At 43.4% G+C, this 126,166-nt stretch overlaps 11 protein-coding genes and 1 long non-coding RNA gene across 12 annotated transcripts; 6 read left to right on the top strand and 6 right to left on the bottom strand.

The window, feature by feature from the left end:
- Nucleotides 1-4,714: 4,714 nt before the first annotated feature.
- On the bottom strand, nt 4,715-5,329 carry tmem275a (transmembrane protein 275a; the record flags this gene model as incomplete). Its single annotated transcript, XM_079237362.1, has 1 exon — nt 4,715-5,329. One exon carries the CDS (start codon nt 5,327-5,329, stop codon nt 4,715-4,717), a length of 615 nt encoding a protein of 204 aa, XP_079093488.1.
- Nucleotides 5,330-8,462: 3,133 nt separating this feature from the next.
- kncn (kinocilin) lies at nt 8,463-13,283 on the bottom strand (the record flags this gene model as incomplete). Its single annotated transcript, XM_079229170.1, has 5 exons — nt 8,463-8,538; nt 9,717-9,810; nt 11,121-11,192; nt 11,282-11,350; nt 13,136-13,283. The coding sequence occupies 5 exons, from the start codon at nt 13,281-13,283 to the stop codon at nt 8,463-8,465; spliced, it is 459 nt and encodes a 152-aa protein (XP_079085296.1).
- Nucleotides 13,284-14,968: 1,685 nt separating this feature from the next.
- LOC306733232 lies at nt 14,969-17,687 on the top strand. Its single transcript, XR_013770940.1, has 3 exons — nt 14,969-15,118; nt 15,202-15,307; nt 15,509-17,687. It is a non-coding gene; the product is annotated as an uncharacterized lncRNA (long non-coding RNA).
- A 6,663-nt stretch (nt 17,688-24,350) lies between these two features.
- Nucleotides 24,351-36,333, top strand: gigyf2 (GRB10 interacting GYF protein 2; the record flags this gene model as incomplete). The annotated part of the gene is made up of 28 exons (XM_079237346.1): nt 24,351-24,388; nt 24,579-24,756; nt 24,923-25,018; nt 25,241-25,349; nt 26,352-26,457; nt 26,596-26,639; nt 26,721-26,756; nt 26,950-27,042; nt 27,427-27,638; nt 28,170-28,317; nt 28,896-29,069; nt 29,179-29,348; nt 29,804-29,960; nt 30,068-30,234; nt 30,499-30,593; nt 31,200-31,328; nt 31,440-31,570; nt 31,667-31,767; nt 32,016-32,153; nt 32,266-32,424; nt 32,514-32,762; nt 32,856-32,978; nt 33,123-33,428; nt 33,936-34,141; nt 34,284-34,435; nt 34,542-34,726; nt 34,946-35,087; nt 35,188-36,333. The coding sequence occupies 28 exons, from the start codon at nt 24,351-24,353 to the stop codon at nt 35,253-35,255; spliced, it is 3,912 nt and encodes a 1,303-aa protein (XP_079093472.1). The 3' UTR covers nt 35,256-36,333.
- Nucleotides 36,334-37,877: 1,544 nt separating this feature from the next.
- snorc (secondary ossification center associated regulator of chondrocyte maturation) lies at nt 37,878-41,679 on the top strand (the record flags this gene model as incomplete). The annotated part of the gene is made up of 3 exons (XM_079238033.1): nt 37,878-38,134; nt 41,322-41,483; nt 41,570-41,679. The coding sequence occupies exons 1-3, from the start codon at nt 37,993-37,995 to the stop codon at nt 41,677-41,679; spliced, it is 414 nt and encodes a 137-aa protein (XP_079094159.1). The 5' UTR covers nt 37,878-37,992.
- A 3,002-nt stretch (nt 41,680-44,681) lies between these two features.
- On the top strand, nt 44,682-46,461 carry LOC306749472 (G-protein coupled receptor 55; the record flags this gene model as incomplete). The annotated part of the gene is made up of 2 exons (XM_079232773.1): nt 44,682-45,410; nt 46,255-46,461. 2 exons carry the CDS (start codon nt 44,682-44,684, stop codon nt 46,459-46,461), a joined length of 936 nt encoding a protein of 311 aa, XP_079088899.1.
- Nucleotides 46,462-48,372: 1,911 nt separating this feature from the next.
- On the bottom strand, nt 48,373-53,380 carry itm2cb (integral membrane protein 2Cb; the record flags this gene model as incomplete). Its single annotated transcript, XM_079231236.1, has 6 exons — nt 48,373-49,532; nt 50,040-50,190; nt 50,302-50,412; nt 50,516-50,707; nt 50,843-50,980; nt 53,294-53,380. 6 exons carry the CDS (start codon nt 53,378-53,380, stop codon nt 49,441-49,443), a joined length of 771 nt encoding a protein of 256 aa, XP_079087362.1. The 3' UTR covers nt 48,373-49,440.
- A 1,925-nt stretch (nt 53,381-55,305) lies between these two features.
- Nucleotides 55,306-56,868, top strand: hes6 (hes family bHLH transcription factor 6; the record flags this gene model as incomplete). Its single annotated transcript, XM_079223002.1, has 4 exons — nt 55,306-55,380; nt 55,466-55,552; nt 55,701-55,782; nt 56,089-56,868. 4 exons carry the CDS (start codon nt 55,306-55,308, stop codon nt 56,502-56,504), a joined length of 660 nt encoding a protein of 219 aa, XP_079079128.1. The 3' UTR covers nt 56,505-56,868.
- A 3,671-nt stretch (nt 56,869-60,539) lies between these two features.
- On the bottom strand, nt 60,540-72,393 carry per2 (period circadian clock 2; the record flags this gene model as incomplete). Its single annotated transcript, XM_079237334.1, has 23 exons — nt 60,540-60,698; nt 60,942-61,092; nt 61,944-62,142; nt 62,463-62,685; nt 63,007-63,117; nt 63,284-64,161; nt 64,322-64,573; nt 65,846-66,052; nt 66,194-66,318; nt 66,666-66,846; nt 66,996-67,086; nt 67,384-67,551; nt 67,837-67,951; nt 68,076-68,229; nt 68,322-68,428; nt 68,546-68,624; nt 69,015-69,157; nt 69,608-69,662; nt 70,125-70,326; nt 70,471-70,592; nt 71,051-71,205; nt 71,375-71,467; nt 71,996-72,393. The coding sequence occupies 23 exons, from the start codon at nt 72,391-72,393 to the stop codon at nt 60,540-60,542; spliced, it is 4,368 nt and encodes a 1,455-aa protein (XP_079093460.1).
- A 10,886-nt stretch (nt 72,394-83,279) lies between these two features.
- Nucleotides 83,280-89,282, bottom strand: LOC306747363 (solute carrier family 12 member 9-like; the record flags this gene model as incomplete). The annotated part of the gene is made up of 14 exons (XM_079230419.1): nt 83,280-84,214; nt 84,302-84,448; nt 84,765-84,939; nt 85,030-85,222; nt 85,335-85,459; nt 85,726-85,808; nt 86,309-86,466; nt 86,724-86,835; nt 86,942-87,049; nt 87,187-87,388; nt 87,617-87,717; nt 87,795-87,932; nt 88,655-88,789; nt 89,075-89,282. 14 exons carry the CDS (start codon nt 89,280-89,282, stop codon nt 83,280-83,282), a joined length of 2,820 nt encoding a protein of 939 aa, XP_079086545.1.
- An 8,460-nt stretch (nt 89,283-97,742) lies between these two features.
- On the top strand, nt 97,743-125,940 carry clcn2a (chloride channel, voltage-sensitive 2a; the record flags this gene model as incomplete). Its single annotated transcript, XM_079230799.1, has 25 exons — nt 97,743-97,793; nt 108,875-109,043; nt 112,193-112,324; nt 112,851-112,979; nt 113,378-113,511; nt 113,853-113,933; nt 115,612-115,635; nt 116,104-116,182; nt 116,543-116,668; nt 117,070-117,154; nt 117,589-117,690; nt 118,400-118,502; nt 119,567-119,722; nt 119,797-119,866; nt 119,968-120,078; nt 120,562-120,775; nt 120,950-121,083; nt 121,598-121,836; nt 122,181-122,292; nt 122,427-122,473; nt 123,552-123,620; nt 124,067-124,105; nt 124,195-124,299; nt 125,182-125,268; nt 125,425-125,940. 25 exons carry the CDS (start codon nt 97,743-97,745, stop codon nt 125,938-125,940), a joined length of 3,114 nt encoding a protein of 1,037 aa, XP_079086925.1.
- On the bottom strand, nt 106,269-108,481 carry LOC306741445 (zona pellucida sperm-binding protein 4-like; the record flags this gene model as incomplete). The annotated part of the gene is made up of 8 exons (XM_079223734.1): nt 106,269-106,387; nt 106,700-106,775; nt 106,866-107,013; nt 107,097-107,289; nt 107,375-107,532; nt 107,630-107,727; nt 107,923-108,110; nt 108,217-108,481. The coding sequence occupies 8 exons, from the start codon at nt 108,479-108,481 to the stop codon at nt 106,269-106,271; spliced, it is 1,245 nt and encodes a 414-aa protein (XP_079079860.1).
- Nucleotides 125,941-126,166: the final 226 nt, after the last annotated feature.

Here is a 126,166-nt window from a genome sequence, read left to right as displayed (position 1 = left end):
TGACCTGGTGAAACTCAGTTTATATAAGAATAAGTCACCCACTGTCATCTGAACCAACAACGCGTGTGGACAACCAATGGCCGCATTCATTTAAGTTTAAACACCAGTTCAATAAATCCCCACATCTCCTCCCTCCCAGTTTGTCTTTGGAAGCGGAGTGAACTGGGTTAGGGTTATATAACCAGTGTCTGCTCCCACAGATCCTCAGCAGCTCGTCTTCCCCTAATCTTTTCAGCTTGATTACACCCTCCATCCCCCTTCTCTCGTCGACTCATTCAACTGAGATTGTTGCACATCTACACGGGCACACGAACAGCGCGTGGAGATCCGCCACGCTCCGGTTTAGAGCGGATGGGATGCTTGCAATTGGAGGTGTGTGTGGCTGCAGCAGTGTTTTGACTGTGTGCAGCATCTCGTCGGGAAGACACCTGAGGTTAGCTGTGGTCGTTCGCCTCCATAATCTCCAGACCTTTCCAGGTGTTTACGCCGTATCTTAGCATCACGGACATCTGTGTCAGTCATCGCTGATGATGACTTTGATATCTGTGAGAACGAGGCAGACGTTGTAATCTGCTCAAGAAATGGTGAACAAAGATGGACTGAGCTCGGATAATATTTGACGTCCCAGCAGCCTGTCAGTGGTTTAGTAACACTGTGGTGCAATATGGATGCAACATGCAGAGGGTAGTGTCAACACTCGCTTCAGCATGTGCCCCTTTAAAAAATGTTTCTCTTTGATTTTCTGACAGAAGTCAAACACAGTGCTCTATTGTTATTGTAGTGCCAACATTTTGCAGTCACAGCGTACATTGGATAGCTGCTGTGATAAACGAGAAAGTGTCTGCTGGAAATGTTTATCATTACCCATAATTTGGCATGAGACACTCACGCCAAACAAGCAATCAAATAAACACAATAACTTAATTTTAGCAATAGTCTGCATTCCCACTGAGAAACTGTAAAACCACTATTATAAAAAGGGGTGGAAAGGCCAAGGGAAAGTGGACAGTTTCACAGAGCATGGGGCCTGCTTTTTGTTGGAAATCAAAGCTTTTTCCAATTAAAGTGCTGATAAAAGAAGTCTGAGGACACAAGGGAGGGTTCAAAGGGCAAATGGTGACTTCCATTTATTCCCCTTTTTTGTGACAAGTAAGCTTAACTGCAGCGGTACACCATGACCCGTCTCCCTGACCTTTGCTCACGAAGAGCATAAATATGGGACTATTCTCCTCAGGGTGTATCTTCCCTATAAACCATAAAGGCCATAAATCTACCAACCTCCAGCTGGCTAAACATTTAATATGTTTTATGAGCCTCTTCGGTGAAGGCCAACAGGCGGAAGAGGCAGGAAGCATGTTTCATAGTTGTAACGCAACATAAACCTGGAGAGATGGTGTTCGAATGGTGTCACGCTTCAGTAGTTTTCACGTGTAACTGTTTAGTTGCAAGCTTAATCACAGGAAGAAGAAAAAAATGTATATGCTGCCGATGTATGAGCTCGGTGTTTTGGCTCAAACCAGTGACAGTATTACTTACAGCATCAGCATCATTAGGAGCAGAACTGATAAATGGGTCAAACACACTCTATCCTGTTGTTTTTATACCTCTCATAAAACCAAAGCAAACTGTTTTTAATATCGACAAAACATCCCCTTATTATTTAACATGAATAAATCCCTGAAGCCTCTAATCTTTTTTTACTGCCAATCAAGACTCAGTGGATATAAAACTCGCACTGCGTACTACTCCAACTTTGATCACAAACTCAACCATGTGATTGAAATCAGTAGTTTTTGGAGCCTTTCGGGTCTCAAAAGAAAATATCCTGGATCTTTTTTGTCATCTGTGGGCAGCCTCAGAAAGTAGGCCACACCAGATATGTGCCGTCATCATCTTGATGAGCCCGAGGGGAGCTTTATCAGCATTGTGTGTACTAAAAAATCATACTATCTTTTCATAGGCGTCATTAGTGCTATCAGCTGAGATTTGCCAAGCACAGCCAACTCACACAGCAATAAGAAATCTTCCCCAAGCACGATGTGGATCACTGCCGCTTTGGCTGTTTCATCTTTGCAAACTTCTCAACACAATGCTTTGCGAATACAGCAATCAATATGTAATGATTGTGCATACCAATATTCAATATGTTGTTTACGATGTCAGCGAATGCACTCCGATATGATCTACTACTATACATTTATTCTCACGAGCCTCAACAGCAGCCAACATAGGTTTGTTAGGGTCTACTGACATCTACTGCCTTGATGATTAAACAACAGTAACATTTTATGTAACTTTGCTGAAGCTCATAGACGTGGCCGTGGCGCCCTCCAGTGATAAAAACTTTAAACACTCTTGCACACTTGTAGAGCCAGACGGAGCTCCTATTGAGTTATTTCTCAAGGGCATCTTTGATGAGGTGTGTTAAAAGAAATTTTAACAAAGATTTACCGCTTCAGACTATTTGTGGCATAGAAGTGCACAAAATGATTTGCAGCTTTTCTCTGTTTTATATAAGGTTGATTTTTCGACCATCATTAGAAATCTATTATTTAAGAGAATGATTGCCAGATTAATCAATAATGAAAATAATCGTTAGTTGCATCTCCAGAAGTGACACTGGAAGGAGCCATGTTTCAGGTGAGCAGGAGGTTGGTTTGGCATGGAAGGATAAACTGAAGCGAAAAGTCTCCAGCTGTTTTGCATCTTCTTTCTGACACATCTGGGGGGTTATTTATGCCTGATTTCTTGTTGTTTTCCCACAAACTGCTGTTCAAGAATCATTACACACTCTCTCTTGGAATAAATAACGCTCGTAAAGATGATCACGCCCCCACAACGAAAGGCTGTTTTCCTACAAGACCACACTGAACTTGTGTGAAATGTTAACATATAACAAATCCAGTTTGACATTTTTATTCATTTCACTTGATGATGACACAAAATGCAAAGTAGCAGGAACACAGTGTTACATAATGAGCAACCTCATGTTCTAATGAAAGAGCCTTTTTAAAATGTATATCTCTTGAAGGATTCACATTTGGATCATATACTTTTGGAAAATAAACACATTATAATCTTCACAAAAATATTCTTTCCATAAATTTTCCAGATGTTTGTCGAAGTGCTACACAAGTTACACAGATAACACCAATAGTTCACAACAGGGTGTTGTGCGCTTCCATGAGGCAGATCTCTGAACATGCAAAACTTAAGCTCAGCACGTCAGACAGCTTTGACAGAGAAACCAGTCCTTTTGAGGAGCTGCATCACAAATAAGGAAGGTTCACACCGTATAGGGGAATGCTCCATTAACTGGACTATGTCTGTGTGCACGTCGTCACTCTACTGACGCTCCGTGTACTTTTCTGCGGGGATGGAACATTGAAGCCGTTTGCATGCATTCGTTTTACCCACAAAGAAACAAAAAAACGTGTTGAGGCTTTCCTAATATGGAATAAGAACCCAGAGCTTTCTAAAGAGAAATGCTATTGTGCACTTTTGTTATAGCCCTCATTACTTTGATCCTGATAGTTCAGTCTAAGGCAACTTTCCTTTCAAAGGAAATCAGGGAATGTCTGTTTTGACCAGTTGAGTTCGTAACTGACGAGAAGACATCACAGTGGTGGGGAATAAGTTCTTTTTTTTATGCAATCTGAATATCTAAACTATGTCAGACGTCTTGGCTTGCCTCTATTATATACAAAGTTCAGTGGCGGTTAACTTCTAGGTTTGTCATATCAGACATTAGGAATAAGAATTCAGCACTGCGAAAATCACGCCTTCATATTTGTAATGTAAACCATTCCTCCGAATTTAAAATTCATGATGACTAAATCATCATCATCATGACACATTTGTATGCTTCACGGTGAGGTACGGCCCCATACTCCGCTTGGATCCCGACCTTAACTGCATTGCACCGTTTATGAATTACTGTAAATGTCATGATGAACGTGCCCGTAAAACTGCGAGTTGCGATCCCCTTCAATGAAACCTGAACGTGAAATCAGAAAAGGTGATGTGTTGATGTTGGTGTGGTGACAAATGTTTTGATGTTGCTGCGATCTGACATTGTACACGGTTAGGTGTAAATACACTGTGACACACTGTTCAACATGGACTGTTATCGTTAAATGCATTGGCTGTAGACAATAAGTGTGTATTCATACTTGTTAAAAGAACTATAATCTCAGGTGAGATAATTTTGCTTTGGGACTCCTGTGACGTATAATATATTACGCACCCAAAACAAAGTTCAGCACTGAGAATGGCACACGAAATGTCAAATGTCACAACAGATGTACCGGCACGGTTCATTGTTGAACTTCGCATCTTGAAGTTTTCAGAACCAATCAACAATCATATGTTTCATTACAGCCCTATGAAATCACTGCGAGGAGCAATGAAAGATAAACGGTGTTTATAAACTGTTCATAATGCCCCATGTTAAAAAAAATTAGAAAATATGTAGGTGAAAAAATAAAAACAGCACGAGAGATGTAGGGATTTGAATTCCAAAACGTATGATCAACAAACACTTGGAGGTTTCCTTAACTTTGCATGCTAATTACCAGTTGGCTGCACAGCAAGAAAATCAAAAGCGTTCTGTACACAACCAGAAATATGGCACGACGTAAACCAGAGGACACGATCACATCCAGCAAGCCCTCGGACCAGAAGGATATTCACACAGGCAAGAGTTTCTGCTCTGCTAGGGGACCCCTTCTTCACGCGGCAGATTGAGCCTCACCTCCCCTCCCGCTGCGGTGGAGGCTGAGTAGACTACGGTGGCGGAAGGAGGGCCATTGGTCTCCATGGTGAAGAGCTTGCAGGGTCCTGGTAGGGCCGCATTAGGAGCATCCTTTTCTGGGCTGGAGGCCCGGGATGAACCGGGGGACGACGTGGGGCTGAGCTGCACGGCTGTAGTATCCTGCAGCGTGTGCTCGCTGATCTCTATTTCAAACGCCGCCCCACCAGCCAGCCCGCCATGTCCCATCAGCCCCGCGCCCCTGCCGCCCACCTTAGACCTCCGCGAGCTGTGGGGAGGGGGGAGGCGGCTGCACACGCAACAGGCCCCGAAAAAGGTGAAGGCAACCAGCAGAAGGATAGGTCCGATGATGATCGGGGGATTTGCAGAAGGCACCAGCGTGCTGAAGGCAAACGCTCCCACGAGGGTGATGTTGAGTCCAGCCAGCATGATGCATAGGCCGCAGGCACAGCAGAGGGCCGGAGACGGCAGGCCATGAGGGCGAGACTTCCTCCTCGTCTTCTTCTGGGGCTCCTTTTTAGGTACAGGGGTGCCAGTGTTTCCATCAGTGATGACCATGTCTTCTCCTCGGAGCTCTCTCTGTCTTCCAATGTGTTATCAAATCTCCCCGCGTTTCAGTCCAGACTCTTCCTCATGGCAATGTTTAAATTCACAGCCAGGGAACATCTTTGTCTGTAAATGGAAATGTAAAAACATGACAGACAGCTGTAAGAGTATCTTTTTGGATACACACAGTGAAAGTGTGTATCAACTCTGCCTCTGATGATCACTGTGGGCATTTTTAGGGAAGTGTACTCCCTGAGAGACTCTGTAACAAGCTCTGAACATGCTACCCCTATAAATTACACATCATTATGATACAAATCTGATAACCAAAACGCTAAATACACTGGCCACGATGCAGGTGAGTGTTAAAGTTGGCTTTATGTATAGCTGTGGTTTATATCAGAGAGACACCAGAAGATCACATGCAGGGGAAGGACAACTGAAAATACTTAATTTAAATCGACTGGACTACGTTTTAATTCAAATTGTTTTGCTTATTTTGCTCAATTCCCATAAAACAACACACACGACAAGTGAGTTGTGTAACTCAGCTAGACACAAACACATGGACATAAATTGGTGAGACCATTAATGGAGAATGTGTTGCAATATCACACCATATAAATGAGATGCATGCACCCTGTGACTCTTGCACCACCATATAAAAAAGAAAACGTGCTGCTTAATAATTAAGCATGTTTGTTCATAATTGCTACTCATTAAATCTGGACTGTGAAGTAAAATGTGTACAATGGCACTGCAGCTGCTTCATTTCAGCCAGCAAGGCCACTGTGGGAATGACATTTCAGTATTTAGTTGCAATCTAATCAACTCTTCCATTCCAGCATGCATCCACTCAAGAGCATATACAGTGCAAATGAATAAAAGGGGGTGTGTGGAAAAAGGGTATAATTCTTGTAAATGTGTATGTCAGTAATAGGAACACAAAAGCATCACAAACCGTGCATTTAATTATGAACTATAGGATTTGCTTGGAACACATTTAAATTACGCTTTCTGCACTGTATTGTGTTACAGTCCTTTGAAATGAACCCGTAACCCAAAAAAAATCTTCTTACCCTGAATGTCGAGGTACTGCAGGTCTTTCCATTGTTTAATCAGTAGATTTGCAGCGAGATTCCCAGGCTAATTACCGGGTGTAATTACTGAGAGGCTGAAAGCGCGCATCAACACCAAACGAGGGGTTTTCATCCTGCCTCCGTGGCTTCACGCTGCCGAGGGCACTAGTCATGACAGCCGTTCAATCAGTCGCCACGGACACAGAAGCATCGCGATCCGACCTGCTGAGGACGATACCACGAGGAGAAGAGGGGAAAGATCTCCTAGTTGAGTGAGATGACATTTCTTCTAAGTTGGCACAGAGACGCAACACCGCGCGCTGCTCCTGATGTGGTCCGAGACGCACGTAGCACCGGCGAGGTCATCCTGCAACGGGAACGGGAGGAAACCGCCAATATGGTGGTGGCTGTGTCGTCATATCATTATTGCATTTATTTGATCCGCCGCGCATAGCACCTCCTCTCCTCTGTGAACCTGTGGATGCGACTCCCCTGTCTCCTCCTCACCCATCCTTTAGTGCGCAACCTGGAGTGTGTGTGTGTGTGTGTGTGTGTGTGTGTGTGTGTGTGTGTGTGTGTGTGTGTGTGTGTGTGTGTGTGTGTGCGCGTGTGCGTGTGCGTGTGTGTGTGTGTGTGTGTGTGTGTGTGTGTGTGTGTGTGTGTGTGTGTGTGTGATCTTGCCTGTAGCTCACTAGCTCCCCTTTATTTACTTGTTGCTGATTTTTCTCTGAACTCTTTATGTAGAGGAGTCATAAGTTGTAACTAATGGCTTAATTGGAGGTTGAGAAATTGATTAAATGTAAAGTACAAAAATATAAGTCATTAATTAGAACAAATTCAGGGTTGCCAAGTGGGGAAATGTAATTACGGCATTAATAAATAAATAGGCCAACAGGTTGGCAGTTATAAATGTGCTTATAAAATGGGCACGTGTTGCCTAATAGGCCAAAGAAAATATAAATTAAATCATTAATAAAGGGTTCAGAAGTTGAGAGGTCGAGCTGTCTTTCTAATGATTTAAAGAGTGAAACTCTGGAGGAGGTTAAACACCAACCTGGCAACCCAGAATCTGTTCTTATTAAGGGCTGGTGTTAATAAAGCATTGCCTCCCATACCTCCTCAGTTTGTTTGCTGAGACCTTTTATGCAGCCATTGAAATTGAATTTACATCTATTGCATATGGGACATTCTTCGAGATGGATACCTCAAAATCTCTTTAGATTAAAAGAAAAAAGATTTATCTTCATAAATGGGGTAATTCAGAAAATGTGGGGTTCAGTTTGTGATTTGGTGAACTGGCCCTTTAAATGTTCTCAGTTCTGGTTTTAAGGTTGTTCACACCTTCTGGTTTTCATTCTTGATGCAATCAGGCGTTTGTTATGTGTCCCTCCGCTGTTAAACCTCACACAGACACAGAGCGGTCTTGATTTGAGGCCTGAGATGGAGACTGCCGCCTGTCAGCAATGCCCTGCAGACGTCTCTGGCTATACCACTGCCGACACAGTTCATCCTCGCACCACGCCACAATTGTTGTTTTTTGTCAGAGAACAGCATCCTTCCCCATGCAGCAGCCATTCTGCCTGTGCTGTCCTGAATATCAATACTTTATGTTTCACTGCGGGGGTGCAGTTCAGTGTGCGCATGTAATTGGACGTATACAGTTTGTGTGTCAAGCTGTCTGCACACTTGTATTCCAATTAGGTTTGCTTGTGAAAAATACAAGCAAGGGAGCTCGAGCCAAATCCTGTACGAGTCCCACCGTCACATAACGGCCGTTACCGCTTCCTAATTGCCGGCTGAGAACATTGTGAGATGGTGAGACGAGCCGCACACATGTGTGACTACTGGGCTTAATTTGTTCCGCTCATCGGCAGGAAGTTTGGAAATACTTCTCGAACAATCACAATTGGGTCTTCGAAGGTGTTTATTAGGCCACACAAGTACAATGTCATGAGATTATCAAACAAGCAAGTTCAGCCACAATTCCACAGAAAATCATTATCTTTTATCCTTTTGCCGAAGAGGATTTAGCAGGGAAGTGGAATAATATTGGGCATGTGATGAAATCATGGCAGGTCTTGATCAGAAGGTGGCTGCTTCAGTTTCCGTCGAGATAAGATGTCTGGCATGTCTGAGGATGTCCTGCAACACACCAGAACATGACCCGCGTGAGGGAGGGTGTTGTATTGTGTCTGTCTGATGAAGCTGAACTGAAACACCTCGAGCCAAACTAGAAGATTAGACTCAAAGTATTTGTCTGTCTGTGTTATATGTCTTCCCTCAGTTTGTGACAACCTATCTTACGTTATTTTTCCTCCAAGTCATCTAAAAATGGAACCGATAGTTGAATGAAAATAATGAAATGAACATGGCATAAAATATATAACGCATTTTACATGATTGTCCCACACAGTTAGTGGTCTCTTTGGATCCTAACTGAAACGGAAGTAACGAAAACTAACATTGGCATTGCTTCATCTTAATAGCTTAATTTTGTCAAGTTAAACTCATCGCCTTCTCTTTTAAACTATACGGCAAAAAAAAATCATGACCGGACATATCACACAAAGAGCAACATCGAATACAATTAATAAGCCATCAAATCAATCAATCTCAGGCCTTGCATGTGACTGCCTCAAACCCGAAATTGACTGAGAGATGAAAGCAGGCGCACACATCTAAACCGCCTAGGTCAAATCCCTGCACGACTTTGAAGTCTCTGTCTGGCAGGGCATCATGATCTCATTACAGGGAACTAAAAGTGTGACCACATTCCTACTGAACATTATCCTCAAAATATCTCTGTCACTCTAGTAAGTTAAAGTGATTGTTCCGCTTCATGGGGGCAGTTGAGCGTTAACACTCAGCTTTATGGGCCAGAAAATGTGCCATTAAAAGTCTTTGGGGTTTCAGTTAATTAATTTTGGGGCATATACATGTGGATTTGTGATGCATACAAAACCAATCCTGCAGTATTGGTTGACTTGATGACATAAAAAAGCTGTGTGTCAAAACATTCTATTGTTGAAGTAAATCTGTGATGAATGCAGTGATTGGATTCTGGTGAGGTTGATGATCTGAGGAAAAAGAACTCCTCGGTTAGGGTGACATTATGTTCTTCAATGTTAGAAGATGACATGTGGTAGAGATCTCAAATGTCTGAGTCCATTATAAGACAAGATCTACCCGCACTTCCTGCTCATCGTTACCTTTCTTGCACTTTATGAATGTCAAGCCACTTCCTGCTGTTGTGCATACATCCCTAATCCACATTAATAACGTTGGGAAAAAAGTCCCCACATATAATATTGTCCACGTACCCCTCATCTGCGTTGGTCTCAGCTGGCGGCCCGCCCTCCACAAAGGTTCCCATTCGACTCTTAGAGCGCTCCAGATTTAGCTGACTCTGGGTCCCTGTCGAGAGGACGGGAGTCAATTCAAGTCAATTTTATGACTCTTTCCATATAGAGCCTGTCTAGACCGTACTCAATGTACACAGACCCCAGGAGGTCTCTCCATGCAGGAGAGCAGGTCAACACGCTGAAAACATGGAATGCAACAGTCTGAGAGCTGAATTGTATTATGAAGGCAAGTGAGAAAAAACATAATCTCAGGGGGAAAACACACACACACACACACACACACACACACATACATACCTGGATTGTCTATTATGTGGTCACTCACATGTATGAATCTATCTGTATGTCTTCGCCACATAAAACCATAGTCATACAAGCATGCATAAACAACTGTAGCTTCTAAAAGATCTCATAGGACTGTATGGGTGCAGTTAAACAGCCATAACAGGGATAATACAAATGAAAGGAGAAATTGCCATCTCACAGTTTATTGCTAATAACTCCTGACCAACTTTTTTTCTTTTTTTACCAGTGTAATTTAACAGGAACATTTGGGTTTGGAAATATTAATACATGTGTTTTTTGTACAAACAGTAAATCTGTTTATTACATGATATTCAGGGGATTATTTCAAGAGTTAATGCTGGATTGTAAATGTTGATGTCTGAGTAGAATACAATACTATTAAAAAATATGCATTGTTTACACAAAGCCAGTGTGATGGAAAAAATAAATCTATTTGAGAAATGATCATGGGGAGATACTTTGCATGTTTCTGTAGAATCTCTTAAATGAATTAAAAGACAATTTACACTTACAAATGACAAATCACGTTGGTCTTCTTTTCAAGACAGATTTTCTTGTGTAATCATGGTACATTACTGTTATATGTGGTCCTGGATTTTCCGGTGAACTAACATTCGTAAAGAAGGCAGCACAGTCAATTTTTTCTGTCACATCTTTCCTCGATCTCATAATGTTTTCCATCTAGGTCAATAAAAAGTGGTTATGAAAGAAGAACACATGTTGTTTCTCCCTCTCTCTCTCCCTCTCACTCTCTCTCTCTCTGTTTCTCTCTCTCATTCACTTTTTCTTTTCTTTTTTACTTTTCAACTGCACCCCATGCGACATTAGTTGATTGATGCTCTGCAATAACCACCAGACCCAACACCTTTCTCGTTGGTGTTAATCAGCTCTGCAGAGTGCAGACATGCAGGTGGCAGATTCCCTCTCAATACTGGACACAAACGTGACAGCTCGCTACCGAGGAGCAAACTGGACAACATGCCGTTGAAAGTTATATGTATGTGGTTGGCTGCCTTGCTGTTGAAACAGCGAGCAAAAGGCTCCACACTCACTCACCTTCTCTTCTTAGAGTCTCCACAGGTTGATCGGGAGCGGGATTGGCAGGCGTGGGGTGCACTCTGAAGTTCCCTGGATTGTTAAGACAAGAGGCAAAACAATGTGTGACTTTAAATATCTTTAAAAGTGTTCAAATTGAATGTTCAAATCAAACGACGTACCAAAGGATGGAAGTATGTGGTTGAGGTTCAGCCAGGCTTTTATGAAGGGGTAGATGGATATGAGCAGGCCTGGGAAGCAGACAGCGTAACCAAATTAATGAATCACACATAAACACTGCTTTTATTATCCACTGTTGATGAGAAGTAAGAACAGATTCACTGCTACTGTGTGAGTATTTAGTCACAATAGGGGCTTCAAAAGAAAGGATAATCAGTCAAATGTAATTGTTAGGAGAGAAACAAAACCAGGAGTGGAGGAAAAATGTTGTGTACACCGCAGGCCCAAAATGAAATCTCATTATAAAGGGATATCTGATTTAATTGCATGTGAGGCACTCCAGAGGGTAGAGCAGCTCTTCATATAACTTGTGACGTCACAACAATGAGAGTCTTTGATGAAATAGCCTTCAGATTATTTTTAATGTACCAGATACAGCGTGTGATGTTTCGTTCCTGTTCGGCTCCAAGTATAAATTAATATCTGAACCGCGGGGCTTGTGTGCCTCTCAGCGGCACTCCGCTCCAATTCAACACTTATTGATTTCTCTTATAAGCCACAAGAGTTGACATTAAACCCTGGCAGGTCCCTAGGGTGTCTGTGACGAGCACGCATGTGCTTAAAATGTCATGAAACTGCAGAAGGAGTGAAAGGAATCTGTCGAGAACACTCCGTTCACACTCATTAGTCAGCCTATGTGTCGGAGGAGGCATCAAGGCGCATCAGCCCCAAAACACATAATTAGATGCTAGTCTGCGAATGTCTCCGGCAAGCTGCTGTGCTCAGTTCTGGTTTGCCAGAACTCTTGTGCACATTAAAACACAAATGAATGATTGAAAGCTGATCAAATCAACAGTGGGAATAGGTTCACCATTAACTATGCATGCTGATGTTGTCTCGCTCGGATCGAAAGCCCTGCCCTTTACTCTCTCCCTTTCTTGCTCCTTCATCTTGGCACTGACACTCCTTGGGCTCTCAGTTGGTTCCAGTTACACGGTTGTATCGAGTGATCACATGGTGTCTTTTTCAAGAGCGGCAGAGTGGAAAACGTCACAGGCCAAAAAACTTTCACTAATTTGGGATAAGAAGAAGAAAGATACGTTAAGTATTCCTCAGATTGCCCGTTGGATATGAATGTGTCATCCTCGAGCCAGACAACACTCTGAGGAGAACGTACGTTTTACTTCCTCATTGTTTGGGCTCTCACAGATCCCACTGTTGTATATGGAGAGATAACGATCATTGCTATGTACTATTAACGCGCAACATCGAGAAAAGGTCGTGGCACTTTTCCTTTTGTCACAACCTAAACTAGCATACTCAATGAAGGTGATAACAAATGATTACATTATCACAAGTTTTGTATGTGGTATGCATGGTAAATTATGTATTCCTTTTGTTTTCCAATAAATCATTCATTAAAAAAAATGTAGAGTAGGTTTTCCTACATCGTGAGGTAACATAATCTCTTACAATCCACCTGCCCGCTGGTGGGTTAGGGGTGAATGATTGGTTTTGAATAATGGTATTAGGGTGAGAATTACAATTAGTATTTAACCAGGTGTCACAGAGGGGGTCTCTGAGACTACAAACAGAAGTATACAACATTTTCCACAGAGGCCTCCAAAAGGTCAAAATGATGTATGTGTAAAAGCTAGTCTCTTATAAGTAAGAAAAGTCATAAAGTACCAAAGTGATTAAAGAATGTTTCGTGATTAAGGAATGTTTCTTTCATCACCAATATTTGCTGACACGACTTCATGAATGGAGCAATAAAGACAACCAATGACTTCATAATGACTAAATACCTTTCCCAACCTGATGCATAGTATCTAAAAACTTCCACACACACTCACCGAGGCCTCCCGCTCCCAGGAAGATCCCTCCGACAGCATCAGCGTCACACTCCCTGGATACCCCAATGATGATGCAGCCCGCCACAATGCTGAGCAAGGATGATCCCACCCGTAGCCCATGGTACTGCCCAACACTGACAGGGTTCATTCAGTAGGTGGAGACCCTCCCACCTGCTCCTCACACGCACACACACACACACACAGTGAACAGTCTCAACACTATATGCTCTGCTTTAAGCCCTCGCTGCCACTTTCACCTTCATTGACATCTGCACGAGCCTCTCCCCTCCCTCTCTTTCGCTCTCTCCGACACAGAAACACTTTCTCTGGCAGAGCCTCCATCTCCGTTCCCCAAAGCTCAAGAACGTCTCATGCATCTTTAAAGACGGAGCTCTGGTTTCCATTGCCACCGAAAATTAGAAAAGCTCGGGCCACTTGCTCTTATGACAGCGAAGAAGTAAAGCGCAGTGGTGTGAGTACAAGGACAGAGGGGCTCAGAGGCACAACGAGAGAAAGGGAGATGGAGAGAGAGAGAGAGAGAAGGAAAAGGGCCATAATTAGAGAGACATAGTTCGAGTATGTGCTACTTGTGTGATTTGTGTCTGTGAGCTTGAAGGGAATGTGTAATGAAAGGTTCAGAGAGTCCTGTACAGTGAGGGCCCGAGGCCATCCTCAAAGGCCTGCAGTTGCCATAGGAATAGCATATCCATGGCAACAGAGGGAGAAGGAGGGTAAGCAGGATTAACGCTGGTGAAAAGGATAACAAATTAACTTAGTGGGGAGAAAGAGAACCACTGTTCGGCAACTCTATGTCAAGTCTATATGTCTACATCTATTATCAATCAATGCAGGTGGTATGGCGTGTGCGTGCGTGTGCGCGCGTGCGTGACAAAGGCCGCCCGTAACTTTGTCCCTTTAAGCCACACATTGTAAAAGGTCATATCTTTATGTGTTAACACTTGAAGAAAAGAATAAGAAAATAAAAGTGTTTTAAGAAAAGTTTTAAGTCGATATTGTTATTATTTAATGATATAATGACTTTGCGACCAAACCAGATCTATCATTCCAAATTAATTTTGGTAAACTCAAAGTTAAAAAAGAAGAAGAAGAAACACTCCATACAATACTTCATTCACAATAAATAATTTGAGCATATAGCAATTCAAGAGAATATTGAATGCTACTGCAACTCTATAAAGTAAAGTTTTTGATACTGAAAAAGATGCGTTGGCCGGGAATCGAACGGAGGGCGCTGTTTCCCCCCTTGGATACGAGGGAAAGAAACCCCATTTCCGCCTGTGACAGACGTCCTGCAGCAGCGAGCAGACTACAGTAAACAACCTGTACCTCACGCGGCGTCTTTTCACAGCTTTTTCTTCCGACAAACAGTCAAACGTAAGTACGGCTCTTCTTTCAAATTCTTCATGAACGGTTCTGAGTTGTATTTGTGGGTCAACTGTTTCTGTAGTTTACTAGTGTTGTTGTTTAGCATTGGTTGTAGCTTTGTGATGCTAGCAACGTCACGTCAGTACATTAAGGTGACGTGTGTGTGTGTATGTGTGTATGTGTATGTGTGTGTGTGTGTGTGTGTGTGTGTGTGTGTGTGTGTGTGTGTGTGTGTCGTTGTCAGCATTAACAGTAGTCATGTGCTTGTCTTTGTGAATCATGTTATTTTGAATGGGTAACTTTAAATACTACAGTACATTTTCTTTCATTGCCCACATGTAAGATAGGTTCAAGTGCTGTGACCAAAATAATAATTGTGCTGTCTGTCTCTCTGCCTGTCTGCCTGTCTTAACAATGAGAAAAGAGAAAAGAAGGCGGTGCCGCTTTGAACGAGTCCATCAGGACCTTCTGATGAGGCCATGAGGATTAAAACAGATCCATCGCTCCAGGACAAGTCTTGTGCTCAGAGCCCGGACCTTGTGAGGACCAATGCTCTCTCTCTGGTCCTTCAGCGGGGACGTGTCAGACAGACAGAAGGTGATGGAGGAGGACAGGCTGCAGTTTGGTAATCAATTTCAAATTGTCAATTATTGTCATCTCCATGTGATGCTTTATTTCAGGAGACCAGTGACACTATCAGGGAGGCACCACTTGCAGCTGGTCCCATCATGTCCTCCAGCAGGGTCTGACGCCATGTTCCAGCCGCCCTTGATGCCGTTGTCACAGGTAGCTTTCAGATGACCTCTCTACGACCCCTCATATAGACTTTATAGACACGTAGAACCAGCAGTGGACATAATATCAAGACAATCATCTTAATATATTGTTTATTAACAATAAACATAAAAACATATCGCCATATAATTGTATTCTAACAATAAACACTATAATAAACATGTGCTTTATACATTGTATTAATTAAAACAGGAGACATCGTCCAAGTCCTGGACCACGGCCGGTGGACAGGAGCCATGAGAGCTGCCAGACGGGCTTCTGATGAAGCACCTGGAGCTCCACCATGCTGAAGCAGGCAATGACGACTACACATGATGGCGAAACAAAACACACTGGCTCCACTCAACACCAGCCCAAAGATGGTGCTGGAGACTCAGCAGCTGTGGCAGAGTTTGACCGGCGGCAGCCAGACGGTCAGTGTGCCGGTCGCAACCCTGCCTCCTGCAACCCTCAACCCTCTGTGGCTGCTCCCCAGGAGGAGTCGCTTAGCCGGGATGCAGTGGAGAAGCTAGTGACGGAGATGCTGAGAAGCAGCAGCAGCAGCAGCAGCAACTGAAGAAGAAGAGGAACTGTTGAGCCTGCCGTTAGCCAAAGTCACATTATCTTGCCGACGGTTAATTTCTTCTTTTAAACAAAAAGTGTGAAGTATTTGTGCCGGTTCTGTCACCGGGCACTGAAGCACGGCCCCTAAGGGCCCCAGCAGCCCTCGCATCCACAGCAGCTTCCCTAGGGTGAAGGGGAAGTACATCTACTGCCCCTCCAGAGGGTTCTCCCTGTACATCTACTGCCCCTCCAGAGGGTTCTCCCTTACATCTACTGCCCCTCCAGAGGGTTCTCCCTTACATCTACAGCCCTCCTGAGGGTTCTCCCTGTATATCTACTGCCCCTCCAGAGGGTTGAATGAATAAATAGATATATACTTTTTTAATCCCCAAGGGGAAATTTGGTGTCGAGTAGCAGCAATTTAAAGACAGAAAAGATTATATCAAGACAGCAGGAATGAAAGATATACACAATAATAATACTATCCATCCATCCATCCATTTTCAACCGCTTATCCAGGGTCGGGTCGCGGTGGCAGCAGGTTCAGCAGGCCGACCCAGGCTTCTCTCTCACCTGCAACATTTTCCAGCTCATTCTGGGGGACCCCGAGGCGTTCCAAGGCCAGCCGGGAGATATAATCCCTCCAGCGTGTCCTTGGTCTTCCCCGGGGTCTCCTACAGTTGGACGTGCCTGGAAAACCTCTAATGGGAGGCGTCCAGGAGGCATCCTGACTAGATGCCCGAACCACCTCAGCTGACTCCTTTCGACACGAAGGAGCAGCGGCTCGACTCCAAGCTCCCTCCTGATGTCCGAGCTCCTTACCTTAAGGCTCAGCCTTAGAGATACTAAAGCTGAGCCCGGCCACCCTATGGAGGAAGCTCATTTCGGCCGCTTGTATCCGAGATCTCGTTCTTTCAGTCACGACCCAGAGTTTGTGACCATAGGTGAGGGTTGGATCGTAGACTGACCAGTAAATGGAGAGCTTTGCCTTCCGGCTCAGCTCCCTCTTCACCAAGCCGGACCGGTACAGCGCCTGTTTTACAGCTGCAGCCGCACCGATCCGCCTGTCGATCTCCCGCTCCACCTTACCCTCACTCGTGAACAAGACCCCGAGATACTTGAACTCCTTCGCTTGGGGTAGGCAGTTTGTCCCCACCTATAGGGAGCAATCCACCGGTTTCTGGCAGAGCACCATGGCCTCAGATTTGGAGGTGCTAACTCTCATCCCTGCCGCTTCACACTCGGCTGCAAAATGCCCCAGTGAATGCTGGAGGTCACGGTCCGAGGAGGCAAACAGGACCACATCATCTGCGAACAGCAGAGCGGCAATCCCGAGACTCCTGAACCGGATCCTCTCCGCCCCTTGGCTGCGCCTAGATATCCTGTCCTTGAAAGTCACGAACAGGACCAGTGATAAAGGGCAGCCCTGGCGGAGGCCAACACCCACCGGGAACGTGTCTGACTTATTACCGAGGATACGAACACAGCTCCTACTGCAGGCGTACAGAGACCGGATGGCCCGTGCCAACGGGTCCGGCACCCCCCACGAAAAACCCAGAGGGACCCGGTCGAAAGCCTTCTCCAGGTCTACAAAGCACAGGTAGACTGGTTCGGCGAACTCCCAGGACCCCTCCAGAAGTCTTGCGAGGGTAAAGAGCTGGTCCACTGTTCCACGGCCAGGACGGAATCCACACTATTCGTCTTGAAATAATACTACTAATAATAAAATAAAATAAAAATGTACATAAAAATATCTGGGATGTAAGAAAAGCACAGTATTAATTTAGGAACTTAAACAGTAGAAGTGCACGTATGTATGTGTATATTAAGGGTGTGAGGTGTAATAAACAATCAATAACAAACAATAGGAGAGTGCAAAAATGCAAGTTATGTATGTGAAGTGTGGATAAACATAAACATGTACAGTGATTAATCAGTCAGAGGATCTGGCAAGCGGTGACTTATTGTAAAGCCGTAATGCCGTAAGCAGGAATGTTTTCCTGTAGCGGTCCTTGTTGCAGCGGGGCGTGATGAATCTCTTGGAGAAAGTGCTCCGCTGGCCCTGCAGTAGTAGGTGGAGAGGGTGGTCCGGGTTGTCCAATATGGACAAAAGTTTTTTCAGCGTCCTCCTCTCCACCACCTGTTCCAGAAACTCCTGCTTGCAGCCGATGATGGAGCCGGCCTTCTTAACTAGCTTGTTAAGTCTGTTGGTGTCACCGGCTCCAATGCTGCTCCCCTAGCAGACAATGGCGAAGTACAGGGCGCTGGCCACAACCGAAATCATCACTTTGACTGTCTTCACTTTAGGTGCATTAATACACAGAACATTAAATAATCAAACATTAAGATATGATCAGCTGCATGCGTGCACAGATGTGTAAAATAAACATCTGTTGTGCCTTATAAGTACAGCTGTAGCATGTCTTATTTGCATAATTACATCACAATAAATCTTGATTATTTGATGTGTAGCATGCTTTACAAATGCAGTATCATTAATATTTAGGTAGTTGTTAGTTCTGCTAACATTCTGGAGCTAATCATTTGAACCAAACACTGAGCTTTTAGTTGGGTGTCGAACTGCTGACCTCATGTACTGCCTGGAAAGTCCTCTATGGCTATACGTGGCTGGTCGCCGCGTGGAAGACAAACATGCATTTCCCCACGGCGTCATCCTCCTAAAACGGGGAGGCTCTTGCAGGAGACGACGTAAATTTGCAAGTTTTAAGGGATGTTTGAGTAACATTTATGTACACGTATACACACCCTGCTCGCGGACTGTAATATAGTTCTGTACCCAATCCTGCTTTAAAGACCACCTCAAAAGCATACAGACATCTACACATATGGAGGACTGCAAATTACTTAAATATAAATTAATAAATAAATGCATAATGATGGTTGTATTGCTCAATGGCACGTCTGTATGCACCTTGCTGAGAGGCAACAAGGAAAAGATCATTTAACTGTGTGGTTCAAAAGGAAAACTTGGTTAACTGGTAGCATATATAAATAATGCCCTGTTCTGCTTTTGTGTCTCCTTTTCGGAAAGGAAACTGTCCGAAAAGCGGATTTAAAACTATGGATGTCATCCAGGAAAAATACTCAAAACATCTTGGCCAGTACGGGTATCGAACCCGCGACCTTCGCGTTATTAGCACGACGCTCTAACCAACTGAGCTAACCGGCCTTGCAAAAGTCACGTCTACATTATTAGATCACAACATAAATCTACTCTCTCATATAACAATGAATTCATAAATCTGCAATATGGCTATGTGTTTTGGTCCATTACACATGTAACACCCAGTCAGTCTCACTAAATCTGTATTGTTTTATATTAATGGACTGATTATATTAGACCTCGTGGCGCAACGGTAGCGCGTCTGACTCCAGATCAGAAGGTTGCGTGTTCAAATCACGTCGGGGTCATTTATTTTGCAAATGTACAAAACATGAGCAATACATTAATAAATGTTGAAATAGATCAATCAATAGATACAATAAAAAGATGTATCAATAAATGCTAAAATAAATATGGAATTAAATAAATTGTACAGATGAATAAATCCCTCGATGTTCTTTAATACATGTTCTCTGGAAAGCATTTTCTAGTTGTATTACGTAAGTGTTGTAGCCAAATTAATTTAATTTAAATTAATTTTCATTTTAAAATTGAACTAAAAGGTCATCCAAAAATGTGGGCTCGTCCGGGATTTGAACCCGGGACCTCTCGCACCCTAAGCGAGAATCATACCCCTAGACCAACGAGCCATGCGAGGCACACGTTGCAGCAAGATCATAGAGAATAGATAACATGTTTTCTTGGGGGCCGTTCACACCAGACACGACTTTTAAAAGTGCAGTCACCTCTAAAACACCTTGGCAAAAACAGCCCAGTGCGCCTGTGGAGCAGGCCTGTATGCTCAACCGGGCGATACACACTGACATAGATGAGCTGTGCAACTCCGCGCAAGGCGCCTAAAAGTTGAAATATTCTCAACTTCCCGAAAAATGCTAGAAAAACGCGACGCGCGCCATTTAAAACAATGGTTTTGCTAGCGACACGTTTTTGAGAGTTGCGTCTGGTGTGAACGGCCAAAATCAATCGAAATGTTAATCAACATTTAATGTTGATTAATTAACATTGGATGAATTTCACGACGCATCTCATATCAACTACCGTGAATATGATTGTATAAGTGAGCATGACATGAAAGCGGCCTGTTTTGCTTGGCAAGAGTGCGTCAAAAAAATGTATTTAAGAAAATATTTTTTTTTTATGATCGCATTGAGCTGAATTGGATCTCACTAGAGAAAAAAAAACATAGAGTTAGCTTCACTGCAACAACCAACAGACATTTTGAGTAGGACTACAGCAGGCCTAGGTAGAAAATGCACGGCCCGCCACTGCCTTGGACGTAATTTTGAAAATATCTGCACATAATTATCAATGTTTTTTCTCAAGGCTACGAACCTATTAACCACTTTACAGCCCCATTTGACACTTTATTTTTAATGATTACAATTACAAAATCAGCCTACTATCACCTGAATAATATAACACAGGTAAGAGGACTTATGTCTCAACAAGATTTGGAAAAAACTTGTCCAGCTGGATCCAGCCCGCAAGGGGGTCCAACTCGGCCCGCCAGATAACTGTTAAAAATTTGCCAACATTAGCCTAACAAGGAATACTGTGATGGATAGGATTTCCGATCTGTCAGCAGATTTGGATAGCCAAAAGAAGCATACATTGAAGTAATTTGGAGCATTTTCAGTTGCAATCGATGAGAGCACTGACATTACTAAAGATGTTGCTCAACCGGCCTTATTCATTCGTGGTGTTGATGAGATGTTGGCGGTCACCGAGGAGTTCCTTGAGTTGATACCTATGACAGACACCACTACAGCGAATTACATCTTTAGCGCTCTCGTTGAAGCTCTGGACCGGGTCGGAGTGGACTGGAACCGTGCTGTCAGTGGGGCTACAGACAGTGCACCATCAATGATCGGGAGAAAAACAGGCGTTGTGATGAAATTCAGGGAGAAAGTACAAGCTGCAAATGGAGGATAACGTTTTTGGACATTTCACTTTATTTTTCACCTCAAGGCATTGTGTTGCAAGTCGTTAAAAATGGATCACATCATGAAAGTGGTGTCACAAACCTGTCACAAAGCGAGGGAATCTTGCGAGCAAAGCCCAGGCAGATAAACAGTGGGCTGATGTCTTCATTTTTGGTCTTTGTGTCTAGTTTATTGTAGAAAGACCTTGAAATAGGGATTATCATCCAAAGACCTTTACCAATGATTTACACATAGAGAAATATTGTTGTTATAATGCTATGATTTTACTGGTCTGGCCCACTTGAGATCAAAGTGGGCAGTATGTGGCCCCTTAACTAAAATTAGTTTGACACCCCTGGCTTCGGGCCTAAATACATTTCTGATCTGCTGCTACCTTATGAATCATCCCGACCCCTCAGGTCGTCTGGGACTGGTCTACTTTCATTTCCAAGAGTCAGAACTAAACACGGAGAAGCAGTGTTCATCTTTTCTGCTCCACGTATCTGGAACAAGGTTCCTGAAAGTTGCAGGTTTGCTGAGACCCTCAGCTCCTTTAAATCCAAATCAAAGACTTTTCTGTTTGCTGTTGCCTTTAATTAAACCAGATTATTCAATTTCTGCATTTCACTGCTGTATTTTATTTCTTAAACTGCACTGCAACTTTTATTCTATTTTTAGCTTTGTAATGTTTTACTGACTATTTTTAATGTTTTAAATATTGTTTTATTTTGCATTATGTTTTGATGCTTTTATGTGAAGCACTTTGAATTGCCTTGTTGTTGAAATGTGCTAAACAAATAAAATTGCCTTGCCTTACGTTCATGATTCTGTGCAACGTTATGAGAGAGGTGCGCACGCATCTAAGGGGCCAGAAAGAAGCGCTCTTCACGGGATTCTGCGATATGAATACACGTACGTTTATCTTTTAACTCAGACAAACACGCAAACCAGATCCCCTTTTGATATGTCGTTGCCCACAGATTCTGTTTCCATCTGCAGATATCTTTTCATCTCAATTACTTTGGTACACACATGGCAGAAGGTCAATGAGGCGACAAAACTGTGCTGTGCCTGCAAGAATGAAGGCACAAGTTTACCCGAATCCATACACGTGTGAAACCAATTCTGCTTTGGACTGAGGTACTTCTACTTCATTAACATACAGACACAGACATACATAAATACATAAATGTAGGTGAACACACATGTTTAAATAAATTGAAGATATTTATGTATATGCGCTGTTTAAATGCAATTGTATTTATTTACGTATTTGTTTATTTATTTCGGTGCATATAACAGTGCTAAGTGCAGTCATATAGTGAAAAGTACAGCGGTCATATTCAGTACACTGTCTGAGAATACGCACCAGTCAGCATAGCTGCCCACTGCATCCGGGTTTTTATCAGCTGTCATGTGACCCGCACTCAGCCATCTTGTGGAAAACGAAGAGAGAGAGAGAGAGCCACACAACTCGCATACAAACCTTGTGCTGTCAGAACAAGCCGAGGTAAGACAGCCAAAGTTTAATACACTAGCAAAGGAAATTCCTACATTTAAGTAAAGTGCAAAGTCAGCGAGTCATATTGTGACACGCTGCGGTGCTTTGGGGCTGTTCTTAAACAACCATGTTTACTTGGCCTCGTAGCACCGGGCTCCAGTGATTATGTGTGCCGGTACGGGCCGTGTGAAATGCGGGACGTTTTGTCGAGGAAACGCTGTTGTGGATCCGGTCTGCTCAAAGGCCGCGTGTAGCTAGTTAGCAACCTGTTAGCATGCTAGCTACAAGTGTAGTGAAGATTAACTCCTGTGTTGCGTTTGTTTTACAGCGTTGGGATGTATGACAACACGGTTTCTCACTCAGTAACTAAACCGTACATTTAGCGTCAACACATGTCGATCCTCGTGCATGACATGCACACTTTAGCTACGATGTGTTATAACAATGCTAGCTAGCTAACGTTAGGGGGCCAGCTGCAGATGGCTAACGCGCTAGCATGACCAACATCGGCTATTGGACAGACACCAGCATGTAGCGAGTGGCACTTAAACTACAATACGACTGTTACTCCAGGGTCAACCTTTAACCGTTAGGAACCGTTCGGGCTAATGTCCTTTACTAGTGTCACGTGTGTTTAACGTTGGCTCCATTATCCATGTTAGCTCGCTGACGTGATGCTGGTAACATTGAGATGAGTTCCACTCAACCTTTCCTAGTGATCGCCGCTGTTAGAGCCATATTTCGACGTTAACATTAATCAGTCTGGTAAATAATTCCAGGAGCTTCAGTAACGTTACAATCTGTGGGTCGGTGTGACTGTCCGCTGAAGTAGCTTTGCTGTTTGTTTAACGTTAATGTCACACGGTGGAGTCAACACTCCGGCCAACTATTGGCAACATAGTGGTCTGTCCTTTTTTATTTTTTATCTCAGCCGACTAAAACAATTACACCCTATTTAAAAATTGGATGTCCCACAGAACCGTACAAATAAAAGTTGTTTTGTAGTTGTTGTTTTTTGGTGTAGTTTGGACAGTTGGCGAGGTTTGGCTCTTTAAATTAAACTTTATGTTAACACTGGCAATTGTGTGTTGGAGAATCTGCACAAATGCTGCGGACTTAGGTCGTTGGTTTGTATTGCTTTAAGTACTACAACATCCACGTGGCTTATCCTGTCTCCCATATGGCCGATGGTACTGTCCGTCTTCTGTCGCCGTGTGTGCCTGATATTTGAGCAAGCCTCGCGATGTAATAAATCCTGGCTTTCAAGCTGAAGGGAAAGTCTGAGCAGTGGAAAAAGACACGCACGTAAACAAACAGCTAATCTGGTTGGCAAAACATGATTATTTTTGTGTTATATGCTGAAGTAAAGGCAACCCCCACTTTCAATTACAGGTGTCTGGCATACCCTTTGCAGACTGGGAGACTTCCTAAAATAGCTTTAGCAGACTGAAATTGAACACTGCTTGTGTCCTAGTGGGATGGGCTATATATCCCTGGGAGTTGTAACACATTAAAGCAGGTGATGAAACCTGAAGTATTTTTCCAAATTCTGTTGGGCAAATGTATGCTCTGATGAATGGGTTGTTAAATAACCCATTTACGAAAATGGTAACACAACATAGGTTTGGGTTATTATATTTCTGTCGATATACATCCATTGCAAATGTGCTTGGGATGAAAACAGGATAGACTTTTAGTTATCCAGACTTTAAGATATAGTAGTTGATGATCAAACCCCTGGAGCGAGACAGCACTTCAGTTAAATTGTTTGTCCATGGGCCGTAAATGCCACACAGTGACTTAATGTGTATTGTGTGCATTTATTTGCTTGAATTTGTTCAACTGTAGAATGTGTCATAATGGTATATAATGTGTTACTAATCCTTTGTCTCCCTTTTCATATTTGTAGAACTTCAAGGAAGAATGGCCGAAACCCAGACACTTAACTTTGGACCAGAATGGTAAATGAACTGGCATTAATTGCATAATTAGTGTGAGAGAAATGATTTGTAGGTTGTGAAACTGGTTTTCTGTTTGGGCCCAGTGCAGGTTTTCTATACATGTTCAGACATGTCAAGTGCCACCTCAGCTTATGTGTTGTCTCCCCTTCCTCTGTCCCTTCTACTTTTACAATTTTCTCTCTCGCTCCAGGCTCCGTGCCTTGTCTGGAGGTGGTGGTGGCAGCGGTGGTGGAGGAGGAGGTGGTATAGGAGGAGGTGGCTGTGGGGTTGCCTCTCCACCCCTCTCACCTGTAATGCCAACGTATAAACTTGCAGACTATCGCTACGGGAGAGAAGAGATGCTAGCACTTTATGTAAAGGACAACAAGGTTGGTAGGCCCGTAATGTCTAGCCGTTGATGCAGACTTGAAGTAAATATGATTTGCATACAAGTTTTCCTTCTGCCAAGATTACATTTCTATCTTATGTTGGTGTGTTATAACATATTCTTTCAAACCCTTATGCATTTTAACGGTAAAGCCTTTGATTGTTTAGATCCCCATAGACCTACACGATAAGGAGTTCCTGCCCATATTGCAAGAGGAGCCCTTGCCGCCTCTGGCACTCGTGTCTTTTACAGAGGAGGAACAGGTAGGAAAACTTGAATCAGGTCTCAACCTTGGTAAGATCTGAAACACTTCCTTCTGACTATATATGTCATATTTCCCTCACGCTAGTTGGCTCTTGAATGTAATTTATTGGATTATAAAGTACTTTTTGTCAATAAGGGTACCAAATACAGAACATGTGCAAAGAGGAGAACTAAAAGCTTGCCTGTTGTCCCCCTCGCTCCCCTCCCCCATTTGTTTGCAGAGAAATTTTTCCATGTCTGTAAACAGTGCAGCTGTACTTCGGCTGACAGGGCGAGGAGGCGGTCCGATAGTAGGGGCACCAAGAGGCCGAAGTACCTCAAGGGGTAGAGGTAAGAATTTCGTCATGTTTCATTTCAAGAAAAAGTAGCTGCGGGTAGTGTTTATGCTGTGGACGCACTATGGTGAATTTCTTCTTTCAAACCAAGCTTTTATTTGAGCTATTTAGCTATTCTGTTTTAGAAGTCATAACAACTGCAGATGGTTGAGATGCCTTTTGAAAGTCTCCCCCTCCCCCCAACAGACACGGAAAGTTATATTAGCACTCTGAAGGTGTTTTGCTTACTCTGCATACTCTTCCGCAGCTGCTTGAACTATTGTCTTAAATTTTGAAAAAACAAACAGTTTGAAATCAAACTGCTAGTTGCACGCTGTGTTTTACAGTGCTGTTAGGTGCCGTTAGCGGAAGGCCCTTGTTTTGTATTACGGCCACATAAAATAAATTAATCTCTTGTTTTTGTACAATGGCATCTTTCCTGTTCTTTACCATGGTTGGTACAGACCAAATGTAGGCTATAACTTACTGACCAACTCTCAAGAGTCAAAAGTTATTTATTAGGGCTGTATCCGTATGATATATCTTTTTTTGTCCTAGTTGGAGTTGCACGTTTAACATTTCTGGCAATTAGAAAGTACAACAGCATACCACAGCTTAACTGCCATGTCACTGTTGGAGGATTTTGTCTATGAATAATTGAGGACAAATTAATTAACTAAAAAAACATGGTACAACAATTATGGTACATCCTCAGATTTCAAAAAGGAAGATTGTACAGCACAACGATTCAGCAGATTTTTGCAATAGTAGTTGAGTTATCTCTGTATGTTTGGGAAAGTGTATTCACCAGTAACAAATAACTGTGGAGGGTGGGTTTAGCCTTTCTGATGATCTTTTGTGGAAAACATCAAATGTTTTATGCAACCCTCTGCTGATGTCTGCTCTTTGATTGCAATGTTAAATATCCTACCTGAAGTCTAGTTCATGCTAAGCAGTAGCACACAGTCAATGGCAACTTGACCTCTTCAGGTCATATTGAGTCAGCCTGTGTTTTCAGGCCGGGGAAGAGGAGATGGAGGTTTTTACCAAAGAAGTTTTGATGATGTGGAAGGTTTTGGTCGTGGAGCGAGGGAGATGCATCGTTCCCAAAGCTGGGAAGAAAGGTATATTCAAATGGACATTTGTAGAGTTTTGTTCTGAAAAAAAAAAATCTGCCCTGTTTCTGGCCATATATTTTTTTTTTCTAGACAGAAATTAAACACATTCTTTTAATAACTTTCCATAATGTGGTGTTCCCTCAGCAGGCCAGAGAGACGGTTTGAAAAGCCAGGTCGAAAAGACCCAGGTTGGTGTTACATTTTGTAGCTTAAATAATCAATACATGGCAAATGCAATAGCTTATTTATTTTTGGTTCTGTCACCCTAGTCGAAGTTGCCCCAGGACATTTCCCGATGAATCACAGTAAGTGAAACTACCTTCGTAGTTTAATAATTGACCACTGAGTTCAGATTTTCTTTTTGTCGTTGGTGACAAATTTAACTACGGTTAGTTTAACTGATTTAAGTTAAGTGAGTTTGATAATCTAGCTTGAAATGTTAACTATCAATATAAACACAGCTTCTTCACCTTTTAACCATCCCACTGCTCTTTACAGTCCGGGGCAACTACGAGGACGTTGTACCGGCCCTACCGAGGAAGCAAGACTTCACGCGCTCAGAGAGCGAGAACTGGCGTTCTTCTCAATATGGTAAGGAGGTTGAGGGGGGTGGTGCCTGACAGTGACCGGTGTTACCAATATATCTATCTTTTGATAAATGTATTGGTGGTGTGCGTATGGGCTCCTTCAGAAGAAGCTACAGGAAAATAAATAGTACCATACAACCTGCTTGAACTAAGAGGTACAAATTAAGGGCTCATGTTTTATAAAAACGGGGACAATTCAATGGTGAACTGGTGTCTCTTCTTCCCTGTGCTTTTGAACTGGACATCTTAATGCACCTGCTCAAAACCATACTGTTACCATGTCTTATTATATGTGGATGCAGTACTGGTGGCCAAACATTTACTCTCTATCTTGATGAAGCTACGGTAGATCATGAGATTGGTTGTTAATGTAAAATGTTTTCTCCAGAAGGGCCTCGGTCAGCAGGGTGGCGGGAACTCCCAGACCAGCGTCGTCGTTTCCCATTTGATGCAAGAGAAGACGAGCGTGGCTACCGGAGGCCACGTTCAGGCAGCGGCAGCTTGGAGGACGAGAGGGACAGCCTGCCGGAGTGGTGTCTGGAGGACGCAGACGAGGAGGCGGGCACCTTCGACTCATCAGGGGCCTTTCTCTCACTCAAGGTTCGAGAAGAGTTTTGGTCTAATCAATGTATGAGAAAGACTTTTACACTAAGCATTGATGCGCTATTTATTGAACTAGGGGTCTGTGCTCAGACTTACGAATGTATTGCTGAGGAAGTGCAGTGATGAGTGCGAACTCTTGAGATCTTTGGGACATATTTCTTAGAAGGGCCCTATTAACTGTTCCAGGCATGCTGGATACGGCTCGCTCTCTTTTGGTGTTGGTGTGAGCGTGAGCTTTACACCCAGATCTATACTCTCATCGCTGGGCGATGCAACTATATCATGGCTGGTGTATTAATCAGAACCCAAGGAAGCACAGTGTCGATTTGTGAAGTTGTTTGGATGAGCGCTACAATACTAGACCAAGCGATCAGCCTGTTCTGTTCTCGGTTCTAGGTTTATATGAACGGCTCGTCCTCACTGGATATTATTGAGCAGCTAATTCCTTTGACACTGTTGGCATTCCATAAATCCTTCAGTCTCAGTGGCAGAGTTTGACTGGTTTTGTGTTTTTTATTGTGTATTCAGAAAAGCTCCAAGGAGCCAATCCTGGAGGAGGGAGAGCTGGACTTCAAACCCTTGGAAGAGTGTGAAGAGGGCCTGGAGGAGGACGACTGTCAGCCCAGGGAGACCAAAGAAATGGCAGCAGAGGCCAAGAGAGAGGCCGAACGAAAAGGTCAGATAGCTTGAGTGCTGATTTTTGTTTCTCTTTTTTTATGTTATTTTTTTATGCTGTAGGACGAGCATAGATAAGACGTCAAATGAATGTTAAGCATGTGAATTCAAATGGTAACAAAACCCACAAATGTATTATTATTTACCAGAGTGATTGAGACTAGTGACAACAAGACAGCAGGGTAGGCTGCAGTGGTGTGTGTTTCAGTTTACTGTCGGAGTGAGAAGAGAGCAGAAAGATCGATTGCTCGGCAAATGGTGGCTGCTTTGTCCACCAACCGCCACGATGAAATACAAATTTATTGTCAGCAATTTCAAAGCAATCGAAACCACTTGATGTGAGCATGAACAAAGGAAAGGAAAATGCCTGATGTGGAAGAGATTCTCATGCTCATTGTCAATTACTTCAACATCAACCATAGTGAAAACTGTTCCTTTTTGTAAATTGAGGGTCACAGTTATATTAGTTATGGCTCCAGCTCATGTCTTTGCTATTATTAATATTATATTTTTGAGCGTTGTCGAGAGCATCAGCGGAGGCTTTACCTGTCGCTCCACCTCTTGCTCCCCTTGTCTTAGACCCCCAGTCTCTGTCCCTGAGCCAGCCCAACAGAACAGAAGAGCCTGAGAGGCCAGCTGAACGGCAGCCACCCCTGGAGCTCCCACCAGAGCCCTGCAAAGTCCCCCTGCACGCCCCAGTGTCTAACAGCATGCTTGAGTCCCGATCCATGAACCACATTACAACCCTTGCAGGTGGGATTTGAGTCTTCAATTTCACTGTACATATTAATATTCATTTTGCCAGTTGGTTTTACAGGCAAACCTCCTAACATCCGCTTTTTCCTCATGCTGTTCTATACAGAAGTATCTGCGCCATCGCCCAGTCTCCAGCTACCGCAAAAGCCAATGGTGGTTCCTGTGGCAATGAACAATCCTTTACCCTTCTCTTCAAGTATAATGGCACCTATTGGGAGGCCTATTGCTGTGCCACATGATACGGATGAAGACGAAAGACTGAAACACTTTGAGCAGGTAAGTTGGGAGAATTAGATAAAATATTCTCTATTCCACAAAACAGTCGTAACATCTTTGACCAGATTTATTTGTACTAATCAAAAAGGAACGCTTATTTTGTGAATATTATAACGTGTGTGTGTATATATCTATCTATATATCTCTATCTCTATCTATCTACCCTTTAAATTTTTCCTTGGATCGATAGTTAATTTCCTACAAAAGGCCATAAAACAATTCATACAATTTCTGTCCACTCTAACCCCAGCAACCAATTAGTTGACTAATCTGCTAAGAGGAAGCTGTTAGGTGTTATTGGTTTTTAATAGATTTAGGGTGAGTTAAAAAAAACAGGTCAAATTTCATCTATGTATGTAAATGACGATTGTAATAAAGTTTTTTTCTTTTTTTTAGTTTATGAATAATGTAATATCTTTCTAAAATTCTCTGTCTTGGCTCCAACTTTTCCCCAGGAGGCAGAAAAGATGGTAGCATACCTACAGGATAGTGTGGTGGATGATGACAGACTTAGAGCAAAGACTTCAGAGAAGCCCAAACCTGCTGGCCTGCCGCTCACGAACGAGGCTGCTCTCAAGTGGTCCTACAAAGACCCCCAAGGGGAGATCCAGGGTGAGATGGGAAGAGGTTTAAAAATGTGCTCAAAATGTGACTTGAATGCTGTATATTTATTTTCAAAACCGCTCTCCTGAATCTGCTCTATTTTTGTGCTCTCTCAGGTCCATTCAGTAACCTGGAGATGACTGAGTGGTTTCAGGCTGGTTACTTCACAATGTCGCTCTTAGTCAAAAGAGGATGTGACGAAGTATTTCAAGCGCTTGGAGAGATCATGAAGATATGGGGAAGAGTACCGTTCACTCCAGGCCCCGCACCACCGCCTCTACAGGTATGCGGTTGCTAAATAAGGGCTGTTTCATTCCTCATGTCCAAAGTTTTGCTTTTTAATAGCTGTACTAGTTGCCAGTACTAGTCATTACCTGCAGGTGGTGTGGTATTCCACTATTTTTCCTCGTAACCTGTTATAGAGGAATCCTTCTCTTTTAAAGCAACAAATAAAAGCGTCTTACACATGCAATTTAAAATTGTTCGTAGCTACCTTTTTGTTGGTTTGACTGCTATGATTTATTCCGATTTGTCTTGTGTAATGCAGGGGGATGGTGATCAAGAGAGGTTGAAGAGGCAGCAAGAGCTCACTGCTCTTAATCTATACCAGTTACAGCAGCTCCAGTATCAGTATCTCCTCAGGTACACCAGGCTCAGATCTGACTTTCTTTTGTTTGCAGTTGCAGCATGGTTGTTTGTCACAATGAAAAATATCCTGGACTTAATAAAGAAATGGGTTCAAATGTTAAAATATGCCTCACCTGTCAAAATGACCCCTCCATCACCTGTAAAACATGTACATCCAACATTTAATCACATTAATATCTAGGAACCATCTTGCTATGGTGTCGCACCAGTTGCAATGCCAAAGTGGTCCAGGGGCTTCCTGCCCCCTTACTTATAGCTCTTTTGCTTCAAACTCAATTTTGATGCAGACTACACACCTGTGAAGTTTCATGACTGCCTCTTGTAAGCTTATGGCGCTATCGTCGTGGCAAAACCTGTTCAAAGATTGACATGTAAAATACCTCAATACTCAAAACCACTTTCGTCATAGTACCCGCTAAATTAGTTGTCACCAGAACCACATTTTGCCATGACACACTCACTCAAAAGTTGAAAACAATACCAGTGTCACTGTGGTTGCTGGTTATAAACCTTAAACATGCAGTGTACATAATTCATCCACTGATTTTCATATAAATGCTAACTAAATGCCGTTTGTCTCATTTCTCTTCCACCGTTCAGGCAGCAGTATGCTCAGGCGCTGGCCCAGCAGAAAGCTGCAGCTCTGAGCTCAGCTCCTCTTCAACAGCAGCAGCAACACCAACAGCAGATCAACTTGCTTCTACAGCAATACCAGGCTCTCAAGCTAAGGTTGATATCCTACCTTTAAATACGTCTGTACCCGTGCTTCAGTGTTTAGAAATCTTACCGTGCATTGACATGAAGAGTATTGCATTTATATTAACGTGTAGTTTCTTGCAGAGCATCGGAGAGCCTCCTCCCTTCTGTTACCCGGCCCCTGTCTGTACCAGACTCTGGTTCTGTGTGGGAAATGCAGAACCTGTCCTCTCAGGCTTCCTGCACACCTGCACACCAACAAGCTGCTCCAAACAGTGAGGTCTTCCTTAAATGTTCTGCAGTGTTGGTTTTTGAATCACAAGAGAGGAACAGAAAAGGTCTAACGCATCATATTGTATCCCACTCAACAGCGTGGGATGGCAGCAGTGTGTGGGATTTACCTATAGACTCTATGGCACAAGCCCCAACCATCGAGCAGATGCAACAGTTGGAGAAGTCAAAGTCTGCAAAGGTAAACAGTATTTCTGCTAATTTTTCTCTTATGTTGTCCCTAATGGTCATGGATACAGCGGCATCCAATGTATTAATGTTGTTCGAAGCCTGAAAAGGTTGTTTCTTGATTTGTACGATTAAATGGATTCCATTAAAATAGCTGATTAATCTATGACTTTAAGATGTAGGATGAGCTAGAAATATTCTCACGTCGCATCTCTGCAGATGATATCATCGGGGGGGATTTTTTATTTTCTCTTCTGACAGTTGGAGTTGGAAAAGCGTGAGGCAGAAATGAGAGCCAAAAGGGAGGAAGAGGAGAGGAAACGACTGGAGGAGGCCCTGAGGGCTCGACAGGAGGAGGAACGCAAACGCCTGGAAGAAGAGCTGGCACGGCAAAAACAGGTTGAACATTCAAACGATATCCGAAGCCCCCAGAGCCTTTGAGCAACTGTTTCATTGTGACCTACGTTTCTCTGATGGCGTTGAGAACTGACCCAGTATCGTACATTCCTAGGAGGAGGCATTAAGACGGCACCAAGAGCAAGAAGAGGCGCAGCGCAGACAAAAAGAGGAAGAGGAGAGAATGGCACAAGAGGAAGATCTCCGTCGATTAGAGGAGAGGCGGAGGGAAGAGGAGGAGAGAAACAAACGGGAAGAGTTCCTTCGCAAACAAGTAAGCTAATGAAGTGTCACATGCTTCCTACTTCCTTTCTAGATTTGTGAAATGGTTCCCTAAAGTGCAATGTTTTTCTACCTCACCAGGAAGAGGAGCGCAGAAAGCAAGAGGAACTTGAAGCATTGAGGAGGCGTGAGGAGGAAAAGCGAGCGGAGGAAGAGGCAGCAGCTGCTGCAGCGGCCGCTGTTCTGGCCCAACAACAACTTGAGGAGCAGAAGAGGAGAGAGCAAGAGGTCCAAAGACAGCAAGAGCTACAGAGACAGAGGCAGCAGCAACAAGACGCCCTCAGGAGACTTCAACAGCAACAGCAGCAACAACAGCTGGCACAAATGAAGGTAAGCGCACAGAGGATAAGCCAGCAAGAATAGATTAAATGTATATTTACAAAATGTATTTGAAGTTGATAAAACACCTTTCCTGCTCTTCAGCTACCATCCTCTTCAAAGTGGGGCCAGCAGTCGGTCAACACTGTAAACCAGACTCCGAGCGCCCTGTCACTGGCTGAGATCCAGAAACTGGAAGAGGAAGGAGAACGACAGACGCGGGAGGAGGTATAGGCAGCGGGCAGCCGGGTTTTGTGTTCTATCAACAGCAATGTTTTAGTGTCTCTCTTGAATAAAAAAAAATAATGATTTAGCCAAATACCTTTTTTGCAAATTTCTTCATGTCTCCTTTTTTCCTTCTCAACCCCACAGCAGCGACGTCAGCAACAAGAGCTCCTGAAACTACAGCAGCAGCAGGCCTTACAACTGGCTCAGCAGCCCCACGCCAAGCTGTCTGGTTGGGGAAGTGTGGCCAAACAGCCGGCTGCGACCAAATCTTTGCTGGAGATTCAAAGGGAAGAAGCCCAGCAGATGAAACAACGGAAGGAGCAGCAGCAGCAGCAGCAGCAACAGCAGCAACAGCAGCAACAGCAGCAGCCGCCACAGCCACAGCCGCCCTCGCAGCAGCAGCAACCACACTCCATTGTCACCCAACAGATTCGCACTCAAAACAGAACTGTACGTGAACTACATGATACTGTGTCTTACTGGATGAAATAATATAAAAGCTATGTAGAGCTGCAGGGATTTCGATTGGATTCAGCAACATTTTGGTGTTAGAAATTCAAATTGAATATACAAAATCTTACTCTAATGCAGTTTTCATTTAATTTGAATATGTAAGCTCAGTAACTCTGTGCAGTTTATAAGTCTTAGAAATTGTTGCTTGAAGATATGACCGAATAATGTCAACAAGGCCATATTGTTTTCACGTTGCCTCTTTAATGCTCATAACCTGAGGTGAGAGTTTGCAAAGGAAGGAAGGAAGGAAAGAAGGCTGATCGGATCAGTAGTTGACCAGCATGAAATTACCTTGAATTTTAGGAAATTGTGATGGGCATTTTCTGAAGTTTTTAATAGATCACAACGGGCCAGTCAAGAAAGTAATGGGCAGATTAATCAGTTAGAAAACGTATTGTGAGAAACAAGTGCCATGTCAGTAACAGTATCTCGTTCTCGTCACAGACGTCGTCTCTGAGTAACTCGGTGTGGGGGTCTGTGAACACCAGCATCTGCTCTAATTGGGGCTCAGACTCCAGCAGTATCTGGGGCGACACCCACAACGCTAACTTGGGCTTCTGGGACGAGGCCGTGAAAGAAGCCGTTCAGCAGCCTCCTCAAACAAAGAAAGGCAACACACAGAAGAACAACAAAGGCAACGCCAACCTCAGGTATTTTTTTAAGAATGCCAAACTAAAAATGTCTCGGTCGCAATCTCCTGATGAATCATTACTCATATGAAGGATATGAGTAATGCACCGATCTCAATGACTTGTGTTTGTCTTCTTCCTGTATTGTTTTGTACGTGTGAAGTAACTCTGTGAGCGGGCGGGTCAATAAGAAAGTAGAAGAGGAGGAAAAACTGGTAAAGTTGTTTCAAGGGATTAATAAGGGCCAGCAGGACACCTTCATGCAATGGTGTGAGCAAACCCTGCACACCCTCAACGCAGCCAACAATCTGGATGGTAAGACTTTAAAAATATACTCTGCAAGAGCGGTCCACCTACAGCTATTGATTTAACATTTCTGTAAGTCAAACTCACAAGCGTTCTCAATCGGTCTCCCTGCCAGTTCCGACGTTTGCATCCTTCCTGAAAGAAGTGGACTCTCCGTACGAGGTGCACGACTATGTCCGGGCCTATCTGGGGGACACTCCCGAGGCCAAGGACTTTGCCAAGCAGTTCCTGGAACGTCGTGCCAAACAGAACGCGAACCAACCGGCACCGCAGAACCAACAGCAAACCCTCAAGCAGCAGGTGAGCGAGACTGAAGTGGTACCAGTGAGGTAAAGGCTCAGCATGAGACACCATAGGTTCTGGTCCCATTTTTAGCCTCGTAAATCCTTTGTGATGTGATCAGAAAAAGCAAACTGACCGTGAAACATTGGTGGTTTTGGTTATGTTTTCATTGGTAATGAAGTCACAATTTATTGTGACGATATAGGTCAAGTAGTAACATTTTGGTTTTCTGTACAGGATTCTGTATGGGGTGGAACAGGCTCTTCGTCACACTATCAGTCCAACCACACGAGTGGACAGCAGCAGCGCTTTGAGACGGTTACCTCTGGGAAGAAGAAAAAGAAGCAGAAGATGGTCCGTGCAGACCCCAGCCTTCTAGGTGAGAGCAAACACCCATCTGCTGAATCTGACAATCTCCAACGATGTGTGGCTGCTGTTTATAATCTCATCTGCGAACTGGATCTTTATTCTTTTTTCAGGTTTCTCTGTGAATGCAGCATCTGAGAGACTGAATATGGGAGAGATTGAAACCGTGGAGGACTGTTAAGGGACTGCGGCCAAGCAACTCCACTGACTGTATCCAATGAACAGCAGCCGTTTTACCCGAACCCCCTTTTACGGCCCCCCCTCCACGACTGCTTCCAGAACTTTCACCTTTATTTTCAGATTCACTTTTATCAGACATACTCTGGTCCTCCCTCATAAATTCCAAATTGCAAAAAAACAGTGATCTCTGAGGCAGGGTGTGTTTTTCTTTTGCTGCCGGACCGATATTCTGATAAAGACCCTCGGGAGAAACGGACTGGAGCAAACTGGCCAGTAAAACACCCGACCGGCCGAGAGTGAGCAATCGCCAAAAGAACTCAAGTTTCTGGAGAGGTCTGCTGGGCATCAGCCGCTTGAACCCGACTCGTGTCCTGAAATTACGTGACCTAAAAATGTGGCCACCGTTGTATGGGATTTTTAACATTGTGGATATAGGGGTGGGGTGGTTGGGGTATTTTGGGACAAAGGTTAGAGAGATTATATCCATTGTTTTTGTTTTATTTATTGAAAGTTTACCCCCAATGCAACGTTCACACTATGAGCAACAAAACCTGTTACATTGTGATCAAGTTTCTCAAGTGATGCTCAGATGCCCGTTGACGTAGTTATTTCCTTAAACGGAGCTCACCAACAGCATTTTTATTGTTTGTTGTAGGTGGAACAGAACACGGTGAAACAAACCCATATGATTGGTTGATGCTTTAACCGCACCATTGAAGACGCTTTTTTTTTTTTTTTAAACAAGCTCCACCTTGATGTGTGGTGCGTAAACGCAGCAGCAAGTGTCGGGCATCAGTTTGTAGCTTCATGTCTCCGGCGTCCATTGAAGACGACTTTGAGAACGTTGCTGCGTCGCTCGTAGTGTGAATGCAGCGTTACACTTATCCCCCCCCCCTCATTCCTCATCCGTTTTCTGCTGGGTGTTCATGGATAATGACGGCAAAGTAGAGCCCAAGGATTCGTGGCCACTTATGTCCTGTTTTAAGGACATATCAAAAGTTCCAAGTAGTTATCTATTTCTTGTAAAATACTAGGCTGTTTAAAGAATAAACTTTCAATTCTGCATCTGTATTATAATATATGAAAATGATCTGCTGGAGTCATACTTTTTTTTTTTTTTTTATTGCAGTATGAAATAAAACGGTCTGACGTCTGGGCTGTTCACACCTGTGGGAACGGCTCAGAAAATCTACAAATATGCAAACTTCATTTGATTCGCAAACGTTTACCCAGTGGCACCACGACAAATCGCATAACAGGATGAATCAATGCCCGGTGTGAAGATGGGCGAATACAAAAAGAGAGCAATTTCAATTTAGTTACAAAATGGAAATTTAGATACATTCCTCTTTCCCAGTGACCGGCTACATTTATTCTGACTGTTCTATTTTTTTTTTTGACAGTGTCGACCGGATGCAATCAAATCTACCCGCAGTAGAGGCGGTGTTACAATCTGATACAGACACTAACAACAGGAAGTCAAAGTGCATCCTCTTACGCTGTTTTTTTACATAAAATGAGTTGTGGTTTTTAGATCCACAGGAAATGAAACCCACTAACACCTTCAAATGAGAAGCAACATATTAAGCTCTCACACACACACACGCACACGCCGGCTTGGACAATATACTGACGCTGAAACCTTTTTTTAATTTATTTTTAAGCCTTTAAAGCTGTCATCTGCATTGGCATTGTTTTCACTCAGACATCTTAGCAAAATGTGGTCTTGGTAGCAGGAACCACCACGGAGGCTGTGCTGTCTGTGGACAGGTCACCATGATGGCAACATGCAGTCAAGAAACTTTACACTTGTAGTTGCAAACAAAGTGAAGGTTGGGGGTGGGGTAACTCCAACTTTAGGCCCTTTGACGGATTTGGTGTTGCGGCTTGTGTGACCCCGTCACAAGACGGCCTCTAGTTTCCCTTTCCAGGACAAACCTTAGCAAAAATCCAACCCCTTACTTTCTCAGGCTAATTGCTCTTGTCACTCAGATCAGTGTTTTTCAACCTTTTTTGAGCCGTGACACATTTTCTACAATTTAAAAAAAAGCCTGCGGCACAACAACAACCCAAAACGTTACAAACTGTCACATTGTAGCACAATACAGCATATATGGTAGATAATTATTGCGCTACCTACTGACATGGAGTATTTAATTACTAGGCCAGCCTCTGTATTGCAGGCTCAGACGTTGAACAATGAAAAATGATTTGCAGCAACTAAATTAGTTTTTTTTTGGACCGATTAAGTGAAATTAGGCATTTTCCCACGGCACACATGACTATCTCTCACAGCACACTGGTATGCCGCAGCGCAGTGGTTGAAAATCACTGACTCGGATCAAAAATAAACGTGTACTATCTATATATACATACTATTTGTATTTGACAGCTTTAGTTCCATTATGGGAGATTATTTTAGATCGTAATACCTTCCACCACCTTTTTGATTTGACAAACTCCTTTCCCGTCACATATTTTCCCCAGGAGTAAGTCACAGGAGGAAAGTTTCGTGGTGTGACCCAGCCAAGGTCAGCGGCTACCGAATGTTTACCCCTCACACCCGACTATGTGGCCGGAGGAGTTCTGGAGTGGGTGGGCCCTTCGGTGATGTGCTCACAAAGTCCACACTGTCCAGACAGTCCTGTGCACACCTAGTCCCACCCCTTCTCTCGCCCCGCAGTCGCCTACCTCTGCCCCTCCTGCACTCTCCTGTCCTCTTCTCCTGCTCCTCTTCCATGGTCCGCTACTTGTTTGAAGTTCGAAGGAGTTTTGGAGACCTCTCGTCCCTCACAGCCACCACCATGGGCCACAGCAGCAGCATCTGTAGATTCCTCCTCCTGGTGCTCCTCAGCCTCTTGGTAGCCTTTGTACACACAGGTAAAACCTCCTTTTGAGTGTGATCGATATGCTTATTTCATTTATGTGGTTAGGAGATAAGTCTGATTTATGGAAAAGAAAAAAATCGGTGTCACTGTTGAAATGAAAGTTAAAAAAAGAAAAAACGTTCTTTAAAAAAATAAGGCGAAAACAAATTGTTTTAAGAAATTCTGAATTAAGTCATTAGCCTCTTGTTCTAGAAAGATTGGGTAATTTTAAATCGTTGCTGATTATTTTTGATGCTTTGTCCTGTGGAACACTGCAGGATAGATAGGTTTAAGGTTTTATATTCCTAAAGCGTATAGTTGTTAGCTTGTCTGCTGTATGTAGGCAAATCTAAGATGTGAGTATACGTGTCATTTTTGCCCTCTTTACTGGAGGTGGTACTGTAGCCTGATTGAAATGATGCCGTTGTTGAGACTGGGAGCTGTGAACGTTGCTTTTTTGACTTGACAGGATGATTTTTGTTGCTTTCACGGGGCCTGATGCTCATATGAAAGTGAATCGCTGCTGCCCTCTGACTCCAGCTATAAAGTTGAAGTGATTCTGTGTCGCATCGGTTTGAGGTAGTGAAACGTCCACAAGTGTGGAGTTTATTTCATGTGGGTGGAGAGATTTAAGACGTGGTAGTAAGTAGCAGACAGATTGAATGGCTGCAACTGTGAACATTTTGTAAAAGTGTTTACACAGAGCATCCTCTGGTTCTCAGTGCTCCTTAAGACTTGACAGATAAGCACACTCACTGTTCTTTCTTTCACTCAAACCAACAAGCTTTGGACACAGCAGAGCAGCTCTCGGGTCCAGAGGCCACAGTAGAGGTCAAGAGGGCAATGGGACGACGTGGATGTAGCAAGTCGACAATTTTTCTGCCTGTCCTGTGAAAAAACTAAACCTGGCTGTCACCTTTTACAAAGCCTACGGTGAAAGAGAAAAAGTCTCTGTTCCAAACACTATGTCAGGGTTTCTAACATTGAGGTGCCATGACCTGCCTAGACCTTCCTAGTAGTGTCCTGTGGCCTCTTCTCAATTTTAAAGTGGAAACGCATTTCAACACCTCAGAAGACTCAAATAAATACAGGCAGGAGAAATTTTACTAATTCACACTGAGTTTTCCCCCTGCAGCCATCTCTTATGGGTTGGTATGTACAGTAAACCAACCAGTAACCAACTGACTCAGTGACTGAACCAGCGGCACATCTGGCAATGTGAAAGAGGCGTGTACTACAATACAGAGAAGGGTCACTCGTTCTGAAACCCCATTCCTACTTTCCTCATTTCAGAATAGAATTTAAAAAATGCGCTGGTCAAATATTTTCCAATGTAAAATGCGACCGCCACCTATTTAAGGAGGGTGAAACAGGGACACACCACAGCAACAATGTCATGTTTGGGTTTTCGATGCTTGGGCAGGTTGCTTTTCACACACCCGTCCTGTGCGTTTTGTCATCTCTCTGGCTGGTGTGAAATCCTGACCGAAGAGGCTTGAGGTACCAACAAATGGCTTTCTGTGTTTTCAGAGGCTGGAAGCAGCTTTCCCTCCAGTCTGCCAGGCTTTCGTGAGCCTGGACTTGTGTATAGAGAAGGAGGGTTCTTGATTGACACAAGGAGTCATGTCTTTAAAAAGTGTGACTCAGTGCAGTGATTCCTGACCAGAAAAGTAATGAAAGCACAGTTGTAGCAGCGGGTTAGCTAAAGGTAACGAACAAATAGTTCAAACTGATGGAAGTTATCAGCAAACAGATGAGCGTGACACACCACATGACGGGTGGTGTTGATGACGGGGTACTAAGAATGATCTTTTTTCTCTCTCAGGGCCTCGAGACGTTGATTCCCTTTCACAGAAATTACAAGCTCGACTGAACTCTTCCTCATGGAAACATCACGTTATTATTTTTTGCCTTCTTATTAAATCAATCTGTCCAGAAGGCACGGCCTTTTACACACAGGGACTATTTAATAAACAAGTTTGTTTGACATCCAGGGCCCAGCCGGTGCCTGGTTTGGGGCCTGGCCGGTTGTTACTGGTTGCAGCCCGACGCCCTCCGTGACCGCACAAGCTGCCTTTTGTGCTCGGCTGAAGGCCTCATTGATGACTGAGCTGGCCGGAGGCCCGGGCCTCCGAACCTCTAGCCAGCTACAGGACAGGAAGCTGCACACGACTCAAGAGTCAACACAGCAGCATCAAAATACTCGCATCAGAAGTGCATATCAGAATTTAGGCGACAGCAAAGCTAACACGCTGACGTTAAACTCTTTATATTATATCATTATATCAGATGCAGGAGGGCTTTATTAATCGAGGAAAGCGATAATAAGAGGCTTCTTTGACAGTGACGGAGAGGAAAGATAAAGCAGGGTGAAGAAGTTTACCGAAGGCGTCAGAGGCTACAAAGTAAATATGTAACGTTAAATAAACTGAGTGCAAATATGTTTGTATCCGGTTTTGTTGGTATGCGAAGAGTTGAGGATGGGATGCGTGAATCAGTGAGTGGGTGGGCTTGTGTGTGAAGAATGTGCCTCTGAATTTCAAAAGACAGCTGTCCAGTTATTATAAAGATGTCAACAGTGATCATTTTGGTGGTTTATTTAAGGCTACTGTAGAGGTGTGAATGGTTTCAGGGTCACTTAATGCTCAGAGGGGATGAATGGCAGAGGGCAATTTGGGAAGGAAAGAAAACCGACTGATTGATTGCAGAGACAGTTGTACACAACCTGAGCTTCATGCAGTCAGCAAATCACTGGCTCTTCCCGCAAGCAAGTTGGTGCTAAAGCAAAAAAGACATACTCCAATGAAATAATGAACCAAACCTTGATTAAAGGACAATTATGGACAATCTTGATTGGACCCTTGAACACGTCAGGAGGCTACCTGCGGCATGCCCGTCCTCTACAAAGACATCCTTATGCCCAGGCCCAAGCCGTTAGCCCAGTGAGACAGAGGGAGGCTGTTGGGGTCATTACAGACGGGGCCATGTGTGTGGCTCTGCATCCCAGAGGCCTCCGCGTCCAGAAAAAAAAGCCAAACACAGCCATTAGCAAAGCTGTGCGCCTTGTCAGTGAAATTACCACCAAAAGAAAACAAGCAGAAAGTCAATACGGAGCAGAAGTTAGGTCCCTGCATCGAGATCGGCCACGTTAAAAAGAAGCGCAAGTAGGACATGTTTTTCTTCTTCTTCGTGATCTGCAGAGACAGCCGCAGACTCGACAACCAGAGACAACCAGGACACCATGTCTGGAGAACCCCCCGGTGACGTTACCACCAAAGACCCGTTCCAGGACATGACGGAGCCGTCCTTCACCTTCGACTACGAGGACATCACACACTCTCAGGCCCTCGACGAGGACGAGGGTAAGGCCGACACTTCCTCCATCAAATCTGTGTCAATCACGTGTGTTCAAATGATTCAAAGTGTGTGTGTGTGTGTGCGTGTGCAGGGGTGCTGGGGCCGGGGGCCATCACAGCCATTGTCATAGCGGTCTTCCTGGGAGCGTCGGTCCTTCTCGCCCTCATCGTCATCACACTCAGGAAATTCACCGCCTCCTAGAGTGAACACGTCCCACCTAGTATGCATCTGTGTGTGCGTGTGTTTGAATGTCTATGTTTCTCTTACGCCTCTTTAGCTCTTTCTTTCGATCCGAGTCGTGTCTTTCGCTTCGCTGTAGATGCTGAAAATTGTGGCAGGTTCCTTGATTGACTTTTTACAGATTTCCTCCTGTCGACACACGTAACTGTTGCGAAACATGTCCACTTGCTACTGAAGGCATAATGTTAGAAACTGGCTGGCTCTTCCAGTGGAAATCTCAGCATGTCTAGGTCCTTCACGTTGTATTTTTCTTGATCTTGCATGCTCCTATGAGGTTTTTTTTTACGTTTGCGGGCTGTTTGTTTTTCTGATGCGGAGTATTCTGCACGTGTTTGCTTTTATTTGTACATGCAGTGTGTGTGTGTGTGTGTGTGTGTGTGTGTGTGTGTGTGCGTGTGCATGTGTGTGCTCTTGTCAGTCTCTGTCCTACTTGTGTCATTTATTAAGAAAGATACACATGAGGTTTTTATTAGTCTTTCAACGTGAGCCCAAATCATGTCTAAAATATTTCCTTGGTGTCACCCGTGAACAAGTTTGTATTTCACTTTACAAACATTTGTAGAGTCAAAATTAGGAGAAAACATTTGAGAAAGGCTGCCTCAGTGTACGTAAACAGGGTAGTTAAGTTGTTTGTTCCTACTTGTCGGGCAAAAAAGTTGGATGAATTTATTTAGCAATTGCGTAAGTAGTGTTTTTGTTGGTTTTGAAAATGGTTTTAGTAACATTACTGTATCTCCTTTCTGTACGCCTCAGAGTCCTCAGCCATACAGCTGGATGTTGCCATGGTAATGTCACTGCTCGATTATTTTGTGAGAATTAGGTTGAATAAATAAATCCAATAAATACGATGTCAAATGTCTGTGGCTACTGTTTGTGTTTAATTAAAGACTTTGGGAAAGACTGATTTAAAGGTTCTCCATACGGAATTTAGAGCATATCTATTGCCTCCACATGGCTGTCAGCACAGAGCACAGAGAACAGAGAGAATCTCAGATTACAACACACACACAATACTCTACTAGATATTTGATTGCTGCTCTATTAATGCTCTGAATATCTAATGGTGCACATTTAAAGTCTGAAGACTGATTTCTGCAGACACTCATACTAATAGCACTATTAACACTAGTATATAAATCACAGTTTGAGTCACCACGCTTTATTAGTGATCACTGATAGATTGATATATGATGAAGAGATCGAAAGGTACTGTAAACAAACTGGTCTTTGACCTAAAAAGTAGAGCCACAAGGACACAATGTGAACACTTGCATGCACGAGATGCAATGAACAATCACAACCAATTTAACTTCTTTTTTTTAATTTATTTTTACAGCGATGGAAATTCCAGTCTGAGGAAATACAATACCACAACATGGTGAACATGACAAACATTATGCCTGCTCAACATGTTAGCACTGTCATTGTGAGCATGTTCACATGCTGAGGTTGGCATTTAGACCTGAAACCATCGCTGTGGCTCAGTCTCTCAGAGCGGCTCACGTCTCTTTATCTTGTTTATCCGATCATTCTAGTTCACTGGATGAATGTTGTCTTTTTAGCATTGGATTTGATAGTATTATTATTATTAGGGCTGCAAATAATGATTATTTCAATTACCGTTTAGTTTGAGGCTTATTTTTTTTATTAATCAATTACTCTTTGTAAAATGAAACAAAAAATACAAATCTAGAGAAAAAGCAATGAAAGAAATAAAGACTAATTAAAAGCAGTAAAAAATTAAATATAGCATGAAAGCCAGCCTGTAAAGATGGGGTAAATATTGTCTTTTAAAAGAGACCAATGATTCTGGCGGCCTTATCTCCTCATGCTGGTGGTTTGAAAGCCGATGGCAAAAGCATAGTCACGTTTAGAAGCTGCAATTTGACTCATACGGGGTCAACATTTCTGCTATGTAGCTTGGGGCCGGACCTAGACATGCTTTAAAAGTGATCAGTAAAATCTTGAAATAAATTCTGAGACGAACAGGGAGCCAGTGAAGAGAAGCCAGGATTGAAGTGATGTGATGTTGTCTGTTAAAACCAGTGAGTGCTGTGAAACCTGCCAGTGCTGCGATCACAAATGTAATCTTATTTTCTGTAGGAATTTGCAGTGATCATGTCTGCACATTTCATTAAAAAGCATATGAAAGTAGGAGGGCTTGATTTGAAATGGCTGTAATACACGTCTCAAGACAAAAGCGTGATGTTGGGCATGACTCAGGAAGTGGTGATGAAACAGCAAAGGTAGAGAAAGCAGAAGTGTGTCTGGCATCAAGCAGACAGACAGTCAGTCACACTCAATGTTCCACTGACAGACTGGCATCCGTGAGGTAAGAGAGCAACTATTTTTCACTGCACGATATACATAAAAATGTGTTGCATTTAAATCTCAGAACAATAGCACTTTTGTTTATATAATTAAATTAAAAGACAGACTTTCATTGTAAATATTCTAAAATTAGAGACACTTTGTGTTGAAATCACTAACGCCTCATGGAACTCTTTATTTGTGTTTGTGTTACGTGTGTCTTGATTAAAGGCAAGTGCACTTAAACATGTCAAAGATCAAGCTGTATTCATTCATATCATATTTATTATTATGTATTATATCATATTATTAAATGAAAGTGGTAAATAATAAACCAATGTATTTCAACCTACACTTTATTACATTTAATCTAAAACTTGCATTGAAAATACTGTCCAGAGCATGTGATTGAAACTAACATGATTTTTGTCCTTAAGTCTGAAGGCAGATACAAAAACGAGTTCACAGATTCTGAACCCAGACAGCGGAGAGCTTCACATGGTTTGGTGCAGTGGTGTCTATACTTTTTCTGTGTGGGAACAAAGAGTAATGACAGGAAGGACCGATTCCCTTTGAAATACCCATAGAGCTGTTGAAACCAAAACAAATCAAACTATTTCCCTGACAGCAGCAGCAGCAACAGCAGCGACACCATGACAAGCAACTGTTCGCTGGAAGGGGTGGACCACCTGATGAGATATTTAGAGCTGGCCATCTACATCCCCATCTTCCTCTTTGGTGTGATTCTAAATGCTGCAGCGCTCTTAGTGTTCTGTGTCTTTCTGCGGAAATGGACAGAGTCAACTATCTACATGAGCAGCTTGGCTCTGATGGACCTGCTCCTCCTCTTTCCTCTTCCCTTCAAAATGTACGCCACCAATTACCTCTGGCCTGCCTACCTCCAACCTTTCTGTTCGGTCTTGGAAAGCCTGTATTTCTGTGGGATATATGGCAGCATCTACACCATCATGTGCATAGCTGTGGACCGATGGGTGGCTATCTGCCACCCGTTCAAAGCCAAGCAACTGCGTTCACCCAAAGTGGCCTTGGGGACCTGCATTGTGGTCTGGGCGCTGGTGCTGACAGCGGTCTCTTCCACCACCTCTCGCTTCAGGGAGGCCGAGCAGACGGACTTCCACTGCTTCCACAGGTTTTCAGAGAAAGGCTGGAGCCCTCCGATCATCATCTGCCTGCTGGTGTTTGGGTTCCTGGGGCCTGCGTTGGTCGTGGTCTACTGTTCGGCCCAGACCATCTGGGCGCTTCGGCAGTCTGGCCAGCGCAGCCCCCAGAGCCGCGCCTGCGTGAAGATCATCTACAGCAGTCTGAGTGCCTTCCTGCTTCCTTTCACCCCCAGCCACCTGGGCATCCTCCTGCAGTTCCTGGTGAGAGAGACTCCAAGTTCATTTTAAGCAAACTGAACTCTAAAGAGAAAAGAGTGAAGCAGGTTAAAGTGGGCAACCAATAAATGAGAAGACAGTCTCACATTAAGGTGTCCTGGAGATTTTGATCACAACACATAGTCTTCATCAGCGAATGGGGTTGAGAACAGTTACAATGTCGGCGTTGATATCCATGAACATGGAATAGAGAGCACACCGCCCCGGCGGTGTAAAGAAGCTGTGACATTGGAGTCAGAAGTTGTGCTTCCCCCATTTGTTTTTATTAAACTCAGCATAATGTGACTCCTGCAATCAGGATTATTTTGTTGATGTTGTTATTTGTTTGCCTGGTTTGGTTCGCAAGATGACAAACCAATAGGTGTACGAGTTATACTATTCTATACTTTTGAGAGACATTTCTTAGGTGACTCAAGGTCTTATTTTTTTCAATTTAAATGTATGTATAAATGTAAATAGAAGCAAAGAAAGCAGTGAGCAGCAATTTAAGTGGTGAAGCCTATTATGCACTGTTCATTTCTTTTAGGTATTAAACATGTCTTCTTTGACCATTCTATTTCAGCCACACAAAAAAAGGCTGTTTATAATTATAAAAGATCCTGGAGCCAAGATAAATAAATAGATGAATAAAAAAAACTAATCCAAGCTAATCACTGATGTTGACCCAGCAGACATCAAGAACAGCAAATACAAAGAGATGGTCATTAAAAAGCCTGATAACAAACTGCACAACCACAACAGAGTTCACACTGCTGGGTGGCCTCTATGTTACTGTAAGATGACTAATGTGTCTCTGTCCTCTACGTGTGACCATCCACACAATGTCCAGGTGCATCAAGGAATGATTCAAGACTGCGGCAGCAAGACCCGGATCAGCCTGTTCTTACAGACAGCGATGTGCCTGTCCAACGTCACCTGCTGTCTGGACGCTCTGTGCTACTACTTCATCGCTCACGAGGTGAGGAGCACCAAGCACACCTTCAGGATATCAATGATCAGCCAAAGAAAAGCCACCAACAGCACTTCAGAGGTCTGAACACACACTTGACTGATAAAGTTGATCTGTACTCAGGAAGCCGGTTGGATATCTGGTCCGTGATCTTTAGCAGGGCAGTGAAACCGAAAAGGAGACGTTATTGTTTCCAGAATAGCTGAAAAGGCAAGTGTGCCATGCAGTAAGAGCAACGGGTCTGAGTGCCATCTCATCTAACCACAGCGCTTGAGCTTAAGGCCGATGGGAAAGGATCTGCAAGCTCAGATATGTGATTTGTTCCAGTGACAGGAAGCCTGAAGTCGCTTCTGTAACCTCAGAGAGCCCTGACACCCAAATTGTAGGAGATTGAGAGATGGCTTCAGGTCGTCCATTCCTGCGCCCTGATTAACTGATGTGATTACGAGTCTTTTCCACGCAGTAAAATCGGCCAACAATCTGCTGTATACGCTCAAGAAGTCAAGTCAAAGGCGCAAAGTGGTTAAGCAGATACACGTTGGAGCAATTTAGTTCAATAGCATCTGATATATAAAATGTAGATTTAAATAAAAAGTCAATTTGAACAAGTAAATTAATGTAACTTACATATTTTATTTAAATATTAATTAAAATATTGACTTACCACTTATCAAGACAGCAACCAGTTGAGATCTGAAAACACATGAAAGTAATTGCTTATTATTAATTGATCATTAGTTACAAATAATATCTCATTAACAACAGATTTGTATCAACTTAAATTGATACTAATATTGTATTACTATCGTAATTGTTGACATTGTCTTAGGTTTTAGGAAATATGACTTACAAGTAACTTCATCGATCAGTGATTTCTAGGAAAACTGGGAATATAGCTTCACAAATGTATTTAACCCATGCATTCTGGGAATTGTTGTTTATTTTTTGTGGAGAGAAGTTACATTTGTGTATAAATCCTGTACATTTCTTATGTAAATAAAGCCTGAGGCGGGGTGACAAACATTGTCTGTTTTTTATTCAATTGTTTTACTTCAAATGTGCTATAATGCTATTACATCTGTTAAAAGCCAACTATTAATAGCCTGACCCGTGTTCACGAGGACATTTGATGGATGTGAACATCAGAGCTAAACCCAAATGGGAAGTTGCTCTTGCAGTACATTACGCTGCTCTCTATCTTATTTTGCTCATGTTGAACAGAGTTACCTTGTGGCAACAGTAGAAGGTTTTTCATGAGTCTCGATTAGGGGATTTGGTGAATATTAATGCAGTTTATTTTTGTATAAACTTTTATTATTTTATAAAACTGTCATGTTTTGATTTACTTGCATCACTTGAGTCTCGATACGTTTGCACCAGCCTCCTCTGTGTTGAGTTTCTATGTTATTCGTTTGTGCTCCATTCAGTTCTGTTTTAATTTCTGTTTCTGTTGTTTTTTCTGAAGTGAAATTTGTTTTTATGATTCTTGATACGGTATTTTTCTCTTCTTCAGTGCAAGTGGTCTGCAAATTAAAGTAAGCCCAGACAAGAACGTCATGATATGACTATGTATCAGAGCAAAGTCCTGAACAAGGTGGATTATGTAGATGTTGTTGACTAACAACATGCGTTAGTAATTCTAGACCACATGCTTTAGCTCTATGGCCGATGGCTGTTATAAAACCTAAAGCTCCCCTTGCATTACGACATGACACGTAAAGAAAATTACAGAAATGATTACTTTCGTCAACCTCACTCAATTTTATGCCTGATGAGGGGTTTGAGTTTGTCCCACTACATTGTGTCTGCAGCTGTCATATTGTATATTACTATACTTTATAAAGACTAGATGCCTTATTACAAAGTGCACATATTGAAATAATCACCAACTACTCTACCCTACAATGTCCATATTCGCAATGTGTATGATTTACTGACACTGTTGCTGTTGAACATTCAACACACGGAAGAGTTTGATAATTTATTCTTAAAGCAGCAAGATATTACAAGAAGAATCGACTGTACAGTGAAATAAAGTATCCAGGACAATGCAATATGAGCACATGTCACAGGTCTCTCTCAACAGAGACTTATTTGCTCCAAGTTTTACATTAAAAAGACACCCCAACTTCTTTTTAAATTTGGACAAATTGTCATTGTAGAGATCAGAATGCCAGAATAGGATGGATTGGGAACTGGCGAGAGCTAAAGACAACAGGCTGAAATCCAAGTGGAGAGGAGGAAGAGCAGGACAATGTTTTAGCCTTTGATATCATCTACAGTAAGTGATCTAAACAAAAAAGCACTCTTTCTAAATATTTCATATACCCATAACATGAAGCATAGCATCTCTGACAGCAGACTTTGGTTCCTTCTATCCCTCTGAAGCACTGCTACTAATTACAGTCTAAAGCCATTATATCCAAGGAGCAGTCAAGTGTGAAACCGAAGGAAATAAAGAGACAAAACAAGTCGATTTTAGATAAAAAAAATCTATGCGTGTAACAATATGAGCTCCAGAAGAAAATCAATTTACAGTATATATTGCTTAGGAACAATCAAAGTTATATACACCCTTCATTAATGATACAAACCAGCAAAGAAACGTCTAAAGTACATGAGGTATGTTGCGCCATTTCATGACATACAAAACGAAATTAAAAAACAACGAAGAAACAAATATTAACATGAGTGCACCATGCAAACAGCTTTAAAATATTCATTTCATCACCCACAGTGCACTGGGTTACTAAATAACAATAAGGTCATTCCTAAAATAAATCTAAATCAAGTCTTAGTCTGATGTAACAAACTCACACACATTATAACATTGTATGCACTGCTCGACAAGCTACAGATATATCCCAACACATGTAAAACACAGACCGTGAATAAAAAAAGACATTGACATTGTACATGGACAATAAAAGAGCATTTTCAACTTGAGACAAAAAAACAAAAAGTAAAACTGTTGGACAAACACTTGCTCTTAAAGTGCAGTTAAAAGCCTAAAGAATTCAAGAGGTATGCGTTCAGAGTTGGATGGCTGTTATTTCTGCCTCAGATTTAGAACCGGTCGCAGATGACGGTCTCAACCACAAACGTGTTCTCGAAGTGACGAATGCTGTGGCACCTCTTTGCATTGCGCCTCTCAATACCTTGAAGAAGAAAGAAAAAAAGAAGCATTTAGAAAAAAACACCAAGCAGTGGAGTTGTGCAGCAGTGATATTATTTATAGCGCGACAAAGCCTGCATGTCATCCCTACAAAGCACATCCATATATGTGCTGAGGGGAAGCTAGTTGCATCACATCTCTCACACCAATCAAAGGCGGCATCACTGCCTCCTCCTTACTGTGTGGATGTGTCCACTGCACTACCAGTGACTCACTTAGCAGGAAGTTCCCGGGCTGCGCCCACATACACAAACACTGACATGATAATCAGGCTGCCAGGCTGTCAGAAACACAATTACTGAAATGTACACCAGGAAGCCCCTATTTGGTTTTGGTTGTATTTGTTTCTCTGCCCGGTCACATTACTCAACACTTACTGGTGTTGGTGCGAAAGAGGGGCATAAATTAGCAGAAGTGACCCATCGTTCGTCATTTAGCATCTCATACTGCCTGAGTAGATTGGAGAAAGGAAGTGGACGAGAGCACTCACGTCTGTGCTGACTGCGGCGTCTGAGGCGGTAGGTTTCTTTGCCATAGCAGAGTCTGTGGATGAACGGGCCCAGCTGCCTCATGTTTCTCACCCTCCCTGTGACCACCATCTCCTCCTGGATGATGTAAGTCTGAGGAAGGTACGTCCCTCTCTGTGGCAAAGAAAACACAACAAAATGAATCACTCAGTCGATCGGTCGATGGGAAGAACACCGCATGCCGGAAGATGGGAATGCGCTGTGATTCATCTCCGCGGGCCTCACCTTGACGTTGACGAGCAGCTCCCACAGGCTCCGCGGAGGCATCACCAAGGTTGTGTTCAGCTCTGTGATGTAGCATTTGTCCAAGGCGATGTCATAATAAGCTGTGAGACCCTGTAATCAATTCAAAACAAGATTACAACCTCAGCGATAATGAAATACGAACAACAAAATGCAATGAGAGCAACCCGGTGAACATATGGAGGCGTTGACCTACCCTCTGAAAGTCGTGGATGATATCAGCGGGGTCACTGCCTCCAAAGTGTGGTACGGGGACACTGATCTGCTCGTAGTTATCGTCGAGGTAAATGCCAACATTCTCCTCGAGTTCCTGTCGTCCCCTCAGAGGAGCGTACACCGAGTCCTCATAGACGACCCGGCAGTGGAACAAGCTGTCTTCTGGGATCTGCTAATGAGGCGAAATAGAGCTAAATTAGCATGTGACAGTCACTTTAGGTTTCTTTTTTTCTTTCTGTTCATTAAACATTCTGTGCCACTGGGTTCAGGATATAAACTCAGGAAAGGGATCCAGAAGTGAACTGACCTGAGGTATAAAGTAGTAGCGATAGACATAGATAGAGGACAGCACCAGTCCTGACATGAAGACCACCAGGCCAAAGGTCAGGCAGCACAGGCCAGTCGGAAAGGGCTTCTTGTGCCTGACGGGAAGAACCAGCTGCCCCTGTGAAGAGATTAGCAGTTTGGTTAGAGATCCACAAGGAAAAGTCAGTTTGCCAAGAGATTGCTGTGTAAACGTAACCTGTATCCTTTGACATGATGGTATTACATGGTATTTTAGCAGGACCCCAAAGTTTTCACAACATAAGGTGCAAAATGATGCAAAGAACATGTCAGGTTTTCCATTTTTATGTGATGCTGCAGCCAAGAAAAATCTGTCTTTTTGTTTGTTTGATGTCTCTGGAGGAGTGTTATTACGTTTTAATGAAGCAGGGCAACAGAATACTGTAAAGATTTGATCTTTTTTATTTTTTTTCATCCCTGGGCTTGCTAGTTAACTCGATATTACTCCTATCCCCGTCTGTGATGGAGTATCAGTGGACGTAATGTCCTCTCACACTGCCATGTTCTCCTGGACAAAAGACGAAAACGGAACACTTGTTAATTCTGACAGGAGGTGGTTGCAAAGTCGTCAGTCAGGAGAGGAGATCTGAGAGACGTAGGACGGACTGGAATGAGACATATCAGATGCCCACCCACAGTCTGCTGACTCTCCGTACTACTGTTGCTATGGAGAGCGGAAGCAGGGAGAACAGATTGCGCCAGGCTCTGACGAAGATGCTGGCATGTGGCCGTCTGGGTCTATTCTTGGAGGCCTACTTCCACACTCCATATTTGTTAGTTCCCTTGCACCCTCAGTGGGAGTCAAAGCCAAAGGAATTGCGTGGAGGAGTCCCTCAGCAGAGGCGGACACATTAATAGATCTACACACATTGGCTCTGATGCCTGGCCGACTGTCGCAGCCAATCAGAATAGATACATGTCATATTCTTCTGTTGACGTAACAAACAGGTGAAAAAGTGGTGTGTACGTAAGCGATGGATACGTCACCAAGTGGTATCATTGTGTACAATGTGATGGGGGGGAAAAGGAGGAGGCTTAGACAGACGTACATCCATTGTGTGCCAGATATCGAATTATGTTTAACTCCTGGGAGGTGGTCCAGAAAGGAGAAGGACATGACTTCTATCTGCTTTAGAGCAATTTGTTTCATTTTGGTTCAAAATACCAGTTCAGCCCTGTTTGAAAATTTGAGCCTGAAAGCTAAGGATTTGGGATATGCCATGTTGCAGATAGGTTGCAGAAAAGCAGTTGCCATTGTAACACAATGAGATTTTCAGTTCCTCTCTGAACCCCCCTTTCTGAATAACTTGATCTTACTGATATCATCCAGCTATTTTATTGTTGTTGTTATTTTTATCTTTATTCTATTAGTATTATTATTGCATATATCTTTCATCACTGTTGTTTTTATATCTTATCTTATTTTCTGTGTAAATGGCTGCTACATGACACGAAATTTCCCCTTGAGGATTAATAAAGTATATATTCATTCATTCATTCATTCATATGATGCAGGAATCCTGACGGACAAACTGCTATTTGTCCATATTTTTGCTCAGATTTTATAATGCCAATTTTGATAGATAAAAAGCTACGCCTTCAGATCATGTGCACTGTTCATACACAACACTCATTAAACCCAGATTGCCACTCTCAATCACAGGCTCATCGTTTCTAGGGCGCTCCCTGCAGGATCCCCGTGGCATGACGTCTCGTGACGCCACTAACTGGTGCAGTGATTCTACTACAGTTCTGTTGTTTACTCGCGTCGACAGAAACCAGGCTATTTGCACGCCTACCGCCTATTCTGACACAATGGAAGATTGTACATGTATACATGTATACTTAGACTTATATTACATGCACGTATAAACCATTCAGATTACTTGTGTGATATTCTGCTGATGGCACAATTACAGGACAGCCATCTGCAGTGTGTCCTCGCGGTGACCAAACAAGGTGACGTAATGTCAACATCCCCAGGCTGGGATGGATATTTTCCATTATTATTATGACAATACAATAAATTAAGCTTCTTCTTTTTTTACTGTCAGAAATAGTGTTTTAGCAGTAACTGCATAATATATATATATATATAATAAACTGCACTACAGAGTGATTTTCACCATTCAGTAGCATACAAAAATAAATAAATAACGAACTGCAACATCATATTTTAAGGAAAACAAGGTTGAATGCATTAACAAAAAGGTCATGCATTAATTACCAGGTCAAAATAAAATCTCAGCAAGTGACATGATGATGCAGATACAGGTAAATCAAACAATACATCTTCAACCAAATGAGCGTTAATCTCTCTATTGGATGTGCAAAATGTGTCCTAATGCTATACTGACACACAAGACAAATGGCACAACACAAAAGAAAAGAAAAGCAAATAGTGCCAACTCACGTGAGCCTGGGGTATAATGATCTTGTCTTCATCGATCTCTTTTTCAGGCTTCTGCGCCGAAACTGTCTGGAAACTGATCTTCACCATGTTTGTTTGGTCAGTGTATGTTTTCTTTATCTCGTTAGCTGATGCTCAGTGCGCTGGTTTCATCCACCGAGCCGGGAAGATTATATAGCGGCGGACCAGTCTCGCCCCCGGGGATCAGTGACCTCAGAAGAGCGTATTCTCTGACGAACAAGCACTGTGTGGGTCTCAAGGAAAAGCCGCCTCGCCACTGTCAAAATAAGAGTTCGGGTCTGGATACAAAACTATATTTAATGTAAAAAAACGCTGTTTGTGAGCTCTTTGGTAAGCACATCAATATAATTGTATGGTCAAAGCTGTTTTGGATTGAAATAAACTATTTTCATCTCCCGTTTGTTTATATTAAACTACGGTGTGCCCTTATTTTGAAGGCAAGTGCCCGATATGGTTGTGCTTTCCGTTTTTTATTTAAAGCTGCATCTACTGTTCTCAACACTATCATCCGGAAATGGAGGGTTGTGTCAAACTCTCAGCCAGCTATTTGACTGCAATAAAGTTAGCTCTATGTCACTACTACTGATCATTTTAATTGATGGTCATAATGATCATAGTCATAATAACTGTTTGCACATTAGCAGGGCATGTAATGCATACATTATTGAACATTACAGTACACTGTGTACTATGTGTGCTATAGTACAATGTGTACCTTAAGTTTGAGTATTTCATGTATAGTTTAATTTATAGTATAATATAATGCAATGCAACTTGAGCATTTAATAATGTAATAGTATAAACATGTAAGAGGACCTAAAGCACATGTTATATTTCTAAAATGTGGTTACAAAGGTATAGTGCTGTAGATCATAAAAATAACTAAAGACGAATTTCAGAAAATAAGAATGTAATTATAATTGTTCTATGTATCTATAAACTTACAGCGGCTACAATCTTAACACCCAGCAGCCAGATGATCAGCAGTGTACTGCAACAATAAAGCTGTAACAGTGGATCACTGCAAACCAAAATGCATGTAATAGTGCATATCTACCCTTACACAATACATGCAAATTCGCAGAGATGCACACAGCCACGAGAGGGTGTTCATATTATTTACAACCAAAAATAAGTGTTTGAGTTAAAAAGCATTACTAACTTTAATTATACCAGAGCCGACCATTAAAACTTTCAAATACAGGGATGATCTTTTAGTGACCGCACTGTTTCAGGCTGCTTTCGAGAGGCTAAAGGCTTTTAACAAATGTGTACTTCACAAATGGCTCATCCCGTCCAAATCACATTAGTTGTTTTTTTACAGAGTGATGCACTAATCCTTATAGGTGCACTGATGGCTCACAATCAAGCATGACATACACCCAGGGACTAATGATGCAAAGCGAGAATTAGCAGATAGTTGTTTCACACATTAAAAGAGAGTGCTTAAGAATATAAACATTAGGAATTAAATGTTGAATGGGGTGTTTGTCGTTTTTTCAAAAGGAGCTTGAGACACTGACCTGGTTATAATTAGTTATAATTAGATTTCAGAGCAATGTTATGAATCCTTTTAATTTCCATTGATTGATTCTATCTTATTTGTTTCAGCTAAAAGAGGAGGCTCTTTATTTAACCCAACTCTGGTTGCATTTAACTTAATAGTTCTTGTTTTTAATTTTTTATGTAACGTTAGGTTCAGACTGAAGTTGGGGACAAAAGCCGACGTGACCGCTGATGACTCGCGGGCACGAGCCTCGCGCGCCCTGGCTCTTGTCTCTGTTCCCCCATTCATATGTAAATGAGCCGTCATATATACCGAGTACATGCCCCCTCGGAGCAGCACTGAGGAGCCCCGTCTTTCTGCATGCTTTGTTGGCCGCTGGGATCGCCGGCCATCTGTCCCATTGACAAGCTGTAACGGCTCTTTGGATTAGACGCCAACCTCTAGCCCAGTTGGTTTCTGGCAGCGCCTGGGTTAAACTTTCACCAACATGGCCCCCATCCGTAACGACGCGAACGGAGCGGACGGAGGTGATGACTGCGGTGGAGTCAAATCTGACAGAAAGGTGAGGGCGCTAAATGCCAAGATGTCCGTTATTGACTCGGCGGATAGCTGAAAAAGTAACTCTATTGTCGTTACTGTTTTGGCAGATGAGGAAACCTCTGGTGGAAAAGAAAAGAAGGGCTCGCATCAATGAAAGTTTACAAGAACTCAGAGTTCTCATGGCGGATGCAGACGTAAGTTAGGCTGCTATGCATGTATGTGTGTTAGGCCCCTGCTTTGTGTGGTGTGGTTCCTCAACATTAACGTGCAGTTAACGGTGTTAGTTTAGCGAGCTTGTGTTGCCAGCGCTTGTTACTTAACGCTTTCTTTCACCCGCTGCAGTTACAATCAAAGATGGAGAATGCCGAAGTGCTGGAGATGACAGTGAAACGGGTGGAGGGCGTCCTGCAAAGCCGGGCTCAAGGTACACATCGTGTATCCACGTTTACTTGAGAGTACCGCCATGAAACAACGGTTCATTATATATTTAACTACTCACAAACGAATAGTAACCTTAACGTAACTGGCACGGCGTCCTTCCGCCGGACAATATAACGCCAACATATGAAGATTGGCGCATTAATCTTCTAATTAACTGCTGCGGCCACAGGTGCGCGTGTGCATCTTCAACCGCCGCTCAGCCAATTAGAAGGCCAACGGTTGGACACGTGTGTATTCGCTAACCCTCCCACCCCTGAGCTAACGGTCGTTTCTCTCCATCTTTCCACAGAAGTGGACGCCGTGAACCGGGAGGCGTGCGAGCGTTTTGCGGCCGGCTACATCCAGTGTATGCACGACGTGCACACGTTTGTGTCCAGCTGCCCGGGCATCGACCCGACAGTGGCCTCGGAGCTGTTGAACCACCTCCTCGAGAGCATGCCCCTGAACGACGAGGACAGCCTCCGGGAGTTGCTGCAGGACACGGCGGCAGAGTGCCCCGACAATAACAGCACTTGGTCGGAGAGCATGTACGCGGCTCTCGTGTCCCCGGCCCCCTCCACCGCCTCCACCGATGACCTCTGCGCCGACCTGGACGACACGTACTCGGAGCAAAGTCATGTTTCCTCCTCAGAGGAGGCGGACTGCCCGGATGCGTTGAGCTTGCCTTCCTTAGCTTACTCCAAGTCAATGTGGAGGCCATGGTAGATCATGTCAAACAAAGCAAAAAGGCATGTTTTTAAACGACACTAGATGATCCACTGCGTTGCGTTAGGGTGTTTTGTGGGGGTAGGCCTCAGTACATGACAATAACACTGCTGAGGTGACAACTTTGTTGAAAGGCATCTGAGAAGCTCTTTGTGTAATTAGTGGGGTGGGGGGGCTACAATAAAGCTCAAATGTATTTAATAAATAAAGTATGTAATTAAATGTCAGAAGTCAGAGACTTTTAGGGTCTTCATTTGGAAGTGTATTGGCCTTATATGCGCCTGCCTTCAGTGAAGGGGTAAATGCATATGTAAATATTTACTTGTTGAATATGAATGGGCTGTATAGAAGATAGCTGTCCCAGTAGAAATGCATTGTTAGTTGTGTGTAAATTATTTTGTATTTAGGATGTCTTTTAACTTTGTATTTATACGTGTCTTTTAGTAGGCTACCTCATCTGATTTGCCTCAGTTGAAATGGTTTAATAAATACCTTTTTGGCTTTTAAATTGCATTTGTTCTGCCTCTCAAAAATAAATACCACATTTCACACACAAGGATCCCACTATACCGCCGCCCACGGCTGTTTTCAAGATGTTAGTTATTACTCTGCAATTGTGGGCCATGTGTGTGTGCTCTCACTCTCTCTCACCAAGATCCCTTAGCACATCGTAGGCATTTGTGAGGTGTGAAATGAGTAATTCACTCACTCCTTATATAGGCTTAGTTGAGGAGTTGACAAATGGGTTTTATAACTCCACTTGAATTCAGCTTTTTTGATGTAAGTTTTAACATGACATGGCAACAAATTACTTGCCAGTCATGGAACTGGGCTCTTGACTAACAAAGCCACCACTGTCAGGTTATCAGTTGCCCAATATATTGTAGTGTAACGCACTGATTATGGGGCTTTTAAAATGTACTAATAATCTACTGTTAAAGCACTGTACACACCAGCCTACCTATAGCAGTCCCATACAAATGTGCAGGCTCTTTGCAAGCCTGCATCCGCACCCTCATGCATGACCTCTGTGGCCCTTTGTCCCTGGTGAGGGCCACCGTCGGCTGCTACGACTCTGAATGAATACGAAAAGACAGCCATCTCACTCTTAATCCATTTCTAGTTGGATGGCTCCAAGTGTCACTTCTGACAAGTTCTTACCCACATTTTGGGTGAAACGACAAGAAAAAAGATTAATGCGTTGAGCATGTGATTACACATAGAGCCTCTCTACTTAGCATTGCTGCTGCTTCACGTGTCTGTTTTATGCTTCTGTACACTTCCTCCCCATTACATTTCAAGGTGAAACAGAGTTGTTTTTAACCCGTTATATGACAGCTACAGATATCAGTTACTTTGCAGATTCTATAAACAAAACAATAATACTTATTATAGATTAAACTATGCCTTAATTGGCTTTACCTTGACCATGCATCTACAGCAGTGGCCAACATATGCTTTACCTGTGTTTCAATTTGTTGCTCTACTTCAACATATTTAAGAGGGAAATATTGCACTTTGTTTTACTCCACTTAATTTAGCTATTAACAGTTACTTTGAGGTTTGAGACTTTTTTCTAGGTAGGCCCAGACAATGCTGCTTATAGGTCATGCATCAGCAATAATATGTATCCAATAACATAATATACACATTTCTGAAAAGGTGAAATTCTGCATTATGAGTAAGTACACTGAGGCAGTACTACGAGTACTTTTCCTTGTATAACAACACCTGAGTTGTTCCTCCACCACAGCAGAGTTCACATAGACCTGGTTCTACAGTCTGCCAGTCTGCGCGGGGACCAAACCGTATTTGCGGATCTCCAGAAGTGCAAATGACCGCTGCAGGAGGGCAGCTTGCTAATGTTGTGCAGGTGTGAACAGTGGAGTGGGGGGTCGCTTTGATCCGCGGACTGGAGGACCCGACTGTCTGCAGAGAGACACAGCAGATTGCATCGCAGCTATTGTTTCAGTGGTCGGGACAGACGGCCCTTTGCATCGGGAAGGTGAATGTCACGACTTCACAATGGAGGAGAGACGTTTCTTGTAGTTTTTTTTAAACAGCAGGTCTATATCTGTTTTTTTAAACAGCAGGTCTATACCTATCTAAAACCGCATTTGTAACATGTGTTTATCTTCAAAAAAAAAGAAAGAAAGAAGGTATTTTCATTCTGTGTATATCGAATCAAATTGCTCCCATCTCACCATTTGTTAAGCATCGATCTTTTTCTAAGTCGTTTGTAGACTATACTCATTAACTGGCCATCGGTCCATTGACAGCTGCAATCCAACATCCAGCTTTGGTCCAATGTAACCTAATATATGCGCCGCTCCTCGAGCCTAAGAAACTGTTTTCAGCAGACATTAACACATAAACCACTCTGTCAATTCGGCAACACTTTATTTAGAGAAAGTGAAACAAACAGATCATTCGCCACTTAAAATAATAAAAACAATACAAAAATAAGGTGCATTGTTGTCAGCGTCTGTTCATAACAAAGACAAATGACAAATTGTGGAAATGTTCCACATGACTGAGAAGCGCACAGTTTCGTCTCCAATGACATCATACGAGCTTCAAAGTGCAGGAAAGCTCTCCACCCGGTCGCTTGACATCTGTGTGAGCGGCTTTATACCAGTGCAATAACCCTAAACTTCGACTTCTGAGGTGAGCACACAAAACGGTAATGAGCTTCAGACACTTCCACAGGATGCTCAGGGGCTCTTTTCCATATTTATGAGGGCAACATCAGGTAATTGCAAGTGTTATGTGACACACTTTTAAAATGAGGGAAACGTCAATATTCTCCTCACTTTATGTTTATCACCCACCATAAACAACATACTTCTCGAGTAGCTCCAGTCCATGGTGGGATCTGTCTCAGCGATCCCATTTAAAAAAAATAGTATTTGCATTAAATATGAACAATCTTGGTCCTTTTTCTTTTAAAGAAACATTCAATCAAAATAATAAAAAAAAATCTCTTCATAGAAAACAATTGTGTATATAAAAATATATATATAAATATGCTTAGAGACAAAGGCTGTTACAGACATTCAGACACGCATTGAAATGCAGTCAATAAACAGTTTCTTTAAATGAGAAGCAAGTTTCACAGCTGGTACTGAAACAAATGCTGCATGGAAATATGCATAAAGAATGATAGTTCTCAAAAACAACACAACTTTATGGGTTTGGTTGAATGCAGCTTGCTAGCGAGTTATCCGGATGGTCCATTTCCCAGTGCAGTCTCAAAGGTTTTTCCACCTCCATCATAACTAAGGATCATTAACGTATGGCTTAGGCATTTCAATTGTATATCTCTACATCCCTTCATCTCAGAGGGAGATATTTTACTTTTGGCATCGACTGGAATTGTTTTTTTTGCTACATTTACTTGAGTGAGGAGTTTGTTTCCAACCGTGGACAGATGTGGCTAAAAGCTCCAGCCATTGGCGGGGAGTCCGTGCCTGCTTTCTGCTGTACAGGAGCAAGTCTGTAGTTTGCACTTTCCTTTTTAGTGACTATATGCAACACCAGCAAGTCCTTTGGGTGAATACAGATGTAAAGTATCTCTCAAGGTTTTCTCCCCCCTCCCAGTCCTTCCAGTGCATCCGACAAAGTGCATTTGTGCTGCTAAGCTTGTGCTTGATGCCGATGTGTGGGCGGGAGTGACTGAAACTTAACTCCACCTGTCCTCACCACAACCGCAGAGCCACTTCCCGGCATGTGAACCAAGCGGCCTCCGGTTGCTGTACATTTGACTTCTGACATGCTGCCTGGCAGAAGAGCGCAGAAGGTACTTGGCATCTCCTGATCAGTGCTTATGCTTAAGTGCTACACAGAAACAAATAAATGAACATACGCAGTCACAGAGTCCGGCACTCGTATATTCACAAAGAGTCTTGACTTGCTGAGCCAATTTTTTTTTTTGTGTGAAGAGGGCCTGTTCGATGCTTCATGCAAAAGTAGGTCCCTCTTCACAGAACAAGAGGCTGGAGGATGATGATAGTCAGTATGAAAATATAGGGCAGTTTATGTCTGTCTGGTTGTGTCGGAGAGAGCGCGAGAGGGTTCCTCTCTGGGCCACCGCTGGCAGCCAACCTCCCCAGTCTCCGTGTCACCGAGGTCTGGCTGATCCTCCGCAGCCGCCGCCGCTGCTTCCCCTGAGGCGCCGTCACAACAGGAGCACGCCTGAGCAGACAGACAAAATGAGAAGGTGAGCGGTGACGTAGAAAAAGGTTTGCGTCTGAGAAACGATGATAGATGGGGCTGTGCCACTTTGAATATTTATGTTTTTTTCTCAAACCAAAAAAACCTAATATAATCCAAACAAATAACAGATGAACATCTTGACTAAATCCCATATATTCCACTTTGAAGCCAAACTAAAGTGAAATTAATTGAAATTGTAAAAATAATAAAAAATCCATCTACCTTGATATCTATCGCCTTGGGCAGACCCCCCTTCTTAATCCAGGGGTGGACCTGCATCAGCTCCTTCATCTGCTCCACTGAAAAGCTTGGCTGGTTCTTCTGCAGCAGCCTCAGCTGCTCTTGGTCCTCTCTGAGCACTCTTTGGATGTCACTGCAGATAAATCAAACACAAACACATTTAATACTCTACCCGATGTATCTGACAAACCTTTATGAAGGGTTGGCTTTGCAAGCAAGGGAGTCGGACGGTTTATTATTAATGCTGGAGAATCACTAACAGTGAAAACAACAATACTCACTAATACCTTAAAAAAAAAAAAGTATCTACATGCAAGTTCCCAGTCTAATTGAATGTCAGGGCCCTCTTTCCTACTGCCTGTGTTAATGTAAAGGGGCCATCTAGTGGTCAAAAACTGTTCCTGCAACAATCGTGCTCCACTTTCCTGATTTTTGTTTATATTTCATATATGCTGTCCTTCACAAATGAGGCAATGCAAGAATACCAACAGATTTAACAACACAGGCAGAACAACCATTTACCCAGGATATTTTAAAAAGGTAAAAGGGCTTATCGGTATATTTACTGGTGCTGCCTAAAGGTGTTGCAAAACGCAAGACAGTACAAACCAGAGTACAAATGAAGTAGCGACTCCACATTGAGAAGTGTGTGCAGCCAGAAAACAGACAAGAGCACTGAGGACAGCAATAGTGAGAGGAGTCATGTGTATCTAGTGACTGACATTGCAGATTTGTCAAATGCCAGCTGCAGAGTTTTCAAATACTGCTGAAAACACAATGCTGACCTTATACTGATTAACATCCACAGATAAGCTCTGATGTTTTCTGTCTCCTGGCTACGCTCGCTCGCTCACACACACACACACACACACACACACACACACACACACACACACACACACACACACACACACACACACACACACACACACACACACACACACACACACACACACACACACACACCCCTGTCCTCCTACTCACCGCGAGGGTAACTCATAGGTCATCATGACCTTGTCGTCTGTGTTGGCGGTGAGCAGCCACAGCGGGTCCTGCAGTGGTAAGTGTTCTCTCTGGTCCATCTCCACAGGCCTTCCCGCGCTGCCGCTCAAGTGACCATTGACCTTCTTGTTGTTCTGAGAGGAGTCCACGCTGCCAAAGTAGTTACTACTGTTGTTGCTTCCTGAAACACCCAAATAACTCAGCGTTAATACTTTTACTACGCTTGTGTAACACATTTTTGTAAACACGTGCTTCCATCTGTACATCTCGTAATATGGACTATATATTAACAAACCTATGACTATATACATGAGCTAAAAGTCCAAATAGAGTCGGCAGTTATCACTCTAAATATAAATACTAAAATTGGAGCAAAGCTGATTGTTCACTCTGGGGTTTTCTACTTCCCATACTGCTACTTGTATTCAGTCTTTCCCGCTCAATCATCCACGAGAATGTGTGAAGTTAAACTTTCTATAAGATATGCCCTTAGGTCCACACCTGTTCCACTGCCGGAGGTCCCACTGGCTGACGTCCTGCTGTTAGACGTCCCGCTGTTGGACGTCCCGCTGGCTGAAGTTCCACGACCATTGGACCCTGAGCCGATGGACCCTGAGGTGGCTGAGCCGGTACCCGAGCAGGAGTCTTCGTGGAGAATAATGTCCAACATGCCGCTGGACAAAGAGTTTGCGTCACTGGTGTTCCCGTCGCCGCGTGAACTTGCCTGCAAAAAAAACAACATCAAAGCGATACTATTAAAGAGGAGCTCGAATTTTTGTGGTCCTGGTCACATTTCTTTATACTACAATGCAGATAAAACAATAACCACCTTTTTACTTTTGATCTAAAAACTGGTTTCCACTGCTAACCATTCATTATAATGTTCAAGCTGGGTTTGGTTTGGTTCTTCATTTTCAAGCTTTCATTAAAATCAATCGTACTCTTGGCAAAAAGGTAAATGCAAGAACAGTGCAAGATAATACAAATTATCATCACAAGTCATTAAAAGGAAAACAAAGACACTGTTTTTTGATGATTTGCCTACCTCTTTGCTGCGAGCCCTCAGCCGAGAGCACACTTTATCCCAAGACAAGCGCTCACAGACACGGGGCGAGCCGTCGCAATACCCGGATGGACCAAGGAGATTGATAGACGGCTAAAGAGTGGAAGGGATAAAAACATCATGAGTTAACATCCTGGGCCACATTTCATCAGGCTGACTCGACTTTACACACGGCATAGCAATACAACAGCAAAAAAACGAAGGAAAAAGAAAACCAAAAGGGGAAAGCAAACAAAAAGAGATGTGTTTCCTGGCTCACCTGCTTAAGCTCCCTCTCCATGGCTTGGTTGCCATTTGCACCTTTCTCCCATTCAGCGGCATTATTCCCTTGTCCTCCAGAAGAGAAGTCCACAGACATCTCCAGCTCCAGCAGGTTGAGGGGTGAGCTGCAGCGGGACTGGAAGAGGGGTGGGGACGCCGGGCCTCCGCCTCCTCCCAACTGGGGCGTAGAGGAGCGAGACTGGCCCTCCACCATGGGGGCCTTTGAGTGGTCCGGGAATGGAGGGAAGTAAAACGACGGGGTCAGGTAGTCTGCTTGAAGGGCAAAGTGGTTCTGCGGGTTGAACTGGTTCTGAACACTGAAGTGAGGTGGCGCCATGAAGGGGACTGGTCCTGGATAGGTCGCCTGACCGAATGGCTGGAACTGGGAGGGGAAGCCCCCAGGCGCTGCGTGGTACGCTGGCTGTGGAGGAGGCAGTCCGGGGGCCATCGCAGGGAAGGGCATGGGCATCATTAAGGCCATAATGGGGGCGACCATCGGAGTGGTGTAGGGGTCAGGAAGAATAGACGGGGCACAGGGAGGGGCCTGGGTGCCCTGAGCGTCCCCAAAGCCCTGTAGAATGGCGTCTCTGCGGGGCGCTCTGGGGTAAACCTGTAGGGGGTAGCCTGGCATCACAGAGGGGTAGGCCATGGGAAAAGTCGACTGTGATGTGTCGGAGCGAGACCAAGAGGTTGGGTTAAGGCCGTGGTTCAGAAGACGAGGCCGCACATGTTGTTGTCTGTGATGGGACGCTGTGCTATCTGAGGACTCCGTCTGCTTCGCTCGCTTCGACTTGGTCTTCCTGTGCCGCGTGCCTCGCCGCGCGCTGCGCTCCGCAGTCGGCCCGCCCTGCTTGGAGGATTGAGCAGCAGGTGCAGCTGGAGGTTGGAGAGGAGGATGACACAGAATGAGTTAGGTACATGCAGTGAACGGCGCCATGGGGCAAAAACACAAGCGGTCAGACAGATCCCAGCAATCAACTCGGGGTGTAATATATTATATGGTGATATGGTGTGGCAGTGTGCTGGTCGTAGGTACCGTCGCTGGCGATTTGTTCTCTCTGACGCCCCAGGTACTGAGAGCAGTTTTCTTTGAGCGCTGTGAGTCCTCGGACCTCCCGGAGGCGATACAGAAAGGTCTGCTCCTCCTTCTGCGTGTGGGCCGCCAAAACCTGCTTGGTCAACCCCAATTTCTTGTAGGACTCCCTCTCCTGACTAGGAGGTGAAACAACAGAAAGAGGAGCCCTCTTTCCTACCCGCTCTCTTGTTCCTGGGACATCTTCTATGATCTCTGTATGTCAGAGGGTGACAGCGAAGAAAGACTTTAACATACTTGAAAGCAATGCAAAATGGAGTATAATGTAACACAACGGTTCAGCATTTGCAGTGACAATGACAACAACAACAGCGGTGTTGATCAAGCATTGGGTTGGCGTTAACAGGGACCTATGAACGAACAACAGGGGAACCCCCTTTTCAGGGCCACGGATAATATTCACTTACATACTTCCATCCCCATTTGGGTCCAGCTCGCTCACTGTTTACAATGATTACTACAGTGGCTTCTGAAATACTAGTGTTTTATATATTTGTGCTGAATTTACAACTATTAGTACAGATTAGGTTTTGTTCTTTCTGTGCATCGTTGTAGAAGATTTAAAATAATCCAGTGAGGTTCAAAGTTGTGGAACAATGCAACATTATATATATTGCAAGGTGGTGAAATACTGTTTATATACACTTTATAACATGATCTGCCGACGCTCGCTGCAACATGTCGGCCGCTATGGTATTGAGATAAAGAACTATATTAACTCTAGATTATCATTTGGGTTTTGCCCATTCTGTCACATTTGTACTTAATACTGTATTTCTGCTTTAATGTTAATCTGGTCAGTCAGTTGATATAACTTTCACTACCAATGAGACGCAACACTAGATTTTATTTTAATTGTTAGGAGAGTTACTGATATGTCGCACACGTTTTACAGTTTTTAGATTAAATGGAAAAACTAATCTTATCACCACCACTGCAGTTATTTTGGGACGGGACCCAATAACCTTGCAAACATTTTGTGAACACTGAGTAGAACTACAAATTGGAGATAGTGGGAGGAGTGGACTTTTTCCAGTGTTTGAGATACAAGCTGTCAATCATCCACTGATAAACAAACACACACACATACACACACACACACACACACACACACACACACACACACACATAGAAAAGACAGTTGGATTTACAGTGCTGTGAAAAACCATTTGCACCGTCCTGATTTCTTCTGCGTCTGCATATTTGTCACACCGAGTAGTTTCAGATCTCCAAAAAATAGCTGATGCTTGAGCGGGGCTGAAATCCTCCCAAAGATTGATATCAAACATTTTAAAATATGTATCACTTGATGCAGTTATTGCAGCTAATTGTGTTTCAAGTGGCCAATCCAATGGATGTGTTCCTTATGTTGATTAAATGTTAGAAGATCTGATATTGTTGTATGATAAATATGCCTCAATAGAAGAAATCAGGTAGGAAGCTAATCTTTTTTTTACGGCACTGTACCTGGCTCTGGTTGAGTTTTCTTGTCCCCAACATGCACTATGGTGCTACTGTAGCTACACTGGCTGGTTATGGACACCACGCTTTCTGGTTTGTTAGGTACAGGCAGGGGCAGCGAAGTGCCCACCGCTGCTGTGGCCGCGTCACTGGACTTTTTGTCTTGATCATCCAAAGCGGAGAGAGCAGACTGATCCTTCAACAAGGGTGGTTCTGTCAAAGAGACCAGAGAACAAGAGGTACTTACAAGGAACTGGCATTGTAGAATCTGAGAGAGAAGTGTAAAGGACAGGCCGTAGCTTTGTATGATGAGATGACAAGAAGATGTTTTTTTTTGGGAGTGTGGACACATACCTTCAGGCACCTGCATGCGGTGAGGCCCTCTGTGTTTGTCCTCGTCCGAGTTAGAGGACATGGTGTTGGAGGAAGACTGGCACTTCCTCTTCATTGTGATGGGAACATTGCAGCTCTCCAAGTACCTGCAGTAATCAAAACAACACACCATCAATAATCATACACAAGTTATCTGCTGGAGTAGGTAATATCACGGTGGAAATCAAAAGGTGTTGATCTACAAAATTATTAGCTCAATTAGCTAATTAAGTTTGCCAGAACCACCACAACAACTACAATTTCATATATTATATTTTCTGTGGGGTGCTTCTTTTGTTGCATTTCAACAATGTTACATTGGTTGACCATACAGAAACTTATGTGTTACAAGTTTGATTACCTATGAAATGTAAGAGTACAATGCTGGGTATTAACTGCATCCTACACAAGATCAGTGGTACCATTCTTCAAAATCATGTCTTTATCTCTGTACCTGACAACACTGTCCAGACAGCTGATCTGCTGGTAGGAGTAGACGCTCGGATCATTGAAGGCCGTCTCCTCCTGTGAAGAGGACCTACTCTCCTCCATTGTGGCCCCGGTCTCCTTCCCGTGGACGGGAGCTGCTGAGTCTTTGGACCGCACCACCGCTGAGCTCTTCTGGACCAACTCTACTGGAGAAGGACCAGGAGTTAGGGGACGCGGCCAATTTCACACCAAATATGACATTTCCCCCCAACAACGTTCTTGCCGTCTCTTGCTCAGACACTCGTTTCTCAACTATTAACAAAGAAATATGCAGGTATTTGTCAGCTGGACTTACTGCCACTGCTTTTCTTGATGTCATGTTTGGTTGTTTGATGCTCCTGAGTCTTCTGAAGGTGTATTCCTTGGCAGATTTCTTTAAAGGTTCGCTGTGAAATAGACACAAGACTAGGATTTCAATTATGTTTGTAGGATAATTTACTAAGAACGTTCAATCCAAAAATCCAGTCATATAGAGTAAATTGGTCCAAACTCAACTTGGTTAAATGAACATTTCACTCAGGGCTAAAGTGGATTCATCCTGTTTGTTCAATCTAACAACAATCAGGTCAGGTTGTGTTTAAGTTCAACCAGCCGGTATCTTCTATTGCCATATCACCCTGTAGTGATGCCAAACCACATGGGCTGGAATACATTGTACTTTACCTAACTTGGGCTTTACTCACCGGTCGGGCTTTGCCGCTCACTTCCTCCTCCTCCTCTTCCTCCTCCTCCTCCTCTGGTCGGATCTTGCTCCCGCTGCCGTTGTTGAGGCTCTCGCTGGAGGAGCTCATGTCCACGAGATCGTTTCTGTTCAGACTACTGTAGCCACTGGAGCCACTGTTGAGGACCGGCTGATCACAGACAAAGAGAGGTTAGACAGTTGAAAGACAATTATTTTTTACAATATCCACCCTGATGTGTTCTGATTTTGAAATGTAATTTGTTTCGCTGGAAGTAAGATGTTGCTCAGCTGTATATATATATATATATATATATATATATATATATATATATATATATATATATATATTGGCATTTGCATCTCTTATATGAATACAAGTTGCATAAATAATACTTCTTCTTCTATAATGAATACTATGTTTCCTTGATTTCCATACACCTGAATCCTCTCTCACCTGTAGCAGGAGCCGATGGATCTCCTCAGTAATCTGCTGGATGTCTGAGTCCATGGTCTTCATCTCACGGACAGTGGACACCGGGCCCACGAAAACGTCTTCATTCACAGGACCCCTGGGTAACAGAAAGCACATCAGCACATCAAGATCAACCAGCCACCGGTTCATGAATGTCTTTCCACAAAGCACTGTGAAATTCAAAGAGTGGCTTATTGGCAGCCACTGTGACGGACACTCACATGCGCACTTTGTGTCTTCCGATAACAAAGGAGACTTTGCGACTCCAGGGGTTGACGAAACTGGACCAGCTGGTGTCAAGAATGATGTATTCTCCATTCCGTGCGCAGAACCGGATGGACGAGTGGTCAAACGGTTGTCCCGCGAACTGAAGAACTGCAGAGAAAGCCAAAAATATCAGAGTCAAATTATGATGGGGACGGATCTCTGGTGCAGACACTGGACTCTATTTAATTGTGTAGACTCACTCTTTCTGTGAATGGCCAACATAATCGGTCGGTCATTTGGATGAAGGTGGAGGAGGAACGGTGTGCCAATCAGGTCCTGGGGGAGGTACCCGAGGAGAGGAACCGCCCTGATTCAGACAAAACACATCAGACTGTTAGTCTGCAAGCAATTGCATACATTTTATCATCCTCTGATAGTTGCTGGGTGTTTTGTGCTCAAGTGAAAGCATCCCACAGTGGCTTACCTCTCATCTACATCCTGGAATACACAACTCGGAGTGTGTGTGGTGGTGAAGATGCGTTTGTCTGTTGGAATTCTGGGCGCTTTAAGAAAGAGAAAAGATTTTCATTATTTTATGTCCTGGGACTATTTTAGTACGCTTTCAAAGTCATGAGCTATAAGCAGGAGTAGAAACTGAACTGTTTTAAACACTAACTAACCCTAATACCACTGGAAGAAGACAAAAGAGAAATCTTTCTTTCTTTTCTGTATCTGTCCAGAGGGTGTAAAGCCCTCTCAGGCAGACTTGTAGTTTGCAATGGAACAGAATTGTTGACTTCAGAATAACAATACTTTCCCCAGATCTTAATAACCAAATCGGACATTTCTTTCTAAATGTGTTTAGTTGATTATACAGAAAAGTATATTTAATGAGACGTATGACACAACGATGAACATGAAATGACGGAGGACCAAAGATGAATTGTTCTCACCATCATAACCAGAGTGAACTCTCTCCGCCAGCAGGAGGCAGCAGAACTGGTCTTCCGCATGCACTGTGTCTTGGACCTTCATCCGGTAGGGGGTCATGCGGAATGGATAGTACTGCAGGTCGCCCTCGCTCTCCTTATCGCCACTAAAAATGAGTTAGAAGAAAAGATGAATACAAAATAAAGCTGCATGCTGCTAGGAACGGGCCTTTGCACCAGCATGAACAATTGCATGGCCCTCACTTAAATCATTAGGGCTTAAAAGTTGTAAAAATAGTTATTCTTCTTCCTCCGATCATTAGGGTCTCACAGACCCCAGGTCAGTGCACAGGCCCTTATAAAGATTTGGTTGCCCACAAGGGGGCAGCGTTTAGCTACGTGAAGGTAAAGTCCTCACAAGTACAAGTGTGTCTGTCCATATGTATAACATTGGCCTGGAAAAATAATTGTATGCACAGTCCACACACACACACACACGTATGATGTCAATAACGAACTGAAAAACATCAAGAGCGGAATGAAAGTATGAATAAACACTGCTAACGAGTTCGAGCAGCAGATAGCCCGACGGCGTATTTGAACCAACAAACACCCACCTGATACGGCAGAAGAAGGACTTCTCCTGTATGCAGTCAGGCGGCGAAGACGACTCTGAAACGGAAAAAATAAATGTTTTAATTCAAAAGCAACGTGATCCAGGTGAATGCTAATCGGGGGTGAGGAAGATTAATTCCATCGGAAAAAAACATCTACCGAGGAGCGCAGCTCTGCACTTGATGAAATGAATTTAAACAGAGTCGAGGCTCAAGTTGATGTGCGAGCTAAAAATTTTTCCAGGCATCCGGGGAACAAATCACATCTCTTTTTATTTGTATAGTCATCATTGCCATCATTTGTTTTAGCACATGAGACAGCTCAGCTTGTTCTATCTTGCTTGGTTGAAAGGAGCAAACATCATCAGTTTTATGAATGAGTCATATATAAAGTCAGGTAAACGTAACCTGTGCTCGTCGCCTAGCAGACATACTATTCAGAGATTTCATAACGGCCATTGTGTGATTTTCTAGAGCATTTTCTGGGCCCTGCGTCAGCAGAGAGTTGTCATATATTCACCTGCTCCAGTGCACATGCTCCAGGAGGGCAGCCGGTACGGCGTTGTGAAGCTGTAGAACACGCTGACGTCCTGCGGCGTCAAGAACTCCACAAACTTGCTGTTCTTGAACACTTCCCTTTTGCAGTTGAGGATGGAGGCGGCCTGATCCGAAATGTAGACTATCCGTCCTGTGATGAGAGAAACTGCCACTGCAAAAATGTCCTGTTGAGGAAATCCAAACGGCGGGAAGAATGAGAAAAAGACCCGACTGCTCAAACACAAGCGATCCTTTACGTATTTTTGTTCCCAATCTTTACACTAGCATGTGCAGCAAAACATATTTAAATATTTGCTTTCGTGACTCACGTTGTTTTTGAGTGTGTATTCGGAAGTGATGCTGTCGATCTCTTCGATCGTATAAGAGGAAACATCCAGGCCTGAAGGTTGACTGTCGTTGGTCATCAGCAGCTTGTAATATTCCTCATTGGCTGCAACACACAGACAAGGATTTTAATAAAGTCTGATCACAGCACAATATACAATGCAGAATAGAGGCTATGTGGGAACTGATATTTTGCGAAGTCACAGACATTTTTTAAATGATTACAAATGTCTAAACTACGCCATAGTCGGTACTGTTGAACCTCTACCCGCCCCATCCATCTGTAAACCTTTAGGCCGGGTAGAATTAAGCCTTAATTACCCCGTGGATCTGCCTCCTCAACGTTCCCTTCTACCCAAAGTTATGTCTTATTTGGATCTCAATTAGCTACAATGCTTCCTGACATTGTTGTCATAGCCGTGCAATAGCTCCTTTTTATGAATGCGCTCGTTAATGTGTCGTGACAGCTCCAGACAGCTTGAACAACACAAAAAGGAACAGGCCCTGAATAAAGTGGTTGACATTGACACACAAGAGACGACAGGGACATATGAAATGACATACCTTCCACTTGTTTGACACAGCGCAGTGCGTACTTGAGGGTGTTCAACGTGGAGGACTTGCTATTGTGCCCCTTCTTGGCGGGCAGGAGAAGCTTCAGCTCTTTCAGAGTTTTAATCATCTCCTTCTGGGTCTTAGCTTTGGCAGACTCCTGACTACTGTGGGTTGCACAATCACACGCACAGCGGCAAGTCAGATAATGCAGTCAGATATTCCCCAAAAGAAAGTTAGTTATAGAGAATGTGAAGCATGTTTTAAGCCAGAAGTCCTTTGGTAAGTCCTAAGGATGAATGTTTTCAGTGTGACAGTGGCGGCCAGGGCACTAACCTGCAGCCGCTGGTTGAAGGGTTGTCCTGCTCGGAGCTCAGCAGGCTGAAGGCGTTTGAGCTGCTGGGATGAGACGGACTGTGAGAGGTTGAGCTGTGGGGGAGAGAAGGACAATTCAACATTTTGCAGCCAAATAGATCCCAAAATAATATTATTTCAATGTGTGTGTGTGTGTGTGTGTGTGTGTGTGTGTGTGTGTGTGTGTGTGTGTGTGTGTGTGTGTGTAACGATAAAGTTTGATTCAAACTGAAGGTCGGCAGTCCACTGGAAGGTGTGTGTAGGTCGTCCACTATTAGCTGATGAGCTTAACTTAAAACTATTAACAGTTGCTTGAGATACTGACTCACCTGAGCTACAACTCAGGATAATATGAATAATCTGCTTCCCTGCTTTTACAAATAGCCTCTCTAAGCACCAGCAGCTATCTAATTCTATCAAATATATTGAAAAGATATAATCCGAATTATTCCATGATTACGTTTTAGTTTCCCGGGTCAACTCTCAAGGTCAGAGAAAACCATTTGCGGGAGTTTCCTTATGCTTCCTGGATGGCCATCACTGAGGCCTTGGCTCTCTCATCTAGCGACATTAGTCAACGCAAGACAAACATCCATCACTGACCTCTTGTTGCTTTCAGAAGATTCCAGAAGTGCAGAGTCTTTACTGGTGCCGTTGGAGCTGCCTACTGACTCGTGGCCGCGACTCTCGTTGCCGCGACTCTCATTGCCGTGTGACTCGGTTCCACTCCCGCTGGAACCGCTGCTCTTCATCTCGACGTCCTCCTCGGGCAGCGATCGGGTGCGGGCGTTCTTGCGGTGCTTGTGCAGCGAGGCGGGAGGCCCCTGACCGCTGCTGTCGCTGCCCTCCGAGGGGAGGCCTAAGTCAGCCCCACTTTGGCTATAGCCACCCATCCGGTGGAGCTTTGCCATGGAGCTGCACCCAGAGGCCCCCCTGGGCATGGAGCTGCACGAGTCTCCATCCTGGATCTCCAGCGCCGCAAAGCGATAGGGCTTGGACATCAGGACGATTGCTGCTGTGGGACTTGTTGCCAGGTTTGAGTTGTAATTGGATGATGAAAGAACACTATCGGCCCATTTTCAGCAGGGTGTCATCGTGGAAAAATGTCACGGATTGATCTGTTCAGGGGAGATTATACCTGTTAGTAATGAAGTAACGCTTCATTGCAAGTTATGCATATTTGAAATATGCTGGAATCCTATGATTGCAACAAATCACCTATACCAAATAATTTCAGCAGTTAAATGCCAAACTGACATGAACTGAAATCAGTGACAACAGGATCACAGTACAAACTTTATATTATGATTTTGAAAAATGATCGGCAATATATGCAAAATATCTCTAAACACTGGCATGGTTTTTCAGCACTAGGATGTATTAATTCGTTTGCATCCACAAATCCACAAAGACAAGTCAATGCTTCATAAATCCTCTTTCAAAAAGGTGTCTTTTGTCTGGTGTGCTATCAGAGCAGACAGCAGGGTTCAACCCCTAACCCTGGGGTGGGCATCTCTCAAAGTCTCCTGTCGGTGCATATGACCCTCTGCCATGTGCGGATGCATTACACTCTTTATGCAAGGCGTTATGCCGGAGCTCTTTAATGGGTCAGCGCCACCAGAAAGCCCAACTGCAACGGGGCACGACCCGTTATTTCGGTCAGCTCTGTTTCATAACAACTTCGCTGCATCGTCATATGTGGCGTCAAAAGAGTGCGTAATGCGTAATTTGTCCCTCTTTTTTTAATGCACGTGAAACGTTACAGCTCGCACATAGAAGTGACATTGCACCAACCTCAGAAAAAAAATAGAAAATCCTTCTCCTGATCCTCTTCTGTCTCCGTGGAAGACGACGTTGCTCTTGAAGCTCTTTATAGTACCGACTGGAGAAAGCTGTCCGGGTACTGACGATCCTGGGCTGGTCTCTGAGAGGGTCTGACACCGCTAACTCCCGTCCAGGCTTCCTGATACAATACTCTGCCTCTGGGTTCTCCAGCGAAGGTGTTTACTTCATGTCGAGCCACGCCTCCTCCCACAGCTCTTCGCCCATTGGCGCAGGGATCCGCCTTCCCCCGCGGCGCGGCGCTGGGAACCAATAGGCTGCCGCTCCGCGCTATCGCTGGCCCGCAGCGACGTCCGTCTGTTTACATAAGCATTCAGAGGCAAGAGCAACGATACAGCTGCTGCCGGTGAATGAGGCGGCTCAGCACGGCCGATTGTTATCTACAGTTATACAAGTGTGTGTGTGTGTGTGTGTGTGTGTGTGTGTGTGTGTGTGTGTGTGTGTGTCTCCAATGTGGTGAACTCTGTGGTGCGCACTGCGTAATCGTTCGCATAATCCTACAAGTTCACTGACTGCAAAATAAAAAAAGGTGATATAACAGTAGATGGATTTAATCGGGGCTGTGATCTCTAATGTGTCATCTTTGTTGCATTGCTGTTTTTGCAGTGTTGCTTTTGCAATACAATTGCGTGTGTACTTTGTAAAACCTACACATACCAAGTTTGTTCTTCTCTGATTCTTATCTGGTTTTATTACCCGTACATAAAGATAGTATGTTGCAGATTTCTGGCATCAGGACAATCGACAATTAGCACGTTTACATTCAACATCCCATTTTTCATGTGCATTTGTTTTATTGTTTTCTTTCTAAATTAAAAATATGTTATTGTTGAAACGCCTGTGGAAAATAGAGGATATTTGCAAATCAGAATCCGTTTATTTGCCAGGAATGTTTACACAAACGAGGAATTTTTCATGGCGGAAGGTGCATAAACATTAGACATGAGACGTTAGACGAGACAAACAATCAACAATCAACGACAACAACAATGCAATGGGTATTAAATTAAGTATAGGATAAAGTGCTCAGATAAACAGATAACGTCAATGTAAGTGTATGTTAAAGTGACATGTGTGTATAAGTTATCAGTTATCGTATACTAATTGATCTGCCATACATACGTAACATTTACATATTGTCCAATTATAACATTTATATTGTTTTGGGATTAGGATTGTTTTCTGAGGAGCCAGTCAATCATCCCTCTAGTGGCTGAGTTCGGACTCATGTTAGCTGCTGATCTAACCACTTGCCAGCGGTGAACTTATGACCTGGGTTTGGTGACTAATGTCAACACTCATTACTCCAATTTCAGTCTAACAATGAGAGATGGACTTCATGATTTATTTAAATGTCCTCATTTTATTATATTGAGTGGTTGTGCTTATACATTTTGTGATAGCATGACTTCATGTCCTCTGTTTGCATGTATCAGATGCTGCCGGAGGGACAGTGTTGCGTTGCTTCTTAAGCCTCGTGGGTTCACAACTAAGGCCAGTCAAACGGATGCTGAGAGCCTTGAACAAAAAAGACTATATGTTTAGTTCATCAGTATTTGTTTACTTGGACTTTGGCTTCATTCTCATGCAAACAATTATTAATTCTGGAGGTTTTACAGTATGGGGAGTACACATTGGTCAAATTGACCAATCACATTGGGCGAGAGGCGGGGAACACCCTGGGCCGGCCTGTGGCCAGTCTATCATCGGGCTGTCACATGCAGACAGACAACCACATTAACACTCACACACATCTAGCAATATGGAGTCTCCAATAACCTGCATTGTTGGATAGTGTGAGCAAACAGGAGCACCTGAAGGAAGCCAACAGACGGAGGGAGACACATGTAGCCCGGCCTCATATTCCATCCATAAAAAGTAATTCTTTATGTGCCACTTTTCAAAGCATTAGTAAGTGTTATAGATAAGCAAAAGAAGATTAAAGTACTGCACACGTTTTTGAGCTTCAATGGTGTCAATATTGATATTGATTTACTAATGTATAAAAATCTGTATTTTATGGGTTCACAGCAGGACAAAAACACTCCCTCTACTGATTTATATCATTCCAGAACATTTGAGACCCACACATCACATGCACAATAAAAAATCATAAGCATACAAAGCTTCAAATTAGCATCAAATAGGGCAGGCTAACCAATGATAACATGTTGGATAAAAAGACTATCATAAAAGAATGCAGTTAGACAAAATGATGACGTCGAGGTAAGTATGTCCTCTGTTTTTGATGATTGAATACAACTTATGTCAATTAATGTATTTCAAAATAAATTAAATGTGTCAATATTACGAGTGAGTGATAACAACAAGGTGTACTGTATTTTGTATCGGTGCTTTACTATATACAATTATAGCTTATTTGATAAAAGTGTTCCTCACAGTATTTTCAGAGAAAAAGTCATGCATAATTCCTAAAATAAGGATCCTATCACAAGTTCAATAACAAAAAGTAAACGTAAGTTCGATAAACCACATTCTGGATTCAATATTCCTATTTTTAAGTCAACAGTTAACTACTGTTAACTATCAACTCCTGCAGGCAGCACTTTCTTTTTCTCCCAAAACTGTCTTTCTAAAAGGTGTAATATTTCAGACGGGTTATATTAAGGAAAACATGTTGAGAGCCAGTGCTGTAGGACGTATAAAGCGTGACCCAAAAGACTTAAAAATGACCCCAAGTATTTCTCTAACCAGGCCCACATGTTTCCATCTTGAAGCACTCGTGTGGAATTAACATATCTCTCACACTATGCTGACCTCCATTCACACATTTAGATACACTGCTGTGACACGGCCTCACCATCTGCTCTGGAGCGACGCTTTGCATGAACTGATCGTCGAGACCAGGCAGATTAATGGAAGGAACCATAATTTCCCACTTATTATGTTTTTGTTTCATTTTTGGATCGAAGGTTCTGAACATACCTTATTTGTATGGACGTGGGGTGGTCAGTTAAGTCTAATTAAGCAACATACTGCATGATATACAAATCGCGTTTGGCATCTATCCAACCAAACATATAAGCCAATCAAAATGGTTGTTGTCTTGATTCCTTCACCGGGCCGACAGATGGAACAAAGTCTGTAGTGCGTTATCTAGAAAAACAAGTTTCCACATAAGAAACCGACCAGCACCAGATGGCAGGAAGAACCAGCCGGTCGTGACTGGTACTGGTTGCCCTGTGCTCCGCGTCAGGCTGAGCCTGTATATGCAAAGAGAAAAGGTGAGAAGTGTGTAGCATGTGCAGCGCATGCGTTTCAACACCCATACCTCCGTCATCCTCTTCTCCTCAAACCTTCATGTGAGCCACACAACACAGAGCTGGTTAGATAGATGTAAACACAAGATGGATCGATATTGTTTGCTTTTGACAAGAGGTTTTATTGCATTGTAAAGTGACATTTCTGTTCGGCTATAAACTGAAGGCGCTGCCATCTAATACATACAAACTGCTGCTACTTAAGTAAGGGCATCACCATCAGACTGAAATAAAAATGTAGGCGTTTTTTCGAGTGCCACTGGAAACAAGCCTTGGACTAATCCAACCCATACGCAGTTGCTGACGCAGTCATCTTAATGTCACTGGATTAGGAATAATAATATCCAGGAAAACCATTGAAGGCTCGAAAACACGATGAGGCATGATGACGATGAAACGCAAGTGCTTCCCTTGTTTGATGCCTGAAAGTGAAGATGTGACGCAAGTCAACTCAGGAGGAGTCCTCGTCGTAATCAAGGCCTCGATGAAAAACAAGGGCATCCCCGGTGTGAGTGGGTGGAGTGAACCATCTACCATATACGATCGGCAGAATCACTTCTCGTTTCACTCAGACAGTATGCGGAAGGAGAAACAGGATCATCTTGCAAGTTCTTTGCACGGAACACTGATGTGATCGTGCGCTTACATTAACACACATGAAACAGATTGAATGCTGTAAAAGTCTGGGAGGCCAGCAAGGTTGGTGCTCGTGCTCTGTGTGAGGGAACGGTGCTGATCCCGGTAGTCATGTGATAATCCAATGGTTTAGCAATTTGTGGTAAGACATTAAAGCAACACAATTTGGTATATTATTGTCAAATAAAAGCACAGAACGGCACATATACAGTAAAAGTCAGGTTACAAGCCGCTACTACCTTTGGTGGTTGTCCCCGCTGTAGCAAGCTAGCGCTGCTTCTAGCTCGCCGCTGCTGCTGCTGCTACTGCCTGCGTCCCCTCTGCTGGAGTCCGGCGTCAAGCCGGGTCTGGTCCCGCTAGCTTCGGTGGTTGTCGGAGAACAAGCGAGAGCTAGCGGAAGTTAGCGGGGAACTAGCAGCAGCGCTAGCTGGCTACAGCGGGGAACCAGCGAGGACACGCACTAAACGTAGTAGCGGCTTGTAACCCGACTTTTACGGTACACCACGGCTAGCAGTCGTTCTAGAAACCTGTTGGACGGGCACTACTAAAATTATAACTTAACCTGTTGTAAGCCTCGCCGCCCTGCGCCTATTGTCAGACACGAAAATTTCAACTTTTTTTTGTACGTTTCCTTAATTATCTCCAGAACCACAGCGTTGTTTAACTTAATTTAAATTGCTTAAAATACCGCAACCCTTGTGAGAAGATAAATATGTTGTAGAAAATAATTAAAGTAACCATTAAATTGGAGTATTTACGTAATCTCCAACGACCCTATGTCACATGCTGCGGTGGCCAAAACGGTTTCACAAGATCCTTCATAAGTATCCCTTACAACGTCGGATTTCACTAACAAACACATCTCCGTAACCGTACGGGCTTGTGGGATTTTAACAAAACAATAGGCTTACAAACCACCTAGAAGTACACAAAACGGCAAGAAGTTTGGAAAAAAAATCGCTTCCTCTGGACATTTCCCTGTGCTGTGCGCCCTGTGTAGCCCCCACCTTTGTAAAACCACGTCACAGCGCAAGGGGGAAGGCTTATGCAAATTTAAAGGTAAGGTCAGCTGTCGGTGAGAGAAGGCTTTCACATAGAAACAGTGATTTTCCCATTTTTCAACCGAACGACACAGTTTTTTTTTACTAAAAATAGGTGCCAACACCCCATATGCTTCGATTTTCTTGCATATTCCGATTATTTAGGTCATAACCTTTCTAAAAAGGTGTTTTATTAGTATGTGGGATGTTGGTAAGGGTCTGAACCATGGAGGTAGGACATGTCGGTGATCGCTCCAAAACATATGTTTGAGAATTCTTGCTTAGATAATGCTGGATGTTCATAGTTATGATCAAAATATGGTGAAAATGGAGTTTTATTGAAAATATAAATTTTTTTCAGAAACAAATTCTGAAAAAAATGATATAAAATAATACAAGTAATATAACTAGATGGGGTTCATACGACTACTTGAACACGGGGAACAAAAGTAGAGAAGTAGTAACATATGGTTCTACGGTTTTCAAAAGGTTCAATCTTTAATCCCTTTTTCCTCGGCCCATGAATTCTGCTGAAAATAATTGAAATATGTAGGAGTTTTTGTAGACATAAATGTGACACCCTGGGGCTCAGTGTACTATAATGGCAGAATAACACAAAACTGGCATCCGGAACCACAAAAATACATCTCGTATTTTGGGCATTGAAATCTTCACAAAACTGACACAATCTATAAGGTCAGTGGTACAAATATGTGTTATCTAAGTTCACAAATAACTTGATAGAGGCTGTGCGTGTAAGTAGGAGGAAGAGGAGTACATTCCCACAGGATAAAAAAAAAAAGTCTGCAGTCTTCCTCCCACTCTCACATGAAGAAACAGCACTTTGAATGACGTCACTAGTGGAGATCAGATGCTGCTGACGGAGGATGTGGGATACGTTCACATCAGATAATAGAAGCGCACACTGTACGGGATTGAATTGCTCCCACTCTTTCTATTTTACATGTCGGTGGTAGGGGAAAAAATGGGTCTGACAGTTTAACTGTACTGGTCTATTTTCAGAGCGTGATTGATGACATAACGAACAACAAACTGAATTAGAAACATATTCACATTTCAACAGTTTATGTAGTTCAGATTAATTTAGTTCACATACACTCTTTAGATAATCTGTAAACGTCTGCAGCAAAACAGTTACATTGTTGAATCTCCACTAATAAGCTGTTGCAATGTTACAAGGACTATATTAACTATCTAGGTGGACAATCCAAATACATTTTGACTGAAATTTATTAATGTCATGCTTGGTGACTTTAGATTAGTAGGTCATACCACAGCAATGATGAAAAGACACTCAAACCCGGACAATCTGTTAAAAGATAATTCAAGGTTATGTGTGTATATATATATATATATATATATATATATATATATATATATATATATATATATATATATATATATATATATATAAACTATTTGGGTTCAAGAGTATCTCAGGTGTGTCTGCCCCCAACAAACATGACCTGACAGATAAGGCAGAGCCACATTATACTAAGATGCACCCCCCATCTACCAAAAGAATAACTGTCAATACTGTTTTGTACAACTCAACGACACAAGTGCCAGCCTAGCAAAGGTCCACCGACAGTTCTTCACACATCAGCAGCCACTCAGTCAGATCCAGTTACTTCCTCTCGTGGGCCTGGAGGGATCCTCCTCAAACTGACACCCACAGCTATTTTGTTTGTTTTTGTTGACTACAAACAAAAAGTGTTACCTTGTGTAATAAGTGTATGAAGTCCTGTATATTTGAGCAGGAGCCTCGGATACTTGCATGCCTGTGAACACGGTATCCCTGGACTGCACTCGGAGCCCAGACGGCCTCTGCCTGTGAACACAAAAAGATTCAAGTCCATTATGTCTTAGATGCCCATGCTACCTGTTCGACTGTGAACGTGGTATCCATTTATAGCACTTGGAGCCCGATCCGCCTCCATCTGTGAACACATTCCTTCCTACATGCAGGTCGTCAGTGACATAGGCGCGTGTCAATACTCGATGAAAGCTGATGGCATACTGCCTCAAACATCACGTAAGCAGCAGATGGCGTTGTCTCTTCGTCAGAAGGTACATTGGAGCTGCTGCCCGCCGCCACCAGACCATAGCAAGTGGAAGTATGAAGGTATGGTATTATGTTTACAGCTTGCCAACATATTGTCAGTCAAGGAGCCAGAAAATCCAAATTGAGACACCTGTCAACTGAGCAATTTTCTCCCAAAAACTCCCACTTTTAAGCCCTAATATCTTAAAAAAGGGAGCAGAAGTTTTCAACATTAACATTATGACAAACATTAGGGCGAGTTATATTCACGGCCGAGGCGCTGCAAGCGATTTGAAAGGCAAAGGACATAAATCCTGTGGCTAAATCAAACAATGTCATCATCGGCCACAGTCTGCTGGAGGAACTGAATGAGCCAAAGGTCGGCAGTTCAGTCTTTTATTCCTCTAAGTCAGATTGATGTTGTGACAGGATATCAATACGCCTTTGATGGCTAAATTCCTCCCGTTGATTAGTGGATGTTTGATGATGACTTGCAGATCAGACTCATTTCCATGTCTCAAGTCTGAGAGGATCCCAACCCCAACAACGGAAGTCAAAATCAATTAGGCATTAGTCAGCAGGCTGCAAGCGCAAATTCAGACCTCGAACTGAACCCTTGTTCAGCTCCTCTTCAATGAGGAGCAAGGGTGTACATGTATCACATGTACACCCTTGCTCCTGCACTTTTGAATGGAATGAGGACGGTAAATAAATTCCATCAAACTCGTAAAACAAAAGCAAGGTTTGGAATGTGATATTGATCACTTTGTCCCAAATTGTATACTGACGAAAAGAGATACATAGACAGTTGCTATTTAATTGGAAGGGCCGGCACCAAAGCCTGCTTGGACGGTATTGTAGTTAATACGACACAGACTACAAACAGCTTGTCCCGTCACCTACAGATTCAGTGTTTGAATGCAGTGTGTTTTTAGAGATTATCTACAACATCTTTCCAAATGAATTGTTTCGGAAACTAGAGAACAATATTATATATAATAAAGCTATTATGTAAAGAAAAACAAACAAAAAACGCGTTTTTCCACCTCGCTTCTTGAAAATCATTGATGGTCTCCCTTGAATTAATTCAAACTATGTATACTCATCTAGCAGAGGGTCACCAGGGTTTTAATATTCACAGTGCATTACGCTTTTCCGATGTCAGCAACCCTCCCTCTTCAAGCCAATCACCGGTCGGAAGTGATTCAGTCTTTCCACTTGTTTGCTTCGGCGGAGGAGAAGGGTAGCATTTAAGCGGACACGGGCCAACATCTGGATGCATCTCCAGGAGAACTATTGATTATTTGATGTCCAAATAAAGTTAGTCTTTAAAACTATGTAGGTGACATGTGACTAACGCTTCAAGTCCATGATGTCTTAGATGCCCACGTTTCTTGTTAGACTGTAAACGTGGTATCCATTTATAGCAGTTGGAGCCTGATCCGCCTCAATCTGCGAACACATTCCTTCCCACATGCAGGTTGTTAGTGACATGTAGGCGGGTGTCAATACTCCGATGTGCAAACTCATGGCATTTTCTCCAACAAACGTGACACACGCCACAGATGACGTCAGCTCTTCATCAGCAGGTAGTCTCGCAATCACCCAGCATATGATGCACTGCGTCATTCAGGTAGTTTTCAATGAATTACAAAGAACTCATGAAACCACCCCAGATTGTGTTAACATAAATATATATGTATATATGTATATAGCACGTAACATGGTGTTCCCTACAGACCTGGAAGGTGAACAAATTAGGGAAGATAAGGTTAGGCCCAGTCCAGTCTACGGCCTAAAACCCTGAACCTTCAGGGACTTTACTGACGTCATCTGCTAAATGGTTGAGTGTGAGAGACTGTTTGGAGTGTGCATATCACACACACAACATACTCCCAATAACCACTCAAATCCCTGAGTTCTACAGTCCAATATTATCATCCGTTTGCTCAATAAAATAGTCAGAGTAACAAGGGCTCATAAATATTTATGAATAAGGGAAAGGACACCTATTAAGTTTCATACATGAAAATTTGCTATTTTACTGAATTTGGGTTACACCTGCGGGTGACTTCCTCCTGCAGATATTTGTGCTAGACGGTAAGATGATTCATGCTCAATTGGGGCGGCAACAAGCAGCCACACATAGCTAATATTGTCCTCTAAATAAATTTGGCCCCATTTAAAACAAATTACCTAACACTATTTTGCAAACAAGTAAATTCTGACATTTCAATATTATTTGGTCCATTATGAGAGCCTGTCAGCAAAAGATCCACCAGTACTAGTTTGAGTCTGACGGTTGGCTAGTTTGAGATACAGAAAATCTTTGAAACATCTGATTCGCCTATACACTCAAAGTACAAATTCATATTTATGATTAATTAGCACCATTACTGCAGTACACCAACAGCCTCGTAGAGACAAATGTGGTACAGCACATCAGCACTGCCAAGACGCCGAGCATACAGCGCACTCTGCAGGCTTTCAACAGCCAAGACTCTGATGTACTTCATTGGTGCTAAGAGACTGAAGTGGATAAACTGATTTAGGAATATCTTTGTAAAATACATGTGACTAACAAGTCTCTTCTCAAGTCTAAATAAAATGTAGGAAAGAAATGTGATGCAACCATTTATTTAATTCATTTTTTACAAGTACAAAAATGTTCAAGAGCAGTCAGAGTCCAAAACAGTATTTTCACAAATACGTGGTTCAGAGCATTTTCCTAACATACATAATGTGATTTCATCTACAAGGGAGCTGCAAGGACTGTCCCCCCTTTCACCCAACACATACTTTTCAATATCCAACAAAAGTAAACTTGAGGTCATCATATCCATTTCCCCTAAAAGTTATTTCTAACACAAGGCAGACAAACTGTATAAATACAGAGTGTGGGCATGACTCTGGTTTGGTCAGGTCTTCGTTGTGGTCGATGACTTAAATTACAGGTGGAAAGAAATGGCAGTCAAATAATATCAGATCAGGGCCATTGATGGATTAAGAGTTCCGAGTAAAATTTAGAGGTCAGTAGTGACCACAGGAGTGACCCCGTGAATGAGTAATGTTGGGCCCAGGTCTCGACTCAACACGGCCACCTGGTGCAGGTAGGCACGATACCGCCTGGTGTCTGCTGGGGGCCGGGGCAAATACAGGAAGCGCACAGCAGGCTGAGGGATGCCGTGTCTGCGAATCAGACTGTTGACAGCGCAGATATACTCGTCTGTCAGCAGAGCATCATTGTTAGGAAACATTTGGATGCCATCGTCCTGCTCATCTGCCTCTGGTCTCCTATCATAATTAGTGTGTGCAGACTCTACCAGACTCTCTCCCCCTTGTCGTCTCTGCCAATGCAGCGCCACCACCTGGTCCCATGCTACTATCTGCACCTTAGCTGAAATCCTTAGCTTCTTTAGCATCACCCGGAGCTTCTTCTCCCCCTCCTCCTTTACAGTCACACTGCAACCAGCTTCCACACACAGGAAGAGGCGGAGTCTCGCATGGCTCCAGGCACGGGATTCTTTAAGCACGCAGGCCAACTGCAGTAGGAACAGTGAGCAGATATCTACGTATCCGCGGCTGTCTGGTCGGAGCAGATTCAGAGGCCACACATCAACAAATGGTCCCGTCATGCTTCTGTGGCCCCCCATCTTCCTGCTCGACTCCAAGACCTCCTCGCGGTTGAACTGGCTGAAGTAACGAGCCAGTATCACATTCTTCCCCATTTTTACAGCGTCTGCAATGACAGACACATATTCCTCTTCTGGAAGGTCTTTGAGTTCCTCAGCACACCGCACATTGGGGAAGAAGGGAGACCATTCCTCTCGGGGGTCTGCGGACGGAGACGCTGCATCTAGGCCAGGTCCTGAAGACAGCAGAATTTTACCCTGGAGGGCGTCTTGAGGGGTGCAGTCGTCATAGAATCCCAAGACAAGGGTGTTTGGCCTCATTCCGCCTAGATGCAAACAAATGTATGAAATGTGCATTTTGGAACAGAACTGTAAATAATATCCTCATACAGCAGCAATATAAACTTGCCTACCAAACCCAGTGATGAAAAGCAGGTTCTGAACTCCATGTCTGACAGAGTCGGCCAGGGTAAGGTTGACAAATGCCTTGATGTTTAGATGGTCCACTAGGGAAAGCCAGGAGTCATAACAGCTCGGCAGAGGATCAGAGGGCAACCCATCTACAGAACCACACAAGAGAAAATGTCAAATGTGTTGGAAAGAGAACCATCTAATTCAGTGTTTGCAAGTTACCAACAAATCCCTGTAAGCAAAAGGCTGTGGTGTGTCTGGGTATATTTTGCTGAAAGTATGACTGATCACATATTTAGAGATGTGGCTTACATTGCAAGAATGGTTAAAAAGTTTATGCACATTTTCCATTTTAACATTAGAATTTATTGGAACTGATTTTAAGCTATACTTTAAGAAAAAGGCTATAGCTACTCAAGTTTAAAAAGCCATTTTGGCTTTAGTATGACCAATGACAATTCTTACCCAGTAAACCCAACTGTACATGTCCCAGTACTAAAAGGCCACTCTTCTTCAGGTCATTAATGAGAGTCATGAGATTTGTACAGCTACGAGGGTTTGCCACCATCAGCAGCAGCTGGGGCCTCCAGAACTTCACATGGTCCTTACGCACATCCAACATCAACAGGTACTTGCGTACCTGAGTGAATAAAGATGTGATGGTGTCATAATTTGTGCAAACTTGCATCATACTTTTGCTTCAGTGAGACAGAGGGCTCGTTTGTGACACCTGGTGGAAGATGAGAGCCTGACTGATGTAGCCCCAGTTGCTGATGGGACCGAGGTAATGGATAAGCATCAACAGCAGCAGCATAAAGGCTATGCTGGCAAAAGCATAAATTGCATTGATCAGGAACATCATGACCAGGCAACCAAGAATGCCCAGAGAGCAGGTATGCCATGTAAAGCATCGGAATGAGGGCCTAAAGGGAAGAAAAAAAGATTATGACAGAATATGGAAGAAAAATGTACTTTCAACTGCGATTGTGCAAATGAAAGCCAACACAGAAAGCCTGACAGTATCCTGCAACGTACCTGAAGTTTGGTGCAGAAGCCCATTCGAGAGCCAAACAGGCCAGGTTCACAGCAGCATAGACCAACAGGAAGAAGATGGTTACAATACTAGCAATGTTGTTCAATTTACCAGCAAACAGCACAACCTAGTGGAAGAAATGAACATTAATTTGGCTTCCACATCTAACCAATATTTGTATTCTTGTGCTGCCTAGATCTCATTCAACTACAATTCCAACCATGTTTCAACTTTGTCCACTTCATCTCTCATTAATGAAAATGAGATGCTTCCTGTTACACATATGTAGCAGAAAGCAAAACAGGAACAAATAAAGACAAACCATTAGGGTGTAAATGGCTAGATTTTAAACGTTTTAAAGGTTAAACCGTCAGATGCAGTGCACTAGACAACCTGTACAAGCAGCCAAGAGGCAAGCACCGAGGCCCAGGGGTTCCCACTCAGAGACGTTTTCCTCACCAGAGCCAGCACACCACCTGTAGAGATGTAAAACATACCAAAAGTGACTCCATTATTGCTCATGGTATTAAACCAGATAAACAACCGACTCATCCTAAACTTGTCCTTGAGCCAAACAGAGGATTTTTTCTCTTCAGAGAAAGTCAACACTGCAAGCCATCTGTTGTCAAACGATGCTTTCAAATTAACATGCCTCCACTTGGATAACAAGACATGATGAAATTAATAAAGTGTCAATTTCTCACATTTGAGATGGGAGGCCTCTTTCAACAGATGGCGGAATATTAAATGTTGACTCAGCTTTGTACAAGACCAGCTGGAGTTGGATATTCTTTCATATACATTCTGGATCAACTATTTAGCCCCAATAATAACCTAAAAAAGCAAAATTAGTATTTAAATAATTTTTACTACTGAAAAGCCACATCAGATTAAACCCCACTGCCAATAAACAAATACTAATTTGCTACCCTTTCATGAAATTCCTAATGTTGTGGACAGGAGGCAAAAATCTCACCAAACAGGTCGTCTTTGGCCAGAGCGTACAGGATCCTGGAGGCTCCTATCAGGTTGCTCATGGCGGCAGACATGGTGGAGGAGTAAATCCCAATAGTCACGAGGGGCGGCCATATATTGATGTCTCCCAGGAAATTGTAGTCTTTTTTGAGGAGGGGACTAAGGATAATGGACATTTTAAAGACTAACTGTTAGTAGACGTACAGTGATTAAAATGTGGGTGTACTAACAAAACAAATCCAAATAAACAGATATTCAATCGCTTAAAATAAAAAATAAAAAGCAGGAATGATCAACGCTTGTGAAAAATCCTCCATTAAATTATTAATTGACCAAAGCAGTATTTGTGATGTTAATTTCTTTGAGGTCATTTGTCCCATACTTTGTCCGTCCGTGCGTGTGTGTGTGGCACTAACCGGTCACAGGACCATGCAGCCAGCAGACTAAGCAGATTGTAAGTGATGAATGTTGTCAGAACAGCTGCAAGCGTTCCTCTTGGGATGGAATAGCTGGGGTTTTTCAGGTCGCCTGGAAATCACAACAAAAATTCAACATTACAAAATTTATTAAACACCTTATTGAAGTTCTGGAATTTGCTTGCGCATAATTTAATTAATTTATTGAAACATCTTACCCGACATGTTGGAACCTGCCATGATCCCAGTGCAGCCATTGAACATGACAGCGAATACTGTGGCAAAACTCATTGTGGCACCAGTGGTGTAGTCCACTGTGTAACTGGCTAGAAGGCGCGAGACGGGAGGCTTGTTCATTCATACACATCAGGGATCACCAATACAAACGGATATCAAGCATGTTAAGTACATTTTCAGTATCTCTTGCTTAAATAATCAAAGACAATTTTTTTGTTTTACTTACGCAATAGGTTGCCCTTCAAGGTGTGGAGCTTGAAGCCAGTGTAATTGGCTGTGCTCACGCTGGTACTGTTAAGACCAGAACTATGTGGCAGAGTCACCACGATGGGCCCCACAATGAAAAAGTTGATGAAGATGGTAACCAAAACTGCCGTGACTATGATGACGATAATAAAGGTGGCTTTTGCATAGATGTGGGTACCTACCTGTAATGACAAGCCAGTTAGATTTAGTATCATTATCTGGACTGAAAAAGTTGTATCGGTGCATCTCAATTTACAGGCTACCAGCTGGGGCTTAAAAAGTGATTTTATTCTAAATGGTTTAGTAAAGCAAACCATATCAGAAAAATAAATCACAAAACTTATTTTTGTATGAGCCAAAGATAAGCAGACCGCTAAAAATAAATTCAAATAAAGCCAATGAATTCTCACCAAGCAGACAATGAAACACAGGAAGAGCAAGACTGTGCCATACAGCAGAGACCACCAGTATCCGGAGGGCAACACCTGATGGGGACCTGCCACAGCACCCTCTAGGTGACGGTAAAATAGGGTTGAGTAATACATCAAAACACCCAAAAGGCCAAGACGTAATGAACTAATGTCTTACCCTCTGGAATGCCAAAGGTAGACATGACAGCCTCAACCAGACCTAAAACATAGAGAGCACTGCCGCACACATTGGCAAAGAAAAACATGATCCCAATGCTGCCGCCGAACTCTGGACCCAGGGCTCGGCTGATCATGTCTAGAGAGCCAAGTTGAGGGATTCCAGACTTATAATGTAAACCAAGACTGGACACTCTCTTTAAAAAAAAAAAAAAAAAAGGGTCAGATTTACACCAAGGAGGAACCTGTGCCATTGGTGGGAAAGCAGGGACATTTTTTTTCCTCAATCCATTAGTCAAGCTTAATCACAGACTGACACCCAAGTGAGGCTTTCAAGCTACAGCATACGTCTCAGGGCCCAGCTACTCAACCACTGGGCCGGGCTTCACTGGTCGGCCTCAGAACGCCATCAGGTGGGAAGCAAAGGTAATTAGGTTATATTTTAAAAATATTTATATATTTTTGGGTAATTTACTAAGTTAATTTAATATCTAAATGATTTCAAGAATTCATATAAATAAACATTTTAACAAAGCATGAATTCAATAACAAGGAATGCAAATCATGCAAACATTTTTTGACCCCTTTACCCATAAGAATAAAGTAAAACATGAAAGGGATGTAGGAGACAATCTGCTCTAGGAAAAGTTTCAAAGCATGCAATGAGGAAATATGAACACATGCATTACATGTATATTCATAACGGTAGCAAGTGATGGGTTATGGCTAACAATATTTATTGCGGTCATTACAGCCGACAGTCACATGTATTCACAGCCCAGTATATTTTAATTTTTCTTCATTCATACTGGAAGATGTCATAAATGTTCTAACGACCAGCAGAGTTGCAGTAAAGGATACAGTAGGCACCTCCAGCGTCTAAAGCCCCATTGGTGGAGATGGCACAGATGGAAAGCACTGTCATCGTGATGATAAAGTAGGCCACTAGGAACATGGCAATGGACTGGTAGAGCCCTGCTTGACCCACGACAAATCCTGCAAGAGAGGAGAGAATTGTCTAATCCCTTGTAACCTTCACACCTGACGCTTAGAGAGTTTACTGCTTTGCATAAAGTTACTTGTTGTAAACTGAATAGCTTTGGTTTAGGACAGTACTGTTTCAAACTAAGGATGTCGCCATGGGTCCTGGGAAACTGAGTCATTGTATGATTCATAAGGCTTATTTTCAACCAACTTGGACCTTGTTTTTGAGAATTGTGTATAAGGAAATACTTTCATATTTAAGATTAAAGTGTTTTGCCCTCCTCTCACGTTACTCACCAATTCGGAGAAACACAACGACGCTGAACATGGACAGGACAGTGGGGGTGACCACGCCGAACACAACCCCGAGCTTCCGGGCGGTCGCGGTCTTGTCCTTGGACCGGCGGCCGTCTCGGCCCTCCTTGCTGTGAGTGGACTCATCTTTGTCCTGCGGGCTGTTGCTGCTGGTGAGTCGGTAATGCAGTAGAGGAGTTTTCTCCGACATGGTGGTCAAGCTCGCGGCAACTCAATTAACGGTAAAACAGCTCGGTGGCGTCACCTGAAAAGCACAGTTTTCAACCGCACGTGCTCAGTCAGACACTTGTCTAACACCCGAATCGGAGTCCAGCTCGTCGAGTAGTCGCCATTATCTTTCGCGCGGTTCCTCACCTCCTGCAGTAGATGACGGATTGCTCACCTGTTCGCTAATTAAATAAATGACGTGGTCTCCTGCATTGGGCTCATCCAATCAGTGACAGGTTCTCCTTGATTGATCCACTGGCTACTTTGTTTAAATCTGGTGATAGCACTAAATGGTAACACACACAATATATATATATATATATATATATATATATATATATATATATATATATATATATATATATATATATATATATATATATATATATACCTACAAACACTTAACGTTAACCACTTACTAACTAATGTTAACCAAAAAAAGAAGAAGAAGAAAAGTATATATATTAAAATAAATGAAATACATGTGGCAGTAGGAAATCAGAGTTTATTGTCTATTATATTGCAAAGGTTTTGTATCATAAACAGTATTCACATATATATCATGTCGTACAAACGTCATCTTAAATGCAAAATCTGGATAGCAACATACAGAAATTCACAAAGATGCCTTTCCTGACTTAGAAAAAAGCATAAACATATCTACAGCAAATTTAAAAGTGCATTGAGAATACATTTAATTTCTGCATTATTCTTCAGTAAGTATCTTTGATTTGTTTTTGTGCAAGGACTGCAGTATTTGCATGAAAACCAGAATGAAATTGAAAATACATTTAAAAAAACTGTTTTGGGACTGAACATGGGCTGTGAGTTTTCATCCACAAGCAAGTCTGGCATGAACACCTGAATCCAAGCAAGTATACGTTGACTAGTGGAGACATGGAGAAGTTGTGTGTGGGCTACAAAGTATAAAAATGCCTTTCCGCAGATTGTAGGCTTCTATTTGGTTCTATGAGCTTTCAATTCAATAAAGCCTGTAAAGCCTTGCAAATGTTATGTAGAATGATTAAAAAAAACTGCCTTCCATGATGCTCATCGTTGCAGACACGTTGCTGTTTTTCCTTTCCTTTTACTTCCTCTTAATTCATTAATTTCAAAATATTTTATTAATGGCCAACAGAGAAGTATGTATCTTTTATTTTTACTCTAAAAGAGTCTACACGTCACACTATAGCAAAAGCAGCATTTTGACAAGTTAGAAATTTGAGAAACTCGACAAGCTGAGGAGATTGTCCAGAACACTGAATGTTTTCCTCTGGTTGGGGTTCCTTCCTTGCATTAGGTGCCCCATTTTAAACTCATCCCCCAGTGTGTGAAGGACTGTCCCCTGAAGTTGTGTCACCGGGAAATGCACCTGTCTCCGAGGTTAACCATGAACCGCTCCACCTTGCCTGAGATCAGTCTGTTGTAGTGCAACAGGACTGTGCTCAGACTCTGGGTGCTTCGAGGAACACAATACAGTGCTGGACTCACCACTGCCCCCTGCTGGTCCAAACAGAAAATACAACAAAGAACACAGTTTTAAAAATGAGACAGAAAGAACATGAACATAAGAAAGAGGCTAGAAATTACACTCCAATCCCCAACGCAGATTTTTTTTAATGTAATTTTTAACTTAGATAAGCACTTATAAAAACTGATTATTGTCAGTATTCCACAAATCAACTTAGGATATTATGTAAACACAGAGATCACAGGACATCCATCTTGCACTGTGTCTCACTGGGAAAGTATGCATCGCTATCTTCTTCTTGTCCTGAGGAAGGAAGGCTTGGGGGTCACACAACATAACATCATCACTCTCAGGGTACAGCCACTCCAGAAAACCACAGAAGTATGTGAAAGCAGGAAATGTCCACACCAGAGGAAACTGATAGTGCCTCTGAACCCGATGCAAACCAGAGAGAAGCCCATCAACACGTTTTCACTTAGTTTGTGTGAATGTTCATCGACACACTGATTACTGTTTCTTGGCTGTGTTTGTGTGTGAGTGGTGAAGAAGACAGACTGAGCCTGGTGAGCTTTAATTCGGTGGCTTACGGGTCAAAAGGCATCCAGACGATAACGATTTTTACAAGCGGCTTTTGAAAAGCATTTCATTGTCTATGCGAATGTGCATATGGGAGCTCCTCTACTTTGAATAGTAGAAATTGATATGTTTTCAAGTTACCAAGACATCCAGAAACTTTGCCAATCATTTATGGCAACTGTAACCTCGACATGTACACTTCTTTTGAACAACGAATCACCAAAATCAGCGCGTGTGCACTTGTTTGCATGCAGTTTGTTTGCTGCGTACACTCAGCTGAAGCTGCGTAAAAATGAGCAGGTAGTTGTTGACATTGTTCTTCAGTCTCTGCAGTAGCGAAGCGGCACATCCTGGCTGGCTTGGGACCCTTACAACCTTCACGCCTTCGAGAAGAAGCCTCAATGATGCAACTATGTCTCCTCTCCTCTCCTGGTGCTGCGGTAAGCCACACACACACACACACACACACACACACACACACACACACACACACACACACACACACACACACACACACACACACACAGAAAAAGAAAGGCAATTAAATTTGTTTTTAGAAGGTGATATTAAAAAATGATAAATCACTCAGACCAATAGTAAGCAAATAAGAAAACCATTGTGGTAAAGGCTTTTGGACTTGCCAACATACTGATTTGTTTTCCCAAGATGCTACATGAAGCTCAGTACATGGAAGCTGAACCGTTGTGGAGAGGTTTGTGGAGCCGTTACAGTCACTCTGCAACGGAGGAGATACGGAGGAGACAGGTGACAGAAGACGGACAAATGGGTGCACTACAGAGAGACAGACTGATGGGAGACTAAAGGTATAACAGACAGGCGGGAGGATTAGATGCATCACTTCAGCTGGAGCAGACATGTAAAAAAAAATAGATGGGTGACAGCCATATCCTCACCAGCGCACTCTCCATCTCAGCCACGATATTCATAGCCCTCCTGGTGCCCTTATTACACACAAATTCTATGGGGTTGGTCTCAGCGTCCCAGACTTCCGAGGCTACCATACAGAGCAGCAGGAGTCCTGGACGAACACGCAAACACACGCTGAAGCTGAGGCGTTACAAACCATGCTTGTTCGACTCATAACAAGTGCATTCAGTTCTCACAAGTCACTCTTTTGAGGCTCACTACTCACTGCTTAAAGCCATGCCCTGCTCGGCCGCTCCCAAGGAATCCACATTTGTTCCATTAAGAAATGTGCCAGGTGGAAAATGCCCCGTGTCCGCTGTTAGAGGAGCTGTTCGTCCATTTTTTGTCTTCTCACCACTTGATTTCCCACTTTCTCATTCAGTAGTGGGACGTGTGAGTGTTATCTAGCCTGAGAGCAGGATGCGCTCCAACTTCCTGACAAAATGTTACAGACCGAAAATGGCATCTCATTGATATTAGCCGGACTATTTAGCTTGTCATTGGGCCACAGTTGACTTTCGGAGTGTTGAGCGAACAGCGTGCTTGCTGACAAAAAGGTTAATCATTTATTATTGTGAAAGACTCCATTTACACAGCTGACATTGAATCTGGTCACTACTGCCGGAGGGTATCTACTTTTTGTCAAGGTTTGCTCCGGCCAATAGCAGTAGCTTGGGTTCATATCATTCACAAAATGAGTGTCAGAGGGAGGTACAGTATACACAGCCCACACATAGCTTGTGGGTGTGTGCACATGGTGGCTATCCTGCCTGTGATGATTTTAACTGTCTGTAAGGCAGTGCTTTGGAAAATTGTCTTTATGGGATTAAGGGAAAATCCACACTGTAGAAGGTAATGTGCAAGCCAGACTGCTTTTCACATTACGGTTCACAAAAGCTTATAAGGGTCCAAATTGTGCCAAGATTTTTCTATTTCATAACTTTTTTAGGGGGGGGGGGAATATAATCACACTTATATTTTTTGACTAAGCTGCTTCACGTATTCTAACAGTCTTGTGGTCTTTGCAGGGAAGACGAGGTGTAGTCACTGCCAACGTGATTGCCCTTTCAAGGATCTTTTAATGGCCTTCGCCCAGGAGAAGGAGGGATCAAGCGGTCTTTAACCGGATACAAACAAATCATCCATCAGGTTGTGATGCCCGGGCGCAGCTGGAAGACGTGGTGACCCTCCAATTCAATTGCCATATTTGGGAGTGGGGGGGGGGGGAGGTATTGTTGAGGAGGTATACTAACTGTCAAAGACACGGATAAGAGAAACCATAAAAGTAATGCACCATCCATCATCATTTTAGACACACGTGCTCAACCCCATCACCCCCGCCTGGACACTGACTGAGACGCTGCCCTCCTCTATTTGCGCCCAAGCCGTGTACGTGTGCCATGATTAAGACGCATGCCTTCTAATATTAGAGCCCAGAGTGCGTGTTGTCACATAGAAGGGAGAGGGGGGAGAGAGAGAGAGAGAGAGAGAGGGAAAGAGAGAGAGAGAACACTGAACACTGAACACATGCTTTCTTGTTCCCCCTCCAAGCCCACTTCTACCTCTGCAGACAATCCCGTGCGCCGTTAAGTGAGACGAATGTGCGCCACGGCTCCGCAGAGGATGAACGGAGCGCCTGGATTTCGGCACACAAAGAGAAAACTGCGGGCAATGGCACTGACAGTACCCGCATTGCATCACGGACACGACACCCGGTACCCCGCTGTCTCCCTCCCACCTCAGCTAGAGCCGACGAGGAGACTGTAGCGTCTTGTCATAGAGTTTCTTTCCCTCGCAATCCCATGCAGCCGCGCTATCCAACGGCTGGCTATTGTCGCTCCCGGTCTCCAAAGCCAGTCAGCAGCTGTGCGCTGCTCTGGAGGCGCAAAACCGGTAATTACGCGCCGTGTTGACAACTTTGGCGCGGCGCTGTAGGGATTGCAACGGGCCAGTTTCTGGGATCTACTGAGATTCTCCTCTCCGGCGGAGAGAAGTGTGACTGACTGCCCTGGAGTCATCCTCTGCCCGATCACATCATCGATTGAGCGTGCGCTGCAACCTGTAGCTGTGTGACTCTTTATATCAGTCATTGTTTCCGCCAAGGCACAATGGAGGGACACAGCTGACGGTTTTGAATCCGAAGCCCGAGGAGGAGAGAAGAAGAAAAAAAGAGGAGGCAAGCAGACTCCGGGGAAACCGTAAGTATGCTGCGTCCTGACAAGATGCATCACTGTCTCCCTTTTCTCCCGCCAAAGTGTCTAATCCACGCGTGTCTTCTGAACTTTGCCCACATCTGGCTCAAGGGCAAATGGCAAGTGTGGGTCTGATTGTGTTACGGTGCATTTGCTGGTGTTCAGGGGTCATTCTGGGGTTATTTCCGACAGGTTAAGTGTTTTCTGTCAGTCGAAGCTAATGGGAATGACTGAAACTTGTCATGTAACACCAAAAAAGAGCACAGGTGGTTGTACATCATGATGTTGCGCAAGGACTCAAGGTCCTTGTAATACTGATGTATCGCAGTCAAATACTATAATTGAGAAAATGGACATATTATAGTGTGTCAGATTAAATAAGATTGATATGTCCATCATAAAAAATAATGAAAAGAAAGACGTCCGTCAATGGAAGACATATCTTTCCTTACAGTGACGCACAAATAATGTATAATAACACTTAACTTAACAACCTTGTTCTAATCACAACCATAAATGCTTCACAATATTTTCTAAGGAGGGCTGGAAATGGATTTTTTGACCACGCTTTCTCCTCATGTGGTCATCGAGCGCTGTCACTTAACTGTCACTGTCACAGAGGACAGGGGACATGTTGTTTTTCCTCTTGTATTTTGGAACCTCCATTAAGAGTTGGGTGGTTTATTTCTAAAGAGTCCTGTGGCGATGTGGGTCAGTGTGCTGGTGCTCGGGGCGGCAGAGCAACCAGTTCCTGCTGCTGGGGCCACGGTACCCCTGTCTGTCTGTGGCTGCTAGCTCCCGGATAAAATGAAGTCGGTGACTCTCTTTACCCTCGGTTAAAAGAGGGGGGGCGGGGGGGGGGACGTGAGGAGGTGCGCGTGAACCTGAAGTGCATGAATAATGATCGTGCTTTTTAGGTGAAATCTGTCTCATCACTCTCAGAGGCCCTAATTCTGGTGCCAGCGGTCCAGCGCTTTGAACTGGTTGCCCTGCCAACAGCCAATCAGCTGCAGCCTTGTGCAGGACCGGTTTTATCTGTCAGCCAGTCAGAGGCATTGACTCCCGGAGGAGTTAAGTCTTTTAACCTGTAGAAGATCAGAGAGTTTGATATTCAAATGCACGTCAGTCTGTGACAAGGCCGACCGGATTATGTCCATTTAACGCTTGAATTCATTAGCGACCTGCTGTTTTGGTGGTCCAAGTTTAAAACAATAGTACAAGTGGCTAAGGCAAGCATATTTCTATGGACCTGATAAAGTTCAGAACTCTTAAACAATTTGAATTTCCTGAATTCACAGAAGAACTGGGGGCTTATTGGCAAACACGACGGAGGTTTGGCGCCCGACAAAGCAGCAGTGAATCTTTGGAACAGTGGTTATCGTTCAGGTGCGATCCCCCTTTGGCACCACATCTCTTAGTGGAGATAGATTTCCCTGCTAGTGAGTAGCACCTCTGAAAAGCCTTTAGTGAAAGCCCAGAGAGATGAGCACAGGGTATTGTAATACATGTGTCATCCGAGGAAAGGAAGTGATCTGAGAGTGTATGAGCTTTCAGTGTTGGACACAATCTCTCCTGCATGCTAAGTGCTTCTGAAAGCGAAACGCAGCAACACAGAAGGAAGTTTTATGGTTTATCAGCCTGTTGTTGTGCCTGAGACTGCACTTACTGCAGAATGCTCCTTACGGGGCTGTTTGGCAGCAAATAGAAGAAGACTGCCTCTCCTAAATACACTTGAATATGAGGCAATGCATGTATTCCCTTGCATTGATTATACCTGTCTTTGAACTAGAGGGATGACCACCATCTCCCGCATGACATGCCCTCATTTGGTGGTTTGATGATGTCCAAAATCTGCCATCGGTGTTGAGTTGTGTGTCTGCGTGCATGTGTGTTGCGTGATTGTCGTACTCATTAATTGACCCTGTGAATGGAGCTTACTGCTAGAAGGCACCACTCACATCATGGTGTTCACTTGGTCAGGCCGTGTGTCACACATCCAGGTCCAATGTGTAGGTCGTCTGTTTTCTGTGTGCACGTGTGAGAAAGGGAAATGCGAGCCGGTTGAAGTTTTATATGTTTTCGCCACCTTGGTGTCGTTCTTCATGCGATCAATCATTTAGCAACCTTTGTCCCCCCTGACAGCTTCAAAAAGAACAAAAACATGATGTTATTCCAGTTCAGTTTGCATTAAATCCAGGGCTTTTTAAAGGGGCATTCCACCGCTTTTTAAACATGACGTCACGTCAGGGTTCATTTTGAGTTGGGTTCTGAAAACTTCAAACAGTTAAAAAGATACACTGTGGGAGGGTGCAAATAAATACAGTGAGTTGCATTATGGGGAAATCTAAGATGCCGTTATTTATGCTTGACCATTCAGGAACTAAAAGTCAGGACCTATTCTTCTATTCTTCTTCTTATGGTTCTGCTGCATTGACTTATGCCTTTATTAAATGTGTCTTTTGTGAGAACCCATCTTTCGGGAAAAGTGACTGCCTCTTAAAGAAAAAGTACAGAAGTGAAACAAGTAAATAATTAGATTTAGAAAGATTATCTGGAATCAAATCCAGAGATTATATATTCATTGTACAAAATACTGGAGTCACCTCCCTTTAAACTATAGTCCGTTATACGTGACAGTGAAACGCTTGTAAAAGGACATCGGCTAATAGAAGTCACTGATGGATGATCAGCCACCATTCTGTATTCACTTACTAAAGGGCCGTTGTAAAGATGCATTTACGACATTGACGGAGCCATAACAAGCCTCACCCTTGAGCATTACTCATCACACTTGAATCAATCCATCTGATGACTCAAATCGGGAGCAAAGCGCAGTACCACGCAAGAATATATAAGAGCAACATACCCTACACATCCTCATTTGTCCAAATAGGCGTTTCATTACAACGGCACCTGCACACTCCTGCGCACACGAAAACAATAAAATAAAAACATCACATCATTAATGTGGTAACTCCAGAGAGACAGTGGAGACAGTGCAGATATTGGAGGAGGGAGGCGGTGTTTTGCAGTCAAACCGCACGAGCGCTGCTCCGAGTCGGCAGCTACTCTCATCTAGCACACACACACATGCACACACACACAGATCGCAGCGGCGCTTTGTGTCATGCAGGACGCCTCATGATAAGAGACCTGTTACGCGCTGCGCATGTGATGGCAGGTGCCGGGTCCTCCTCCGCAGATTAATTAGCGGGCGGACTTGCTGCTATACCCCGAGACTCCCGGAGTGGGTGTCTGTAATGAGGATATTGCGACAATGGTGAAGGACAAGGCCGAGGACCGGACGCTTCAGTATCAGCAAACTTTGGTGAGTTTCGCATGAGGTCGTACAGACGACGTCTTCGGACACATGCGTCGGCCATGCAGGGGGTGTCATGGATGCCAGTTTGGCCAGAGGATGGAGACACAGCTCTCGGTTGCTCAAAAAATGTGCCCTGTATGAGTACAGGAGGGGGATTGTGTGCAGCTTTAATATATATATATATATATATTTGAATGTAATATTCCCTTGTTGGCTGATTGTATCTCCTGTTTGCCCTGCTTTCCTTCTAGTGGCTGCTGTGCTCTCCATTCAGTTGCCTTGATCCACAGGTGTTGCATCACTCTCTGCCTCTGCCTGCCATAATTAATTCTCAATCAATTTAGATTTCACCAAACCATGTTAGATTAATTTGTTCAGCTCGAAGAAATGCATGTATGGCTATCTCTGATTACTTTATGTGTGGCCTAATGGCTCATTATTAAGATGTTAATATCCTTGCAGTAAGCGATTAGAGCCTCACTCGAGCTCTAACGCATTTCACTCACGTCCTGTGTCTCCCTTATCTCCCCCACTTCTCCTGCAGATCCTGCGCCTCCTCGTGCCCCCTCATGCGTTCCTCTGTCTCCTTCTCCTCATCCCTTCCTGTTTGCTCGCGCGCCCCCTTTCTACTTGTGAACAAAAAGTGTGTCTAAATATGAATTGCTTCATGCACCAGTTTTACCCACTCATGTGTGGACGGTCAAACCCCGGAGCTCTCCACGCAGTGAACATCTATATTCGGATGAAAGGGGCAGACAGACAGAGCAGTGGATTAAAGTGTCCTTCCACAAGGATGTGTGAGTCTGTGACTGCAGTTATCGCTTATCCTCCTTTCCTCGCTTCTTTTTGTTGTTGTGTCCACTTGTTTCCACATGTGCGTCTGTCTGTCAGTCAGTCCGTCTTCGCGCAGATGTGTCTGGGCCCTAAGTGGTACAGATGTGTGTGTTTTTCTTTGTCTGTGTGAAGATCGATGCCATGCTGTGTGTCTCAGTGCAAAGATCAATAGTAATATAAAATGGCAGTCAGAGGATTGGAACGTGCCGCCTGCCCCCTCCCTCTCTGTGGACTATAGCTCTCAGATCAATGGCTTTATCAATCACTGCCTGGGTACCAGTCCATTACCCCATAATACATGCATGTTTCTGCACATGCCAGCATTTGTGCAGCGTGTTTTCCAATACTTTTCTAAGTAGTGACAGCGCTATTTATCAAACACCTTCCCTCTGGTTCAACAAAGCACCTCTGTTTTCCTCTTCCAAAACAAAATGACAAGCACAGATAGATGTTAACCACAAACTAAAATCAGATAAGTGACGGCTCACAGAGTTTATTGCCTGCGTAGCCACAGTCTTAAATTGTCTCTAATGTTGACAATAGGATTCTGTGCTTTACTGTTTGCCATCAGCAAGATTTAGAGGATTTTCAGTCATGTGGTATCTTAAATTTCTGGCAGCACAGAACCACTGGTGCTGTATAGCAGGACTAAGCAGATGTCTCGAAGCAGATAGAGAAAAATAGAGATCTGTCTGATAACTTCTCCACGAGGACGCAGCACAGAAATGTCATCTCCTCATTAACAGCTACTGCACAAAAACAATTGTCAATTCCCTCCAGTATCTATACATTTCTAGCAATAATCTTTTTATAGAATCGGCAGCTGATTGACTGCTTTACGTGTTAAAGACAATAGAACAAAAAGCAGCCATTAAATCTATGGCTGCTGTTGATGCTGGAGCTTTACATTCAATGAGCATTGCTTTGGCAAGCCATTAAGATAATATGCGGTGGGTATCATAAACTCATTACATAAATAAGCTGAACGGCTGGATATAATTACATTGCAAATTACCGCGATTACATTTTTCCCTTTGTGCAAAGTCAACCCTAAAGCAAGCAAATGACTTGATATGTAAATAATATCCATTCATACATTCTGCACAGCAGCACTGATGCTGTATTGTCAGCACTGCACCAAACAGATTTCTTGGATTGCTCTTAGAAAGCATAATCACTAACCTCTCTGAACTCATTATCCAAAGGGAATAGTAAAACAGGGAATAAACAAGCTATTTATAACCATCAATATTTTGTATATGAAAAAAAGAAAAGGCAGCAAGCTGTTATTTTCTGGGTCCTGTGCAGAGATGCAGGAGAGATCCTTTGAGCAGTTGGAAAGCAACCAGGGTCGGGTGCATGGGTCACTGGCTTCTACAACTTCTGTCAGGTGCTGTGCATGCTGGGACAGCATGCAGTGCCTCTCTGCCTCCCCGGTGTCCCGTGGGATAGGGTAAAGTGGACAAGACGCAGATCAGAGACTGAAAAGAAAAGGACAGAGAGTGGTGACGTGGTGTCAGAGTGTTGCAGCCTTCTATCTGAATTCTTTTCAGAAGCTCTTTTCAGAGGCCAAGGAGATCTTTGTGTGTGTGTGTGTGTGGGCATGTGTTTTCTCTCATCAAACACGTGGGCAAGTTTGCTCCATAGGTCTCACTTGTGTGTGTGTGTGTGTGTGTGTGTGTGTGTGTGTGTGTGTGTAGGCGTGTATGCACTGTGTACCTGCCTACACACAGACGTGCTTGTGTGGTAAATCTCTGTCGGAGCAGATGTTAGAGACGGCGTGTTCATGTCTTTCCAGCAGCGGGGAGGCTTGAGGATTTGGCTGCGGCAGGGATCAAAGTCATGATCCACCTGAAGAGGAAAAGCAGCCACCCCATACCTCCTCTCACCCCGCCCCCACCCCGCCACAGGGCACTGCAGCACAGGATAGGATACACAGCACACAGCCGGCCGGCCTTTCTGTATGTGTGTGTGTGTGGGGGTTTGTTTCTGAGCAACATGCTGCACTGGCTTTCAAGACACACCACTGACAAGATCCAGTTCTCACCATTTTGTATCTCTTTCCATTTGTCTGTGGTTGATGAATATTTAAAGCAACGGGGCCACAAAAAAAAAAAAAAAGGATTAATGCAAAAATATGCATATGGTGGCTCAGGAGAAGAGGACTTATCTGACTTAATTGAACTTATCAATTATAATCTCTCCAGCTACAAAACATGGTGGAATGATACAATTGCGCACACAGTCTTAAGACTGCGCATACTTGTGTATTTGCATACTGCTAATTTGCACTGTGTCTCCTGAACAGCAGTGAGCAAGCACTCTTGTCCACAAAAAAAAAACTGGACTGTGAGATCTGTTGCCTCCCTCCTCTCTTTTGTATTGTTCGGTGTAATGTTCCACAGACCAGAGGGGTTGGTAAATACGAGTATGCTGTTTGCAGTTTACTTCCATTGTTTTTCAGGATTTCTGTGTTTTGTAATTGAGCAGCGTCACCCTACCGCTCATGGCCATTTGGTGCAGCTATGATGAGAAGCTTTAGGACGGGAACTCAGACACTTTAAATAGAATTTAAATAGAAATTCATACACATCTCTTTTGTATCTCCGCATCTCTCTCTCTCTCTCCATCTGTCACTGTCACACACACACACACACACACGCACACACACACACACAAACATGCACAAAAGCGCTGTCTCTTCAAGGGGCTCTAGTTCCTCATAGTCAGCATTCCATCCGTTGCCCACACACAGAAGCTGGCTCGAGTCCATTTCAGCTTCTGTCACTTCCGAATAGTGCCTTCACCTGCCGACCACTGAACAAGTCACTGCAGAGACTGCAGACAGAAAAACAATCCATCTCAATTCATTTGACGGATAAAATAGACCCAGTTCATTGTATTGTCAAGGTTGGACTCACGAACCAAAGCGCTAACTGCCAATATACAATAAACTTGTACACTCTGATATTAAAAAACAAAAAAACTCACAAGATGTAGGACCTAATAATTTGAAATAACAAACATTAGTTGATAACCCAAAAGCAATAAGTCTTGTTGTGCAATAAACAAAAGTGGAAGAAGAGATCCCTTACTTGAATAAAAGTGCAGCTATTTATAACAAATAATCCTCATGCAGGTTATATATTGTCCTGTTATTACTGACTATTAGTAGTATTTGCATATAATTATGCAAATAAGCAGCCTTTTCATGCTGTAGTTGGTCGATGTGGAAATCCTTTTAACTATTCATACACAGTTATGTAGTTTATTCTATAATAATGCATCATATCTAATTAAATGACCAAATGTTTTGTATGTAAAATCTGAATAAGTCACTAGTGGGCTGTATCTGACAGAAAAAGCTGCGAAATGCCAGAAGTGCAAAAACTACCCGGAGCTTCAAACTGCTGAAACCCAAAGATAATTAGTCTACTATTTGGTTCTATCTTCCATTTGAAAAGCTAGAACCAGAAAATTATTCTCACGATTGATCAATTCTGAAAATAGGTGCAGATTAATTTTCTGTTAATCGACTAATTGATTAATCGTCTACTTGGTTCAGATATTCTGTCAGATACATGTGATGAGTAAAAAGTGTTTGATTTGTTCTGAAATGAGGACAATGTATAGGGTGTCCATTTATCACAGAATTGGTGGTTTTGATGTCGACGTGACCTTGAGCAAGATGCTGCTGAACCCAAAGTCTCCTAAAGGAAGGGGCGGCCATCGGTATGTTGCGAGCAGCATAAAATGGAAACACTGATGTCACTCAAAATTGTACTTTAGTTGTAAAAGTGTAGATACCACAGGGGAAAAATGAATATTGCCATTCCTATAGCTGCTTGTGCATGGTTTATGTCCACAACACCATAGGCAGACTTTCAGTGTGTTTGTTTCCCAGTTCTAACTCCCGGTGACGGTCTTTTTTAGACCTGTTGTAAACGTAATCTTCAGTGATCAGTGGATCAGTGTCATGATGTCCTCAAAAAAACCCAGCCCCACCCCTTCAAATCTATTTCTGACAAGATGTCAGCTTGATGCTTCAGCCTCACTGACGTCTCCCCCTTCCAACCCTCCCCCATCTTTTGTGTTGCCTTCCACTTATATGATCAGAGTGTGTTGGTGTATTTTCTTCTTTTTTTTATACTTGTCTGGGTGCAAAGAGTCCGCTCGACCGCATCAAGGTTGTTTTAGTCAATGTGTGTGTGTGTGTGTGTGTGTGTGTGTGTGTGTGTGTGTGTGTGTGTGTGTGTGTGTGTGTGTGTGTGTGAGAGCACTGACTCATAGGTAAGTATTCTAAAGGCAGCCCAGCTACCTATATTAATATAAATGTAGACTGTGGGATGAGTCAAATGTGTCACTTTCTCCTCTAATTCAATTTTCAACCTTGTCCCTGGAGGCTTCATAGCTCAGATTAGCCCGAGTGCTTTAGTCCCCCTGTTATTATCCTGGTCTCATCAATACACACTCAGCACACGTTTAGTGTAATTGTGCAGTTTATTTAGAGTTTAAGGGTCTGATTTATCCATCTTTCTCTCTGCAGTGAGGGGGTCCGCTTCACTCTCACCCTATACAAAAAGAAGAGATTAAAGTCTTATGAATATGTATTAGTAAAAAGCAATAAGGAGGAAAGTTTTAGATGTTCAAGCCTTCGTCGTTAAGAGTGTCAAATTGTTGTCCTTGCTGTCTCCTCACAATGAATAAATTATCCTGCAGTGCCTTGAGTCGCTGAAAAATAACGAACTTTGTTTTTCTTTTCTTTCTTTTGGAGAAAAAAAAAGAAGCTCATCTGTCGTGCTAGGCTTGCACATGGTCCGACAGAGAAAGGCGGCCAAGTGAGTGATGTAGCAGTTTGTGTGTGTGTGTGTGTGTGTGTGTGTGCGTGTGTGTGTGTGTGTGTTCTGACGCAGAACAAAGCTGGTGGACTTGTAATGCTCTCTGAAGGTTCTCATCGGGTATGAACTAAGGCAGTGAGTGGTGCTGTAGAGGGACATGTAATTGCTCTCAGAGAGCCGGCAGTAATGCTGCTCTTGTTAGTACGGAGCAGTGTGCGTAACACAGCCAGGCCGATACTGGATGTAATATCTCAGGAACGCCTGGAGGGAATTTTATTATGTCTGGAACGAATGTCCACCTGGACTCAAGTATGACCTGATTAGAATTTGGTGGTCATAGGTCACCGTTACCTCACAAAACATGTTTTTAGCCGTAACTCAAGAATTCCTATTGTAATCATGACGATTTCACACAAACGTCTCAAATGATAACATGATGAAGTTTTGGACAGACGGGGATGTAAACTGCTACTTGACTGTGTCGGCACAGGACTTGATGGAGTAATTCTAATTTTGTGAGATATTTGATGGCATACGTTGGCTTTGTTGACCAAATTCACAATATTAATGCATATTTTTGTTTTATCTCATGAGGTGGTCATCGCCTCGTATTCCCAAACTATCTGGACTGAACAAAAGCTGCACCTCTGAGTGGTAAAGGTGCTGTAAAAAAGTCTCGGACTCTCTTCCACGGGTAGTTGGGTCTAAATAGTACATTTGACTTTTTCCCATTTGTTTCAACTATGAGAATCACAGGCGACGATAGCTGCTGCTCCTCCACTCAAACATCCCCTTCTTTTTGTCCAAATTTGGAATGTCTGGATTTGCCATCTTGTTTAATGGATATAATTAGATGAATGTGAGTTGGTTTATCGAACTGAGCATCGAACTGGAACTCTTCTCTCTGTAAGCATTTTTGGTGTATGACAAACCAGTCAATAGCAACCTGAGGGAGGCCGGGGTTGAACTGGTGTAGAAGGTTGTAATGTGGGAGGTAAACTGACTAATGTCGATACAGAAGTTGATCACATGGGAGGTGAACTGGTTACAGATAACAGCCTATTTAACCCACATTGTCCCACCTGCTGCGCTCCCAGGGAGCCGTGCTCCAGATGGCCAGTGATTGCTTTCACACAGGCCCCGTTTATACTGCAGTGGGTGTTTGTCTAGTGTTGCTGGTGGGTTTGTGTGCCTCTCTGCTGTATGTGTGGGTGCACGGAAATGTGTTTGCCAACACTCAAGATTCAGTAAGAAAGATTTAAATATCCCAGTGTAGTAATGATGCAATATTGATCAGATAAGCAGGAAAACTTACTTTCTTCCATTACGTCATTGGTCAAGATCTTTAAGAGTTTACCAATGTAGGCCACTTAATTTAGGAAATAGCCGCATTGATTCTTTTTGGTGAAACTACTCATTTGGAGTTTTCAGATTCTGTGTGGATATCTTTTCCAACTGTGTGCAAAATGGGATTTTTTTTTATACCAACCATAAAACCTTACTGGTTTAGTTTTGGCCGGCGGCATTTGTTGAACTACTTTGTCTGCATCTCAACTGTTGCTCTCCAGTAAAGGGCAGAAAGCAAAACATTTTAATCGCAAAATTACATTGCACATTTGAATACCTTACCGAGTTTCAGAATGTACACTGACCACTGGTGTGAAGGTTGTCTTTGCATTTAAAGTCTAACAAAACTGTAATACCAAGTTTAACTTTTCATTGCAGCTTAAAACCCAAATAATCCACCTCAACAGCGCTAGGAGCCAGGGGTGTAGTAAATAAAGCCCATAATTTAGATTTGAAAAGCTGTATTCTTAAATTAGTCAAATATCACAGCAATGAAGAGCCCAGTTTTGCTCGTTTAGTTTTCACCGACTGATTTGCAGTATTTAGCATGCACGCCACACAAACCCTTCTGCATCCTCTAGTTTGCTTTTAATTGATAATTTTTTTTAACCTAGTGACAACTTGTTTACATTTCACACCTACATGCATATTCATGTCCACACAGCAGTTAGTATTTGTCAGCGCGCACCTGTGCCCGATGCCTCTGGAGTCCTCACCAATACATGAGGCTGTGTTGTCCGAGTATAGCTACGTTTTGCTTTAATGCTTTTCCGGCAGGTTGCCGGTTAAAATGGAGGGGAATGAACACCACTGACAGCACGGTCCTTCTGTGCGCGTCAGTCAGAAGCTAAACTGCCGCTCTGCACCGCCTGTGCATGAGAGCAGAAAAAGAGAGTCTGGAGGAGTCGTGATGCCCATCTCAATGAGGGGAGAGGGTGGACGGCTGTGAGTGGGACAAAGAGGGAGGTGGTGCGGAGAGATGTTGCAAGTTTTAGCATACAACAAAATCTAGAGGGACAGTTATAAAATATATATGGACAAGCGTGTTAAGGAGGGAGCACAAGCAGTGAGCCTGGAGGAGTTGTGATGCTCATCTTAATGTGGCATGCTTGAGGGGGGAGAGATCAGTGCTTTTAGAAAGAGAAAATTTAAAGCCTGCTGTACAACCATTACTGTAACAGCTTTTGTAGTTAAAGGACAATTTCTCCAGCAATACCTCTCGGCGTCAACAACTTTCACATTTCCTTCACAGCGCTGAAGGATATGCAGTTCTCAGTTAGTGCAACCTTTTGATTGCTCAGCACAAAGCAAGAGGGGGGTGGGGGGGGGGGGGTTGCATTACATGCTCGTCTGTACTGCCTCTGCACAAAATAAAAATGATTTCAAGTATAGAGAGTGACCTTCAATTAGCAACTCAGGCAAGTTCATTGTAAGCATTTATTAAAAGTCACAGCCAGTGGAATCATTGCTTAGATTTGGTGTTGGGAGCCGATGGTATCCGCTTAGTCAGGATAACCTGTCCGCTTGAGACCAGATCCCTCTGACTTGAGGAAACTCTCCTGACTGCAGGTGCAGCTCTTCCTGCAAGAAAAGGATGGAAAGTGCAGCAGTCACTAGATTACAGTCAAAAGCTGAGACAAATCGCAATTGTGATACATAATGTCACACCAAAACAGGTTTTCAACCCCACATTTAAGATTCCCATCTCAGAGTTGAGCTGAAGGCCATGGATTGTGGCGCAAGCTACTTATTTGGCAGCCTTCAATAGTTTAATGAAGCGTAAAGCAGGAACACAGAATTCCAGGACATTGATGAAGCAACTCTAGATTGGCGGAGCATTTTATAGACTTTAAAGGAAACACCGATATTACAATTGTTAGTTGAGCTACTCACGTTGCCGGTGGCATTGCTGTTCACAGGAGTGCGTGCTGCTGGGATAACACACTTCAGTAGCACAATGGATGAACACCTGGAAGAGTTGACAGTTGCATTTTGTCAAGGAAACTGCAATTAGATGTCACCCAAGGGACTGATATAATGTCACCATGAATAACTGTACCGAGTCTCTCTGGGGCGAAAAGTTGCTTTGATCCACAAATGTGAACATTTTAACGATGAAACGCTTGTAGTGAGTTGGGTATTGCAGCCCAGAGGAGGCATCCACGGGCACCACGGTGGTCAGGTAACGGTCGTCATGGTAGGGACACCTGGAGCAAACAAGAGCTCATGTTGAACACAGCATTTAAATCAGAAATCTACACAACCATTTTACTATAGCCCATCTTCATACCCATCAACCAGAAGATCCCACTGTGGCATGCTTAGAGGATTGGGGCTGGCGGTGGCCCAGCAGTGCTCCATGTTCAGGATGAGGTTAGAGTCAGAGCGTGCCATGATGTTCACCTCGACATAGACAGGTTCCCGCAGCACTTTAGTGATTGGGTAGTCTGATGGATTGTAGAAGGAGCTATACGCTACGTCTTCTGCAAGAAACAAATCAGTTTTTAGTACAGCAAAAAAACTAATCTGCAATAGCGGGCGTCGTGATGAGGCTGCTGCGCCACTCACCCTCAACACATCCCTCTGAGAGACACTGTCCGTTGCCGAGTCTGAGCTCCACTCGGAGGAGTCCGGCAGCAGCGACCGGCACCGGTGGAGGAACAGCAGTGACCTCCATGACGAGAGCCTCCACTGCGGTGTCAGAATACCTGCACTGAAACAATAACCTTTTGGGGTGAGAGCAGATGACTGTCACATCTCAGGAATCCCTCAGTAAGCCACAAAAAAAAAAAAAAGAGAAATATGGGTTTTATACAAACTCACTCAAAATGGCTGTCCCTGGTGATCGATCCTCTGGGTCCAACTCCCACTTCATATGAAGACGACATGTGGTTCTCGTACACCACATAACCCTCTTCCTCCTGCAACAAATAGAATTTAAAAACATGCGGTTTCAATACGATTTCTCAGTTTTAAGTTTGAGTCTCTGGGTTTTGGACATCTTGGGCCGGGGGAAAGTCATGCCCCCATTTTGTATCGTGAGAACACATTTGATGTCAGACTTTAACCAGTTAAACTAGTCACATATTAGCTAAAGCAAGGACTGCGCCACTCACCTGGAACGTAGTACCACATGCAGTCGCAGGGAATTGAAAGATGGCAAAAGATGAGGTGACGTCCATGGGGCTGCAGGAGGGGTCATCTGTCTCCAGCAGGCTGACAGACTCCACATCTATGTTGGGCAAAGTGGCATCTCGAGCCACAACCACCACAAACTGGCCATCCCTGGTACACTGCACAGTCACTAGAGGACAAACACATTAGATGAATTTCTCAATTGCAGACATTTCCCACTCAGCATGCAGCATTTGTTTGAGAGGCACTAGAAAAACAGCAGAGAGCACAATTACCTGCTTTCCCATAGAAGCACTGGCGCCCATCAAAGCAGCAGTTTAGGTTCTCGCAGTTGTCGGCAGTGGTGTCCGCAGACCCACACTGGATCCGGTTTGCCTGCTCCACCTGGCACTTGTCAAAGGGAGCTGCAGGTTGAGGGAGCGTCAACTGTTGCTGCTGAGCAGGAAGTTGGTTCTTCTGCAGCGGCCAATAATGCTGGGCAGAAACATCACAAGCCAAAACGGAAACCACCACGCCAAAGAGACACCTGAAAAGCTCCATTATGGTATTAGCAACTGTAGACTGCACCAAAGCTGCAATAACATCACCTGTAGCTCTGCAGACTTTATACCTGATTGATTGTGCATTGTTTGCTGAGAACTCCGCCTCTCATCGTTAGAAGTCAATTGTGTGCCAGCCCTGCAGAGCTAATCAGCTCTGAGCTGACAGGTGGAGCTGATTGTCTGAGAAGAAGTCGTTACACTACTGTTGAGTTGAAGCTGAGCAGATTCAGTTTTTTTTTTTTTTTTTAGGGGGGCGCTTTGAGTTCTGTACGCTCTGAATTTCAGAGATAGATGACTATCTTCACATTGACCCAACACGGCATTTCTTTCACTGCCTTCCAACTTGCACCACCCGAATAAAAGTATTTTTTTCTGTCTTTCATGCACACAGATGTACGGGCGGTACACCCAGGAGCTGGGTGTGTATGCCAAGGAGGAAGCGGCCCGCCTGCGGGATGGAGGAGTGCGGGATGGCGCAGGACTGCGGAGGAACACCAGCGTTCGCAGTCGTGCTGCAGATCTGCTGGATTACGAGAAGGACCCCTGTGCAAAGTGCCATTGTAAGTGGTGATCGCGCAACACGCCCCTACATCTTCTCTTCATGTTGTGATTGCAGGGACAACAACGTGTGCAGGTGGTGTAGTGCTCATGTTGTGAAGGTCAGACCAAAGCAGTGTTCGATGCATGCGAACAAAGGGGATCTGCTATGCGTGTGTGAGAGAGAGAGATTGTGGCACTCCAGCATGTGGGAAAGTTGTGTGAAAACATTGGTTTCTCAAAGCACAGCAGAGTGGCTACCTGACACAAGGGAGCAGGAGAGGATGTGAACACGATTAAACATGACCGATCTGAGCAATGACCTCCAGCCAACAAGGGCTGTCTCAATGTCAGACAAAGACAGCCCCCTCTGCAGTGTGTGTGTGTGTGTGTGTGTGTGTGTGTGTGTGTCTGTGTGTGTGTGTGTGTGTGTGTTTGTGTGTGTGTGTTTGTGAGAGAGAGAGAGAGACTGATCTGAATTGTCAGATTATTTTATGTCTAGTCTTCCCAGATGACTGCAGATAAGGGAGTGGCCAGAAGAGAGCTCCACTTCAGACTGGCGTACTACACAATAAAGGAGTGACAGATCCTGATTGGGTGTGTTATATGTACTCTATTTAACCTTCATTGCAAGTTGCTGAAATCAAAGAGATTTGAGAGCAGCAATGCATTTCTTTCAGGGTCAGTTCACTCAAATTGAAACATTAGAACTACTTTGTGGTGTAGAAATATTTCCCATAAAACCTTTAGGGGTTTAGATATCCTAAAATAGATTTGGTTAAACTGACCCCTTTTTATAAAACACATACAATCTCAAAACATATTAGATACTCTCAGTAAAGGGGGGAAAGGGGAGAGAAATGCGGTTTGTTTGCACAAAGTGAGCCAGCGTTGCTGTTTCTTCCCGGGACCGGTTTCTGCCTCTTTGCCCTTGTGACTAGTGATCTGATTAGAGCTTGATACGTTGCACCGTAGGTGAACGCTCCACTCCGGCAGCCCAGCCTCGCTCCCTCACCATAGAAGCCATTTAATACAATAAATCTCAGATCAGGACCCAGCCAGAGTGATTTGTGTGCTCGATGTCTGTGCGCTTGTGTGCTCGTAGATCAAGCTGTGTTTGTATTTTTAGACTTGTCTTCAGATAGACGCTCCGGCTGGACGGGTACTGCTGCTTTCTTGTTAAGTAATGTGTACGAAGAGAACCGTCAGATTTGGAAGTGGGAGCTTTAGTGTTTTTCCCTCGCATATATCTGTGTGGGAACAGCATCTCTGTGGGCGATGGACTAAGAGTGTGCCTCGGTTCAGATCAGTAACTGGAGCTGCAGCTTTTGAACAAGGCAGCCTACACATGCAGCCAAGGGCTCTGCGACCGGTCGTGATGGAGAGCTAAAGATATGTGCTGCCTTTTTTTTTATTATTTTGACTCAGTGAATCTTTCTTGTATTTTAGAGCTGACGTTATACTCCCGAGGAATGGCATCGTTGTGTATTATGTCATTATGTAACGCAGGACTAGCAGAGGTGGAGAACATTTCTGCCGTTGTGTGTGTGATTTCTTAAATTTTTTTTTATAACGAGCTCAGGAGAAGACATCTGTGATCTCCGCTGAGCCTGCGGATGAGAGAGAGAGAGAGAGAGAGACCTGACTGTCCAATCTGCACAGATTGATTTATCTTAAAGTATTCTCAGACATGGTTCTTCTTTTTTTTGTACTTGCCGTGGCCACTGTGACGGGTTTGTCTCTGCACATGACTGCGTTTTGTACGTCCTGTGTTGTCCAGCAGGTGGCCCGACTGCCGGGCAGCTCGCCACGTCATGCACACAGTTGTGCCCCATCTCTCGCAGGAGAATCAGCATCTCTCGGTGACCTGAATCCTGCACCAGAAAGGCTGCTGCAATGTCTGCAATTTACGTCAGACCATTTTTTGATTTTAGAAATCGTTTGGAGTCTTTTATTTTTTTAAGTTTTGGAAACTTTCCATCAGTAAAATATCCAGACGAAAGAGTTTAAAAGTGGAACTAAATTCAGCCTTGATGATGTGTTAGTAGCCCTCTGACTGTGGCACTCAGCTCTCTATTTTTTTCTCTCTCCTAAGATGTGACTGTTTCCTCCGTGGCCACTATATGACTTCCAAGCGGGAGAGTAAACAAATCAAAACAACTTGATCTATCTCGACTGTCGCACTTTTATGAAATATGGATCTGGTAAATGTGTTAGTAGCACATTTGAGCTTCTCTCGGGACGGGCACATCTATGAATGCTCTGGAAGTGATTTCCAGGCTTTGGCAGTGTCCGCAGACAAGAGAGAGGAAATGAGTCCATTGATGCTTCTTTTAGCTGACCTAGCTCAGAGTTATAGATCATAATGTAATGGCAGAATTTAAAAACCTTGACCCAGCTTTGTTTTGTCTCTGTATTCTTTTTTTTAATTATTTTAGGTCGATGAAGGTAAAGTAATGCTCTCGTTCTCAACACATTCACCATATCATAAGCTCCTTTAGTTTGTTATTGTTCTTTTAAATAGATAATATCTCTGTCCACTCTTCTCATTGTCTTTATAATACAACATCCTTCTTTGGTCGTGGGACACTGAATCCTTTATCCTCTGTTATGAATGTTGTCATTCATTTGTTTGTCAGAGGATTAATTAATCATCCTTTTCTCACTGTCTCTTATCTGGTAGTGGACATACAAATAAAAAATCTTTGAGCACAAAATATGCATTTTGTATCACAAAAGTGACATACAACCTGATGTAGTTGATGTAACAAAATGCAAGTAATATTTTAAATTGAGAATAGATGAAATGAACCTCACACTGATGTGTCTGTTTGGGCTAATTGATGCAAAAATACTTAAAATCCAACACATAGTTTGTCCCGCCATAACTTAACTGGTGGGTTTAAATGGAGAGCTGTCACATGTCAAGTGTATATCAAATGCATGTTGCATTGCCTAATCCTTCCTTGCACTTCCATGGCCTAAATCCTTCCATTCATCCTTTTTCTCCTCCTTCACTACACATGCATTTCTGCCTTTTCCTTCCCCTCTGACACAGCTGGTTCCTTTCAGTCTCACACCAACAACTATTTTCCTTCAGTCTCTTTTCACACTTTCAAGATTAATTTCAAAGATTTTAGTTTTTGCTTTCCCTCTGTCTCTGTGCCCTCAGTATGTGCGTCCCGCTGCCAGAAGTTCCTGATCTCGCGGGTGGGGGAGGACTGGATCTTCCTCATTCTGCTGGGGCTGCTCATGGCTCTGGTCAGCTGGGTCATGGACTACGCCATCGCCTTCTGCCAAGAAGGTGAGACGGACAGAGCGAGAAAGGAAAGGCCATTGTTTTCCAAAACCTCTGTTACTTATAACCTATTCCTTTTTTTCAAATGATATTACTTATCCACTATGGAGAGTGTTTAAGAAAAACTATTTTATGTGTAAAGAATGCCGGCATAATGGAGGGAAAAGGCAATGCAATAACTGCTTCCTCTAAAGAGCTTCATGGAATGGTAAATTAGACAGGAAGAGAGCTAAATCCCCAATGAGGAAGAGGAGGCCACACAGCTGATATGAGTGCAGAGAAATGCATGAATAAGACAAAGAAGGGAGGTCAAAGAGCAGCAATGAAGAGCAGAGGAATCGTGTGAATCTCTTCACAACAAATCATGTTATGGGGAAACTGGCCGTTAATTGGTTTAGTTTTCTACCGCATTATACTGAGATGAAGGTGTGTGTGTGTGTGTGTGTGTGTGTGTGTGTGTGTGTGTGTGTGTGTGTGTGTGTGTGTGTGTGTGTGTGTGTGTGTGCATGCGCGCATCTGTGTGTGTTTGCAGCACAGAAGTGGATGTATGGGGGACTGGACAGTAACATGCTTCTGCAGTACATCGCTTGGGTCACCTACCCTGTAGTGCTCATCACTTTCTCAGCAGGATTCACACAGATACTGGCGCCTCAGGCTGTGGGTAAGACCACACACACACACACACACACACATACACATGCACACACACACTTACTTCTATACATTTCCACTATTCATGCATGAACACATGTATGCGTGTCTCTAATTCCTCGCCATATTTCTGTTTGAATAATGTAATTGGCTCTGTAATGCAGCATACGGTCCATGTGCTGTCCATGTCTTAGTGGTCACATCTGCAGGAATTCCATACAGTATAGCTCTGATGAGATGTGCATACAGAAAACTATATGAATATCAATCAGCTCTTCCCCTCACCCGCCTCCCTTGCTCTTTATGTATTCCCCTCATCCCTTTTTCTCTGTAATTGCTTCCCTTCGACTCATCTTTTCTCTTCTCTCCATCATCCCACCTGGCGTCTCTTTCTTTTTAATCTCCCAGGTTCAGGTATTCCTGAGATGAAGACGATACTGAGGGGGGTGGTCCTGAAGGAGTATCTGACGTTTAAGACGTTTGTGGCCAAAGTCATCGGTCTGACCTGCGCTCTGGGCAGTGGGATGCCCCTGGGAAAGGAGGTAGAGGGTTTATTTTTCCTTCATCGCTCGCCATCACAGTCTCCTGGGCTGCACAAATTACACATGACAGACTGCTTGGCAGTTTTTAAAGTTTCCTGTCGGGCGGGATTTAATAATCTTGCTTCTTCTAGTCTCATTAAAGTCGCTGTTGGGAAAATAAAAAAGTGATTTGCTGCTAATAACACTTGCATTTCCCCATTTGGGAGGTTATAAAGTTGTTTGAATCTGAGCAGTCTTTAATCGATTTTGAGTAATGCCCCTGAACCTGAGTGCAGCATGCTCTACTAAAATGTGCTTTCAGTCATATCCTGTCTGCTAACGTCCTGATCTCTCTTTCTCAGGGACCCTTTGTTCATGTTGCCAGTCTGTGCGCAGCCCTGCTGAGCAAATTTATGGCTCCTCTTTTCGGTGGGATTTACACGGTGAGCAACTGCATTTTTAAAAAAAATGCAGATTTCCTGATGCACAAAGTTAAACCTGTTTGAGTTATTGAACTTTTAAGGAACTTCGCAGATTTAGTCTCTCACTGGAACATTCCCCATCAACTTACCTGATGAGGATACCATTATATTTATATATAGTCGTTGGTGGTGCTCTCTACACTCAATTACAACAACCAAGCAACAACCAATTCACGAATCCAGCATCACATTGCAGATTGCAGTTTTAAAGGATTCAAATTATGTCCAAGAGTGAGACAAGAACTGCACGTTCATGCTTTCACCTGTACGTTAAAGGATAATCCACTTAAGGTTGCAGTACTTTCAAACATCTATGGTCAGTGTATGCCAGACTTTTGTGTGTGCAGCTGCTTCCCCAGATTTGGCTTCATCTACTTGTGCGTCAGGATTTTTTTTAGAATGAAAGGTCAATCTGAACTTTTGCCAAATGATAAAAGTGCACTAAAATACAAAGATTTTTTTGAGTCCATATGACAGTGTGAAAGTTTAGAGAGGCAGCAAACACACAGTGATGGGGAGAGGGTAATCACATGCTACAAAGGTTTCCATATTTAATCGGGTTCAAAGCTTCATTGTGCATAATCACCAAGAATCACAAGTGCACCTTTTTCTTTCTTTTTTTAACCTTTATAAGTCAAGACAAGTTTCATTATGATCAATGCTATCTTTTACAGGATTGCCCTATTTACACACATTCACGTCAGGGAGCGGCTGACCGTTAAGGGATCTAACCAGGGAGCATCGCAACACAAGCCCACTTCCTACTTAAATCAGATTTACTGCTGATGATTTAAGTAGTTGGAAAGGTTTTTGCAGTCAAAATGACTTGTTCTCGCACTGGAAATACTGTATCTCCACATGACATGTCTTTGTCTGTGTTGAACCAGTTACAGTTATTATAATATATATTTTTTTCCATTGATTTGAAGTATTGCAGGGTGGATTTTAACTTTTAATTCAAGTTTCAAGTTTTTTATTTGTTCGAGAGGGACAATTTAAATTAAAATGTAAATGCACCCAATTACAGCCACTTATTGAAAAGCAGAGGCATAAATAGTTTCTGAGAAGAAATGAGAATGGGCAACATTTACCCACATGGGAGGATCTTCTTCATCCGTTGTGTCTTTTCCTTTGGTCCTCAATGGGGTGAAGCTGCAAGAAAAACACACAGAATCAACGTTACTCTTAAAAAATCTTGGTGTTTTACTTGACTCTCTGCCGTTCCCCAGGACACACTCTCACCTCCACTTATGTGAGACCCCACGCTCGGCTTCTGCCTATTTCTGCAGTGGACAGTGGGCTATGCTTCTCCTCCATGTACCAGCAGCACCATCATCACCATCAGTACGGAGGAAGATAGACTGCAGGGATGAGGAGGAAGAGAAACTCATGCCAGTACAGTTAAAAAGCCTGAAATAGTCCAAGCGTCGACTGTGCAGCCATTAAACATAATCAGGCAAAAATGTTAATTTAGTTCACTGCCGAATCAAGACAGTGTTTGCTGAAGCTCATTCGCCGCTTGTTTGATTTTGTGTGGTTTGGATAATAAGTTGGCTGTCTTCCAGGAGCAGAAATGAAAGGTAACTTCTACACTCACACATATTTCTGTCTCTTTGTCCCCCCACTTTCACTGCTAAAGGAAGAGCCTTTTGAGGGAAGCAAGGTATGAATTGCATGAGACAGAGAGTTTCTTTATTGCCAATTCCATCAACGTTAATAATCCATGCCGTCCATTTCAGAAGCAGAGAGAGAGAGATTGATGCTTTTCCATTTGTCTGCGCAGTTTGATTCTGTTCAGTGAACCGTAGCAGCGAGGCATCGATCTGCGACGTCTTTGCTTCTACAGAAACATGCCATTCCCATGATTTCATCACTCAATCCTGGGGTTTTCGATCATGGCCTCCCATATCCCAGAACTCATATATGTGATGTTATTGAATGTGCAAAAGATACAGCGCAGCTTGAAAGCAAAACTGTTGCATTTGTAAACAGTTGGTGAATCTGCTTTTTCATAATAAATGCATTTGTTGTGTATTGCGTGTTTGTGGCATTTGCACGTCCATGTACACCTGTTGGGATTTGCGTGCGTGCGTGTCTACCTGTGTGTGTATATCTGACTCTTGTTGCACAGAACGAGCTGAGGAACACAGAGATGCTGTCGGCTGCCTGTGCAGTGGGCGTGGGCTGCTGCTTCGCTGCCCCTATTGGAGGTAAGACAACACGGCTGCAGCCTCTGCTATCTAATTATGGTCGATAATTATGGGAGATAATTAGATGGGGGGATACTTACACCGCTAGGAGGAGACCAGTTGCCAATTTCTGTCAATCCATCTGTTTAACTATTGGCCAAATTGACATGGAAAACGTCCATGAATGTCCACAATGTTTCTAGTTGCTTTAGGTGACCATTTGATTTTTCCTTTCGAGCCTCTGTCAGGTCAAACTCTGTCAGAGTTGCCAATCTATTGAAATGTAGATGTTCAAATTTCCCTTTTGGCCATTTTCCATAATGGCCGTTTCAACCATTTCTTGGATAACATCTTCGAGTGTGTTTTGTTTGTGTGGTGCAGGGGTGCTGTTCAGCATTGAGGTCACTTCTACGTTTTTTGCTGTGAGGAACTACTGGAGGGGCTTCTTTGCCGCCACCTTCAGTGCCTTCATATTCAGAGTGCTGGCAGTGTGGAACCAGGAGGAAGGTTAGGGACGAATTATTTGTTTAGCAAAGACCATTTCCCCATTTTTAACAGTTTTCTGCTTCGTGTACCTGGGTGTGTATTGTGACTCTACTATGTTGTGTTTTTTTCCGTTGTCTGGATCGATGATAATAAATTAGAGAATATTGAACAGTTTTAGTTTGATCATGCTTTATATGTTATTAATCACCCCATATATATATATATATATATATATATATATATATATATATATATATATATATATATAAAGCCCCCATCTGTAAAATGTTGCATCACAGAATGATACGGTATATCGTTTTAAACATTTGGTGTTCAGTTCCATTCAAAGGTCAGTGTAATAGAGCTACATCTGTAACAAAAAGACATCTACACAGACTGACAACAGTCCTCTTTTTCCTCAGAGACCATCACTGCTCTCTTTAAGACACGTTTCCGTCTCGACTTCCCGTTTGACCTTCAGGAGCTGCCGGCGTTTGCCATCCTCGGGTGAGCATGTTTCTCTGGACTGACGCCACATTATACCGATCCCAAAGCAGTTTGGCGCCTGAAGGGAGTCTCTTTCTCTGTAGTCTCGGCCTGTTCACATTCACAATCCTGCTGAGAGTCTGAAGGTTGATTCGTATTCAATGAGTGAGGCATGAAATTAACTTTTTACTCTGCTGATTACAAGTAGAGGCTGTATCCACATCGTCGCATGCGAAATTCGATTTGTTTGACGCCAATACGTTTTACTGGAGAAAAACAAGAAATGAACACTGGTTGGCTTCCTGTCAAGGAGCCCCAATAAAGTGACTTTACCAGGCGCAATAAAATATGAAATAGTATTTCAGTGTTATTGTGATTGCTTTTCAGTGGAGCTGGTTTTGTTCTTGTGTTTCACCTTCAACAGACCAAAAATGTGTGTCTTTGTCTGTCTGCAGGATTGCCTGTGGTTTTGGTGGCGCTCTGTTTGTCTACCTGAACCGGCTGATTGTAGAGTGCATGAGGAAGCAGAAGACTATTAACAAGTTCTTGCTGAGGAAGTGAGTATCTGATTCCTGATGTCGCACGTAGCATCTACACTTCTGGGGATTGACATTTTGGGAAACTGTACTTATTCACTTTCTTGCCGAGAGCCAGAGGAGAGGATTGACACACTCTCCTGTCTGTACAGCCGGTACGTATGAAGCCACGGCCAGCAGACAGCTAGCTTAGCTTAGCATGGACCAGCCAGACAAAAACGGCTAGCCTGGCTCAACTCGTCATTTTTACAACCAAACAAGATATAATGTATTAATTAGTAAACTTTAGAGATGCTGGTAGGGGGATAGAGTCAGGCTAGCAGTTCCCCTCTGTTTCCAGTCTTTATGCTAAGCTAACTGACTGTCGGCTGACGCTAAGTGGTATCAATCTTCTCATCTAACCCCCGGCAAGAAAGCGAATATTCATATATTTCCTGAAAAGAAACATGAATAAATAAGATGCATATTGAAAAGCCACATTTTAACCATTACAACTGTACCAAAAATAATCCAAATTCGGCTTATGCGCCCTGAAACTTGTGTTTAAAATGGGATGGTGTCTTATCTCGCAAAGTTAACATAATATTTGGAGATGTAGGTAAAGTCCTTGTATGTCCTTGGGTCAGTTTCACTCATCACAGGAAGCTATTTATAGTCTTTCCATTCTCCTCATCCAGAAATCAAGCATGCTCATACAGTGTGACAAGCACACCCATTAATGACCCCGCAGTCCATCTTTTCCTGTCAGGCGTCTGGTGTATCCCGCACTCGTCACCCTGCTGGTCTCCACTCTCACGTTCCCACCGGGCTTCGGGCAGTTCATGGCCGGACAGGTGAGAAAATACTTTCATGCTCTTAAGACTCGACTGTTGTTCGATGATTGATGGACTTGGTGTCAAGTTGTGTGCCATTTTGTGCTCCTCTTATTTGGTAGCATAAGCTGTCCAATAGCGGCCATGTTTCCTGATGTGGATTGCTTTAAAGATAAAGACAAATTAAAATCTTTGTTTTCTTCATCTTTTGAATGCAATCAACAGAAAACCTGATGTTTATTGTCATAGTCTTTGTATAATTTAGTTTTTTGTTTTACCTATGCTTCTCAATAACACTGCAGTATTTTTGCAACAAAAAAACAACAAAGAAAAAAGCCTCCGGTTCAGATGAAGTGCATTCAGACACATTGTACTGCCACTGGAAATGTCTGACAATTGACACAATACAGTGAAATGTAGTTTGAGCTTTTTTGTCTTCTTTAGAGATGCAGAGATCACACTTTTTGTGCTGGTGTTGCCTGTGCAGCTGCCATACTTCACAGTCGTCTTGCATAACAAGCCATTAAGATTCATATTGAGCCTTTCAGACTGTCAAAACAAGAAGAAGAACAAATCTGCTAGCGAGCTTAGAGAATACCTTTTATTTGTCCTGTGCAGCTTTACAGGCAGCGAAGCTCATTTATTGAAAGAAATCCTGGCACAAAACAGAATAAGACAAGTTGCTGAACTGGCATCAAGAAAGTTGCACTTGTTTCTCAACAATATTTTAAAGATTTGGGTCAATAACATTCCAAATGGCCGGTTAAAATGGAGTATTTTAGCAGTGCACAGATTACAAAACTCAAAATTCATTCCAAAAACTGTATTTCATTGGGATGATCCACTCAGTCTCATAATGCTATCACAAGGAGAGTCCTGTGAGTTATTGAAAAACGAGCTATGCAGTAAAACAATTAAAACACATCAACCAGTCGCATCAAATGCAGCATTATGGGCTGCAGGGATTTCCAGTAGACTATCAACACAGCCTTTGCTGCTGACCTTTAAGGCCTCTTAGGTCTGTCAGGTATGGCGGAATAAGAAACAGACATTCGGATGACTTTTCTTTCGTGTCAACCCGCCAGCTGACGCAGCACGAGTCTCTGGTTGCGCTGTTCGACAACCGCACCTGGTGCCGCCAGGGCGTGGCGGAGGAGTTTGACTACATCAGCCACCACCATGCCTGGAAACACCCACAGGTCAACGTCTTCATCACACTCATCCTCTTCATCGTCATGAAGGTAGGCCTTCGACATATGTCTGGCAAATGTGTTCGGTTTGGTGACTCTTCATGACGCTTGTCTCTCTGCCTCAGTTCTGGATGTCGGCTGTGGCCACCACCATGCCGGTTCCTTGCGGGGCCTTCATGCCAGTTTTTCTTATTGGTGAATGAAATCTACATTTTGTTTTCTCATGTCTTCACTGCAATGAAGAGAAAGAACACCCTTCAAATAACACCTGTATAACGTCTGTGTGTGACTGACAGGCGCAGCATTTGGCAGACTCGTTGGAGAGGTCATGGCAACTATGTTTCCTGATGGCATACATGCTGACGGCAGCGTGTATCCCATAGTCCCCGGTGGTTATGCTGTAGTTGGTGAGTTCTTTTACGCACAGTACATAATTCACCTTTTTAGTATCTTATTTTCTAGGCAGTGTTCAATTCTCCTGTGTGATTGAAATCATCCCCGCTGTAAAGCTGCAGCCATATTCCTCCATGCCAGTTTATAGAATGTGACTGATGAAATCTGATTCCACTTTAGTTGAACACTACGTTTTGGACCGAAGTAAAATAGAAAATCTTTCAAAATTGCTACGGTTGCGACTCACTGGTTAGTGTGACAGAATGGCGCTAAATGTTATTAATTAGAATGACTGAAAATGAAAATCTGGTTTGGATTTGCTATCTTTCAGGAAATTCCTCTCTGATTAATAACAAGTTGATATTTTCTAGCTTATTAAACAGTCACATATTGTATTGCTGTTTGAAAAGATGCTTGATCACACACTAAACACTTGTCTGTTAACGGCCTGTGAACGGCTTTAAGAAGACATTTTTCTTTAATTCCCTCCTACACAGGTGCTGCAGCGTTGTCTGGAGCAGTCACCCACACTGTATCCACAGCAGTCATAGTGTTTGAGCTGACTGGTCAGATCTCCCACATCCTGCCTGTGATGATCGCGGTGATCCTGGCCAACGCCGTGGCCCAGTCGCTCCAACCATCACTGTACGACTCCATCATCCGCATCAAGAAACTCCCATATCTGCCTGAACTGGGCATGGGACATCACGAGTGAGTCTACCCAACAGTTTGTTTTTAAATGAACACTCAAGAAGGACTTATCCCTGACATTTTATATTCTATCTTTCATGCCCTCGTGTGTTTTGCATCACCTCTCTCCCTCTCTTGCACTCACATCGCCCTACTCCCCCGTTTCAACATCACCTGCCCTGTTCCATGTTTCAGGAAGTATAATATCCGTGTGGAGGACATCATGGTTAGGGATGTGCGCTACATCACTCTTCATTCCTGCTATCGTGACCTGCAGGAGATGCTGCTGACTGGTCAGCTCAAAACACTGGCCCTGGTTGAGTCCAGTGGTAAGGGAATTCACATTTATGTCCATCTCTGCAAGTCTCGCCGTTCGACTTGATACACGTGCAGGACTAGGGCTGCTATTGTTATGATACCAGTTCTGATATAATAGTACACAGCAGACACCTAAATGATCACTTAATCAACACATAACTTTCAGGAATATAAACTGGTTTTAAAAATAATTTAAATAAACTATTAAAAATGAAACCATACTTAAAAAAAAAAAAAAAGGAAAACACAAGCTGTCTAAATACAATAATCTGATTGGCAAAATTATGATTTGGGAATATGAAACTGTTCCAATAATAAGAATAACTTTGATAGGGTTATAAGATCATTATCACTTTAAACCTCCGGTACTTTTTCGATCTTAACGGCTTACTGAAACTGCCACAACAGTTATTTTATGTTCCACTTTGACCTCTGTGAGCTTTGTCTGCTTCACCACTTTCATCTCATTCCCAAACTAATCTCTTGTTCCCCTTTTCCCCTTCATCTTCCTCCCCGCTCCTTCAGACTCCATGATCCTCCTGGGCTCCATAGAGCGACTGCAGCTTCAGTCTCTGCTCTCTCTCCAGCTGGGCCGCCTGCGGAGGCTGGAGTACCTCCGCCAGTTGGCCCAGGACAACGGCACCCAGGATCACCTGCACAGCCTGACCACCGACAGCACGCCCAGCTCCCCCTGCTCCCTAATCAACTCCTCCACCAACACCAACGCTCGCCAAGCGGTCCGCTTCCTGGTGAGCACCCAACAGGTGTGAGGCGTGCGGGGGCGCCAGGGCTGGGCTGGGGCAAAGTCTGGCTTGGGTTGGGTTGTAACAGTAGATTAAAAGTGGATCAGGCGCAGCATGTGTGAGGCCTGTAGCAGTAGGTAAAGGCACAGATGGAACTGTCGTGGTAAGTGTTTACTGTTGACTCGATAGATGTGCTTTGTTTCGACATTAACACATTTCTTCTTTGTCTCTGTCATCTGTGCCCTTACCTTTGCTGTCGTGTTTGTTTATGTGCATGTGTCTGTCTTTTCTGGGTTTTCTGCGGCTGTCCGTGTGTGCATGCGCACTTGTGTCTGGTTTCCTTTCCTAATACATGTTCCATGTAGATCTCCACAGAGGAGTCTTCCTCCTTCAGCCCAGTGGTTACCAATGTTCAACTTCCTCTGAAATCTGCCTTGAAAACTGTGTCAGCCATCAGCGACACAGAGACGCCAAATAGTATGTAATTTATCGCTGCAAAAAATAACAATACCCCAAAAAATTATATATATATTATACAAACATAGATTTCAAATAATCAGATTTCAAATCCAAATGAAATGAAAAAAGATGTTTGTCTCTTTCCCTCTGAGGCTCTCAGACCATATCCTGTGCTGACCAAGACAAGGAGCTGCTGGAGGTGAGAAAGAACGAGGGATACAATATATATGTGTGTGGGTGAAAATGTACAGTATGAAAGTGACACATATTGTACACACATATGCCATCCACCTCTTCCTCCTGCTGAGGGGCAGCATCCGCCCACAGGCAGCAGGGCTTTCCTTTGTGATCTCATACTGCAGTTTTGTTTTTAAAAACTCTGTGAGTCATTGCCCCTTCACCAAATATTCACTGCCAGTCAAACGGGTTTAAACATCGGACATGCAAGCATTTTTGAGAGCATTTTAAGTAACATTGGTCAAAGGTCAAGGTCGCTGTGACCTCACTTCTGACCAATTTTGATGAACGCAATATATCAGGTACGCTTTGAGCAGCTTTCTTCAAATTTGGCATAAACCTCCACTTGCACTTCAATGTTGAATTGATTAGAATTTGGCGGTCAAAGGTCATTGTGATCGGACGAAATACGCCTGAACTAAAGAATTCATATGCTAATCAGGGACATCTCTCTTAAATGTCTGATAGGATTAAAATGATGATGTGGTGTCATGTTGACCATCTTAGTTAAGCGTGTTAGCGAGCTCATATTTGCTAATTAGCACTAAACACAAAGTACAGCTGAATGTCTTTTTACAATTATTTGGTCATAAACAAAATTATTGGACAAATTTAAAATGGATGAAAAGTCAAAGGATCATCAAAGTTATTACAATGCATCCAGTGGAAGACAAGAATGTTTGAACAAAGTGCCATGGCAATCCATCTAATAGTTGATTTGATAGTATGTGATACTGTGAAATAAGGCTTCAAAGTGCTCAACAAAAATGCTCAAATATAAGGTGTTTAGCAAACCTTTTTTCTGGCAGTGTATCTATCAACCAATGGTCTTAGCATTGGGTTTCATTGCAGTTTTTTGTGCCCGCACCTTCATCTGTGTTGTAGTAATTATACCCTTTCAGCAACACTGCTCCCATCACGGGGGCTTCTCCCAGTAGAAGTCAGACTGAGATCCAATTTAAAATGGTAAACCTGTCCTGTTCCACTGATGCTCTGTTAATGTTCTGCTGTGTTTGATGCCCTCTCTTCCCGGCGGTTAGAGTCCGGCTGGGCCGGCTCCTCCAGAAAAAAGACAACCCAGGCCCAAGCGCGTGAGGATCTCCATGGCGGTGAGATTTTCTGCCGCCTAGATACTGTTGCTTAGTAACCGTTGCCTTGCAACGCGAACGTAGTGAGTGCTCGACCAAAATATTTGGAGAGAGAGAGAGAGAGAGACAGACAGAGACACAGAGAGAGAGACAGAGAGAGAGAGAGAGAGACAGAGAGAGAGAGATTCATCGTCTTATCGTCTTTTCAACATGAAGCAAAATGTTTCATCAGCTTTCTGCACTGCAGGTGATGTGTGTGGTGGCGTCATCGGGTGCTTTTGAGCATTTGTGTTTGATTGTGTAAATAAATAATAGTTCTTCTGGGTACTGGTTTTACTGGGATCATCCCCTCAGATCACCGTATGTGAATCTTACTTTTTGTCTATAAACCTGTGTCTGTGTCTGTGTGTGTGTGTGTGTGTGTGTGTGTGTATATAAACAGGGACAGTGTATGTTTTGTCATTTAGGACTCTACTGAAGGGGAAGATGGCATGACCCCATCAGACGTGAGACCTGCACTGCACGCAACCGAAAATATTCAAAAATGAATTTTACAACTCCAGGTTTCAATGTTTTGACATCTCTCTCATTGCAGATAGCGGAGTGGGAGGAGCAGCAGCTCGACGAGCCGGTGGATTTCAAGAACTGCAAGATTGATCCCGCTCCTTTCCAGCTGGTGGAACAAACATCTCTTCATAAGGTACAACACCAACATCCTGTTTTTCACACAGTAGCCTTTTTTCCTCATGAAATGATTTTTAATAGTTAACATTAAATGCCCTGCGAATGTGTCAACCTTCTGTATTTTTACCACAGTTTTTAATTTCTGACAGTATATTTGGTAATTGTCTCACTGGGTCAAACGTGATGCTTTTAAAATGCAGTTTGATTGTGCATTTTACCACTGGCTTCAACGTCCTCTCTGGTTTCATAGCTTAGCATACCATGAACCCCTGTGGAATAACGTGAACGGTGAACATTGCCAACCGAGCTAATGACACTTAATTATAATGCAATTCCTAACTGCTGTAATGCTTTCACTAATGCTGGGATCAGACCGATAATGGCCTGACCCGACAGACGAGGGCAAAATGAACGTCAGGTGGAAGAGCTGCTCGTTTTATCCCATGTAGTATGCAGTGGTGGAGGAAGTACTCTGACATCTTACTCAAGTAAAAGTAACAACACCACAGTGTAGAAATACCGCATTCTAAAGTACACACTAGGAAAGCATTAGAATATACTTAAAGTACCAAAAGTTAAAGTACTCAATGTCATGTTCTTTATCACTTTAGTGTTAGTATCACTAATTTCAACTACTTTATTCTCTGAATTTGAAGTCTACATGTAACTTTTTGACTTGGGTCAGAAGCATTATCCAACATAAATCACACATGTATCTGTGTATGCAATGATTAGTTGACGTCCAAAGCCTTGTCTCACAGCATGAATATATGACTGTAGGATCTCAAAAGGGCAAACATATCCTGGTATAATAATTTCCATAACCCTGATCCAAAATGCAAATGAAACCCTCTCTGAGTCTGTATTCAGGCCATGACCCATCTCTTCTCTGACACAGACCCACACTATCTTCTCTCTGCTGGGTCTGGATCACGCCTATGTCACCAGCATGGGACGTCTGGTTGGAGTGGTCTCTCTCAAAGAGGTGTGCACATGTTCTCATCAATTGTTTGTCAAAGAGATGTATTTCTGTCTATGATCACCTTCTCTTTCCTACTCCCTTTTTTCTGCTTTCCTCACTTCTTTATTTCTACTACTCCCTTTTAATTTCTCCCTGCCGACTGTGGCTCTGCATCTCCAGCTGCGTAAGGCCATCGAGGGCTCAGTGACGGTGACTGGAGTAAAAGTGCGCCCTCCGTTGGCCAGTTTCCGGGACAGTGGGAACAGCACAAACGTATCCGAGGTAACAGAACTGCACAAGCTGTGCATCCGCCACAGGGGGCTCTCGTTGCCACGGGAGCCCAAACCCCCGGACGTGGAGGAGCAGCCAGACCTCCAGTACAAAGAGATTCCCGTCAACTTCTCGGACCAATCGAGTTTGCAGTTTGAAACCAGCCCCGGGGACGTCTCAAGTCAGTCGTCGGAGTTGGTGCTCCAGGAGAGCCCTTCGTTCACCGAGTACCCTTCGGAGTTTACTTTTGACTGCAGCCCCTCCCACACTGAGGAGTCAGAGCTGGCCTGTGACTATGACCCACCCACTCACACTCCTGAGCAGGACGACACGGAGCGAGAACAGGGGAGTCCAGCTCTGAACAAGGACCAATCAGAACCTGAGGGAGAGGGTATCCCCGCCCACACTGAGGATCAATCAAAATGATCAGAGGGGCTCCATTCTGTCGCCTCATGAATGTTGACGTTTCTTACATTTGTAGAGGTCCAAGTCCAGCCTAGATACCTGTGTTTCTAACGTTGTTGTGGCGTGATCGAGCGAGTGAGAGTGAGCAGGGGTGGAGGTGACATTCATTACTGTGTTTTAAACTGTGAAAATGCCTGTTTTAAAAGGTTAAAGCCGGTGTTATTCTGAATTTGAATTACTTCCCTGT

Source organism: Taurulus bubalis (genome assembly GCF_910589615.1).
Source record: "Taurulus bubalis genome assembly, chromosome: 1".
Classification (NCBI taxonomy): Eukaryota; Metazoa; Chordata; class Actinopteri; order Perciformes; family Cottidae; genus Taurulus; species Taurulus bubalis.
Note: the sequence above shows the minus strand (reverse complement) of the source record. Positions and strands in the feature narration are given on the sequence as shown.